Source organism: Xiphophorus couchianus, chromosome 3 (assembly GCF_001444195.1).
Source record: "Xiphophorus couchianus chromosome 3, X_couchianus-1.0, whole genome shotgun sequence".
Classification (NCBI taxonomy): domain Eukaryota; kingdom Metazoa; phylum Chordata; class Actinopteri; order Cyprinodontiformes; family Poeciliidae; genus Xiphophorus; species Xiphophorus couchianus.
The window spans coordinates 19,685,781-19,805,502 of NC_040230.1; the positions used below are offsets into that span (position 1 = coordinate 19,685,781).

A 119,722-nucleotide genomic window follows, 5' to 3' on the forward strand; every position below is an offset into this window, starting at 1 on the left:
AGGTGCGGTATATTTTTGGTGACATTACAAATTCAGATTACTTGAACTAGCAGAAGTTACCAGTTAGTTTTAGTGGAGTCGAGACTAAACTGAAGTCCTTTGGTCTTGAAATGACACCAATCCCAAAAAAGTACAAACTAATTTGAATTTTATAACTTAGGTGCCCTGAGAAATCTGATGGTGACCAGAGCTTCCCAATCTTCAGGTTGATTGAGCAGGTACTGGCTGTTCAGAAGCCTCTGAATCCGATTTTTTATTTCTTTTTTTCCTTAGTGCACTATTCTATCCACTTCCAGGTCATGCTGACAACAACACGCTTTGATGTTGCCACTCTTACTGAGGGAAGAAGACTCAAAATTAGATGTTTTTAGTATCATGTTGAGACATGGCTGCCTGAGAAAGAGAGCAAGACTTTCAGCAAATGACAAGAAGTCTGAATTGATTACACAAAGTTGCATCTGGATCCTTTTTAACTTTCCATCTCTTGAAACATGTTGGAATTAGAAAATGTGGGTAGATTTCTGTAACTCCCAAAGTTAATGTAAAGATATACATTTTCCATGTTATGTTTTTGTCATGCTAGCCATGCCAGCAGCACAACTAGCACTAATTAATTTTATAAGCTGCTAAGGACAATTTAAACTTAAAATGTAAACTTTATAATCATTTTGTTGTTGGTTTTACTGAGCCCTGTTACAGAGTGACACACATACGTGTGACTTTACCTCTGCGCCCACTATAAACAATTATTGACCATGTATTTTCAGTTTCTGGTGAGAAATTGAAATTAGTTAAACTTTACAAAATAGAAATATGTTGTAATAGAATCCCAGGAGATATTTGCCCAACATAAATGGGGGAGGGGAGAGTATTCATGCTGTCTGTCACCTGCCAGAAATAAAAAGTAGTGTAACGGCTGTGAGCAAGGCTGTTGAACAAGTCAAACCTTTAGGTACAAAACACAATGTTGACCTGCAACAACACTTCCACCCTGACCCCAACATAATACGCACAAAGCAAATGAAGCATTAAGAAAAGAAATGGAGACTAGCAGTCCTCGTGTAAAGCAACTAGCCGCCATGAGAGGAAAGGAGACGTGTGAGGACAAAAGAGAGGGACACTCAGCGGTTCCAGAAACAGACCTCTGAAAATTGATGGAGTCTGAGAAAGAAATTGATAGTTAGAGGACAGGAAGCAGCCTGTAAGGCAATTATCACTATCTCTGCCATTTGATTTAGGACCGTCTGAGTGTGTATTACTGTGAATTAATCAAATCTAACGCAGACGTATCAAGAGCCCATTTCTGGGCTTAAAATTCAATGATTCTTTTCCATAACTACCTTGTTCTCATTAACACAAAATAGGAAATTACATCCATGCAGAAGAAAAAATATGTATTATACATACGTGGAGAGCATAAAGTCAAGTTGATCATCATAAACAGGGCTCCTCATGAATACAAATTAAAGGCAAAGTGATCTGTAAACCCACACAATCCTCCAAAATGTGATAAGAACCCATGTAAATATGAATAAAAATCTTCTCAACCTCTCCTTACCATACAGAGCATGCATGTATGCATTTTTAAACTATATGTGCCACCCACAAACTGCAGTGTGGGCTAGATGATGCTCTAGATATTGCTCCAGGATCAGGGTTAGGATTGATTTACTGTCAATGTTCTTCTTTATGCAAATGACTCAACTATTTATTTCCACCAAAGGTTGATTTTTTTTAAGGAGGGGAACAGTTTGTGATAAGTTGCGGTTTAATCAAAGATATAGATGACTTGTAATGAATTCTGTGAGTGCTCACAACAAATGTATCTAAACTGACCCCCATGTGCTTCACAAAGAGCCGGGGCACATCAGTAAGTAGCAGGTTTATATTTAGAAATACACGAGGATCTCTTGTGCCCCCTATTGGAATTATACCTGCTTAAATGTTACGTTTCCTTTTTCTTTTTTTTTGTGACAAAAACATTTCCAAAAGGCTGGAGCTCATCTATAGAGAGAAACCCCAAATGATGAGTTGCTCTTTTTACCGCAGCCATTTAGAGCTGATTGAGTTGAATAAAAGGAATTGTACATGTTATTTTTTCATTAAGTAATCAGCTCAGATTACATCACTACTCTCATTATGTTACAGCCCAATGATCAGAGTAATAGATCACATTTTTAGTCTAACTAAAACTCCATTGTCATGAATGAGTTATTTAAAAATCTGCTCAAAGGTATTTATGAATAGTTTTTGAATTAACCCTTTATTAATTATTTTATTCCTAAAATACCCTGCCTAATAGTGTTACGTTTTATACGGCTATAAAACGGGGCTCTTATCAAATGACAAGGTTGCCCTCTAGTGGTGCAGAAGCAATCCTGAGTTGTATAATAGGTATTTAACACTTAACTGGATGCAGCTTAAGGCATGAAAATAAAATTAACAGCCTGTAATGCATTTGATGGAGTACATAAATACTGATGGAGTGATGAGTTAAACAACATGCTTTCAAGCTGTGATATATGAACCATAACGTGATGCATCTCGCTGGCATTGAAAACTCTTGATTTTGCTGATGTAGCAGGTTGATGCTAATGAGTCTGCATTCAACCATAGACACTGAGAGAATGAAGAATATCTGTCCAAAAACACTTTTTGTTCAAATCTTGTGATTGCAATCGATAGCAAATACATGTTTATTTTAACAAAACGACGAACAGTTACAGTGTGTTGACATTCTTTATATTCTGTGTATGCCAACCACAAACTTTAAAACATATTCACCCCCTTGAATGTTTAGTCTTTTTCTTGCTTACAGAAATCAATCATGATTAATAAAATTTTGGGGGGGGGGGGGATAAAAAGAAATTCAATGTCAAAGTAAAAAGTGATTTTTACAAAATCATGATAAATAGACATATAAATTCAAATAGATGATTGCATAAATATTCACCCCCTTTTAAAGTGACTGGCCTAATTAAACAGAGGTTCAGCCAATTGGAGCTTGTATAGTCTCACAATGAGTGGAATGGAGATCACCTGAGTGCAGTGACTGTGTCTCAACCGTAGTATAAAGACAGCTGTGTCTGGTCGATCCATTCACTGGTTGATCAGTATTCCTGGTTATCATGACAGCATGAAGACAAAGAGACTAGTGACAGGCCACCATTAACACAAAACAGCACCACCTGCCGGCCTCCACCTCTGATGGTATACTCACCTCCTTCCTGGAAACTCCACCAGTTCATCCAACATCATCCAGTCCTGGCTTCATCATCGCCATCATCATCATCATGATTTTCCTACCAGCAGATTCTCCCTCCTGGGCCTGGATCTCCACAGCTCATCTTGTACAGGATTTTTTTGGCTTCTTTCCTGTCTGTGTAGGTGGATGGCCATGTTCATGAACATGTTTGAACTGCTTTCAACTGATTCACGACGAACACTTTAATATTGACTCACAATTTCAGTGATTTGCTAAAAAAAAAACAGCAAAATTTTTGCGTGTTACAGTACAACAGTGCAAGAACTTATGTATGTTTTGAGTTCATGTTGTAAGGGTATATGTAAGACTTGCTGCATTTTCCACCATGTCCTATTTTTGAATCAGGGTTGTGCACCAAACATGCATGCAAAACAGTTTGTTAAACTTCAGCACTGTACAGCCAGTAATTATTGTGTAGAAACAATCTTTATATATGGGTTCGAGATTTATGTACATTTATTTTTGAGTTGTGAGGCTTTCACATCAACATGATCCATCCACAAAATCAACAACGTTTTTTAATTTAACTGATTGAGAATTTGTGGAGAGAGCTAAAGATTAGGGTGATTGCAAGGAGGCTTTCCAGCCTGAAAGAATTGAAGTTAATCACCAAATATAAACTTTACCAGCAGAAACATGCAAAATGCTAGAGAGCAATTATTATGTTTTGATTGCCATAATGCAACTTTTTTTCACTGCTTATTGTGAAGGATATAAATATTTTTCAACATGCCATATTTAATTAAATGTGAAACAAAAATATCTTAAACGTAACATTTCTTTGACGTTTGTTTTGTCTCGTCTATATGAAATGCAACATATGAAAATCAATACAAAAATCATATTTAGTTCATGAGTAAGTATTCTGCAGTTAGCAAATATTGATTTAACCAGAAACATGAATTAATTAAATACATTGTATGCCGTTTATAAGTTGATTCCTTTTGAGTTAGTATGTACATAAATGCTTGAGGGTTTGTGCCTAACATACTTTTCTAATTAAAATGCAAGCATGCACTCTTCTATTGAGTGTGAATAACAATCAGTAAAGTAACATGTAAGTTCTTGAATCGCTAATTTGAGAAAGGTTTGAGGGAGCAAAGCATACTGCCAAATGATTCCTCAGAAGAAACTATCCGAAAGCAAAGTGCTTGTTAAATTAAATCTACAATTTCTCTTTCCTTACAGTCCTTTACTTATGTGATACTGTAGTTGTGAATAGAAAATGGCCCTTTAAGTCAGACAACATGACTTAAAGGGCCATATATGTATATACAGTATGTCGCATATACACAAAAAAGATTAATGAAGTTGTCAAATTTGAGAAAGAAATTGTTAAAACGGGTTGAGATAAACGTGAGCAAGAAATAATTGATTCAAAGAGACATATACTCTAAAGGTACACTGTAACAAATTGCTGTATAAAAACGGCCAAAACTGAACAGTATCATACTGTTTCTATTGAAAACGGTACTGCACCGTGAAAAACAATGCATTCTGGGCAATTATTACTGTTTTTAATAAAATACTGTAATATACTGTGAGTAGCATTGCATTTTGGGAATGATGTTAGATTCAACTGCAAAGAGGCTCTCTTTAAACAGAACGCTACTGTATTTTTCAAGAAGACATGTCGTTGTGACATGTGGAAGCAACCTCTAGAATTTTCTTTACAAGGACTATCCATTTGAATCCTGCATTTTATGAGCCAATCCGGTAAGTTGGAGCATAATTTATTTGTTAGATGATGTTGTCATACAGTTGTCATTTTTAAGCAGACTGTAGCTGTTTGAAAGTTAGCTTAGTTAATCTGTCATGCTGTAATAAGAAAGCTAGCATAACATTATTTGATATATCTTGACCCTGACTCCTTAAGCATCATATGCTAATCTGAAATTACTGCATTTTCAGGCACTTTCTTGATATCAACCCTGAAAGAGGGACCAAGGCCAGCTGTGGCAAGATCGTCTCCAAGAGGACAGGAAAAACTGTTCAAAAGAAGTCGGTCACTGTCAACCCCCGTATTTCAACTCTGCTAAAAAAAACCTCATGGACTTTGAGTGGAATTTCATATAGGTTAGTGAGAACTTTCTAATCAGGCTATAGATATTGTTGCCCCTCTGCGCAAAAACAAACAAACAAACAAACAAAAAACTATACAGGCATGAAGGCAACTTATCCCTGAACAGGAGTGTTCTTGAGAGATTTTATTTGGTTTAAAGGTCAGCAAAATCTTAGACATCTCTTTTAATTTATAGCATAAATTTTGTCAAGGCTCCCACTTTCTGTGCTTCAGATGTAATTTGTAATTTTGACTGTACAGGCACAATGTTTAACTTATCTTTAGGTTAAAGGCACACATACGTTGTCGTTTCAAAACCTTCTTCTTTATTATGTGGCCCACTAAAGACTGTGTATGAGTCAATGTTTGAGTTGGTTCTTTTTTTTTCCCAAATAAATGTTGGTTGACGTGATTGAACTTACATTTTCTAAGTGTTTTTTTTTATGTTTCTATTTTGTATTGGAAATTTACAGTAGTAAGCTGTATGTGAATTCAACAGTAATGATACCACAGAAAAACTGTAATATACTGGCAACACAGCTGCCAGTAGTCTACTGTAAATCTGATAAAAACAGCAATGTGCTGTAATCAAAAGATTTCTTTTGTGACAGTAATATACTGTAAAGTTGATTACAGTAAGGGTACTGTATAATTAACAGTAAAATGCTGGCAACCCTGCTGCCAGCATTTTACTGTAAAAATACAGGGCAATTTGTTACAGTGTAATGCACAAAACATAATGCACAAAATTACCCACCAGAGAATATCTTAAAAGTAACATTTCTTTGATGTTTGTTTTTGAGAAAGTCTCGTCTAATTTTAAACAATAAATAAAAAAATATTTGAACTTTAAATCTACCAGTGGTATATATATTTAACTTAAATGTACATACATAAGTTGTTTAAATTTCTTTAAAAAGAACAGCTCCAAATTGATGCGTTGTCAAAACAAAACAAGGAAAAAAAACCACATTACTCTTTGAGTTACAGTAACACTTTATTTTTTTTTAAATAGCACATCATATTAGTACAGTTACAGATATTGTTAGAGACAGAAACCATTCTGATCCCTCTGACCCTGCTTTTTTGAAAAGAATAAAGAGAAACTTTAAGTGTCATCTGAGGCTATGTTTACATACACATGAACAGAGAATACTGGCCATATTCATAACAGTTTGTCACCATACAACTAGAATAATCTATGAGATTATCCATGCTGCTATGAGCTCTACAGCTGTTCCCTCTCCTTTTTAATTCACAGAGGACATAAAGTTAAATGCCTAGACGCTGCTTTGGTCCTTATGCTACTATACAAGTAGGGCTGGTGAGATGTTTACAGACATCATTTACCAACAGGAAATCATTTGCCTATAAAGACATCTTTCAGTAAAGCATTAGACTGCGTGAAGACAGCCTGAATCCCGCTGTTCACTAGTTCACCTTTTCACTGCAACTGAACTGAAATCCAGTCTTTCTCCTCAAGTTTTTTTTTTTTTTTGCATCACATCATTTCAGAGAAGCCACGCAAAACCAGAAGAAATACAGTTTTCATGCATGTAAACATAGCCAGCACTGTCAGTTACAGTTATGTACAATGTTGATTCAGGCAGTGCATAACGAGACCAACTTAGAAAATGCCATAATTAACGTTCCAAGTTTCACAGTTGTGGACTGTGATGCTTAAACTTCACCAATAACAGCATCGTAGGCCGAGACAAAAATTCAGATTAGTCATTTCTCAGTAGTACCGTCATCACTTAAGTAATAACAGATTGATTGGCACATTAAACACGGTTGTGAACAGAGAGCGAGGTAATGAATATTGATCATCTCTGACATTTGAGATTTTATGACAAAAATCCAAGTGACATTTGTTGTAAAGCCATGTGAGAAAGTCTCATGACAAAAGTCAACCAAGGACTCTGAAGACAATAAATGTCTTCTTCAAAGTAACAAAACGGCATTATGAAACAATGTATTAGTACCAATAAAGTCTGACAAAAATATGAATGCGATATACTCCATTAGAAAACAAAACCTGCTCTGAATTGTGTGAGAGATGTAGTAAAAATGAGACAATGCTCTCTAGAGAGAAGTACAACTTATTTACAAGGTAAGAAAAAAAGTGCAAGGCTAAGCTTTCATTGACATTCACACACTTAACATCCACAGTATGTACCAAAGGACATGCGTAGAGGCACATAAAAAAAAAAGACAGAAACAAAAGAGAAAGCAAAAAAAAACCAATCTAAAACCTCAACATTCCAACTTAGACTTGGCATTTGTGGCTCAACTCTCATCACCGTCACTAATTAAAAACATGCACGCAAAGCACTGACATCATGGGATGTGAGGCGAAAGCTGACACTTCAGCCCTTAGATCAAAAAACAACATAAATTATATTTGTTACACAACGAAAAAGACTCCAGTGATCCATCACTGAACCAATACAGAGTACCAGTCTCATTTTCAAAGAAGGTCACCAAATAAATATTGTTGGCTTATTTAAATTCAAGAAGTGGCTTTCAAATAGCTTATTAAAATGTCCTAAATTATGCTAAAGATTTTTGCCAAGCATTGCCTGAAAAAACTATACAGATAGTTTTCATTTTTTTTAACAGAGGTTCTATGAAGTTATTTTAGATAATAGTTTCTGTAACCTTCATTCTCTGTCCCCTTACTTGATTTATACCTTCAGCTGCTGAATAAGAACATTTATAAAGAAATCCAGAAACATGTGGATTAATCATAAATCATTAATGCCGTATTTGGGAACTTCAGCGTGTTTTTCTGATATTTTGCAGCCCTACTATGAAGTCACCCTAGATCTGCTTCTGACTAGTTGATGACCAGTATGAAAAGCAAATCACTGCTCAGCTCAGACTAAGATAGAACGTCAGCATATATGTATATCAAGAATATTATATTTGACTTAAAGAGGATTGATCCATTTTTGAGATTCGGTTTCAAAAATCAGCCTTGCTTGAATTCTCTACATCATCCACTAAATCTCTTAATCCACATTTGTCCAGGGATATTTTTTTTCTCCACATTTTTACTCTGGTAGTAGTATTTTTAGTTTAGACTAAACAGAGGTTTAGATTTCTAAACCTGTTTCATTGCATGGCCTTCCATCAGACCAGCTGTTACCCTACCACTGCAATGAAGGTTCATTATTTCTTTCTACAAACTCATGGTCAGTCAGGTAAGGAAATTATTACTTATAATAACTTTATATAACCTCACTTCAAAAAGTCAAGACTATCCATTAATGACAAATATACCTGCTTTTATAATAAAAGGCTGAGTAAAATCTGCAGGAAAAAGGATATTGGCTTGAAACTATTAGATTCCAGCCTATGAATTTTGATTGAACTGTTTGCATAACTTAAAAATGCTACAGTCTGATTAAGGCAGGTAGCTTATACAGAACACAGTTCAAAGGGCATTTTAAAACACTCTTCAATGTATCTACTCACCTGTATAAAATAACAGTTTTCGCATGTTAATGTAAAACAGCTGAGTAGAATTTGCATGGCTACCAACACAGTCCCAGCTTCCTCACTGCATGTCACATCCTCAGTCACGTTACTTTACTGTAGTTTGGCAGAAGAAATAAGCAAAAGTCACTGTCACAAACCAATATTTCTCATAGACAAAAACATGTTAATTATTTTAAAACCGTCACTACAGAGTAAAATAAATTAACCCTCCTTGCTTTTGGACGAACTCCATCCTCATTCCTTCTTCTCGTAGAGGGAGGCACGCACACGGTTACGCACGTAAAACGCGGTGAGAGCACAGCAGCAGGTGGTGAAGATGAAGAGCGCCACGGCGTCGTGGGCGAGGTCTCCGTGGAGACGCTCATAGAGCGGGCGGCGCTCTGTGAAGTCAGTTCGCAGTGCTTCAATCTGCGTCAGGGTGCACACCACCACCAGCACGTGGAAGATCTGGTGGCCCTGCCCAAAGAAGTCACACTTCCCAGGGAGCAGACTCTCTGGGTGTGGGCAGCAAAAAAAGTAGGCGCTGATTAAGAAGAAGATCACATGGTAGACGTGGTACCACACTATTGGGTCGGAGCAGCCTCCCCAGTAACAGCTGTAGATGCGGTGGACCACGGGGCTGATGTCTAAGCAGTAAGCCAACGCCGACGGCACCACTTGGAGCAGCTTGTGGGCAAACTTGGGCAGGTCGTGCCTTGCGTATTTGCCATAGCAGCACCCGAAGCAAGTGAGCCAAGCCAAAAAAGCAGCAGTGTGCAGAAAGAAGCCCTGCACTGAACTGTGCCACTCCTTCTCTATAGCATAGTAGTAGTGCGCCAGAGCACTCCCGTATTGGTAGACGGACACCCCGACATAGTCGAGGAAGTAGAAGGTGTAGTATGAGAGCTCTGATTTGGCAGAGAGGAGGTGGGCAAGAGCACTAAAGGAGAGGAAGGTGAAGGCTGCCAGGAGGACAATGAAGAGGGGCTGGGCATGAGGATCACGCAGAAAATCCACCGTTTCTGAGATCTCCTGGCACTTCACAAGGATGATGAGGGCTGCCAGCAGGTGGGTCCACACATTGAGGGTCTCATTGTGCCTCTGGAAGAGGGTGAGAAAGTAGTAGCGCCAGCTTTGGTCCGTCTGCCTGTAGCCTGTGAGGATGTGGCGCTCGCGGAACACCCTTGGGACATCAGAAATCTTCACAGTGCAAGGCAGCGTCGGAAAGGCCGACTCGAGCAGCTGAGGGATCTGCCGGAGCTGCTGGGCATTGATAAAAAGCCGGCCAATCTGCTCCATCACTACCGTGGCCATTGCAACCAGGAGACTAGAGGGGAAGGAGAAAAGAAGCAATGAACATTTGAATCTGTCAAAGAGGACGTTTCTATCTGTGTGTATTTGTGCCTTTATGCAGAGCACAGCGATATTAAGTAAAATTTATTTGGTAATCCTCAAGTTGCAACATGAAAATGACATAATACTCCTTGTCTAAGTGAAATCTTTCTCGAAAAGCTCTGTGTGGTATGCTCTTCCTGTCCAGGCTATTATTATGGGCCATTAGTGAGTGCTTTTACTTGATGCCCTGCATCAAAGTCATTTTGAAGTAGGAGAAGAGCCAGCCTTTGAGTTATTGGTCAGTTGTGTTGACAGAGTCGGGTACTAAAGACAACACATCAGGCTAGCTGGCAACATTAAGTTGCACAAGCATTGAAGAAGTTTTCTGTCCTTTTAACCGTTTGTGTGGTAGCATTTTGGTACCTGACCAAAAAAAAAAAGAGTAGCAGACAAAAAGGAAGTTTTTCACTGTGAAAAAACTACAACTGGCTAACTGCTAGCTGCTACAAAAGTTAGCATCTGCTTCAGATCTTTAAATTGATCTTTAAAGCCCTTTACAGCCAATACAATACAATACAAATTTACAATAAAATCCCCCCCAAAATGAAAAAAAAATCAACTGGGCACACACATCAACCAGACATAAACCTATACACATATTTTGTTTTTAAACTACACTGAAATTTATTTCACACTTCAGGTTGCAACAAAACACACTACAAGCCATCTTACCAGTGAAACACTTTTGTGTAATGTTTTGTTTTTTAATCCATACCGCTTCCTGCGACCCCCTGCAATGGCACTGCGCCCCCCGTTAGCTGTGTTAGCTGTCATCAACTGGAAAGGATGAACTCGGCTAACAAACTTGATTTCACTCAGCAGGTTCTACTGCTAGGACAAAATCTCTAGACTGAGACAATGGAGAGGAATTAAAAAGATTTTCAGAGACATAGCTCCAGCTGTTTAACTAAAACTGCAAAAAATCCCAAAGCACAAGACATCTTTAATGTTCAATATATCGTTCTGAAACAGATTTAGAACCTAAAATATTATTTTTGCTGCTGTCCTTTTACGACAGAGTTGTAACCTGTCAAGGTGAACTGGGTTGATCCCATATTGCCCTTATTTACATACAAGTGTTGCATTACTGTTGAAGGCTGGTCTTCAGTTTGGTCATGTGCAGTTTCCAATCCATAAATTTTCCCTTACATCCATAACTACTGGGTGTGTTTGCATAAGATTTGTTTTTATAGAAGCCACCAGTGTAGAAACGACAGCAGGTTGACTGCGTGGCTGTTCTCAGTTTACCACAGACCAACTGCAAACTGACCAGAGTAAAGATAAGAAAGTTGCTTTTAGTTGAACCATAAGAAGTCTGCAGTTACACATGTTTGCTCTGTGTCACTGTACTGGCTTTTGATTAATCTCTTTTTGATCAAAAAAACAAAACTTTTCATTTTATTTGAATATTTTGAAGCTATGAACAACAAGTGTTTCTTGTTGTACACTACTGGTGGCATTAATTTCCAAAACGTGCACAATGTAAAGGAGCAGTCTGTAATTAACTTTTCATTTTTACTTATTTGGAAGCAGAAAAGCAATCAAACTCTATATGTTTAGAAATTAACAATGCTTAGTCAGCTCATTCTTACTTCCCATGTTTGTGAAATTCTATAGACCCACCTGACTTCTTACTCTGTTTTTTCTAATTGCTTCATAAACTGTAAGTAAAGACTGTTTAATAATGAACTGTTGCAGTAAAGGAAATTGACATGGTCCTCAAAATGGGACAGTGTTATTGAGCTTTCTCCCACTGTGGCCACACAAATTATATCCTTTGACGTTTTACTTTAACTACAGGTAGATGTGAGTAAATTAAAAAATGTGCTCATATGAGGCGTGTTTGCTACATTAAATGTTCCTTTTGAAAATAAACATTAAGCATGTAGCATTAAGCCCAATAAACTTCTGCATTGTTACTGGCCTGATCATAATATTCTAATCTTCTATGATATCAAATGTAGTATTTAAAAAGCACCATTTGGAAACAAATTACTAATTATTTCAAACTTATACATACTTATGTAAGATGATTGTTGTCAGACAGGTTTGACACAAAACCCACATGTCCTGTGATCTGCCATGCTACAAAGGTAAGCAGGGCTCTTATAAGGAATGAACATTTTTGTTTACGTCTGTTTCTTTCTAGTAGAGGGCTGCAGTCAAGCCAAACCTTTAAATTTTCATTCTTGTGTCAGTGTTTGGAATTCACCGATATTAAGTCACATCCAACGTTAGAGCGGCATCCACATTTACAGGCCTTATTGGATGTGTAATATGTAATTACTTAATATTGGTTTTTAAGGATTTGTTTCCCTGCATCACAATATGACATTTCCCTTTGAACCGCTTCAAAATAGAAAAAATGAAAGAAGATGCAATTTAAGTAAGGCTCTTGTGTGTGCATCTCCGTAAGTCAAGAAATAGGGATTTGCCTAAATTTGCATATATGGTCAGAGCAACAATTAAAACGTTTTAAAATCAACCCCCTTTTAGAAACTAGACTAGACGAGCAACCATATTTATCTTTCCACCACACACAAGATGGTAAGGGAGGTAAAACAAATCTTCAAATCTCAATGCTAAGAAAGCTGCAGCAACCAGTGACAGCTTCAACGTCCATTTCCTGTTTAGATAATCATCAGCTGCTGTATAAACCCCTGTCCAATGTAATTATGAGCATTTTATAAGCTTTTGACTACTTCTCATAGTTTGTTGTTGTTTTCTATGCACAAAAATGCACATCTTGTACCTTTATTTTAAAATAACCCTACTCAGTAGAAAATTTATTTTGATCTTAGAGTGCTATTTTTACAAACTGTACAGTATTATTATTTTTTTAGTATGATGAAACTTTGACCTATTTTCTTGTATTTTATGTTAGTTTGAATATGCATACTTCAATTTACCTTTAACTTGCTGCTGGTTCACCTGAGTGTCCCTAATGTGAAACAACAAAGGATATTTGCTCATTTGTTTTATTCATTAAAAGTCCACAATACATAAACACACACATACACACATTTATATATCTATATATATATAGATATAGAAATATGCTGCCTTGACGCAAAAAAGAAAGCATATACATAGACTCTAAGTGTTCCTATTTGATGTTTAGCATTTTTTCACCACTAAATATCTTTATTCTATACTATCTGTATATTAGAAAAACATGTAATCGTTGCCTTGAGCTCCGGTACTTTCCTGCCCTGCGCTGTGGGGAGGGCAGGGAGCTGAGGCAGATCAGCCACTGTGGGATGAACATGTGCTGAGGATGAGGAGGAGAGGCGTGAGAGATGAATGGAGCATTACGTAACATAGCTCCATCCCAGGTCCACGCCCTTCGGCATCCAGTGAGCCCTGACATCCTTTCAAATATTTATAGATGAAGACGAAAAACAAAGTGGACTAAGGAAAATAAGACGGGTTTGTGTGGTTGTGTGCGAATTAAAACCGGGCCTAAATGGGCCTGTTGCTGCTGGGAACCGTGTTAGGCTCATATGCACCTGATCCGCGGGGCAATTTTCTAATTTATAGAGAGATTGAAAATAAACCCGCAACTGTATCTACAATGAACCGTCCGCTTGCTGTTATCTCCGATCGCATGAAACCTTCACTGAGCTTAATAAAGCCAAGGTATCCGCTGAAAGGCGGAAAAAAAAACAAAAAAAAACCTGCCCGGGTTCTGGCTTCGAGGCGCTTCTCTTACGGCGTGCCATCTATATTACAGCAGCGAGATGCCTTTCATTTTCACAGAGCAGCTAAGCGCGTACAGGAAGCACCTACCTGTGCGGGGCAGAGTCAGTACGAGGTGTCAGATATACCCGTCGATGGAACAATTAGAGCCGCGCAGAGCATGGATATCATTATTTGATGGGCCGGACTGGCAGGAGACAACCGTCACTACAGCAGCAGCAGCAGCAGCGGGCTGCAGCTCGGCTGCTGAGGAGGAAACCAACGCGCTCTGACGGATTGCTTTTCTGACCAATCAGCATGTACGCTTGCTGCTCTTTCTGGCATTAGAAATCATCGTGTCCACCAATCGCGCCTTGCGTTTGGCTGTGTAGGACAAGGCACTGATAACACAAATTCTTCCACTGACACACAGCATTTCTGTCACATAATGGGTGCTGGGAGGACCGAGCTGTCAGTTCATATATCTTAGTCAGCTGATCTGTTTACTGTTTATCGTTTAATCTTTCATATTTTAAGACATTTGCAGATGTTATATGCAGCTTAACAATCATCTATAAATATAAAATTAGAATCTTGTTTCCTACCGCTCTACATGTGTAGATTATGGTTTTCTTATACTTGCATCACCGTTAAGGTTTTTACATAACCCCGAACTTTACACATGCCATTGTTCCTGTTTCCACGTGCGGACGTCTCACCTGCAGCCATTGCGATTGGTCTCTTTTTCACTGTTGCTTGGAAACCAACACCCACAACAACAAAGGTTAAATGGACACCGCTTTCACTAATTCAAGTCAACTCATTCAGCTGTGAGAAAGTGAGAAGCAACCGCTCTCTCTCTCTCTCTCCCTCTCTCTCTATGTACATTTCCTTTATTTAACCAGGTAAACCCCGTTGAGATCTAGATGTCATTTTCAAGAGGGACCTGAGCAAAAATTTGCAATACATAGCAACCTGGTTACAAGATAAAAACAATTAATACATATGCACAAGTATAAAACAATGAAAACAATTTTAAAACAATGACACTGTTTCATAGAATCTTGTTGCCTATCTTTAAGAGCTGCTCGAAATACGTCCAGTGAAATCATTTCCGACATCTTAAGTTCAGACTGCAACTGATTCCACGCTGTGGGGGCAAAACACACTGAATGTCTGCTTCCCTTTTTCAGTTCGAAAGCGTGGGGCATGCAGAAGAATAATGTTATTGGAGCGAAGAGATATAATATATATCAAGAGATTTAAATTATCTCTCTTGATAATATATGCTTAAAGTCACTGTGATTATCTATCTATCTATCTATCTATCTATCTATCTATCTATCTATCTAGTGGTGTCCATTTAACCATATAAATATATATATATATATATATATATATATATATATATATATATATATATATATATATATATAGTTGTTGTTATTATTATTTATTTATTATAGCATTAATGTATAAGATACATTGAGGTTGAGGTTGTAACACGACATCCAGGCATATGTGCATTGGTTACAGTCACTTCAGATCCCAGTGAATATCATTAAGTAAGCAAAACAAGCAATGTCTCTCCTTGGTTGCTGTGGTGAAATCACTTTTATGGTCTGTGATCTTCCTTGTTTTGCATTGAGCAACAACGCTTCCTTTGTTGCTGTCCCTCTCACTGACAAATCCCTATTGTTTCTGGGTTTGAATAATCCTCCACAGTGTATATTTCTTACACACTTGGATCAGGGTGAACAGTGGACACATGCTCTTTCTGGTGCCTGTCCACCAGATGATCGACCTTTTGGGGAATATGGGCTGCAAGCAAGTTTTGTCACATCACGAGGCGTTGCTGTGGTTTGATGATGCTAACGGTCTCTTTGAACACATTGCAGTGTGAAGGTTGGTGAAGTAACACAGCAATACTGACCCACTTCTGCAAACACACCGTGTCCACACATATACTGTCAAATTCTTAAACAACTGTGTGAAATTAAATATGGTCTGAAGCAGCAGGATTTTGCATTTTTCGTTTTTAAGTATGTGTTGATAACATCGTAAGAGGCGCAGAAATCGAGCTGATCAGTTGGCAGTAGTAAACATCATAGTGGACAAGCGACAGTGACACAGATTTTGAAGTTCTATTTTCGGTTCATCGCTGCAGAGCTGTCGCCATGTGTTCTAAGAAAACAAGTTGAAGAGAGAAATTGATTTGAGATATTGGAACATTTCTAAACATTTTTTGTCAGGAGTAGAAATAAATGTGTAGGATGTTGTAGTACTGAACACAATACACAGAACGCTGAAGAAAAAAGTAAAATTGCTGAATATGTAAATAAACTGAAACAGATTTTATCAAATTGAGCAAAATTATGCAACAGATGGAATCTCATGGAACCAATCCAAAATGGGGTACATGCGTGTCTCTGACTGAAGGCCTGTGCTAAAACCTAACAGACGTAAACGAGCCTATAAAACTCAGGCTAGACTCCTCCTTACCTTCCCAACACTGCAGATCGTGTCACTCAGGTTTTACCTCAATGTTCTCACCAGTAATACTTGGTGTAAACAGCTTTGTCTCAGAGAACTTTTGCAGGAGAGACACAATCAAGCAACCACACAGTTCAGTAAACACAATGCAATAACATGTTAAATTAATAATCTGCCAGAAGTACTTGAACAGTCAGCCTGGAGTTTAGTTTAGTTTGACTGAAGATTGCTTCAGCCATCAGGTGCTGAAAATCCAACCACTTTATTTTTTCAGTTTGATTTGTCCAACCTAAATAAATTCTCAGTACGTCCGGTCAGTTTTTTAATAAAGTGGTGGAAATCTCTGCGAAAGTTAAAATTCATGATCATGATAGAATGCAACTCACCAGTCATTGCAAAACACTGAACTGTTTACATAAACTCTGTTTGGAATATTGGTGTATACAAGGTAAAATCTTGTTCGTCAACATTTATATGATATAGCTTTTTTCATTGATGCGAATGTGCTTTTACACACACATTAAGTCTGACTATAAAGTCAAAATTAAGCATGAAAGAATAAAAAAATTATTTAGTTCTGATTAATATAAAAATACAACAAAATAATTCATTTAAAAAAAAAGTTCTCCTCTCCCTATTTTGGAGACAAATTCATTTAATAAGGTATGACGGCCACAGGGTGTCAGTATTGTCAAAGTCTTTATTAACAGTTAAGTAACAGTTTTCAGCTTTCATGAAGATGTTACACCATAGTCTGCTGTTCCAAGAAAGGTAGAAAATACAAAAATAAAATTTTATAAAAAAAATATTGTGAGGTCAAAGACAACAACAATCCTGCACAAACCAAAATACTGGAATTGAATCTGGTTGGTTGAACCCCTGTATCATATAGTCAGTTCAGATATACAACATTATCAACAGCCTGGAAGAGCCTGTTAAGTTTTTTGTTTGTTTTTGACATTGGTAAATATAACAACTAAATTATTACAGACCGTTGTTTTTATATATAAAAAAATACAGTATAGTCAGCTGCCAAACAGAACTCCAGAAAAAAAAAAAGTCAGACAACATATAAAACTAACCAGAGAAGTCTAGAGCATAATTACAACCAGCATCGTTAAGATCTTAGGAGGTTGTCAGACAGATAACTTATCTCTCTACTAAGAGCAGAAACAGGTTAGTTCTCAGTTTCTTTTATGGCCTCCTTGTTCTTCCTCACCTCCTGAAGCTTCTTGTCCTGTTAAACATTTCAAAAACAATAACAATCACATTAGTTTGTAAGTTTTATACGGAATTATAGATGAGAAGAAAGCATCAGGATCTGACCTTCTCCTTGAATTTCTCGTTGAGAGCTGCCATCCGGGCGGAGCGGTTCTCTTTGTTAGCCTCCATCTTCTGATTGAGTTTCTCCTCCGCCTGCTTGCTGAAGTTGCAGCTTTCCTCGATGGCCTTCTGGATGACCTCCTTCTCGTGCTCTCGTTTCTCAGCCAAATGCTTCAGAACTTCGGCTTCTTGACTCTAACAGGAAGACAAGAGAAGTCCTTCCTCATAAGTTAACACAGTAATAATAGCTAAGTTTATTTGATGTACTGTTAGCCATTTGTGTTTTACAATACCCTGCGCCTTCCCTCTGCAGCTTCCAATTTCTTCTTAATTTCATCAAGAGATGTTTCCCTTTTCCTGTTGGGGGACAGCGGGAACTCCACTTTGGCGTCAGGAGTCGAGGAGCTCAGAATGACCTCAAATGCCTGACCCGACGCGCGCTTGTTCAGCTCCTTCACTTGAATGTCTGTAAAAACAGGAATCTCATTAAATACTCAATTGTAGTCAAATTATAACCCATCTTTTTCAATTGCAAACTTCAATTTCAAATTTTGCTTTACTTTCTAAAATGATGTATTATCAAAACGTTGTTTTTTTTCAGTCAAACTGTATGAACTAATTTGCTTTGTTTTCCAAATTCAGATCCGACATGAAAACCGAAGGAGACAGAAATGTTTTAGAAAATGCTGGTCTTAAAAAAATGCAAGTGCAAGTCGATTACACTTACCGTCACAATTTGCCATTTTCCAGAAAGATTGTCTTTTAATCTCCTGCAGAAGACAAAAAAAACCCTGAAAGTTAAAATCTTACAATTCATTTGGAGCTAAGCATTTGGGACAATACACACTTCATTTGAAATAAAGCTACATCTTAATCAGAAAGCTCTTATCTTACTGCAAGGCATGCAAGCCTTTCTAACTTTGGACTCATATCTGCAATTGTTCTGAGCGCAGTGTAGCACTTGTAATGCCGAGGTTACTTTTACTAGTACTCAGAAGAATTATTGGTGTTATTTATTTATTACATAAGTTATTTGTCATTTAGTTATGAAATCCAAACTTACATTTGGGAATATTACAATCCACTGGTTTAGTTTTAAATGTTATACTAAGAGACCAGGCTAACTGCTGATAGCGATACCCTTGATATTCCAACTATAATAGTTTTTTTTTAAAATTTTATTTCAAAGGTAGAAAACTCAAACTTTTAAGTAAAAACTAAACATAATAGTAACCACGTTTCAACCAGTGTCAATGGACAAGCTTTTTTATTTTATTTGCATAATTTCTTTCTTTTTTTTTTCTTTTTTTTTACATCAACTGTAAAAGCCCTGTGGTGCTACTTCTCAGGAAGTCTGTAAAGATAACTTAGAATACTTAGGCGACCACAAGCAAACCATCAGACAACTAAAGTACTAATGTTAATCGTTTGTATCGGGAAACTTTGCAGGTGAATGATGATTAAATATCCAACTACTTAATAAAATAAATATTTAGTTAATAACATCGATTTGGACAAATATTTTGAAGATGCAAGTTTAAAAAGTTGCATACAAATATATACACACATATTTGGACAGACTACTAAAAAAATTTTGTACATAGTGTGTCACACGTTACAGCTGCTGCATAACATTAAACCCCAGTCAAAACATGTTCTGTACCTCTCCAATACCACAGCCTTTAGCTAAATGTTTGCACATAGTTGCCCCGCAGTAAAAGGCAGGTTAAAAGCTGAGTCCCCACAGCAGGAGGCTGCACACTCATTTGTGCAAAAATGGCGGGGAGGGGCAACATAACTGCTGTACTAGTCTTTGTTGTGTTTATTAAAAGAAAAAAAAAAGCTGGAGGGAGCATTTGCAATACCTAAAATATATAGATTTGAGACTGAAAGTAGGATTCCTTTCATAAAGCAGCAAAAAAATCAATTATTTGAACACAATAGTGTAAAAACATAGATTGAGCTTACATAACAGAGAAACAAAAACAACGTTTTTCTCAATTCACTCATTGCCTACTTTATATGGTTAGACACTAACAATCAATTACATTAAAAAAAAAAAAAAGTGTTTTAAGCAATTTTCAAAGTACTTTTTGTCATATCCTGAAAGGCTGCTGGTGAACAACGGCCGTAAAAGTTATTACTTGGTACCAAAAAAAGTGACTTTACCTCCTCTGTTCAAAGCCCTGAACACTGAATAAACAGTCAACAACGACCTTTGTCGCTGCCAAAGCTTTCTATGCGCTCATAGACTCAGAGAAGACAACTCAATGAGAGCAATTGTTCTCACCGTGAAGTGCAGCTCGGCTTGAAGAGCGGACCTTTTGCTACCTTTGTGCCTCTATTCAAACCGCCAACATCTGCACCTTCGCGCACAAACCTTCTGTGTTGTCAACGTCAGAATAGATGGGGGCGTCTCATTGGTCCAAATTAACCAATCGCCGTGGCTGTTGCAAAGGCGAGCGCGCCAGCAGGAAGGCGAAGAAGGCCAGGCTTACAGGCAGGCATCCTGAAGAGAGAGGAAAAAATGGCTCGAATGTTTTTCTAAAAGTTAAGCACAACCCTTCAACTTATAGTAGTAAATACAGAGTCAGTTAGAGTTCCACTAACAGGAGAGTACTGATTAGTACTGTTTAAAAAGCGATAACAATATTTTCCTCAAACAGAGCCATGGTTTATTTATATAACATTAACAAAGCTTATGTATTTGATGCACCTTCATTTTTGTTTAAAAAATAATTATAATTTGCTGATAGAAATGTATATGGACTGCACAGTTGCACAATCAATAGCGCTGTGGTTTTGCATCAAGAATGTCCTGAGTTCAAATTGCAGCCCAGGAATCTTTCTGCATGAATTTCACACATTGATGTGGATGTTGTTTTCAGGTACTCTAGCTTTGTCCCGCAGTCCAAACTTTGATCAATTGCTCTGGCTAAATTCTGAGTGAGTGCAAACATGGTTGTTTGTCTTGTGTGTTTCTGTTTCACTACGATGGACTTGAAACCTGTCTAGTTTGTACATTGCCTGTTACCAATAACTGCTGGAAGAGTGCACCAACCCCCTCATAACAATGCACACATACAGTAAGTGGGTATAGATAATGGTTGTATGGAATAATGTGTCACTTTGTGTGGCGTAATTCTGTCTGGATGTTTTACCACCCATCTTAACAGGGTTATAAATATGCTGGAACATGTGATCCAGACTGTTTCAACCAAGAATAGACTAATTTATTGGAAAATCTACATCTGACATCCTTCCTTCTCAGCAAAGTTTTATGAATTTCTGTCTTGATAGGAGGAAAAAAAGATCAAAATCTAATAAAAAGTCACAATTCCTAATCCCAACATAAAAAACCTTAAGAGGCTAAAAGAAGAAACTTTTTTGCACTATACATGTGGTTTGTTACAGGAAAGAGAAAAAAATTAGGAATATCCCTGAAATAGGTGATCAAAGTGCAGGAGTGCATCAGAGGCAAGCTGTAATCTTGAATGCCACATTCCACAAACTACAAGCAATGTCAGCTGCAGCCAGCCAAGTGTATCTGCCACTGTCAAAGGGAAGAGGTGATTACAGAGGACTTGCAGTCAAGAGTGCAAATGCACAGGCACTGACACTGGGTGGTTGTGCACAACAACCGTTGCCATTGTTTGTACACTGTATTTTGCTATGACAGTTTGGATTCACTAAGGCCAGACCACCTCAGGCTGCAGACCTTTCTGCTGAATTTGCATATTCTATGTGTTCATGTTTTTCTCTGTTTTGGCCTTTTGAGGGACTGACAAGGTGTACCCTTCTTCTTCCCTATTAACAGCTGCAATAGGCTCCAGAGCCCCGACAACTCTAAACTGGACAAAGAGGATACCCTCCGAATCTTCCCCCCCCAAAAAAACATCGATATAGAAAATAACCAAAGCCTGTCAGCTCAATTGTTAGAATTCTCAGGGGAGTTGTACCAGTACCTGACAGACTTGTCTTTGTTAGCATCATTGAGCAACAGACTCTGAGCTCCTGGGACGTTTAGAGGAAAGGACAGATGGCAGGTTTCAGACTTGCTGTGTTCACTGTCTGTCTGTGGACATAAGGACACTGAAAGTGCTCTTCTTAGTTTTACTTCAGCAGAAAAAGACATGCACATCGGCTATAAATATAGTACAGAGCCCAATATGCTTACTGCAATATTTGCTGGTCTGTTTTGTATACGGTCACAAATGTCAATTTAAAAAATTTCAAATGTAAACACATTTAAAGAGCCTCCTGAAAATGTGTTTATTACTAACTCTTTGGTACAAGAAACTGATTGAAAATTGATTTATTCACTGCATGTTTATGTCTGTGCAAGGTTGAGATGGAACTGCACATGAAAACTGCCCCATAAACCATTCAGACTACCAACACAATAGAGACACAATCAAAACTGTCAGATTACTTATTACCCTGTGATAATAACTCAGAAATAGTCCAAATAGTTTGGATGTATTTTTTTATTTCTTTCCTTTTTACGTAAAGTTTCTGTTTATATCATAGGTTTGTGGTGCATTTCTATCCTAAAGAAAAAGATATAAAACTTCAAATATTTCACAACAAGATGTTAAGATACATGGAAAAACCTCACTAAATTTTTCAATTTGGAAACACTATGCCCATCTTTTAGCAACACTTGTTAAAGATGCTTTGGATGTATAAAGATTTACAGAGCCCTCTTGTACACTGAAAAAAAAAATCTTGCAGACCAATCGGACCAATTATACATATTTTTAATACAGAAATGTGGGCTACGTGAAAATCATGTTTAACGTAGTTAAACATATTTTATTTTATTTTATTGAGCAGATGAAATAAAAAGTTGCAAGAAATGTATTTATAAACTTAAAAAAAACAAACATTTTGCGGTCCTGCAGTACTTTAATCTGGACGATTTTGGCCCTTATGGCGAAAATCTTGGACACTATAGCGAAGGACGTTTGACTTTTAACGTGTCAGCACTTTTATTTTGAAAAACAACAAGTGACTTCCGGTTAGTTTGTGGTTTTGTCCAGGCAGTTCGGAGGAAGAAGGCACAACCCGAAACATTTCGACTCTTTAACGTGGGAAAATGGGGGCCTGTATGGCTTTGTGCTCCTTGGCCAGCTGTGTGAGTATCTGTTTATGACACTAAGCGTTATCTCACATTTTAAACCACAGCTTTTTGCTGTCGGTGGTTAAAGTGGATTTGCGCTAACATGACCTGTCTAGCTAAAGCTAACTTTAATCTTCCACATATAATAGTTAATTAATAAGTTAAATCGTATGTTAGCCATACTTTGCTGCTCTGAAACATTCAGACAGATTTTATTTGAGAGGCTGTCCGTCAGTATGACTGAATAAGCGTCCGAACTGAGCGAAAACACTTCAACATGTTTACCTTTACGTACGCGTCACCTGACGTTTGACGTTACGGTGTAACGCGGTCAGTTTTAACCAGCTGTTTGTATGCTAATTTGTTTCTCTTAAATAAACAGCAACTAGTGGCCTTAGACCAGCCAGTTTTTAATAGGTTGGATAAGTGGATGGTTGAAATTGTGAAGGTTTTATTTTAACAGGATTAAGTATGTGACAAAAAGCCAAGAAGCTAGTGCTATCAAGTTTTGTTAGCCTAAATCTACAGAAATATTCGCTGTGTTTTATTACGTCGTCGTGAGTTTGCACTTGTGATGCACTGGTAAATGACGATCTTGTTTAATTATTTACTAGGTCAGTATTTCCAATAGAACACAAAAGGTTTATGATATCTACTTGACCTTGACCTGCATTGAGGCAGTTGATGTTGAGGGATTTTATTCATTTTTTTTTTATTATTTAAACCCGCTTGGCGTTTTACCTTGTCTCCATTTATCTCCAGGCCTCATGTCTGTGTGGCTCAGCACCATGCCTTGTGTGTGGCTGCTGTCCTTCCTCCAATAACTCCACAGTGACACGGCTGGTTTTCTCTTTCTTTCTGCTTCTGGGAACTATGGTCTCTGTCATCATGATCCTACCTGGAATGGAAACACAACTCCGCAAAGTGAGCTCCCACAGCCAGCATGTTGTAATAAGAAGAAAAGGAATATAGCAATGGGGTTTACACAACTTCGTAAAATGCATCATGTGTCAAATCGTACAAATATACAGCTCATGCTGTTTAGATGATAGACAATGGATTTTGTTTCGGGATATCAGTAAAGGAGTCTTTGTGCATATGTGTTCCACAGTTTATCTGTTCCTTAGTGTTAGTCTGTCATATAAGATTCTGGTAGAAAATCATTAAAGTTTATGACTGTCAAGTTAAAAAAAAAAAAAAAGTCAAAGGGTATGAATACTTTTGCACTTTCAGGTGTTGTATTTGTGTTGACGTTCCTAAATTTAAAGGTTTGTGTACTGAGAGAGGCAGTTTGTGTATCTGTGAGAGATTTTACTTCATGTGTTTAATTTTCCTTCTGTAGATCCCAGGATTTTGCCAGGGAGGAACGACCATACTTGGTATCGAAAACCAGGTCAAGTGTGACGTTATTGTGGGGTACAAGTCTGTGTATCGCATGTGCTTTGCCATGGCCTGCTTCTTCTTTCTGTTCTCGGCCATAATGATTCGCGTCCGGAACAGCAGAGACCCAAGAGCGGTGATTCAAAATGGGTGAGCTCCCTGTTGGCTTTTTAGTGGACACATCCGGTCAGAGCTGCAGTACTTTTTGTCGTCTTCATCGTGCAGTTGTAAATGAATTTTTCTTCTCCAGATTCTGGTTCTTCAAATTTCTGATACTAGTTGGGATCACAGTGGGAGCGTTTTTTATCCCGGATGGAGCATTTAATTCTGGTGAGGACTAATTTCTATATTTCCTGTTGATCATATTTCTATACATGTAGGTTAGGGTTTAAAACCTGAATAGTAAACTTACGAGTCATTTTCCTTGGTCTTTCACAGTGTGGTTTTACTTTGGATTAGTAGGATCCTTCATCTTCATTTTGATTCAGCTCATTCTCCTGATTGACTTCGCTCACTCGTGGAATAAGATCTGGGTTGGAAATGCTGAGGAAACCCAGAACAAATGCTGGTTTGCAGGTGAAGTTTTGGAAAACAAAAAAGCAACAACAAAAAAACAAACAAACAAAAAACGATTACTGTTGTTATGGCTGACTCTACACCTTGTATTAAAGTTGTGAAACATAAATTTTTTTTAAACGAAAACTGGGGCTAAAATCCAAATTTCCAGTATGCAGTGTAAAAGTTATAGAAATCAGCACTGTCTGGGGTGGAGGATGTATGTGAACATGCTGTAGCGTTCAACCACATTAATCGATAATACAAAGGGTGATGGCAAACCTGTGGAGGTGAGGAGATTCAAGAAAAGCTGACAGCTTTCTCAGGAGTCCCTTATTAGTAATTATTGGTACATATAAAAGGTAAATTCTCATCCTGACCACAAGGTTCCTGCAGGAGTCATACCAAATGTCTAAAATATCTAAGCACAAAAGATGAACATTCTAATGTGCATACAGAAGTTGTAGTAGGAAGGTTCAATGTCTCTGTTGTTGTTTCTGTCATGTAGACTGCAAACAATAATGATAGAAACAAATATTGACTAATACTAACCCAACAGGAAGAGTTGAATAGACTGAAAGCTTCTCGCATTATATTTGACATCTATCTCTGGTAAAGCAGCTTATTCTCATTCATCCAAATAAATTTTTGTTTATTTGCTTTTTTAAAATGTGGTAATTTTGTTGTTCTTCTAAATATGGATTATTTTTAATATGACATTTTGAGTTGTATTTTCTGCTATGCAGTGGTATTTCTGTCCAGTTTCCACAGTGGTTTTTAAAATTACCCACACGGTCTTTAAATGTAAAAAATTGATGTCATGATCAATATTTCTCAACTCTTCCCAAATAAAATTTTACATTGATCTTGTACATTTTAGCTGTGTAGGACGTTTGTCTCACATGTGGAAAAGATTTAGAAATGATTTATCAGTCTAATTTTATATATTTATTTACTTCACTAAAGTAGTGTGTAGACTTTTGTGAGCTACAGTGTCTATACACTCCAAAATTACACTTGTTTGTGTCTCACCCTGTTTTTCTTCTTTTCAGGTCTGTTGTCCTTCACCGTCCTCCAATATGTGCTGGCTTTCTCTGCTGTGGTGCTTTTCTACATTTACTACACGCAGCCAGACGACTGCACTGAGCACAAAGTCTTTATCAGCCTCAACCTCATCTTCTGCCTCATCATTTCTGTTGTGTCCATCTTACCAAAAATACAGGTAAAGTTTCTCATTGTGTCTTGGATTGTAGGAGAAATCTGTTAATCGCCCATCTTGTGTTTTTAGATGCTTTGTTTTCAGGAAACTTGTGTTTCCAGTTTGGCCAGTAGATTTTATTTTCAGAGTAAACAACTCTTTTCATAAAAACCTTCATATCAAAGCAGTGAATTGCTAATGCTTACCACTTTGCATACTTTGGCCTGTAAATGTTTGTGTTTTTGTCCTGTTTATTACAGGAAGCTCAGCCACACTCTGGTCTCCTCCAGGCGTCCCTCATTTCTCTTTACACCATGTATGTCACTTGGTCAGCCATGACCAACAATCCAAGTGAGTGGTAACCAAAGTCTCAATTCCCTCCTCTTTTTTTTAATAAGTCATGTTAACGCTCAATGTTTCCTACATGTGCTTGTTAACGTGCTGCAGCTTTTCAATTACGATGGTGAGTTCTAATGTAGCATAATGCCTGACCACTAAACAGTTGTAGCTAATTTTAGCAACCAACCTTTGTGTTTTTTGTGCATGATCTGTAGTTTGTTAGTGGAAAAACAAGAATGGAGAGTCTTGTGATGAACTTAGTTTTCTGCATTCTTTTCAAACCTGTTGCAGGATTTCCCACTGAAAATATTGTTATTAAAGTAATAATAATAATAAAAATCAACCTTTAATTTTAGTATTAAAAAAAGTCTGTGAAGTAAAGTGGCAAATTAATAGAAGAGTAGAATAGTATCAACATGTCATTTATTGTCCATCAGTGAGGAAAGTCAGGAGTAGCAAAGTGACAGGCAAGTTGAAGAATGTAAATTTACTCATAAATAAAAATATAAAGCAAAGTGAGAAAAGAGATTGACCAGAGAATGTAAAGGACATTTTACTGCATAATTAAAAATCATACTGTAAGTGTTAAAAATACCATGCTCAGATTTGGAAAAATGATTTGGAAAAATGTGCAGCAGATTAGAATAATTTAGAAAAATGTGGATGTATTTGTGCAACAGACAGTCCATATCATGCACCACAGCTTTATTTTAAGTTCTTTGAAGGTTTTTGGGAGCTTTTATGAAGTGTGGTGGATTTCTAACAGTCCGTATGTTTATATTCTCTAGATCTGAGATGTAACCCGAGCTTGTTGAGTCTCGTCTTGCACGCCAACACCACCCAACCATCTGCCAGCCCAGACTCAGGACACGTGCAGTGGTGGGATGCTCAGGGCATCGTTGGTTTGATCATCTTCCTCTTCTGTACTCTCTACGCCAGGTAGACATAAAAGGACCCCATTTTAATTTGTCATGATCAAACTTCATTGGGAGTCTCAATGCCATAAATGCACACAAAACACTATCATAAAATCATAAAATATGAAAATCATATGTAAAAACAAATAAGCTTACATACATTTTTACCAGTATGCCCTCAATCTGGCTAAACTAATTACAATGCTCATTACAGCGCTGCCCCAACATTAACTTAAATTTTCTTTAAAGTAATATACACATTTTTGTAAAGTTTCTTTCTTTAAATGTGAAAACTTCTGTACAACAGACATCTTGCTAGCAGTCCTCCTTCATCAGGGAAGGATTTTCAATGGATCAGTGTGCAGTTTGCAACTTCAAGCCACGTTGTTTCGTCTGATGGCCACAAGAGGGCAATATAGATTAGTGTCCAATCTGCTTTAAAGCAAGGCTGCTTTAATTTAGCAGAAGTGAAACAGAGATACTTGTTGGGTCATAAACCTTACAACAGGTCTGTTATGTCATCATTGTTCAAATGATAGGTGATGAAAGGACTAAAGTACTTCACGTTGCATTGTTGGACATTTTAAACACAGTTTCGACCAACACAAAGTAGTGCATTAATGTGAAGTGGAAGGACATTTACACGAGGTTTTCAAATATTTTTCTTGGCATGCAGTTATACTGAGCCCAGTTTGCAGTGACACCACAAAAACAAACTCCAGTCTGTGTATTGTCTCTCTTTGTGTAATTTAAGCTCAGTATAAATTCATCTGATCTGTGAAGAACTCAGAGGTTTTGTACAGAAGATTGATGGATAATCAGTATCATGAAGACCAAGGAATACAGCAGTCAGGTCAGGGATTAACGGGCTGATAAAGTGGGTCCATCACAAAACGATCCCATGAAAATACACTGGAATTGGGCAAATATTAATATGTTCAAGGTGTATAGCTACTTTATACACGTTACACCATATTACTCAGCTTTAGATGGCAACCAGCCTCAAACGGATCATTTAATGAGCAGATGGTTTAGACATGCCTTCCATGTCTCTAAAAGAAACACGTTTTACTTTACTGGTTTCATCCTCTTTTGCGCTCTTCAGTATCCGCTCATCCAGCAACGCTCAGGTGAACAAGCTGATGCAGACAGAGGAGGGCACAGGGTACGGCGGCGAGGGAGTCGTGGGGGAGGACGGCGTGCGCAGGGCTGTCGACAATGAGGAGGAGAATGTCACTTACAGCTACTCCTTTTTCCACTTCCACCTCTGCCTGGCCTCGCTCTACATCATGATGACGCTGACCAACTGGTACCAGTAAGTGTTGTTAGGAGATGAAAGCAGGTGGTCGAATGTGATGCAGTCAAATAAAACAAAGATGTGAAAATGTAGCAATTAGCTATCATTTTTTGTATATTCTTCTGGGTGGATGTTTATGGATAGGGTTAAAATTTTAAACCACAATGAGACCAAGGATAACACCTAAATATTTTGAACTCATTTGGTTTAGCCTTAAGTTTTTCTCCATTCTGTGTAGAACCACCAGATGGCGCCTTACAGCCACAGAAATGTCAGATTGAATATTTGTATTCATTTATAAAGACTTTCACCCTCCCCTGGACATTTTCTTCAAAAATTTCAGATATACATCTGTAGCTGTAACATTCTGAGTTGTTTAGTTTATTAACTTGTGCGTCTCCTTGTGTGTGCCCTGTCAGACCAGACACCACCACACAAGCCATGCAGAGCACGATGCCAGCTGTGTGGGTGAAGATGTGCTCTAGCTGGCTGGGCCTCGGGCTCTACCTCTGGACCCTCATCGCCCCTCTTATCTTCCCTGAAAGGGATTTCAGCTAAGCACTCGATGTCCTTGACTTGTTTGTCCTTCCTGTTTTCTCCTTGCACACTAGACAGTTTGAAGGATGCTATAAAAGGATCTAAAAAGAGTGAAATGAAGACTTTGAAATATCATTTTTGTTGGGAGTTGTTTTCACATTGTGTGTCACCTGTTTGCGTTATGTTGTCTAACCGCTTTTGCTAGTAATAATCATTACAGCAGTATGAAAGTTTACACTGATTTACAGCTTGTTCAATAATGACTTCAGCTTTTTCTTCATGTGATGGGCAACCCTCTGTTCTTTTGCATTTATATTTTAATGTAGAATTTTAGACTCTGCACTCTTGTAAACACTCAGCAACAAGGCACTTTCAGTACCTCAGAAATTTCACTCATAGATTCTCTATTAATAGCCTTTCTGATCAGACACCTGATTGGCCAGGTGTCTGGAAACCCCCCGATTACCTGTACTGCCTCACTGCAGAGGGTGAAATAAGGGGAGCCCTGCTCAGGAGCCCCACAGTGAAGCGAGTGTGAGCGTTAGATAAGACTAATAAGGCACGCCCTGCAGATCATAACAGGGCTTCCCTGATGCTGCTCAGCTGTATGCATAGCCACGTCACTACATCTTAAGCTGCCGACCGACCGCTGGTCTAATCTTAGCTCTTCCTCGTCTGCTCTAATTTGAGACGGTTTATTCCCGGTGCTAAGCTTTTCCTCCCCGTCTGACAGCGTTCAGGCTCGGACAGCCACGGGCAACAATCTTTACCTTTTTATTGCAGTCTGTTGCAGCTGGGAAACTTTTATTGATCCTCAGCTAATCAAGAACATGTAGTGGGCAGAAAAAAAGGTCCCAGCAGCTGCAGCACTAACTCAGCACAACTTAGTTTTTTTAGTTTTTATAAATGCCACATATTTGTCAAGAGACATGAGCAGAAACAGAAGTTTTAAATGTTGTACAAACAGAAGTAATGCGTTTCAGAAGTGATCGAATTGCTGTTAAATTGTATTGACGTTCATCGTGATTGGACGGTTGTAATGCTGGTACAATAATTATGCATTATGTAGTTACCTCATTTATGTGGAAATGGGAATATTATCAGTATATTTTGCACATGTCAAAAGCAGTTTTTTTCTTCAGTCCTAAACATTTTATTCTTTTGTTTTTAATATTTTTCAAAAAATGTCTTCATAAATATATGGAATGTGTATTGTGAAATGAGTGATCGTTTTTTTTCCCTGTGCAGTTTTACATTTCATCCCCTTTAAGAATGTTATTTTGGGTAATTTTCTGTTTCCAGTTCAGTTTTATAAAACTATCAAGTGCCTCTTTGTAGTCCTGGTACTTCAGAAGGAAGATGTGCTTATATGACTTACCTGAACATTGTGGTGAGCCATTGCATGTCCTCAGGCACTGGTCTGTCATGTGATTTTAAACTTGTATGTAATGCATTGAAAATCACATCTAATAAAGGCACAGGTTTCTTTCAGTGAGGATAAAGTGTGTTTCTTGTTCCTTGTCTGATGAATCTCATAAAGACCCAATAACTTTGAGTAATATAGGCATGTTACATCATGTTCTGTTCTCCCAGAGGAGCATCATGGACAGTACTAAGGTCATCTGAATACACACAAAGCATTTTGCTCATTTTTAGATCTTTTTAAGTAGCTGTAACATAGTTCTCCCAATAGAAAAATTATGACTGGATTTTATTCAATTTCCCTGATTTGATTGTTTCTCATAGACAAAGAATGACTAGATGTAAATGATTTCAAGTGCTTACAAGTTCTTAACTGAGTTTTATTCCGTTTTTGTTGCCAAGTGACCTGTCCTCCTTCCGCTGCTTCTGAATCAAAGCCTCGGGTTGTAGAGCGTACGAGGCGATTCCTTCATGCTTACATGGGAGACAGAACATGTTGGTTTTGGCTGCTCCTGACTCTAAAGTTAAACCATGCCACATCCACTGGACTTGCACCCTCACGCTGCTCCACCTCTCTCTCAGCCTATCAATTACAATCCTGATTTTATCTGTTGTGTCACAGCTTAGTTGCGACCAAAATCTGATTTTATCTTTAGTCCCAAGGGGCGATAAATGCTTTGCAGAAGATTACACAAAAATGTGTTTGTGCAGTTGATTAAAAATAATTACAGTTCAACGACAGAAAGGGTCACTTCTTTCAAAATATTGGTTGTATTTTGGTGCAAACACTTGTGCTGGGTGGCCAAGTTTGTGACATACTTAAGTTGTGGTTGTGGTCACACAAAGTCTTTCCGAAGGGCCATAAATGGCCTGCATGCCTCACTTTGGGCACACATGACCATTGTAGCACTTTGCCTGAAACTGCCCCTCAAAATTGGACCTAAACACTCAGTGTATTTTTTATGTTTTTGTCTTTGTTTGCTTTCATAAGAAGTGCTAAAAATATCCAGCAGCTATCTGTTGTGTCGCTGCAGAACAAACGTTTGTGGGGATCTCTGGTCACAAGTGGTTTAATGTGCATCAAACTATACTGAAAAAGTCCCGTGAATCTTAATGTAACATGAAGATGTTCATAATGCAGAGTAAATTAATAGATTGTTTTTAAAAAAACAAACTTTGTAGCGCCATCTGAAGCAGACCTGCATTCCTTAAAAATGTATCCAGATGATAATATGTTATTGTAGAAAACATGATTCTGACAGAGCAATGATTCAGGATCTCTTTCTCTTGACACAGAAATGTCAAGATTTTATTTCTTCTAAAAGTACAGAATGACTGAAGTCCCACTTTGTCCACGTTTAGAAAGCTTATAAAAAACCCCAGCATGCTTATTTATAAATTTGAACTGAACAAAAATCAAATGAAAAGGTTAGAAACCTGAATTTATATGATAGTCCGGTAATCTTTTTATTTCCTGTTGAAATCTACACCACTTTGTCTGATAAGAAAAACAGCAGCACATTTGTCTGCTACGGTCACTCTTACAGTTCACAGTCCATACATTTCTGTTTGTTTTTGCTTACATTTCTAATGTAAGCTAAAAAAAAAAAAAAACTACAAGAAAAAATAGAACTGCAAGAAAAATATCCGACATAACTTAAATGTGCATTGCAAGCCAGAGACAAAAAATGGGCAAACTTACATGCTTGTGTCATGATGAAACATGGTGGTGAAACATGTCGTCGTGCTTGTGAACTCTGATGCCCTTCTCATGGCGATGCATTCATCCACCAGACTCATGTGAAAAGGGGCCTGCTGAGTCTTGTGCGGCCACCGTCTCTGCTCCCAGGCATCTGTAGCAAACTAGCTACTATTAAGATTTAATGCAGCTCCTCAGCAGGAGCAGACATGCAGCATCTCTTTGAAATCTCGGTTCATTTTTATCTTCATTGTTTTTAGCTCCTAGTTAGAGCTTCAGAAGGATCCGACTGAGTTTCATAAAACTGAAGAACTCTGCCCTGAACTCGGCATCTGAAAAATGCGACTGCCCGCGAACGCAGCCAGCAGCATCTGAGAACAAAATTAGCCGAGCATCATAAATCTCTCTTTAATGTCCCCCCGTTAACGTCAGGTGTACAAACTCAAACTGTTTTTTCTCGCAGGGACAGATTTAAGGGTGCTCTCGGTCTTTGGCTGTTGGCTCCAGCGTCATAAATCCTGCCTTCGTTTCCTCTCCCGTCCTCGGATGCAATTTGTCGCTGTAATAAGAGATCAGAGGCTGTAATGTGTCGATTATGAGCCACTTAGTGCGACTGTGCAGCCGTGCTTGGTTAGGCGTCCTGGGATTTTTAATTGCAGATTGACTAAGACAATTGTTATCACTTGCAGGGTTCGGTCTGACCTTAATCCCCGCTTTCATTTTCTCACATTAGCTGGTAAATGTCAGCGTTATCTGCATGTTGCATTTGTCAGGAATAAACCCCTCCTCTACAGTAAAACAGATAGATTACTGTAATATCTTTGTTTCTGACTTTATGCTGAGATAAATGAACTGAACCACTGCTGTGATGCTGCTCTAGGTGCATGTCGTTTGGGGAAGGGAGCGTGTTTCCCTGACCACCTCGCCACACCGACTTGAGATGCCTGTCTGAGGTGTAATTAGGTTTAAAGAGTTGAATCCAGGCCCCATTAAATTATATTCTGCATGCAGGGGAGTTAATTGGGTTTGGGCCCTGCTGGCATATTGCATGTGCACTGGAAACATTCACCCAACATTAAGCCCCAATTAGGCTTTCCATGATGGGAAACTTGTTGCTGGATGATGGGATGCACAGATGCTGATGGTTGACAAGACCGATGGTGCAGTTTTTTCTGCAGTAATTGCGATGTGGCAACAAGCTTATATGTACAGTTAAACGAAGCCTCGCAAAAGTCTTCCTGCCTCTTGTACTGTTTCACTTTGCAATCACAAACGTTAGTGGTCTTATTGGATGTTTATGTGATAAGCAAATGCAGAGTTGGGAATAACAATGAAGCGGAAGAATGTTCGTACAGATCAAAGTGAACGTCCTCAGTCTGAAGTCTTTCGCAACAGGTTTTCTTCCAGGATTGCTCTATATTTAGCTCCACCTTTCTTCCCATCAACTCCGACTCGCTTCCCTGTCTCTGCTGAGGAAAAGTGTAAAGCCGCCACAACCATGTTTAACACATGGCATGATGTTCCAGAAAAGCTGTTTTATTCTTATCTGACCAGACTCTTTCTTCCTTACACAGTCTGGGGCAAAGTAAGAAGCAGAGCTCACAATGATATATATATTTTATCAAAACCCAAAGGTTTCTTTTATTCGATTTCTACTGTACTATAAATGCCAGCTTTGTGGAGAGCACAACTCACAGTTGTCTTGTTGACAGATTTTCCCAACTGAGCTGTGGATCTTTGCAGCTCCTCCAGAGTTACTCTGAGCCTGTGGCTGCTTCCCTGAATACTGGTAAGAAAATACTCAATTTATACTGACATAAAAAGGTCCACCAACTAAGAGACCACTAACAGCAATTGGTTTTGTTGGATTTCATTTAGGCACATCAGAATAAAGAGGGCTGAATAAGCTGCAGATATATTCTTTGTAATTCTTTTACAAAGCCCTGCCTTGTTATAATCTACTGAAAACCTTATTAGGTTTTTTTGTTTTTTGTTTTTTTTTGCAGTTGTTTTCCAGATTGTTTTGCTGTGGAGTCTCTCTGAGAATGAAAGTTTGTGTGTGTCAGTAGAGCTCCGCAGTGCGCATGCTCTCTGCTCAGCTCAGAGCAGCAGCTAATGCAGTTATATAACAGTCAGCGCAGCCGGCGTCTGCTGTGAGCCAAATGCCAGGCCAGTCTGGTTACATAAGCCTGTCAGAGTCATATTGTAGCAGCGCAGAGCGCTCACACCACGGCGTGGCTCTGCGCTCTTTTCGCCGTCTCCTCCTCTCACTCTCGCTTCCTCCCGCTGTATTACTTTGCTCCTCTGTCCTCCCCTCTTTTTCCACACCCCACCCTCTCCTTCTTTCCTTTCCTTTCCTCTGCTTCCTCTTCCTAATCTGCTGCAGCGCTGCTCTCCGCACTGAGAACAAAAGAGTTAAAGAGTGCTGGATGCAGATGCGGAGACAGCTCGGAAAATGGGAGGCAAAAAAGTTGCACTAAGCACATAAATCCTCACGCATGTGATTCATTCTACATCAGGTTCTCATAAGATAAACATCACTCTGGATTTTAGGTTACTGCTCTTCTCATAGGGGATCTGTGAGGTGTACTGGCTGCCCCTGTCCTTTGCTGCCTGCTGGGCCTTAGGGATCCGTTTGATCTGCTCAACACCAGTCAAGGCTGTATCTCTCGGTGACCTTTGCTACACCTGACCCTCAACACCACTCTTCTTGTCCCTCAGGTATTAGAAGGACAAAGGATTGGGTCAAAATGAGACACAACGAGGCAAGAGATGTGTGGAAAATGTTTCTACACATGTGACTCTGCCAGTAACATTTTTATGTTGCCTCCAGAAAATATTAAAACTGTGCAGCTGGAGGGTCAGCTGTGGGGCTCACACCAGCCCCAAAAGAATCTAATTATTTTTATTAGGCTATTTATAAAAAATGGCGCAGGGAGTAAAAGCCCCACTATTGAGGACAGAAATGAACATAAAAATAAATAAATGAATTACTCATTGACCATTGTTGGTTTTATGCCCACATTTCATCACTTTCCCTTAATTCTTTTCATACCGATAATGTAAAAACATGGCATTTGAGATTTTACTCTCTTCTTGCTAAGTATTTTTTATGAATAATTGAGACAAATATTCATAAAAATGCTCATAATTCCAAATATTTTCTAGTTTAAGACACAATAATGCCATACATTTTGGTTGGGACCCCTAATTGGGCCAGTTGACTTGTAAAATATGAGAGATTATGAGAGATTATGACCTAATTAAACCAAAACAAGTCCAATTAACATCCTTATTGTAAATATAATTATGTTTCTATACATAAAACTATGAGCAAAGTACAGAAAATAATTTTGTCTGTTGTCAAAGTGGGAAATAAACCTCCCTCTGTGGACAGCTCTGATTCCTGCCCCATGAAGTAAGAAATATAGGTTTGTTTTTACTACATAATTGGTATTACTCCTAATATTAATAATCAGCACTAATAATGGTGCAAATAAGAAATTTTCAAAAAAATCTACAGTCTTCTGTTGGAAACATGTGAGTACAGGATTCCATAAAGTTGCTCAATATTATCTTAGTTTAGTTTTTAGTCATACAAATCAATTCAATTATGTAAGATTTTAGCATTTTCATGACAATTAAGTTTCATAATTTCTAAAAATGCATAATAAAAGAAAACTAAGTTGGCAATACAATGATTTAAGTTGGAAAGTAACAAGAGTGAAATGTGGAAGTATTCACTTTGGAAAGAGTGGAGTGACCAAGAGCAACTCTTGTCTCAAATGTCGCATTTATGAAACACAATATCCACAAAAGTATTTAAAACTCCCGCATCACAGGTAAATGTTGAATACTGATCACCTGTAGCCATAAATGCACATTTTCCTCCTATTTCCGCCGTCATCATCATCATCATCATGTCAAGTCAGGACACTTCATTTTGTGAAATATAACTAGTAGGCATAGAGCAAGATCATAATACTATATACAACAAGACGTGACTGCATTTAAAGCAGACATTTAATGTTAATTTTATGGCACTAATATTGCAACGATGATTTATTCTACATTTATCGTTCAGCTACCAACAGGATATGGGGGAATTGTTTGAGAGTGAGAGGAAACTCGGTCCTCCAGAAGAATTGATTACTTATCATTTGATCCACTGCTGTTTTAGCTCCAATTTCTTATGTCGTATTCACAAACAAAGCGCGTGTAAACTCTAAAACCATAGATGCAAATTAAAACGCCTTAAGTCCACCTCAAAGCCAGCTAGTGTGAAAACTCCTGAGCCCACTACGCCGAGTTCTCCCTGCTAATTACAATAGTCCGAACCAGGAACTGCTGCTGCCAGCCAATGGCCTCCGCCGCCAGCTCATGGTTATTCATGAGGCGCGCCAGTCCACTGGTGGAGGCTGACAGGAGGGCGGCGCACCGCGGGAGCTGCCGTGCGGGGAGCGCGGAGTGTGTGATGCGTAGGGCGAGATGTTGTTTTGTTGTGGCGATCAGCTGAACGTGGCATCGCCGTCCGGTCTGACACAGCGGCAGCAGCGGGCACCCCGCACCCCAGCACAACCAACAGCAACGCGACTCTGCGTCCACAGCAGCGCCCCACGGCCGCCGCGTCCGGCGCATCTCAACCCAGGAAATGCGGACTTCTGGCCCTTTCGCTTCGGGATAGGTGGCTGCAGCGCGCACACCGTAGCGAGCTGGTAAATATTAACCGAAATGTTTGTGCCTGTGCGGGAGTTGGTTTCGGTTTCAGAAAGAGAGACAGAGAGAGAGAGAGAGAGAGAGAGGGGTGAGAAGTTGAGTGCAGATCCCACCCTTTACTTTCCTCGGCCTGATTGTGTGTTAAAGTTGAGCTGCGTGGACTGATTGTAGCGGTTTGTTTTGTTGATTGGTTGTTTAACATATGTTGCACGCAGACGAGATTAGCAGCAGGCAGGTCAGCTGGATTTCAGGCAGCTTGGGTAGCGGCTCAAGGTGCTGAGCGTACAGACCACAGCATCATGGACCTTCACTCAACCTGCTCGGTCTTCTTGCGATCCCAGCTGAGGAAAGCGGCGGATCTTGTGTCTGCGCGTGTGAAGAAGCAGATCCAGATGGTCCAGCCCGTGAGGTTGTCCAAAAAGGGCTGTACCGTCACTTTGTGGATTTGTAAAGGATGACATCATGCTTCTACTCCGTCGGTCTGCCCTTGTGGTGTAGATGGGCTAGGGCTTTTGTTTTGGTTTCTCTTTACATTGTGAGATAACGGTGGTACTTTTGTTGGACTTGTTGAACATGCAAATGAACCTCCAGGGAGGATTTTCAAGACTTTCCCCCTAAATGAAGCCTTATGTGAACAGATTTAAAACACGTTTTAAAAGCAGTAATAAAATACATATTACTTTTTTTTTTTTTAGGATAATTTGTTTATTGAGCTTACAGGTGCATCTAAATAAATTACAATATCATTAAAAGTTCCTTAATTTCAGCACTTGTGTCCAAAAAGTGATTTGGATTTGTTATATATGGTTTTATTTACTTACTTGCTTACTTACCGCTAGTGAAAACCCCAAATTTCAATTTTTTTTAGAAAATGTTATAGTTACACACAACTATTAAATAACAGGATTTTATATCTTGAGATGTCTGCCTACTAAAAAGGATGTACAATATGTGCATTCAGGTTTTGGTGGGTTTTCCTTTTGCGTCGAAGGAGTTAACAGCCTGTGGCTCTGCTGAATTGCTGAGGAAGCTTTGATAGGAGCTTCCTCAGCATCATTAGGTTTGTTGTCTCTCATTTTGCTCATGACAAAACTCCATTGGTTCTATTGGGTTTAGGTGAAGAGAGTATATCATTACTGTAATAACTTCACATTGAAGTTGAACGTAGCGCCAAGTGGATTCTGTGCCTCTCCACTCTTAATCCAAAGTCTTAATTTGCACTTAACTTGCAATTGATCCAAAGTCTTAATTTGTTACTTTCATAACAAAGGTAATAAAAATCCTTTTTCTCCAGGTCAGACTATTCTGACATTGTCCCTGGTTCAAGGCTTAGCACCTGGAATGCAGTTGCAGCGTGAATCCTGCATGTGTGTGACGGCTCTTTACTCATGACTTCAGCCACAGTCCAAACCTTGTGAATCTCTCCCAACCTTTTGAAAAGGCTCTTCCCAACCCTCACATGGATGTGATCAAGCAACCTGCCATGACTGTGACCACACTTTTTCGTCCACACTGTTTTGCTTCCACTCAACTTTCCATGTTCTTTGATACAGACCCTTTGAACATCCAACCTTTTTAGCAATGACCTTTTGTGACGTTTACTCCCTGTGCACAGAGTTACTGACAACTGTAAAGACAGCACTCATTTTTCTGGTTGTGTAAGTCTTATCATGACAATAGCATAACATTTATCTAGTAAAAATCTTGTTATTAGTGATATGTAATATTTTTGATTTTTGCTTTTCATTAGCCACAAGCCACAGTGGTTAGAAATAATCTGTGTGTGTGTAATCAAGTCGCATTTATGTATATCAATTTTACACTTTTGACTCGCACAGACGTCCTGATGAGGTTCCACTTTTTTGGACACTCATCTCTACCTTTATTAGGATTTTTAACCAGAAAGTAAAGTTATGTGTTACCCAAGTGATGTATAAATTAAATAATATTTTAGCATTGGGTTGAAAAACAACTAATTATATATGGTTAATAGCACTGGTTTATACAGATAGAGTGGCACTACTAACGTGATACAAACTTTTAAGTTTGTATCAGCTTTTTTTAAAGAAAACGCTGGAGCAGAAAAACATTTAGGCTATTTCAAAAATATGTACCTGTCCAACAACAAAATGTTTTACTCAGAAAAAAACATTTTACATGTTTTGTTTTGTACGATTACCACAAGGATAATCTATTTGTGAACCATAATTCAAGTGGTTCCCTGTTGATTTAGGGATCCTAAGCAGAAGCTTAGTTCACTTATAACTTGGGCCGGCACTGGATAATAACATAATTGACCCTCTGATGTTGTGAGATAATTTGATGGTGAAGTTAGTTCATAATTTTCAGATGTGACCTATAGGTATTTGTTTTATTTGAAGAGCTTGAATGTACAGCTACACATCATAATGATGGTACACTTATCAGAATGCACACACAATATGTTCTCCCTTAGAGATGGGGTGTTGATGTTTATTTACCTGGAAAGAATTACTGAGACATTTCCAAAGAGTTTAGATACTCTTCTAGTCACACTGAATATGAGATTAGGATTAAAAGAAGGGAAACTAAGACTTCCCAGGTATGGTGGAGGAGTAATGTTTACTTTTAGAGAAAGATGTGTCATACTTTATGAGGTCACAAGTGAACACAGGCTAACTTCAAGGATAACTAAGAGTGTCTTTGACTTTGGCTTCGTCAGTGTTTAGTTTTTCACACACAGGATGTGATGAACAGTGAGTTGCCAGGTTGGAGGATCAGGGAGAAAGCCAAAGATCATGTGATCTAGCAAGAAAGCTGGGACCAATCAGATGAACAGTGGTGGTAGAACTATGATTTGGATATGTTTTGTTTAGGTTATCAGTTCATCTTTTGGTCACTGATGGAAAAAAATGTATTCTGAATATTGCAACTCGGTTCTAAAGCACAACCTTTAGTCTTAAAATGTCAATTATTTTTTATCTCTAATTCTGTTGTTCATCAACTTAACTATTCAAAACGTTTATCTAAGTTTATATAAAAGCAGTGCAAGTTAAATCCAGTTATTCCTTGGAACAATGTCACGAGCTTGTATCTTTTAAAAGCGAAACTAACCAAACTAAACCGGTGATGCTGTTGTGTCATTTCCTCTCTTCGTGTCCCATAATGTCATACTTTAACCAACAGAACAAGACATACTGAGTGTAATGGTGAAGGGCTATGGATGGAGAGAAACCAACATGTTATTATTTCTTATTGAATCAGCACTAAGTGGCAACCTTGCAGTGCTCTTCTTCGGCCTGGGCCACCACTACTTGTGCTGCTGGCTGAAGAAAGACACTTGTTTAACAGGGCGTCCCAGGGGGAGGGCGGGGTGGGGCCACTTCTCCATTTCCATGCAAATAGGAAAGATTGTGTAATAGGCTGAATGGATCCTGCTCATATACTTTGACCCAGCAGCTGCTGCTATTTTTTTTATGGCTGACGGAGATGGAAGGTAAAAGTTTTCTGCCAGGCTTACTTTGAAGTTTGTTTTATTACTTTGTAACGTGGCTGAAATAAAAGCGGGATGCTCTTTAAGAACAACAGCCAACCTTAAAAGCTGAGACTAAACGTGATCATTCATATGAGCCTGTCTGTCAACAGCTTGGCAGCGACAGTTTCATTACAAACTGCACTGGTATTTACTGCTGCAGAAACTTGCACAATGCATTTTCTCAGTTGTAGTTTAATGAAAACAGAAGTTTGTCATGACTGATTAGTGCATGATTCAGCCAGACATGCCCGTATGTTGTTATTGGACTTTTTCCTACTCTTCCTAGTAGCTACAGATCAAAACAGGTCTTGTAAAGTGTTTTGCAACAGTAGTTACTGTTCAGTCCATCATCTGAAACGGTGTGCTACAGCATAGTCTAAACCTACCATGGCTGCATTAATTAGAGAAACATCCAAGAAGTGAACTCTGGAGGAACTACAGAGATCCAGAGCCCAGGTGTCCTTGGCAGGACAGCTGATAGTCATATAGTCAAATCAAACAAATCTGGCCTTTCGTGTGAATGGAACGGAAGAAATAAAAGCAATGTAGAAAACACATGGAAGAAGATGCTCTGGTCACATGAGGCATTTTTTTTGTTGTTTTATATAATGTTTTAATGTCATTCCCTCATCAAAAAACCTACCTGGAGTGTTGCTTTGATTATTCCCTGAATGTTTACGAAATCCTTGAATTTTCTATGAAAGTCTTTTGGGGTGCCTGAACGCTTGCTTCCATAAAGCGCCGTCTATTTCTACACAGCTTCTCCTCAGTCTTCTACTGAGCTTCGTCTCACAGAGCACTCCTCAGCCGCGCCTTCCCCACTCAGCTCCACCAGACTAGTGGCAGCAGCAATTAGCAAACACCCGATGGGACTGCAAGTCAGCAGAACTTATTGTACTTAAATTGCTTCTCAGTGCAACGCTCCTAAGAACAGTAGCAAATGACATCCTGGAGGAGCATTGTTGTGATGACGTGCTGAAGGCGGAAAGTCGGAAAGAGGAGCAGCTTCTTAAAGAGACAAGGGCCAATTCCAAGCTGTAAAATTACAAAGTCACATTTTTTTAAGTCATTGTTGATAGATACGGAATCTTTACAGCAACTGAAGGTAACAGAGTTACTTGACTGTGCTATAAAATGCCACCATGTGCTTGGAAAATACATGAAAACTCTCCTTTAGACTTTTTTGCCTACATGCAAATATTGTGTGGTGAAAAACTAATACTGCACACATTGTGCCATTATGAAACATAGCGGTGGCAGCATCATTCTGTACAGTTGTTTTTCATCAGAAGGGAGACAGAAGCTAGTCAGAGTCGATGGGAAGATACTTTGGAACTAAATCATCATGTGTGGGAAGATTTGAAAATGTATTCTTACAGAGCCTCTCTGTTCAGTCTAAATGATTTTATTTTATTTTACAACAAAGAATGAGCACATTTAGTCCCTAGATATGGAGAAATGTCAGAAATACACCCCAAAAACACATTTAGGCGTATTTGTAGAACAGAAGTGTTTCTTGAAAATGTAAAACAAAAAAAAATCACCAAGGAGTATGAGTACTTTCTTCAAAACCTTTAATAGTAAATGGGGGTTGGACGTGAAGCCTGATGACTCAAATGTAAAAAATTGCAACTGGGAGGGAAGTTTGGGAAGGATGGGGGTGTATTTGGAGCAGATTGTCAGACATGACTCCCATTATGACTGTAAAAAAGCTACTAATGATCACACTGGAGCAAAGAGTCAGCAACTCATCTGTTGTTCTTATTTGTCTGAATTCCTCATGCGGAAGTGTATTCTCTTTTATAACATGCAATATTAATATTCTGCTGCTCTTTATTTGCGTGACACATTCCTCAAAGTGCTAATTGGCATGTGTGAGCCTGTTGAAGTTTCCATTGTGTATCAGAGCCCCAGTAAGAATGATGGCAGTATAAAAAAAAGAAAACGGTAACACACACCTAAGTCATAAAATCCTTTTTGCTGGCAGGCCGAAACCTTTCGATGTCCATACTGTCGCTGATTAATCCTTTTCGGTGAAGCGCTGTTGAAGAATAGACCCACTGTTGTGCTGGGCGACCAGACTGAACCAGGAACAAGACATTGGATACACATTTACACGAGCACCCCGTCCAGAACGGAGGCCAGGAGTGCCATTCTGGCAGCCGCACAAGTGTCCCACTAGCCTAATAATCTTATTCCTAGGCATGCAGGGTGCTCCGAGCTGGTGCTTTATTAAGACCGGTGGAGGTTTGTGTGTAGAATATTTGTATCAAATTGTGTCACGGTGTGTGTAGTTGTCGGAGGTGGAAGGGGGTTCAGTTTTCTGTTCGCCTCTTGCTCAGCCCAGGGTGTTGGCTGCCTCTTGAACTGCAGATTAAGTTTCAGTGTGTGTGCCATGGGCCGGTATCTGGATGTGTGTTACAGCTCGGATGCCTGGCCTGCTACCATGCGTATTTGCCCGGGGTTATGTAACGACGAATGCACACAATGATGTACATAGCAGCGCATGTCCTGCAGGATAGAGGAGCTCATAAAAACTGGCTGCTGTTCATTCACACACTCCTTTCGTAAGAGTTAATCATTACCTAGTCCTGCACAGTCGGTACCCAGCTGGAATGTTAGCAAGTTTGCCGTTTGTGATGGCACTCTTTCTTCAAAACAGGCCACATGTTTATTACATCAGAGCAATGCCAACTTTGCACCAGCCCATAAGTTATGCAATTGTTGCCTGATTTATATTTTGCATTGTTCTCTTGTGTATATCTTGTAATCCCTCTGTTTTCTTCTTATGGCAACACTGAGGGCACCTTTTTTGTGCACAGTGGCTGGCGTTGTGAAACTGTTTTTGTTGTTGTGTGATTGTAAGCCTCTGAGCTGAACACCGCAGGTATGTTTGAAAAGGGATAGGTCACGATATCACTTGTGAGATTTGCGAAACTTGGGGGTGGGAGGAACTCATGAGAACATGAAAAGTCGAAGTTTTTAAGAAGTTTCAGGGTAATTTTTGAAATGGCCAATTATAGTGCCTTTTGAATGGGATTAACACAATTTTATACATTTTTTTATTGGGGTTTTATTTTGTAGTAAAATGGCGCATAACCTTGAAGTGGAAGGAAACTGATATGTGTTTTTTTTTAATAAATAAAAAAAATAAGGAGTGGCATGCAACATGATGACTTTAAAGAACAAACCAGATAGGTCAGAGGTTAAGTTGTGGAGAGGTTTAAAGCAACATTAAGTCCCTAGCATTCTCACACAGCACTGTTCAATCCATCGTCCCAAAATGGAAATTAATACTGCGAACCTATGAAGACATGGATGCTGACAGGCCAAGGAATGGAGTGAAATAAGAGGCAGCCAAGAGACCAATGGTAACTCTGAAGAAGCAACAGGGATCCACAACATGTGGCACATGTGGCTGCTCCAGTGAGTTTATTGCCTATAATCCAAAAAAAAGAAGAAAAAAAAGTACCTTTTGGATTATGGGCAAAATTTTAAATGTGGGGATAAACTAAGACTCTGGGGTTCACATATAGCCTCAAGCAGGTCAACAACCCTAAGGCAGAATGAACCAAATTGAGAATTTGTGGCAAGGCTTGAAAATTGCCATTCATACATGCTATCAGCTCAACACGGTCTATTTGCTTAGGCTGAACTTCAAATCTTTTACAAAGATTTAGTAGTGGAGAGATACCCTAAAGACTTTCAGCTGTAATTTTAGCTAAAGGTGGTTCCACAAATAACTTGGTTTGATGCGATTATTAGATAATTGCTGCATGAAGTTGTTTTAACTGGATTTAATTTCTGTTGATAAAACTCTTATGAACTACACGTCAAAAGTTGTTTCACTGTAACATGAAAAAAACATGGACAGGCTCAAAAGGGTGTTAAAACTTCAGTAAAGCTCTGTAACCTTGCAGGGCTGCACATTGTCATGGCAGATGCAGTCTTTGTTCTGCTGATGGTATTACTTTTCAGAACAGGATATCACTTCCTCTTCTAAATCTCAAGTATTCCTGCTCTGGGTCCCATGGCACTTCTCGGACCATGCCTTTTGAGAGAGAGGGCCTCTGTGCAGATTACAGTCTCCAAATGCTTCTTCGCAACCTTAATCTGTGCTCATTAAGCAAACACCTGCAAAGAGGGCAGCTGTTTACCTTTGGTCTAACTTCCCTGAAATCCCCTGGCTGCATCATCCATTAGGATCTTCATCTGTTTAGTTTTATAGCATTAACACGGCGGTGGCGGTGCCTGCAGAACTGCTTAGCGAGTCCATGAGGAAGGAGAGAAACAGGCAGCACAACACTAGCAGTTCTGATTGTATTGTTTAAATTTAAAGATGTTTATTTTTGTTCATCTTCTGCAAAATCCAGCTCTACTCCTCTCTCTCTCTGTCTGAAGCAGTCGTATGTTCCAGCGTGTTACGGTACCCCTGCAGAAACTGCAAGTGAGGATTGGAGGGGATTTCTGCTCTGTGGGAGGCTAAAAGAGCTTTCGGAGTAGAAATCCTCCCAACCTTGCCGCGGATCTGCCGAGCAAATCAAGGCGGCAGGCGATGCTCCGGTGCAATCCCCCATGCCGAGCTTCTGTCGTTGAGGCAGGGAGGCTGAACTAACCCCACAGATCCAAAACCAGCACCACCAGCAGCTCACCGCCCCCTCCTTCGGGTGTGCGTTTTTAAAAGCCCTGAGAAATCCGTGGAGCAGCCTTCAATAAAATCCAGATTTGTTTTGTCTGACTCTTTTTACTGGCAGTCTGCTGCATGCCATGTTCAGCCTTGAGGAGCAGTCTCTTACCTGTGAGGCCTTCAGGCTCTGAAGTGTGGAGGCTTATATCGAGCTCAGAGGCCAGCTTCTTGTTATTTTTTCGGGGGCGAGACTGTAGTCTGATCTGTTGACTCACTGGATATTATGGCGTTCAAGTTTTATCCTTAATGCTTGGACTTACATGTACGCTGCCCAGCAAAGGTGATCATTTTCCTTCCCTTTTTAAAGGCATTTTGTCTCATTACAGCTACTGACTTTTGCATATTTCATTGCAACTTGATGTGACAACATGCAATAGCTAATAACTGTAAAGTGAGGGTAAATTATAATCATTTGTGAAAATAGAATCTCTGAAAAGTGTGACATGCATTTGTATTCAGTCCCCTTTAATCCGATACCCATAAATAGAACCTTGTGCAATCAGCAAATAAAGGGAAAGCCTTAAAAAAAATGAAATTTATTGGAGCTGTACAAGAGGTATAAATAATTTTGCTAGGTATATTCATATGTTTTTGGCTCTTGTAGAAAGTGTGGTCCAACATTGTCATGGAAGGCCTTGTGAAGAACATCTCTTTTTATCCAACCATCCATTTTCTTGGGGTCAGGAGGGTCGCTGGTGCCTATCTTCAGCTGTCAACGGGCGAGAGGCGGGGTTCAGCCTGGACAGGTCGCCTGTCCATCGCAGGGCAACACAGAGAGAGACAGGACAAACAACCATGCACTCACACACTCACACCTAAGGAGAATTTAGAGAGATCAATTAACCTGACAGTCATGTTTTTGGACTGTGGGAGGAAGCTGGAGTACCCAGAGAGAATCCACACATGCACAGGGAGAACATGCTAACTTCATGCAGAAAGATCCCGGGCCGGGAATCCAACCTGGGACCTTCTTGCTGCAAGGCAACAGTGCTACCAACTGCGCCACCGTGCAGCCCATCGCCTCTCTTTATATGCTGTTAACTAGGCAGCAGTGTGGTCGACTGCCATCAGCGTGGAAGCTCTTAGTTTTCTTATTTCCTCCCTGAAAAAGCAGACAAACTCCACAGATTTTCATCTGTTTTTGCTACAAAAGAAATGTGTAATCATTGTTGTGGTTTCGTGTTGCTCCCGATGCTCTGCTGACATCCTGTTTGAGGTTGGAAAGCTGTGCTTAGTAAGCCTTTGGGTTTTGCACTTGTCTCCTATTTGATATATGTTCACTGCAAAGGAAGGTGCATTTATACATGATGTGTTTGAGCACAATCTGTACACTGTGTGTGTTTATACAGCATGTTCTGTAGCTGTTTATGTGTCCAGCGTTTTTGCTGATCCCTTCATATTCCGGGCCCTGAGTTTGGGTGTCTGTTTCATCTAATTGAAGGTCAATATTTGCATGAGCATTCCTACAGACACGATTCCTGCAGAGGCTCGGGTTGGATAGGACACAGGCTGCCCCTGTGCTTTAAGAATCAGACTGGCTGTCATGTTCTGATGTAACTTCCTGATGAAAATGTTTGTGGTCAGACTGTTTTTTTTAAACAGTCTGAACTCATCTAGTGCACACGAGACCATTAAGATAACATTACTGTGGAATGATGAAGTTCTAAATTATACGCTTAGCAATATGATGGTTTTAAACTTTAGTGTCCAAATAGGGTATTTGACAGAAGAAAATTAAATCGGAGGAGAAACAAGACGCAGATTGCTGGAGTCAGGCAGTTAGGCCTCATGTATTGATTGCAGGAAGTGTAATAACTCATAGCTAATCTGAGCCATCAATTATTTTTCAAGAGTGTTGATGTCAGGAGAGTAAATACACATCCAGTTCACAAGACAAGATGATACGGTGCAGTACAAGTTTCATAAGAAGGAGAATATTTTTTAGAAATCCACAGATCTCTATTTTTTTATTTCATTTTAAAATGATCGAGTCAGTCACAAACTGTTCAGTGCAGTCCAGGGTTGACTGGTCCATATATTGAGGTTCCTTATATTTGTCTGATTTAAGTTAATCCAAATGTTGAAAAAAGTTTTTGAAATACTTCCGTTTTGTGTTTTTACAACAGGTTTTACAAATTTCAAACTAGGTTTTGATAATCACTGTTGAGAGTAAAATTATTCAGTTCAGTTATTTTTTGAAATTTTGAGCTACACATGACCAAATGCATTCCAGATTTCTTAAAACACTGTGATGGAAACGTTTAGTTTAGTAAAACTTAGGAACTAAGAAGCTGCTTACTGGCTGAAAATCTGAAATTTAAAGCTTTATTTCCATACCCAATTTTCAGTAATTTATTCAGTAATGCATAATTATCTAGACTTGGAAAATTATAAAATCAAATTTTAGACAATTCAAGACGGAAACTGGATATTCTGATCGGTCAATTTAGTTAGTCCAACTGTAAGAAGATTTCTTTGCATTGTAATTTATGTATATCTTGCCAATTTTAAACAATCAATCCTTTGCTCACACTGAATTTAGTGAACTACAAATAAGTCAGTTTTAAACCAAACCTCAATAGTGCCAAAATCTAACCAAGTCTCAATGGTGGTAAAAACCAACAAGACATGAATGAAAGGAAAACCATTACTAAAGAGAAGTTACTGGGATAATTTCACCGCAGCCACTCTGAACTCAAAGTGCAGACTCTTTTTTTTTTTTGGTTGTTGGAGTGTCTTCTGTCTGAGTCAAACTTTTGCAACGGATTGATTATTGGTACTAAAGAACGCCTTCATTTTTCTTAGAAATGTTAAAGATTTGACACATACAGTGCCTTTCTTGTACCTGAACAGCCTGGTAGCCACCCTGCAAACACTCAACTTTAATGGAGATTTTTTATTGTTTTTTTTACAGATCTTAGAGATTTACAGCTAAAAATATGTTTTTATTTTGACCATCAATTCTTATTGAAGTTCTTATTGTTTAAGAACTTCAATTTTTAAACGATTTTTATTGTTTAAAAATTGTCCGACAAGAACTAAGAACTTTGCAAGCAATTTTATACATATATAAAAATTTGACATAAAAAAATTAGAAATCCTTCACTTCAGTGATTAGTGATCTGTAGAAAATGCATATCATCTGTTAGAGACACTTTAAAATGATTTTTTAATTTTATTTTAAGTGCCACAGTCTCACACATACATACACTGTCTGCAACATGCATTTTCTGCAAACTTTTGCACCCCTATAGAAGATCCCCTCTCCTCCCCCTCCTGCCTCTTGCAAGAGCAAAACCCCCGAAGCTACTGACACAGACTCACGGAGCGTAATTGAGAAAATAAACAGATGATGGGGATGATGGGGGGAGAGTTTGCCTCTCATCGTAGGGCTAAATGTTTATCCTCTGCTGCTAGATGTTGAAGGCAAGGTTTTCATCAGCCTTTGATTTCCAAAGATGGATAAGGTGCTGAGGATAAACTAAGAGAAGGTAAATAGTTAAGGTTTGCGTGGACCTCCCCCCCCCCAAAACATAGAATCTCAAATCTTCGGTTTTAGTTTCCTGTAAATTTTTTTTCTTGTAGCTTTTATGTTTCCTCTAACTTTGTTTTTAAACTCCCCATGGCCATGGATGAAGCCCAAAACCTATCCACTGGACTTTTAGATTTTACTTTACTGATGAGAAACAGGCTCCTAAAACTCAATCTGCCTGCAAGAAAATGCAGCACTTTGTTTTGACTGAACAGTAGCACAATTAAAAATCCTCTAATCAGCTTTGCTGGCAAAACGTTGAAACAGAACAATAATCATTTTCCAGGTGGGACGACTTCAGGACACCGGAAAGTGACAAACTGTGAATGAATCTTCATCCCTCGATAACAACTTTTACTCCAGTAAACGTTGTGGTTAGCAGAACCTGGTAATACATTGTTATTTAAAAAAAATAAAAATATCTCAGAATCAAATGTTGCGATTGTGCAGTCGACGTGTATATGAATAAAAAATTCTCCACATTTAGTAGTGGTTTCAACAAGGAACCTCTGAAAACCAGAAATTTCAGAATGGCTTGACGAATGAATCCGTGATTGGATGAAGAGATGGATGGACATATGAATGGAAAATGAATGAATGGATTAATGGCTCGTGAATAGAAGATGTATTATAGATACATGGCTGCATGGATGTAACAACAGACCAGTAATTGCTTCCTAAACCTTCTCTTGCTGTTTTCCTCTCCTCTATTGGAGTAATGTTTACTCATCTTTAACAGAACCTGCACCTATTTAAACAGAGCAGGTTTTACTGCTCTGTAACATGTCTCAGTATTAGTTGGAGACACGAGGCAGTAAAATTAAATGGACTGGCTGAAATGAATTATGCCATTAGTTAGCCATAGCTGCTCTAACAATAGCTATGGAGAGATATTGCATGTGAAGCTTCCGGTAAGAAGCTCTTCCTCAGTCTGAGGAGTTAGATTGCTTTAATTATGTAATCCTGTCATTGTCAGCCACCTCGATCAGCAGTCAGTGTGTTTGCGTCCAGGTAGTCTGCCGCCTCCTCCCTGTTCCCTGTGTTGCACTGTCAGCACGCCACAAGGGAGAAAGGCCAGCTTAGTCACTGCATTCAGTTTTTCATCAACACTCTGCAACTTTAATATGCTTAATGGCGCTGCCGTTGTCCTCCGAGGACCCTGCCTTCGCCCTGGTGTCAGCTGATTGACAGCTTGCTGGGCCCGGGGGATGGTATAGTGGAAGGACATGCAGTGTTCTTCTCTGGCTCCGGCCAAGACGTGATTTTTCACTCTGACAACCGCAGCCACAAGGACACTACAGGCTGGTGCACACCTGGCAGTGAAGTAGGCTTTTCTTTCTGTTCTTTGTTATCTGAAAGACTCCTCATTTCTTATTTTCCATCTTCAGAGTGCCTCAGTGTGGGTATAGCTCTCATTGGGATTCTTTCTGAGCATCGTTGCATCGGGGCAGCGGCGGCACTGGATTCCCACTCATTGCCCCTGAGTAGGGTGTCCATTACAGTGGGAGTGCCCAAATTACACAGCGGCGGGAGATGAGAGAGAGGAGCCCTGGTGAGAACTGTGTTGTGAGAGGACAGGAGAGTTGACGGGTGTAAAGTGGAGAAATCAATTCGCCCAAGCAAGAGAGCATGAAACACACAAAGGCATTGTTGCCTTGATGTGAAGAAGCATGTTTTCAATATCAGCTTTATGACCAGCTTTGCAGTATGGTTGTAAATCTTAAGTTAAGTTGTTGTGGTTAATGCTTCTGCAGTTTTTGTTGGTGTTGTTTTTCCTTTTTCTGTCGGTGCAAAAGCATAATGTGTCTTTGTCAGCCTGTGGGATGGATGGTCTTGTGAGAGCGAGCTGTCCCTGTTGTAACAGTATTTCTTTCATTGGCCGTAGCCTGTGTTTTCCCTCACCCGGTCCGTCATGTTATCAGCATCTCCAGAACACAAGTCAGACGTCGGTTGCTCAAGAGATGAAACCGCGGAAGCAGCGGCTCGCTTTGTTGGTATCATCAGGGTTTCACCTCATCAATCTCTGTAATGCAGTTTATTGCCTTTCTGTCTAACTTCTCTGTTATCAGATTACTCTCAGTACAGTTTTTCACTCTGAATAGAGTGCTATATTTAGTTTTGTCTCTCATTTGCCACACCTTTTATACTTTGGTTTAGCACAGGGGTCTACTGCCCTGCAACTTTTAGAACCATCCGTGCTCCTACACACTAAAATCACTACTGTAGACTACATCCTCAGCACACCCTCAAGTTTGGCAAAGCTATGTAACTTTGCCAAACTTGAGGGTGAATTAATTTGATTCAGGTGTGTTTTAGCACTTTAAAAATAAAACACCAAAAATGTTTTACTGAAAACTTTTAAAACGGAAAACACACTGATTCTCATGTCTAACTATATCAGTAAACATCATTTTCACAGTTTTCCGTTCAGGCACTCATTGACAACCTGCCAAACCACAATGAGCAACACAAAATCTGGCGGTTTTCAAGTCTTGGTCTAAGAGACCAAGACTTGACAATAAGTCAGTGTGTTCAGTGAATTTCTGTGTTCACAGAGTTTTGCTGCAATTACAGCAGGCGTGTACCTGCAAGCACACACACACACACACACACACACGCTGCACACAGCTTGTTGTTTAACTCCCCCTTTGCTGCATTTGTTCTAATACTGGCAATTTGTGACGATGTGCACAGCTGAAGGATTTGCAGTTCGTATTCAGCATCAGTAATGAGCAGGACTGAGACGCCAGATTAGATTTTTGACATATTCCAAATAGACTTTCTCCTCTTGCTTTAACTTCTCACTGGAGGGCACACCTTTCCATTTGTTTAATTTTTTGCGGGTTCAGCCTTATGACTTCCTTGTCAGCTTTTCACGGTTCTCTAAATGAGTTTCTATAGCTTAGAAAAATTATTTCGAGAGTCAGGCTGTGTTAAATTAGATTTGGACAAAGTAGCTGACCTACTGAAGGTGTTGCATTTTCTGATCTCATTACTTGTAATTTTTGCATAGCCAGATCTCCTAAGGAGGAACATTAGTGGTCTGACATAAGCTATTATCCTTTCTGGGACAAGAGAAGATACACTTCTAAGAAATGGATTTACACATGCATGCATACTGCATTGTTGCTGTAAAATGTTCGAATGTGTCAAGATTTTGTCAGCTCTAACCACAAAGAGCCTTTGTTGCTCTTTGTTATGTATTTTGGTAGTATGTTTCAGAAAGCCAGATACGGGGAAAATAGAAATGCAAAATGATATATATTCCTGTGTGACATTATTTCATATTAATTATTGTATATCAATTTTGTTTCTGATCATTTTGTTTGGCATTTGACACCAAAATTAACTTTTTATAAGATTAGAAATGAACATGTTTTATAATGTGTGAAGGGATCTGTTTTCTCTAGAAACGGGATAACTAAAATTGGCACATCAACACAGAACAGCTGAGTCAAAAACTTGTTTAACCACATTCATCATCAAGGCTACTCTGTCTTGTGAAAATCTTTCCTGGAAATTATTCATTTATCACTCAGTCTAATTTGAATGCACTCTTAACGCAAATTTGGACAAAAATACACATCCAGAGTTCTTATTGCGATATAACATTTTAACCTGTTTGAATACCCTGATTATTAATTATAGAAAAAGGGTGAAAAAATTTAAACAGTGACACTGCAGCTGAAAGTTTGGTTATATTCTAAAGTTTTTTATATCTTATCTTGTCTTAAATGTAATTTCTTTTATACTTTTAAGTGTTGTTGTGGCTGGGATAGTTAATTGATTATCATTAGAAGCATTAATTATGCACCTAGTTTCTTTCACATTGCTATATTATCCAGTGACCTGCACTTCCTTAAGGGGGATTATTTCTAGAGGTAATAGAGGTATAATGAATTATATGGACATGGAAACCAGTAAAGCATGGATTACATTAAATCAGCTACTATAACTAGGCAAGAAGTAGCAGGAAATCAATTCACTCGGCCACCTATCCTACATTACTGTGTTGATTCCTCTCCATATCTTTTTATTACTCTCAATATATTATTTTCTTTCTCTTTGTCTTCTGCCTTTGTGGTTGCAGTACACTTTTCAGACAGCATCTATTTTCAGCAAACCCTTCTTTTTTTTCTGTTATATTCAAATGATCAGGCCTGCAGGCAGGATGATGCAGCTCTCGGGATGAGTGGGATGGGAGCAGAGGAAGGAGCAGAGGGAGTGCCTGTGGTTCGGGGAGGTTTTATTTCTCCTAAATCAGATCTTTTCAAGACGATTACAACTGGACAAAGGCATGCCACAATTCCTAATAGGTCAAATGACTTTTTGTGCTTGATAACCAAGAGCACAGTTTATCATTTTACATTATGGTTTTGGTGGCCAGCATATAATCCCCTGGAGACTGTGTTTAAAACACTGTGATTTTTATCACCCTCTCTAACTGTGTGCGTTTGCAGTGACAATAATTCTTGTTAACATCTTTAAATAAGTCAGCATAGTTAAGTGTGGTCCTGTCTCTTGGTCGAGTAAAACTTCGCCTCCCGGAGACAAATGGAGCAGTTGTTGACACATTTTTGTAAGTCTGCTAACTCGAAGTGGGCCAGTTGGTTGCAGTAGCTTGGGCCATATTTTAGTTACAGTGCCGGCACATTGGGATTTTCCATGCTTTTACTAGAGGCATGAAAAGTTAGGCAGTCACAAATAATCTCCACTCTACTGTCTTGTGTGATGCAATTCAAGCAGACTTGAGTCATGGTGCAGAAACAGGGGGGTTTATGTCTGGCTATCACTAAAATTGTGTTATTATAAGCAGACAGCAAAATTTGGCTCTTATCGTAACATCATAAACCTTGTGTTTATAGTACAGTAAAACTGTCTCTGCAAGTGAAAACTGTTGATGTAAAAATAAGGTGACCACAGCTAGAACAGTGTGATTATTTAGGTCCTATAAGTATCTATTAGCTACCCACCTTCTATTATATTGGGTCATCACAGAGTCCTGCAAATTCAGTTTTAAAATCTACATATGCTCCAGTAAAATAGCATGTAGTAATCACCAAATAGCACCAGACTATTTGGTGATTCACCCACCAAATAGCCTAGAAAATTCCCTTTATTGGCTTCAAGTTAGAAGCCTTGCAGATTATGCTGGTTCGAATCCCAGCATATGGTTTTGCACGGAGTTTTGCAGTACCTGTTTTTCTTGACAGCGACAAATATTTCTTCCCAACCAGAGTTTCTGCAGCACAGTCCTACTATGCTTTCCCAACAAGCTTTCAAAAGCTGTAATGTTCTGTCGATATCACACCTTAACCAAAGTTTCAACCAACCATCTAAATATTATGTCTTCAGTAAGTTTACGTCATCGTTTGGCTGGAATATTTCTGTGTTGAGCAGTTTGCTAAAGCCCTTGGCTAACATTAGCATTAGCCTCTGTTTTGATATCACTTGTTGATAATTTAGCTTATTACATATTTTAGTATGACTTTGCAGTAGTGCCCAAAGTCGGTCCTCGAGGGCCGGCATCCTGCATGTATTAGTTCTCTCCCTGGTTTAACGCACCTGGATCAAATGGCTGCTTAGTTGATTGCTTAACCTACCATGCTTAGTCTACATCACCCAGAATGCCTTGCGGTTCTGGATTGGTGTTCAGTGAAATGATCAAAATTCTTTGAAACAGATTTTCTATTAATATTGATCACCTGTTGGTCACAATAGACATTATTGTTGTTTTACTGCCCCACCCTGTGAACCTAGCAATTCTGTACATTTGTACAGAATTGTGTTATTATGGTGCAGTTTGTTTTTATTTTGACAACTGTGTATAAATGAACTGCCCAATGCTGTTTTAGAGCTGCTTTCCTAAAGTGCCAAGGCACACATGTTTCAAATGGCACAAGTGAGAGCCATTACATAGATCATGAGATTTTATTAGTGAAACTTTTCTGTCTTGTCTCAGAGTTTCTCTTGTACATATGCAGACAGTTTGTTTTTCCTCGTGTGTTGCTACTTTTTCTCACACTCCTCCTTTCTCTTTGTATTCACACTCACCTCCACTTCCAGTCAAGTGAATGCATAAACAAAACAGCAAGTGCTGTGTGTATTTATGAATCGGCTTCGGAAAGAGAGCTGACGAGGCATTGATGCTCCAGGAGAGTCTCTGCTGACAGGCCGCTAATGCGGCAGGGCACCAAGCACAACAGGGAGCGGGGGCTTGACGTGGAGGAGGCAGAGTAAACTTTAAATGTACGCTATTTAAATTGAGTTGTTTGTTACTGCAGGTAGCAATTACTTGGACCAGTCCAGTTTTGAGTAAACTCTGCAATCAGAAGGAGGCCGTGTTGATATGTTCTGTGGGCTCGGTCGTCGCATTTGAACGCTCTCAGGCCAGGCTTTCACCTGTTGGATCTGTGTTTGTCCAGGCAGCAGTTCAAGCAGCGACAGCTTGAATTAACATCGCGGCAGGTTACCGAGATGAGGTGATAAGTCATGGCGCCGGGTTCCTGTATGAAGCCAGAAGGGTGAACCTGTTGTGGCTTTTACGCAGAACAGCTGCAAGAAAAGAGGAACTATCGCTGGTTTTCTCATCACGTGGGAGGAATCCACAAGGGTGACTTCACAGAAAAACGATAACTTCAGCAAAAATGAAAATAACTGTGCAAAAGTGATAGCTGTTAAAAAACAAAGACGGGAGTCCACTGACCAGCATGAGAAGGCAGGGTTTCAATTACGGAGAATCCTTTGTTATTTGTTACCTGTTTGCAACAGCCTGCATGAAAACTTAATTCATATACCGTGTTCCAAATTATTATGCAAGTGATATTTTCCCAGATTTTCTTAAATGGTCAATGCAAATGATGGTTAGTACAATTTTCAAGTCATGAACTATTACAGTATAAATCAAATTTTACTGAACAAAGCTCCCCATGAGAACAGTATTTTGTTCAAAAATAAAAAAAACTCAAAATGCACTGTTCCAAATTATTATGCACAGCAGATTTTCTAAACATTTTATGGATTATAAAGAACTGCAAACGGTCATTCTTTGAATGTGCAGCATTAAATGGTCACATGTACTAAAATCAAAGCTATTTCAATCAAAAACATGTTAACAGACAGAGTTACATGTTAACATAGGACCTTCTTTGATATCACCTGCACAATTCTTGCATCCATTGAACTTGTGAGTTTGTGGAAAGTTTCTGCTTGAATTTCTTTGCAGGATGTCAGAAAACCTTCCCAGAGCTGCTGTTTTGATATGAACTGCATTCCATCCTCAGATCTTCTGCTTGAGGAAACTCCAAAGGTTCTCAATAGGTCAGAGGTCAGAGGAGGATGGTGACCACACCATGAGTTTCTCCCCTTTTATGCCCATAGCAGCCAATGATACAGTGGTATTCCTTGCAGCATTCATTGTCATGCATGAAGATGATTTTGCTACTGAAGGTACGGCTCTTCTTTTTGAATCATAAAAGAAAGTGATCAGTCAGAAAATCCTTCTACTTTGCTGAGGTCATTTTCACACCTTCATGGACTCTGAAGGGGCCGACCAATGATTCTCTCCCCATGATTTCAGCCCAAAGCATGACTCCACCACCTCCTTGCTGACGTCATAGCCATGTTGGGACGTGGTGGATATCCACCACCAATCCACTACTGCATCCATCTGGACCATCCAGCAGTCATCAGTGAACAAGTCTGTTTGAAAATCAATCTTCATGTACAGCTGGGTCCACTGCGACTGTTTCTGCTTGTGAGCTCTGGTTAGCGGTGGCTGAATAGTAGGTTCATGCACCACAAGCCTCTGGAGGATCCTCCACCTTGAGGCTCCAGAGGCACCAGCAGCTTCAAATAACTGTTTGCTGCTTTTAAGGGCATTTTAACAGCTGCTCTCTTAATCCGATGAATTTGTCTAACAGAAACCTTCCTCATTCTGCCTTTATCTGTAAAAATCCATCTTTGTTCTGAATAAGCCACAAATCTCTTCACAGTACGATGATAATGCTTCAGTTTTCATTAAATCTTAATGTTTTCATATCTTGTCATACGGCACTACACTATCTGATGATTTTCGTCAGCAGAGATCCTTTCTCTTTCCCATATTGCTTGAAACCTGTGGCCTGCTTAATAATCTGGAACATCCTTCTTAAGTAGATTTCCTTTAATTGAGCTCACCAGACAAACTAATCAACCCAGCTCTCTGAAATTAATTATAATGATTCAAAGAGCCCTGACACACAATACCATCTATAAATTTAATAGCACAACAAAAAATTTAATCTTTATGACACTTAAATCCAATTTGCATAATAATTTGGAACACAGTGTAGTGAAAGATTGAATGATATTGAATATTTTCAAAATATAGCTCATGCCAACAGAGCTTTTGTATCTTTCCATATTTATTCAGTGAAGTGAATGCACTTCTTTCATCACAGTGTTGCAGCAAACACATTCTTTTGTTCGCACCGTGACAGAGGAAAAGCTAAATACAAAGCAGCCGACTGTGAACGACGTGTACAGTAAGCTGCGTGGGAGAGCGTGCTCTGTGGTCTCGACGTCCACGCATCAGTGAAATCTGTGAGCACAAGGAGGACAGCTTCTGAAAATGTGAAAATGTCAGTTCCTCTTTCTATAATTATCCACACCCTCTACCCCCCGTGTGCTTTGTCACTCTTTTATTTCATTTGCATACCTCTCGTGCCGAGTATCGAACGAAAAGGGGATCAAGTGTCTCTGACAGGAATCTCTGTTTTAACTTTTCCTTCTTTCTTTAATTTGGCCTCTTAAAGTTCAAAGTTGACACTCCAAAATTCTCCATTTATACGTAGTTAAATCCATCTGTGCAATTCTTAAATGTAGACTTAAGCAAAGATATGGCAAAAATGCCTCCAATATTGTTTAAGTATAAAGGTTATTGGAGTTTTATGAAATTTACAGGGTGAAAGTCCAAAAATATGTCATGTGCACGGTGTCACATCTTTCACTAATTCATAGCTGCATTGAAATAATGAAAATCGACAGCTTCAGAATTACACAACTGTTTGTGAAATGCCTCAATGCTTCTGCTGCTGATTATGGTTCTGTATTTAAAAGTGAAAACAATAGAGATTAAAGTCTGTAAAATATGCCTTAATGATTTTTGTTAGCAGACAAAAAGGACAGACGATAGAGTAAATGTACATTTCCTTGAGGAGTGAGCGGACTTGGGGGTCTAACATCCTGTTCCCAAATGATTATCAGCTGCTTTTCTCCAAGTTTAGAGTTTTCTTATTTTTAGGGCTGTTGTTTTTTTTCTTCCTTTTTTGGTAAATACAAACAGGTATAATACTGCCGAGCCTCGTACGCACTGGGTAGGGTCGCTCTTTAAATGGATCTCATTTCTATCATAACACCACAGTCTTATGAAGAGAATGGGTCAGTTTATTGGAAAACCACACGTCTGAAATAATCCAGCCTTCGGACAGAGAGAGTTCTTTCTGAATGCTGACATATTTTCCCACTTCACTGCCACTGTCTGCAATTTACAGGGAGAAAGTCCAAAAATATGTCATGTGCACGGTTGTCTGTAAATGCGTAAACCACTCATTTGGTCCAAATTATAGTCTGCGGCTGCTCCAAAACAGCACAAAGTTTCTTATAAAGCATGATGTTTGCATTTTAGGTGTTCCTTCTATCTACATTATAACATGTGTGGAGAAGTAATGAAATTTCCTCATGTGACTGTGCCACATAGGGGAGTCCTTGTTTCCATTTACTGTAAACAGCTTTGCATATACTGTAAGTCTGAACTGCTCTATGCTTATAGAATAATGTACTCAGTATTTTCACACCTTCACAATCACTGCACTTCCTATTTTGAACATCACTTCCCCTGTTAAAGATGCTCCATTCCAGGAGATATCCAAGTCCGATATCAGAATTTAAATATCTACTGAAGCTTTCCTGTCTGGAACGTTTTCTTTGAGACATTTATTTTTGTTTGCTGCTTTTAGTGAAAAGCAAGAAACAAACTACATGTGTGTAGCAGGTACACACATGTAGTACCTGCTAAACAGCACCTGTTTGTGCTCATAATATTAATATTTTAAAATAATAGTAGCATTTAATGTCCTTGTGGAATTAATATTTTTGAATTAAACATGGCATTTACGAGAATGACCCTTTTAGATTACAAAAAAATGTGTAACAGAGATGCTAAATCTGTTGGTGAGATTAAGGGACTTCTACTTTTTAATAACTAAAGTATCTACTATCAACTTTGTAGCTTAATGGGAATGTAAATGTTGGCTAACCTCTTTGCTGTCACCCTCAAAACGTTTACATGTTAGGAGTTAAAAAGGGTCTAAAAAGTCGGTACATGCAGATTTCTCCTCTGTAACATTTTTTTCTGCCATGAATTGATGATCATGAATGAGTAAAGATGTATGACACTGAAAACCAAACAGCTCAATAAAATATTTGTTTTTGATTTTAAGAAGGTGAGGCTATAAAATGTTTGTGCAAGACACACAAACTTTTAAAGTATAATTGAAAAGTGTAACACAGACCAGCACTGCATCAAAGATTATGATCAATGATCAAAACTAAATCTTTGCTACCACATTTCCTTACAGCAGACTATGTATAGAAGACAGAAAATTAAATTAAATTGCTGGTTGTCAAAGTGGTATGAAGCATACAACTGGTGGGTACGAATTGGCTCGCGGTTATTACTAAACATCTTGCGGTAGACGGGAATATTTTCTACCCAAAAATGTTGGGTTGACTAAAACTGCAAAAGTGTGATGACACGGTGATGGGTGGGAATCAGCACCACCCATTCTCAAAACATTTGTTGATATACATTTTATGTGCAACGCTGACAGACTGAAATTTTCCAGGTAAAATCAGCTTTAATACAAACCTGATATCAGATCGAAGAGCCACGTTGGTATCGGAGCCGTTATCGTTATTGAACCGTATCGGTACCATTTCCGGTTGTTGTAGAGCTTTTGGGCAACTCACAACTATATCAGATGTCCAGGCTTGGCCTCAGTATTCTTAACGTCTGTGCTGAGCAACTTCCCTGTCAATCAGCGCCACAGTGGCAGTTCTGTTCCCCCTCTCCCGACATCTTCCCGTCAGAAACCCTCGGTCTGAGGAACAGTGGACAAAGGGATGACGGATGGGTGAAGGTCCCTGACAGGGAAGTACGGCATGGAAGGTGTGTGCTGTAAAGGGTGACAATGAGCACATTCAGGCAGACACAATACAGCGCCTGGGCCTGCAAAGCCGGCAGCATCAGGCCGGCACAACCCCATCTACAGCCGTCAGCTGCACTGAGCCGGGGGTAATCACCAGGTTCTGAACAACACTCCTATTGACTTTGGCAAAATAAAGCAGAGGGAAACACAAAGCACAGATAAGAATAGAAGACGCATGTAGTTAATACAAGAATCACTCGGGGAAGGGATGAAGGAAGCACGAAAATGGGACGTTTGAAAGCAAACGAGCAGGCGGACGGGCATGAAGAAAGACACAATTAGAGAAGGAGAGGATCGTCGCCTGCTCCTGACTCATCCCCATCTCCTGGCCGTGAGTCCCACACGGCCACCACGTGTTGCCGGCCTGCATGGATTCATGCTCCCCTCTGCCTGCCTTCTGATCAGCGGCCCAGCCATCCGCTCATCTCGAGTGCCGGCTCGACGCTGTGCTGAGCGTGTTTATTTTAGACCGTGTGACTCACACTTCCTGCGCTCTCTGCCAGTGAGGCAAATCTCTATGGAACCGCAGGACCTCCGCTCATTCTCAATTCTCCCTCTCTTTCTCTTTCTGTTTCCCTCGCTCTCCCCGCTCGCTCTGCGTGGCGACGCAGAGCTGGTAGGCCCGGCCCGGGGGCTCCTGTGTAATCGTCTGAACCGATCCCGCTCTGGAATTCATTTACAGATGCGGCGCGTTGGATGAGACCGGGAGCCTTCTTTGCACGCATGATGAATGCTTTGTCACTCTTGAAGGAGGCTCCAGAGTTTTTCTTTCGTTTCACTGACACAGAGTAGGACGAGTTTGCTGAAAGGGAGGTGACGATGACTCGCAAGAAAGCGCCTTCCTCGTCGTGTGTTGCAGGGGAAAACCCCGTGCGAGAACCTGTCCGTAATCTTGTCTGTTGGCAGCAGCGTGCCACAGCTGTGAAATGTGTTTGTAGACGACCCTGCCCCGTGTGAGTGCTAATGGTGAATGATAATAGTACTGCAGTAATTTAGAAATGAGGGGATTTTTTTTTTCTCAGACCCTCGGCAACGCTCTCACACGAAGCTTCTTCTTCTTGCTGAGACATCTTCCTCCTCCCTGAATATTTATATAGTAGAAACATTCATTCAGTGTCTTCCTCTCTCCGTCTTTCTCCATCACTCTTTTTTTTCTCCTCTCTCTCCTCTCTCAGCAACACACCCACTCAAGCAGTCATATCCGCTCGCACTCTCTGGCTCTCCCTGCTTGTCTCACAGTGCCTGTGAAGCGTCTCTGAGGGGGAAGACCGGTCTGCTCTGTCAGGTAATCTAAACTCTCTGTCTCACTCTGCACCCCTCTCATTCTATTTCTTTTTTAAAATTTTTTTATATATTTGTATAATTCATCTTGAAACGGCAACTGCTCATATTTTCCCAAAGAAAAAAAATGGGGAGTAGAAATTTGTAGGTTTATACAAAAGTTGATTGGGATAATTCAGAGTTTCAGCAGTGATCTCAGTGCAGCTTTTCATAAAGGAGTCACCAGGTTACTGTTTCTGCTGGGTATGGGTGCAAATTCATAGCCTGCTATAATTTTAGGGGAAGTTCCAGAACTATGCATGTGTTATGCGATTGATTTGTGTGTTTCTCTATTGTTTTTAATCCTGAGAGCAAAGTTTTGCTTTAATATTGATTAAGAATATAACATTGATGGGGGGCAGTTTGGAGTTGGGAAGTGGAAGGTGAAGAGATGTCAACCAAAAGACGTGTGCTGATGTCTGTATGTGGATCCAGGGTCACTGGGGTTGAGCAAATGGACTAACCAAGTCTGACTTTTGACGCCTTTAGTTAGTGGAAAATAATTTGGCCAGGAAAGTTTTTGGCCAGCCTTAAAAAAAGATGTCCATAGACATGTAGTGTTTGAAAGATGGCACTTTAATTTTTATTTTCTTTGCAACTTTCCTCAATTATGTTTTAAGGCAACCGCATCCGCAAATAAGAGGACGGAGAACCTACCACTTTTAATTTTGTGTGTATGTCAACAAAGTGGCGATGGAGAGCCTCTCATGTTTTTACCCACGCTCCGCTCCTTCCCGAATGAAACCTGTTTACCTGCAACTGCACAGAGTTGTGTTATTAGTCAGAGCGAGCGCGGCGACGATTGAGAGGTGCCAGTCTTATCGGAGCTCTGCGAAATCCCTCTCTATGTCCTCTGGCCTCAGAGGCACAGCAAACACAGCGCGATCCCAGACTAGAGCCGAGCGGCTGTGAGCGAGGGCTCTGGTATGTGGGGTTTGTCAGACACAGTGATAACCCTGGGTGGGTGTGAGTCTTGGTGTTTGGGGTTTTCTGGCCTGGTTTTGTTTCTGTGGAACCGTTTGGGTTTCAGTGTCTGGGTTTGACCGAGAGCTCTGTGCAGAGTGGGTGTGATTTAACTTTCCGACTGCCTTTCAGCCTGGGAATGCTGCAAAGCAACCTGTACAGTATTGAGCACTGTACTGCTTACTTGGCACTGTGGTTCTGTCGTTGCTCAGAAGGAGAGGCCAAAGTCAGGGGTCATGCCAGCGTGCTGTCGCACGCCGAGGCAAAGCGGTTCCCCACCTTACTTCCTGCTGCCAGTGTGCGTCTGTAGTCAGAGAGGATGCTGGGAGATAAATTTAGACCTCCAGCTCCCTCTCCATCTGCCCGTTGCTTCAGAGTAGGAATGGTTTCCATGGGAACTTGCAGCAGGCTACCACCAGTAGGAGAGGAAGAGAAGCAGAGTATGTTTGTGCAGCTTGTTTATTTTGCTGATTTATTAAAAAAAATAATAAACAACACAAAAACGTTTTAGTTTCAAATTTATTGATCAAGCCTTTAAATTAAATATGCAACAATAGGCCCACCAGAAACACAGCTCTGACTTCCTCTTGATTGGATATTTTAATCGATCAAATAATTAAAAAATATATTTTTTATGTCCCATAATCAATAAATCCATTAAAACCAAGAACACTAACCATTTCCCTGACTACAAACACTTCACTCAACTGCATGTATGTTTGATGCAATTTTTGCATGTAATAAAAATCAGGCATATATGCTTTGATGCATAAATTGGATTGCTCTTGTGAGTCTTCCATTTAATTTTGGATTCAAAACTACTTAATCTATCAACCAACCTGTAACAAACTTTTCCCTTCCTGTGTTTTAGTATTTAGAAAGGAAAAAAAGCTGAGTAAGGAAGGAAGACAACAAAGGAAACCAGAAAGCAGTAATTATCAGAAAAATCTTGATCGGTTGATTTCTACTTTTATTGTGATGTGACTGCTCTATGAACGCATTATTTAAACAATTTAATGGTGTGTATGTAAAATTAAATAGGAAGAAATATTGGTAAACAATACAGCTGTACAGTTAAATGAGAGATGCGCCAATCTGGCTTCTCCTGACCTTTTTCAGCTTTCTTTGAGGTCTGACCTGCTAATCTGAACCAACTCCAAATTAAGTCTGTGTCAGACAGTTTCCAAAAACATTTCACAAATTTAATTGTAAAACTGCTGTACTCTAGAGCCTGAGCGGAGCTAAATGCTTTGTGGGATTTTACAGTTTGAGATGGGCGAGGGGACTCGCTAGATCCAGTAAACATGATGGCGGGAGACAGCATTTGACGTGCACGATGACACACGCGTAGAAGGGAGATGAAGTATGAGCTCCTCTGTGTTTCAGGGGCTCCCTTGGGTGACTGCATCACAGCCCGTTTCTGCAGACAGAGCTTTGCACATGCATGCTCACCCTGCGCACATTCCTCCTTTCGCTCCATCTTCCCGTCTCTGCCGACGAGTCATTAGTCACATTTCGGGCGGAGACACCGGAAACTAGCTTGCACAACAAATAGCTTAACAAGCTTCGATGCTGTAACTCTGAATTAACATGAAATAGATTTAAATCTGTGGAGCAGCTGGATTATTCTCCCCCCTCACACCTTGGCCTAAAAATAGAAGCAGGAACGCCCTTTCCCCACCCGCACCAGTAACAGAAGACTTGTGTGTCACATTCTAATTTCATTTTTAGCCATAAGCGAATCATTGAAGATGGCGCGTTGTAGTGTTGTTGTGCGTAACAGGAACCATTGTTAGGATGTCTTCTCTGAGGAATGAGATCTGTCTGAAAGGAAACCCCCTGACTGAAATCAGGGTAAGTCACCTCAGGGCATCGGCTGATCAGGTTTACTGAGGTAGATTTGAGGGCTTTCTGTGCATTTCGTTCCGGTTGCACCTCTGCTCTACACTATGTGTGCGCATATGGGTGTGTGTGCTTTGTCTTAAAGTAGGCTGTCTCTGGCATTCCTTTCGCTCATCCTCCTGGCACAGCTCTGACTGTGCTTCCTCGCGCCGACCTCGCAGTCTAGACTGCGATGAATAATGAAAGCAGTGCTCTTCCCAAACCTTCATAAAAATCTTCTAATTGCCCTGTTTAAGGGCTGCATCAACAGCCGGTCCTGAGATCATTAAACCTAACCTCTGATAACAACTATGTGAACTGAGACATTTGTTACAGAGGATGTGAAGTACGAGTGTGTGTTGTTCTCTTTGTCTTCTCTCTTCTATTTATATCCGGACCATTTTTATTTAATTTTTTTCTCATTTTCACCCACTTGGTTTCTCTACCATCACTTTTCCTTTGCTTCGTGTGAGGTCTGAACAATACTGGCAAGCCTTCCAAAAAATATACCACAATATATCAAATTATCATCTGTCTGGACACATTTTGTTGTAGATTATCTGTGAGTGTGTGCTGCAGTGATTAGGTTAAACTATGTTGATGTACTGAAATCAGTCTAGTCCTAATCTCTCTGTTCTGTCAAACATTTGTCTGAAGGATGAATTTGTTCCAACCAATTGATTTGCAGTGGCTTGAAAGGAAGAGTGAGCATGGTGGAGGCTGAAAGCAGCCTGAGTTTGGTTGAATACAACTACAGGAAGAATATGTTTTGGGAAAATGCCACATGGACTTTAAAATCTACTTCAACTAGGTCTTAAAAAGTCAATCTGTGTTGTTTATTGGGAGTGTATTTCCTATAGTTTCTTCTTCTATCACTTATAGAAAACAGGCAGATTTTTGTGGTGATGTCTACTGTTCAGGAGAATAGCTGCAGAGAGTAGGGGCAGTATAAAAGGCACCACTGATTATTTTCATGCCAGAATTAGAAAACACACCCTTATGTTCTGTTAAACAGCCCACACCGGCCGCATCTGGTCGGTGACAGACGCTTTAGGCACAGCTCTCCACAATTCTTTTTAAACATTTTCTATTTACATGCATCAATGCTCCTGAATCAACTATTCAGGACTGATGTCCAATAATCTGCTTCCCTCTCTAGACACGCGGCACTGCCCAATTCCCAGTTTGCTCATTTTGCTAATGTTTATCTGCTGTTTTTGCTAATTTGTGGTGCATACTTAAGAATCCCCTTTAGATATTTTTTGGTTTTACGTCAACTTCTTCTTGATGCTGTTCTCATAGTCCAGCAGAATAACGTGTCCCTGCTGGTTCAAACATCCCAGGATAGAAACAGCTGCAGCAGCCATCAAACTGTGGAGGAGGGAAAAAAGAAAACAGAAGTGAAATTTAATGGTGTTTCGGTTTGTTGTGCTGCGTAATGGCCCAGTGTTGTTGCTGGAAATCCACTGTAATGAAAGACTTCTCTGCTTTAAAGAAACACAAGCTGGACAGATGATTGGCCCTCATCCGAAATGTGGGAAAACGTGGAGACCGAGGCAAGAATATGTCAAGTTTTTGCCAAAAGGAAAGGTGATTCTTATCCTTTTTTTTTCACCGTTTTTAATGAAGGCTGACTGCTGTGTTTTTGTCATTATGAAAAGCTGTCATTACCGCACTGACACTGCTGGCACCGTAAGCCGTAGTCATCTCTTGGGTCTGATTATTTAGCCACTGTCTCATCACTTCCCACCTCTGTTTCTTTTCCTCCATCACCTGCTTCTCTCTAATATTTTCCAGAAAATCTGTGCAGATTTTTGGCTGCGTTTGCTCTGTCTGCCTGTTCCCCCGCTGCAGAGATATGCAGCTATGAAGAGAACACACAGGGCGTCCTCCTTTTACCGAGCGCTCATCACCAGAGTGTGACAGGGTTAGGGGGTTGAAGACGGTGTCAGTGTCATAGATAGTGAATGATACTCTGGATGAGCCCGTGCCGAGAGTCTGTCAGCAGTCAAGCATGGCTGCTAACTGAAAATGTTATGATTGGCTCTGTCCGTTCCCCCCAGTGTGCTTTTACTGGCTGCAGTACAAGAATCCTGTGTCTTGAGTTGAGCCTGAGTACAACTTTTGTAGCAATTGGGGAGGGGGGAATATTACAGAACATAGATCTTGATAAAGAATAAGATTTCACTCCAGCCTCATCTCTGAGTCTCTGTGATCAGCTATTCTTAGCTCCTCATAAACACAGCTTTCTAGTAGTGTCTAAGTGGGAAATATTACAATAGATCTATCTTGATAAAAGGTTTTCCTGGGATCCTGACATAGCCTGGTGGCAGTAAGCGTGGGGAGGGAGCTGACACTGAAATGCTCCCTCCCCAAGTTTTTGAAAGTTTGAAGCCCGGAAAGCAATCTACACCATTTACCTCTCTCTGCTTTGCTGCCAGATCAGATAAGCACATGTAGAATTTGCAACATTTGTTTTGACTTCTTGCTCTCATACTGGGGCCTTGGCTGTATGACTGTAAGTGCCCATGCTGTGGATGTTGCCTGGTGGACCTCAGGCTTCTCTGACCCCTGCAGTGTGGACTGCTCTTTGGTCAGATGTGATACAATGAACTTAAAATACCTTCTGTAAGCAACAGTTCAAAATTAGATTGTTTTGTAATAACATTTTCTATAACTCATATGAAGATTTAGAAATATTTATATGCCATGTTGTCGTGTACATTTGTCCGGATCACTATAATGTTTTGAAATACTGCATTACATAAATATTGACTTGATTGGTTAAGGATTGCTTTTCCTCTATCAAACTAAATGGCACTTCCTGATACTGTTTTACAAATTAAATTTTGAATAAATGACACATATACATTGCTCGAGGAAAAAAAAAAACAGTGCTACACAGTCCAATTCAATAATTCTCCCATATACCTGACTCAAATGGTTGATTTCCCTCATCAGTATGTAATTCAGCTCTTTTGAGACCTGGCAACTAAACGTTCATTTGATTCAGGTGTTTTGAGAAGGGATACATCTAAAAGTTGAAGGAGAGTAGCTCTTGAGGACTGGACTTGGACATCCCTGTTCTAGATCATCAATAGTTCTGGGTTCTCTCTCTAATGGTTTCTTCTCTTCATCCCACTTCACAAGTCCTCCATAGGACTTAAATCATGGAATTGACAGATACGCCAGGCTTTTATCTCTGTGACATGGTTCCAATGTCATATAGCACAAAAACAGACTCATATAATAGATCATCCACCATATTTTACAGTGAGTTTGAGTCCCAGGCTTAATTCCCAGCCAGGGTCTTTCCATGGAGATTACATGTTCAAACTGTGAATTGACCTTGAGAAGGAATGATCAGCACTGTGGGGTCTAGTGTCTATCTCCATTGGTCAATAAGTTAGAGGTGTGATACAACACCTCTAACTTTGGCAACTGGCAAGCTAAGTTAGAACTACAGATAAGATTATTAAGAAGACTAAAGTATTGATGTCAGTACATCTAAAAAATACACAGCATTAATATATATCCTGTTTTGTGACCAATATTTTCTTTATTTTTTAATTTCTTTAGATCCACCCAGAAGCTGAGCAGCTGCCACTCTCCACAATCAACAAAGAAGATGTGTGCATCACCCTAGGAGGACTGCTAGAATGGCTGTGGCTGGAGATAAGTTTAGCTGCTTTGCACAGAGAGAGCTTTCATGTTTACCTGCATCAATGCAGCTCCAGAGCACCTTTTAATGATGCCTCAGTTGGAACTTTGGATTAACTCTCGGCCCACTCTGAAAAAAGTCCTAATTTTTGATTTACAGTTCAATCTCTCGATGTTCCATCGCCTCTGACCTTATTTTGCCATGCGATTAAACCAATGAGGCTCACAGAGCCCTTTGTTACGTGTCTGTGAGGTCTCCTCCCCACTCTATGGAGGCTGAGCCCAGCCGTCCGGCCAATGGGGAGCGCTCTGGAAGGCAAGAGCCGCAGCATGCAACAGCTGAGTCTTCATTAGGGTCTTGTCCACCTCAGCAACCCCAGCAGCCTCCCAATCCTCGTCCTGTACATAGAGCTTTGGGGCGCTTGCAAAATCGTCAACCCAAACGGACCGACCTGCTTCGGTTACAGCAGCAGCAAGCAGCAGCATGGCAGCATTCAGAAACCCCTGGTATCTCTGGAGCCAGTTTTTTCCCTGCAAGTTCCTCCTCATCCTCATCCCTCACCACTATGTCCTCCACCCAGGGTGAGCATAGTCATGGGGGGCCATCTCACTCCAGTCATGAGGCTCTAGAAGGTGTCAGCTCTCCCAAAAAGGGGGAGAAGAAACCTCAAAAGCCAGGGAAATATGTGTGTTCGTATTGTGGTCGTCCATGTGCCAAGCCAAGTGTTCTTGAGAAACACATTCGCTCCCACACAGGAGAAAGACCCTATCCTTGTGCTCCGTGTGGCTTTTCTTTCAAGACCAAGAGCAATTTGTACAAACACCGCAAGTCCCACGCCCATCGCATTAAAGTAGGTCTGGCCTCCAGCCGAGATGAGCCCAGTTTGAGTGGACCAGAGGGTAGCAGTATTGGAGAAGACCCTGAAGAGCACACAGAGGGAGAAAGCACTGAATCCGAAGATGAGACTGGCCAGCGCAGAAAATCTTCTTCTAAAGAGATGCTTCGACAGCAGAGGAAAGGGGCTAAAGAGCGGCTTGGAGGCTCTGAGGAGAGCCAAAGGCCTGAGGATTCTCAGGCTGTCAAGCAAAGACTGGCATTGAGACTTAGGAAACGGGGCCCCATGGCTTCACCAGATGACCCTCCCTCCTCTTCCCTCTCCACATCATCTTCATCATTAGGCCCGGGTAGTAAGGGCAGCACAGAGTCTGGCTACTTTTCTGGATCAGGCAGTACCGACCTGTCCCAAGTCAGCCCTCCAAGTTCCAGTGCCAAAACCTATGCAGAAATTATTCTAGGGAAGTATGGAAGACTTGGAGGACAGCAGCGCAGTCCCCACCAGCACCAGCTTCCTACTTCACATTCCTCATCATCAGGAAGTGAGGACAAAAGCATTCCCTTTGCTGTACCCAAAACTCAAGTTATTGAACACATTACCAAGCTCATTACTATTAATGAAGCAGTAGTAGACACCAGTGAGATTGACAGTGTAAAGCCTAGACGCTCCTCCATCTCCAGGAAAAGTAGTATGGAGTCACCCAAATTTGTTATCCCTAAAGATCCCTACACATTTGACCCAAAAATAGAAGCTGCAGGTCCCAGCGGTTTGAGGCACCCCCAAAACTCTGAGGCGGATCCATTGAGTACACAGGAACTTTCAGCAGTGCCTCTTCTTAGAAGCCACTCATTGCCATCAACTACAAGCCAAGTAGAGCCCCTCACTTCGGGCACCATGTCTCCAAGAAGTTACCGCCTTAGCCAGTCATTTGATGAGCAGCAAGCAGTGGTTGCAGAGATGAGAGGTGCACAACGTATGCTCAGACGCCAGCCTGCCATAGAGGTACCCCTGGGTGCTGAGTCGATGTTGGAGGAGAGCATCCCTGCATCCTCATCTTCCTCAGCCAGAGGAACCCATTCAGGCAAGCAACCACATCATCCGCAAAAGAGTCAAAGCATTTTCGAATGTAGATCTTGTGGTGTTGGCTTTCAGCACAGTGAGGACTATGAGGGTCACAAAAGAATATGTCCAGGACCAAAACAAGAGGGCATTGATGCATGTAGCCCATGCAGAGAGGATCGTCCCCCACTGATGCACTCCAAGTTCCGAGCACTGGCCATGGCTGTGAGGAAGAGGAGGAAAGAGGAGAGCCTAGAGGAGGACCCCCCCAGTCCTGGAACTGTACCCATATCAGGCAGCTCTGAAGGTCTCATTCCAGTGCCAAGCAGACCAGAGCACAGCCAAGGCCTCTCAGGTTTGTTTATGCATCCTTGTATTGGATTACTGGGTAATTCTGTTCTCCAGAGGCAAAGCGCTGAATCTTTTAGATGTGACCTGCTTCCAACAGACTTAGTTTTGATGAACTGATCACTAGGAGATTCCTGCAAAACTTGATAACAGAAGGAAAATTTATTTAAAAATGATGTCTTATGCAAGTCTGTTGGACAAATCTACAAGATGCAGAGTACTGGCTCTAAAGACCTAGAATTGCATTGGTTTGTATTTGACCCATTTTAATCTATTTCAGTTCAGCCTGAACCTAAATAGACTAAGTCAAATACAGGACCAACATTTTAATATTTACATGTACATCTTTATTTCAAACTTGAAAAAACATAAAGGAAAGATTCTGTTACATGAGACATTAGTGTAGAACACAGCTAATTTAAAAAAAAATATTATAACCCTGGAGCCATTGAAGTTGATACTACCTTCTATGTTTTTGTCTGGTCATTGCCTCTAGGTGTTACTTTACATAATGAGCCAAACCAACAGCAGGAACGGGGCAGGAAGGGTGTTTCTGTCATCCAACACACAAGTTCTTTTGAAAAACAAGAAAGTATATCGATGGAAAGCCAGGAGCCAGACCTCAGAGAAAATCCGCAGCCACAACAATCTGAGCCAAAACCCTCTCCCTCCACATCCCGCCTCATCCGTCAGCCAAACATCCAAGTGCCGGAGATATTTGTTACTTTGGAGCTTGATTCCGACATGCCATCTGTTTCACCCCCAGTGAAAGCATCTTCATCCAAGGTATGCAAGATTTTCCTCCTTAGTCTAGTCTAATTACACAAATTGGACTGCACTTTTTAAGACTTTTGTACATATTTGCTTACCCAGGATACTTTGTTAATTTGTAGTTCTTTTGTAGGAACTCGAGAAAACAGAGGAGTTCCAGTGGCCCCAGCGGAGCCAGACTCTGGCTCAACTACCTGCAGAAAAGCTGCCACCAAAGAAGAAAAGACTCCGCTTAGCAGAAGCAGCTCAGTCTTCTGGGGAGTCCAGCTTTGAGTCTTCATCTCTTCCACGCAGCCCTAGTCAAGAAAGCAATGTCTCAAGCCTCTCTGCTTCCTTTGAGGACACAATACGTTCAGAGCCAGTTGTCTGGGGTTCTGGCAGTCAAAGCTCCCAGATGCTGATGGTCCCATCTGCTTCTCACCAACACAACCAAACCCACAAGGAGATGAGGCGTTCAGCCTCAGAGCAGGCCCCTCCTAGGCCCCAACAAACTGAACAGATCTCAGAGACAAGAAGTAAATCCTTTGATTACGGATCTCTTTCCTCTCAGCAGTCTACATCCTCCTGGAAAGACAGGAGAAAGTTTCTTCTTGTAAAACAGGCCACTTTAGGTGAAACAGAGCAGGAGATGGTGGGTAACATTAGTCAAAGCCCAATGCCTGGTCCTTCTCACCCCAACATGCCTTATGTCTACCCTACTGAAGTCAGTCCCCACTTCTGTCTGGATGCCACAGGGAAGCCCAATCAGTTAATGCAGTCTCAAATGTCCTCATCCTCTCACGATGTGCTCCCTTTGCAACACAGAGGACAACACTTTTTTCAAAGAGGTGCACTTTCACAACTACTCCCCATAACTACATCCAAAACTGAGGTTCTGCCCCCCGAAGTCATTCACAGAGGCTTCTCACATTCACACTCTGGATCTCCTATACAGACCCACCCAGGACAGATCCTCTTGCCAGAACGGTTGAGAATACCACTACATCATCTCCCACCCCTTGTTCCTCTCCCTAGCTCCTCAAGGGTTAGAAGTAATCAGCCTCAGTACTTTCCTTTTCCGCCAAGTCTTGGCACACACATTCCTCCTCAGTCCTCTGCAGAGACCAGGCCATCCATCTCCTCCATGTCATCAGCTCTGACCCATCACTCTCTTGTAACCATGTCATACCACCAACAACAGCCAGTCATTGCCACATGCCTGGCACAGTTTACACCAGTGGTATCACTTGTAGTGCCAGTGCGCCTCCAAACTCATAGACCTACCTTTGCCAGTGCCATGTATACCACACTCTCCCAGATTCTGGCTTCCACTCGCTCACAGGAATCAACTTCTTGCACAGCTATGATCATCATGGCCCAAACAGAACGGGACAAGCTGCAAGGATCCTATCTGAAAGTTCCATCTCCATCCATCCAGAGTCTTCTCCCTCTGTCCCTCTCGAAAGAGCTGTCCTCAGTGTCTGAGGGTGACTATGGTTCTCTGGGACCTGGAGGAAGCAAACGCATGCTTTCACCTGCCGCTAGTCTAGAGCTCAGCACTGAGGCTAAGCGTCACCAGAAAAGAGTAAAAGAAGAGGAGGAGGAGCAACAGAAGAGTGTTGAAGAGGAAGAAGATGTAGAACCCAAGGTAAGCCAAGAAGAAGAAAGCAAAAACTTAGGGAGGACACTAGATGACGGAGAGAAACAGCAACCAAATAGAATAGAAGGCACAAGTGTCAAATTAGAAGAGGTGCAGGAACAACTCCTATGGAAAAATAACAGAGAAGAAAGGGAAAGAAAGGAGAAATCAACTGAGAAGACAAATCCAAAAAAGGAAGAGGTCCCAACTCCAGTAGTGGGGGTTGAGAAGCCAAGCCCCCCTTCATACCCTAGCCTACACACTTCCACCTCAGTAAACTGGTGCTACCTGAAGTATGTCAAACCCAACCCGTCTGCTGAGAGAGACCCCTGTACCTCAGTTTATTCTACATGGAGTGTCAGCGCACACAACCCCAATCTGCCAGGCATCAGCACTAAGGTGGCTCTGTCTCTGCTGTGCTCTAAACAGAAGCACAGCTCCGAGACATACACCATGGCCACTGCTTCGGCACCAGCCAGAGGTGAACTGGTCTCTGAAAGCAGCACAACTCCACAAATTTCAGAGGTAAACACAAACACACACAATATAATGCCTTGAAGACAGATTTATAACTCCTGACGTTTTTCACATTTAGTCATAGACAGACTCTTGAAGGCGTCTCATTTGGACGTCATATGACAGACCAGTGCAAAGTAGCGCATAGTGGAAGGAAAATCAAATATGATTTTCAAGGTTTTCTTTTTACAAATAAAATCTGAAAAATGACAAGCATTCCCTTTACTTTGGCATTCCTTTATAAAATCCATCTAATGCAAACAATTGGCGTTAGATGTAACCCGTTTAGAAATTAAAAAGAAAACTAGTAAATCCATGTGTAATATAATCTCTGCAGAACTATATCTGTTCTGATGCTGCAATTGCAGTAAACAGTGATTCTACTAAGAACTTACTTAGGGAGTTGAATAAAAATGCACTCAAAGCAGCAACAATGTACTATTGTATTCTTCATCATAAATATGCACTATTTTGTGTTGGTCTTGTTCATAAAATTTTAATAAAATATATTAACGTTTGTGGATGTAGGTCAGAGTTTGAATAATAGACTTCAAACTTTAGACTTGCCCCAAAGACTTGAGACTTTACTTGGTCTCCTGGTGTGAGAGTCAAGTCTTAGTAGCACTTTAATAAAGTCACATAATAAAGATTGAAATGAAGCCTGTCGCTCTTCATGCTAGGTGTAGTTTTATAATTATGACCATATTAATGTTTCTCCAATTGGAAGTGTATTAAATAACTGTAGATAATTTCAGAACAAAATAAACTTAACTTACCTCCAACATTCTTTCCCTGTTAACTGCAACAATACAAAGGACATCTCTGGCTGCAAAAACTTAAATAAGAGGATTTCTGCTGTTTAACATGCTTTCAATTGCTTACAGCGCCATGACCTTTTCATTGTTTTATAATTTATACAGTACATTTGAACATCTTTACTATTTTGAATTGAGCAAATTTAAAGCAACGACCAAAATGTTTTTTCCGCTATTATGAAAAATTATCCAGCTCAAAGCGAGGTGAAGGAAACACTCCAAACTATTTAGTGGAATACATAATACAAATGTGGACAATAGGAAGGAAAGGAATAGAAAGGGATAAACAGATGTTAACTTATTCATTATAAAGACACGTTGTTATGAATAGTAATAGATTAAGACATAATTGTTAAAAAATGCTTAAAATTAGTATTAAATGATCATGTAGACATTTAGGCCGAAGAACAATCGCTACATGTTTTGAATCCTAACTTACAATAATGCAGAGTTAGAGATGTGCTAGATGTTATGGATTAGATTAAATTAAATTAAATCAAAGACTGGAGACTTGGCTTGGACTTGACCCTTGGATACTTGAGACTTGACATAGAAACAATGACTCTTTGCTGTAAGGAAACAAAAGAGAAAAGGGTTATACTTTTTGCAATATACTCTATAATGTAAATATTGTGGCATTTATTTAAAGAGAGCTAGAACTAGAACTGTGTTATGCTCTTTAAAATTAACCATGTAGTATTTAAAGTTATTTGTCTTGAACGTAGGTACAAGACACCCCACGCTGCACCCTGCCTGAGATGAAGGATGAGGAGACACACGAGAAGGAGAACATCAAAGAGACGAGGGAAGAGGAGGGTCCTTCCACCTCCAAGCAAGGCGAAGCTAGTTTGGTCCGAATCTTTGAAGGAGGGTAGGTGCAACCGTCTTTAGAACATATTTTGAAACATGGTCATTCATCATTACAAAAGTTCTTCCTGATAAAGGCAAACAAAAAAAATTGGTCATATTGAGCTGAGTTGAGAATGAGAGTAGCAGAATAGAGAGGCACTGCGGCCCAGCGGACCTCGTTTGTACCTGTAGCCAAGCTTTTTGCGCTAACTGCTGGCGTGAATTTCTGCTTCTAAGATGTGTTGGTTTGGAGTGAGAGCTGTGTGTCAGTGCATCTGCTTTGAGTGTGTGTACGTGTGGGAGTGTAGAGTGCATGATATTTTTATCCATGACAGTCAATACAGATGATATTCATACAAAACTGAATGTAGGCTTAAACACTCAGTATTAACAGTTCACTCCAAAGTCATTCATATCCCTGGCAGATTTAGTTTTAAAGTGTTATGTTATCTTTTTTTTAATTTTTTAACCTACATCCTTCTTCTTACTGAAGATAATATTTACATTTTGGTCCAGCCCAGCCTGATTTGAATCTGATAGAGAATCTGTGGAGGGAACTAAAGATTAGGGCGATGGTAAGGAGACCTTCCAACCTCAAAGACTCACAGCTTTTAACCAAAGATAAACGATCAAAAATCCCTGTGACAACATGCAGAAAGCTACTCAGCAATTATAAATTAAAAGTTTGATTGCTATAATGCCAGTAAATATTTTTTGACTACTAAAAACTTTTTGATATGTAATTTCTATTAAGATAAATAAAACAAGTTTTTGGTTCTATAGATTCATGTCTCTCCCATCTGAAACAATCTATTTGGTTGATTGAAAAGTATTTAAATGTAAATATGCTGGTGGTATGATTTTGGACTTAACTGTGCATATGAGTTGAAGTTGGATTGAACTCAATTTTATGTACTATAACTGGTTATAAAATGCACTTGTGAATTGATTGTGACACAAGCCAGCCTACTTTACTCAGTGCTCATCCCAAAGTCAGTTTTAATGTTAACGTTTTCTTTTACAACTCCCAGCTGTGTGGAGGCTTCAAACAACTCGTCTAAACTTAGAGAAAAGTAAATTAGTGAAGATGTTGAAGAGAAAAAGTCTTGGAACCACTCAGGCTCGAGCTTGCCATGAACAGCATACTGCTGAAACACAACTCTCAATGCTTGCAGTGAAGAGAGCGCAGACCCAGAATGAAGCTCCAGCTCCAAAATCGATTCCTTCAATTTTGCAGCTGCCCACATGGACAAGCCAAATCAGAGGAAAAAAAAGTTTTAAGGTCATGTGGTACAAAGATTTTACTGTTTCCCCACAGTCGCGTGGAGTTTTCAAGGTGAAGCCGTAAGTCTAATAACGACATCAACAAGCATGGTAGTGATGACATCATGCTGAGGGTCTGCTTTGCTGCCGGTCGTACAGCTGTGTCACAAAAAATTATTGTAATAATGAAGACATACTCCTAAAGTCATCAACGGCTATTTGATTGAAACCTGATGCTCCATCCAGATGCATCAAAACTGGCTTTGTAGTAGATAGAGAAGACCAACGTTAACATTGAAGGGCCGATGCTGGAATCTTTTTTTTTTTTTTCTTTAAAGTGTCATTTCTGATAATAGGGTTGGTCAAATTTTCAGACATAACAACATAACAGGAGGGTTAAATGTTGTATCCTTTTTCCAATCTGGAAAAGCAACAACTTTGAAATGCCATTAAACACAATGATGAGTGGATGTAAACCTGTCAGCCTCTGTATCTTGTCATTGGTTGTTCTGCACCATCACTCCTTGGGTCCTTATTTTTTCACCTATGAATGTGTAATTATCTGCAGCGTGTGCAGAAGAACACAAGAAGTGGGCTGTATGGAAACCACATGGGCAAAAGTGTGATGGTTATGAGACAGTCTATGAAATTAAACCACCCTCGCCATCCTACGGTGCCAAGCAAACTGTGTTGTCTCTTCAGCTGCTTTAAGTCTTTGTGCTGACATCTCCAAAAATAAAAAACAATGCTTACAGTTTAGAATTTTCCAGCCTTTCATAGATTTTCATAAAACACTAAGTTATCCCAGGAACAGTGGTGCATGCGCTTCTAAGAATGAGCGTGCATACTGGTCCTTAATTTGGTACTCATAGTCCCTGTGTTGTAAAGCTGGAAGTTTTCCCCCTGATTTCATAGAGATACATTCGTACTAAAGCAGAGGAAGAAGTATATAATACAGGAAGATGTGTACTCATGTCTACTCAAGTGGTAGACAGATTTAAATCATTCCCATATTGTTTTATTTTCTGGTAATAATTTACATTGGTATGAAATGGGATATTAAAGAGACAATTCTGACTGGATTTTGAGATGTGTGGACAGACAGTAAGGCTTCTGTCTTGTGTTCATGTGCAGAACAGATTGAGAGTGAAGCAGGTGTCTGCTTAACAGGAGATAAGGCACTAATTCACACTCTTTATGATTTCCAGCCACACGTTACACACACTAGGGAAGTGCATCTTCTGCCATAAAGACCCCGCTGTTTTCCTCCCTCCTCCTGTTGTCCGCTCATGCTGCCTGTATCATACATTCCTTTCCCAGTCTGCTCCAAGTCGTCTCTATCATGCCTATAGATACATGATGTCCTTCTTCACTTTCATGCAGTACATGCTGAAAAAAAGCTCAGAAGCTAAAGCTATGAACAGAGCAGAATGTTTTGTTTCCGTACTCTGTTAAGACCAGTTATTTATTTCTCTCTAAAGTTGTTGACACTCTGAATTCCTCCCTGTGTGCAATGTGTGACAGCATAATTATTCATCTTTTAACCACGTGACAAGTCAGATTTAGTCCTTGCACCTTCAGAGATGTCTGTCAGAAAGAAAAGCGCAAGTAGTTTAGACCTTCAACTTGAAAATATGTTTTTAGCGTTAGCAGCCGTAGCTGCCAGGACAAAAGGCAAATGTAGGTTTGACCTGTTGTTTACTATTCATTAAAACATGTGGGGTTAGAAAAGGTATTGATACCCCTATTACTCTTCTGCATTTTGACATTTTTTTCTTAAATAATTATCTCAAAAGTGTTCTTGCTCCTTCTCAGCTGGGTCTGAACTTTGCTATTGGGTTTTGAACTGCTGGAAAGTGGATATTTAGTTGCACTGAATTTTGTTTTGGGAATCAGAGTAAAACATGCTGAATTCAAATACATGCAATAATTTAGTGTTTGCCAACCCTGCACATTTAGGATGCGTCTCTGATTTAACAGACATAATTCAGGTGATTGCAGTTTAGCAAAAATCTGTTAATCAGCCATCAATTTAAAGCAGCTGTGCTGAAGCAGAAAAATGTCTAAAACTTGCAGTACAGTGTGTCTTTCTGACCTGGGCAGAAAAACACTGCAAAACATTTTAGATTTTCTTTTTTTACCACACAATTCTGTGCTAATATGTGTTTGTCTATCACATAAAATCAAATTACAATTCATAGGGATCTGCGGTTGCAGCATTAAAAATTTTAAGTAGTTCAAGAAACATGGATGTTTGGACTAAACGCACAAGTCGATGATGCAACTAAGATTTCTTAAAATCTTACAGATTGAAAGTTTGTTTATTCCTTAAGTAATCTTTTGTTGTTACAAAACCAGACTGTCTGCTGAAACTATCAGAAGACGGGCTGAAGATTTAAATTTCAGTCGACGGAGTACAACGTTTGCCATGTTTTCTCCTGAGATGTGGGCAGATATTTTTAACCGTTTATTAAGACGTTTGTGCTATTTAAGCAGCATCCAGCTCCTGAATGAATCCAGCTCAATGCCGCTGCTGAAAGTGTTTTGCCGTTGTGCAGCAGCTTGTTATGGTCTGCTCCGGCTAGTTCTGTTGAACAACGGGGAGTTTTGTCGATGTGGTGGAGATCCCGTAATTAAACACAGTTGGTACCCACTGGGTGTTTACGGCCTAGAATGAATTGTGCATCTCTTCTTATGCAGCGAGACGGGAGAAGGAGTTTTTCATAGACTACAATCTGTTCAGATATAAAAGATCTGTGGTCTGCTGTGTCCTCAAATAGTCTTTTGGTAAACATCGAAATTGTGCATAAACATTTTTTTTTATCGACTACCTAAATGTGTTGCTTGATTTTTATATGCAGTGTCTATTTTAGGTTGTTGGCTGAAGCTAGGCTTCCCTTCCCTCTCTTTAGCTGCTGCTGTTGTTGGCACGACGAGCCGATTTGGAGCAGAATAACTGGTATTCTTTGCGATCCCGGAGTGTAGCGGAGGGTGAGACCAAGGGAGTCGGTGCTGCTGGGCATTTGGTGGGGCTTCCCCAACCCACCTCCATAAAGAAAGCCTTGTTTCTGTATTTCCAGTGTGTGGGTGTGTGTGTGCTGTGCGAATGTGAGCTACCACATCGGTCATTGTTGTTTTAGCTGCTGTGATCGAATTTTTTGTTTTCATCAGGGTCATTCAGAGTGATGAAGCATTAGAACTATCTCACTCGACTCCATGATTTAAAGTTTATGTTAGAATTTCTCTGGGTTTTTAATACTGATAACATCATAGTGAAATAATCACAATATAAAGAATTTTCTTTTAGAGAAATATACAGTTACTTGCAACAATTTTGTAGACATAAGACTAAAACTGGCCCGGAGTGACTTTTGAGCTTAGTTTCATGAAATGTCCACAAACATAAGCAATTTATCCTGTTTTATTGGCCATAATAACTTTACAGAGAAGCAAAAAATAAAGTAATGTTGTATTATCTGTTCATCATTCATCTTTAGGCCATAATTGGCCTAAGTTGAAAATCCCCCAAATTTTAAAAATGTTTTCATTCTTACTTTCAGTCTGATTTTCATTCTTAACCTGGCATGCTATAACTGAGGGTTTAAGTGTTTGATATTGTTCTGTGTTGAGCGTCCATTAACCTGACACATCTGGGTCCCTGACTCACGGGTCTGAACGTGTTTGGCTAAGACATGTCCTCTCTGCCTGACATAAGGTGGTCAATGAAACAGGGTTATTTAAGGATCCATGTTTGGTCATGTTCCATCATCTATATCCCAAAAGATGATCAAGATTTTTATAGCCACCTGAGTCTTTTAAGATTAAGCATTAGTTGAAATCTAATACTAAAATAAAGTTGGAAAATCAGTGCTATGAATGAGCTTGCCTTGCGTTACGAGGTATTCATTAACGTTGTGACTGTGTCAAACTTGACTCACTCACCAATGATCTTCACATCGACAGATATTTAGTCCCAACAGGAGCTTCTACAGGACAACCTTAATATGCCGTTTCAACATGGGGTTAACTCCGCTGTTAGAGCACAGCTGTCATTATGTTCTTATGATGGGTCACTTAAGACATGCACAGCTTTATCACACACATAAACAATGGAAAAAAGCTCCCAGCCTTCATTTCTCACTGTCTGACATCAAATCAAGCTAAATCTTTCCTGTGTGAGCTCAGCTTGGAGCATCAAAACTGTTTCTGTTTGCTAAATACTTGAACATTATTTTAATATTCTTTTCTAAGTGAAGAAAATCTTAAATAATGACTTTAAGGCTTTGTTCTGGTTTAATTCACTTTTCAGTTAATCTGAGACACACCTCTGGATGTATTTTAAGGCAACTCCTAAAATACCTTGTTCATCCGTACAAATTATAGAAAAAGAAAGTTTTCTAAAAAATGTCTGTCTCATTATTCTGGTAACAAATATAGATTATTTTTTTATTCAAAGGAAAAGTTTAGTCTGATTTATTGTCTGCGAATCGTTTTATGCAATATATGCAAAAGTCTAGTTTAAAGTCTATTTGACTTTAGCACTTCAGCCTGTAAAAATTTCATGTTGCAAGCTGACTTTCATAGTGCCTCCAGCTTTGAACATCACAAAATATAATGACTAGTGTCTCAGCTGCTCTCTTCACAGAGACACCTGTCTGATCTGAGCGCAGCAGGCAGAGCGTTTCACGTTATACCGAGAGTCAGAAAGCCAACCAATACGTTTTCTCTACCAGAAAATATTTGGCTTCCTGTGCGCTTCGAGCGCTGAAACCAAGCCAGAATTGTTCAAAGAATCATAATTCTGTTCAAGAATAAGAATTTTGTTGACATCGCTGTGTTGAGTTTTTTTGCCAGCATTTTGCACGAAGAAAGCAGGAACTTTGGAACCAATTCTCTTAATTTTTGTAACTCAAATGTTTTCTTGAAAGCAATTTTCTTTCTTTTTTTTAAAATCTGAGTCTTTTGTTTCTCCTCTGGTTACCCTAGCTACAGGTCCAATGAGGAGTACGTCTATGTGCGAGGCCGCGGTCGGGGAAAGTACATATGTGGAGAGTGTGGCATTCGCTGCAAGAAGCCCAGCATGCTGAAAAAGCATATCAGAACGCACACCGATGTCCGCCCTTACATCTGTAAACACTGCAACTTTGCCTTCAAAACCAAAGGTAAGCTAAGACACGAATAACCAACGTGAATTGTGTGGCTTGGGTTTTCTCCAGGAGAGCGTATTTTAGCCCAGTTGTTAAAAATATTTTCTCGCTCTCTTCCAGGAAACCTTACCAAACACATGAAGTCAAAGGCTCATGGGAAAAAATCCCAGGCAGTGGGAGTGTCTGAGACGTCTCTGGACGAGCCAGAGAGTGAGGAAACAGGTACTTTAGTGGGGACGGGAAGACATCTTTCATGTTTCCGCTTCCACTCCGCAGAACCGCCTGTGCACAGCTACGTGAACTCCTGCATGTGAAGAATAGAAGCTGCTCGGCCCTGACAGCTTATGCAACAGCATGTTCTATTCTCTGGCCCCTTGATGTTGCATAAGGGACGGGGAGAAGTGTGAGATAAATAAATGAAGAATAAGGAGCCAGTCCCATTCTTCCAGTGCAGTCATTGCAGGAGTCTGTCTGCTACACCTTGTCTTCAAGAATGTGTCGCCGGAGTGCAGCTGAGCCGACTTGTTTCCATCTGGCTTCGAGTCGAGCACCTCAGTCTCCTCCCTGGCTTTGTCTTCTGCGCCTCCCTCTCGCTGACGGTCCAGGCTGAGCGCGGCCAAGGACGTACCGACTCCTCCATTCACAAAGCTGCGGAAATAGTTTTTGAAAAGAGCCATTCAGTTGAATTCCAGCCTTTATATCCTTAGTCTATTTATAACAGAAGCTTGTTTGGTGGAAGGTGAACTGAGCCGTCATCGCCCGTTTGATTCATTTTTTATTTTCTTTGTCCGAGGTTGTTCTGTAAAGGCTTTTTGAGTCGATGTCACGATTTTCTGAATAGACATTTTAAAGTTTGTGTGAACGCGAGAGGAAACGATTAAAAGTTTCTTGTGTTTTTCTCTATCTGCTCAAACATCAGGCAGTGACGAGCGCGTTCTCGGCTCAGAGGAGCAGCTGGGGGAGCATCAGTTCTCCGATGTGGAGGAGTCTGACGATGAGGATGACAACGATGACGATGAAGAGGAGGAGGAGGACGAGGAGGAAGAAGAGTCTACGTCCCATGAAGACCCACCGTCCTCCTGTTCATCAGACACTCATCCATCGATGGGAGGGCGCTCCAGCTGCGCAAAGCGCTCGCAGCAGTGCACCCCTGATCCAGAGCCCGGTCCCGGTCCGGAGCCCGCCCCGAGGGGAGTCTGGCCCAGTAGACGGGCGGCCTCCCCGGGCAGGAGGAGGGCGCTGTTCTCGAGGCAAGGTTGGAAGGGCTCTCCAAGGGCCTTCTCCCCCAGCAGCGAGAGCTGCTCCCCGAGCCGCAGCCTCTCCCCCCGCCTGGAGCTGCCCTCGCCGATCCGCAGCCTTTCCCCGAGGACCGAGTTATCCTCGCCTGGCAGACACATCTCGCCCTCCCCTGAGAGGAGGCCGTCTCCCGTCAGAGCACATTCTCCTCTTCGTCCCATTTCACCCAGCTGCTACCGGCCGTCTCAAGTTCCAACCTCTCCATCACCACTGGGGGCGCTGCACAGAACCCCCGGATACCTGCCCTGGGAGAGCCCAGGCACGAAGGGAGGTCTTGTTAAACCAGTAAGTACTTTTTATTTTAATTTACTGTACATACAGTACTGAACAAAAAAATTACATATGTTGGTTTTGACTCTAAAGAGGCAGATTTTCCTTCAAAGTACAATTGAAAATATATTAAAAATAAGATTTTTTAAAACTGCCTTTTCACAAATTTTCCACCAAGTTCTTTCATCTGAGCAGGAGGACATGGCATATTGTGTGTTGTCTTCCAAAATAAATGATAGATTGAGTCTTTGTAGGTAGCAAAAGTGTATAAAGTTTCTCTTCAGTAGTTGGTATTTCATTTTATGTGATAGACCAATATAAAGCAGCGCATACTTGGCAAAGGTAAGGAAATAAGCAGCCAAGAGAGAAAGTGTAGCTGTGGAGGAGCTGCAGTGATTCACAACTCAACTGGGAGAATCTTTTAATAGATCAGCTAAATTTGACCTTTAGGTAAAAGTGAAACACCAGGACAGGATACAACTAACAACTATAGATAAAAAAAGCTTTAAGGAGTATTACTTGACAATTGCCTCAACAAACATGTGGGGAACATTGTGCTCTGGTCAGCTGAGACCAAAATTAGACTTTTTGGCCGCCTTGATAAAATAAAGTGGAAGAAAACTAAAGTACACACCCGCATCCACCACATCCTTTAAGTGAGGAGTGGAGGTTAGTCATACTAAACATAGAACAAGGTGTTCTGGTCAGAAAAGGCCCATTTACTTTACTGATGAGTAAGAGAGTGTGGTGTAAAACACTACACATCATCCTGAATATGCCATACACACAGTGAAGCATGGTGATGGCAGAATCATGCTGTGGGGGTGTCATTTTTTCAGCTGGTACAGTGAATCTGCTCAGATTGGACCAGAAGATGGATGGAGCTAAAAACAGGCCGATCCTGGAAAATAAACCTGTTAGAATCTGTCAAAGAGTTGAGATTTCCAGCAGGACAACAACCCCAAACTTTCAACCTGAGTTATAGTTTATTGGTTCATATAAAAACATGTTCAAGAATCAGAAGGGCCCAGTAAATATCCAGAGCTAGTTCAAACTGAAAATCTGTCTCAAGGTTAAAACTTTGTCACAGATATTGTGACTGAGCTTGCTGTAAAATGTGCTTCTAAAAAGAGTTACGCCACATTTTCAGTGATAGAACTTTGAAAATCCAAGTACTCTTTTCTCTCTACTGCTTTTGTGTGGGTACATCATGAAAATTTAAAGAAAATGTACTGACATTTCTGGTTGTAGCATTAGAAAATGTTGAAAAGTTTATGAATTGTAGTTGTTTTCTTAAGACCTTCGGACAGAAGACGGATTAATACCTTGAGTTTAGTAGCCATATTTCTATTGATTCATAGGTCTGAATTAAAAGGGCTAACAAACAAAACGCATCGTTGTAAAATAATCTGATATTTACACTTAGACTTTTATTCAGGGGAATAATTCTTTTTTTCTTTTTGACTCTTTGGAGCTCTTTATGTTCTCTGTCAGAGTTGGTTTTCAAAATTAAAGTGTTTGCTCCCCCTGCAGGAGAAAAGTGGCGCTGCAGGAGAAAGGCCAACATTGTCAGAAGCGAGTTTGTTCTCACCGGCTTTCCGTCTCTCCACCTGTGACGCTTATCCCGGCCTCCAAGCAACAGACAACATCTTCAGCCATCTGCCCATGCACTCCCAGCAAGCAAAGGTCTCTTGCCTGATGATACCCATCGGTGGGATCCAAATGGTACAGGCCAGACCGAGGTCCCACCCGACTACTCCCTCATCTCCAACGTCTCCCCCGCTGGAGGGGCCATCGCTGTCCCGATTTGAATCATACTGGGGCGGGACCCCCAGGACTCAAGGGCTAAGGACTCCTGGAGACACCGGGTGGGAGCCCCAGGCAGCAGGAGCCAGCCACCACGCTCTTAGCACAGAACTTACTTTTTCCAAACTCAAGTTGGAGACCACAGACTCAAAGCAATATGGCAGCTCGCACAGCTCCGTCCGCCCCCACAGGTCTGCCACTGAGACCAGGGAAGGTGCCGCTAGAGACAGTCAAACTGGAGCGTCTAGCCTCGGAATAGTAGCCCCAGTAGCTTATCGTGCCATAGGAATCGCACCAGAGCGGGACGATCCGGCGTCAAGTTGTGATTCGGTGGAGGGAGACGGTCAAGAAGACTCGGCCACGACAGAACAGAGCACTTAACAGTGTCGACACCTTGATGCATCTCGCATTTTGGTTTATTGGTTGCTACACTAGTCTTGTTTTTTTATTATTATTATTATTGCTTAGTTTTTTTATATACAGATTTCAATACTATTGTTAACTTAAATGTTTGGTCTTTGGCAATATTCAGGTTTGTTATAAAAATGCACTTTTTCTGTGTGAAAACATTGTTCCTGTAAATCTCTATAAATATATATAAAAATATATATATATATATATATATAACCTGTATCTAATTAGATACTGCTAATCTCAATATCTATTTGAATATGCGTAAAAAAAAAGAATTATGAATAATAAATTTGTAAATGACCAAAATATTTCATTATTATTAAAAAACAAGACATTTTCCTTTTAAGTTGTTCAGTATTACTCAAATTGTAGTTTCTTGTGCCTTTTCTGTCCATTTTTCTGTTATTTTAAATGTAAACGTACACAAAGAGAAGGCTGTGAATTCAGTTTTATAATTTTTTTATGTTGTTATGGAGGGTTAATATTTGGTGTTTTTGTCCTAAGGGCCATTGCTTTATCACCAAGGTAACTAGTCAAATCATGGGAAAACCTAAGGAGCGGCTGACACGTGTCAAAAGAAATGCACTGACGTTTTATTTTTATTACTGAATGCTTCAGATTATGTGTCTGTACAAGGGAGAATGCTCCTTATTTATTTTTATTTGATGACATCGATCCTTATTATTTTTATTTTTATTGTTGGGGGGTGGGGGGACAACGTTTTTGTTACATCTGTTTGACTTCTTAATCATGTTCTTATAACTTGAACTGGTGGTAAAGATGAGATATGAATGAATTTGGCTGGTACCAGAGGATCAAGTGCCCTGCAGATTTCACAGCAACATTTGTAGTTGCTAAAAGTAATAATAATAACAATAATAAAAGAAAAAAATGCACTGGGCTTCAATGAGATTGTGCCTTTTTTATTCATTTTGAAACACACGTGTTTAAATACAGAAAGAAGATTGGACAAAATATTTCAAACATCTCATTTTTGCTGCAAACTTCACTTTAAAAGTTGTAAACAAAAACACAATAAAGGATCAGACAATCTGTGGACAATGTAGTAATTTGTTTCACTAACTTGATTGTGGTTTATTAGACGATTAGACTTATTAATCCACGGGGATTTTAAGAACAGAATTTGGTAGTATGGAGTGCTGTGGAAAACGATTGACCACTTTGTATGTTTCTTTGCCAAACCCCAATGTTTCAGTTTATACAGTATAATCAGATTCTATTGTCAGACAAAAGATAACTCGACTAAATGTAAAAAAGCAGTTTTCAAACAATGATTCAATAAGATAAGAGAAAAAAAAAGGCTACCCACACCAGCCTGGTCATGTGTGGAAAACATGTTTATCTCCTGGTTTTACTGCACATTCCTTTGATCGGACAGATGAGTCGTCATTGTGCTTCTGGAGTTCCTTTGGTAGATCGACCTGTCCTGGGAAGATTCAACGTACTTCATGTTCTCTCCTTTTGTTCAAAAGGATTGTATTGTGGTTCACTCCCAAAGCTTCGGAAATGGCGTTGTAATTCTTTCCTAACTGATAGATGTAAGGGATGTTAAAATCTAATCTTCAGTTTCTTTGCCTTTTCATATCTTTAGGGGAAATTAAACCAAAACAATAGGATTAATTAGTTAATTAATTTTACAGAGGGTCTTTTTTTTTAACCAAGCAGGTTTTTTTGTTATGACTCATGTTATCCTTTGCAAGTTAAAATGAATTTATCTGAAATATTTAAGTATGACAAAAGAAAGCGGGATTTGGCACACTAAACTTCCTGCCAGCTACTTCACATAATATGTGAGGTCTCGTTCATTTCATGTGGTTAATTGGGTATATGACAGAGATCTGCAATCTTTGTGATAAAAAGAATCTTCTCTGCTCATTAACGAAATCTGGAACATAAAGTCCAGGAGATGCAAAAACTACCTTTCCCTAAAACCGCTTTTGCAGGAAACAGAACTCTGGGTGTCTTTATTGTTGAAAATGTGAAAGGCAGGTGGCAAAATAAAGGAAACAGCAACACTTATTTCAGTAACTTTTCTTTTTTACTTTATTGAGTTTCATGCTACAAATCCTCCTCTCACATTAAAAACACTTTTAGCCTGACAACTGCGCTAATAATTAATCATTTCTTTTTTTGACAAATTATGTACCCACATTTCTCTTTCTTCTATTTTGAGAGTTAAAAAGAAGTAACTACAGTAATGATAGATATATTGTAGTCAATAAATTAAAGCAAGATTTTTTTTATTTCAATTTGAAGTTTTTTGGGGGGAAAACTGCAAATAAAATGTTTTTTTTTCTTTTTGCAGGTTTACAGATTGATGTAAAATATGAGGATCAGTCTGTAAAATATATACACCTGACATCGCTCACCTCAGAGCTATCTCTACTACCTCCCTTATGCAAACAGGCATTATTACAGACTCACCTGAGCCACATTGTGCTCCAATTACCTTAATTTCAGTTCTGAGATAAACAGGTGACACATTTCCAAAACCCATCTTATCAAATCAGAGCCCACACCAGGTTAAATAACCTGTTATAAAATCCAGAGAGTTTCCGGGCCAAGTGGGTCAGCCGTTGGATTCCTCTGTAAATAAGTTCCAACAAAGTTCAGGTTTTTATTGTGGATACACATTCACAGGGTTTGTTTGAGAAACATCAGCACTCCCACGCCTAAAATATCATTTGTCATGCTTGGTCATCCAAATTCAAGTGCACATACATTCAAGTGTACATATTGTGTTTAGCGTTACGAAAATGAAACCCAGGAGTTTGAGCAAGTCACTTAACTATTAACTATTCACAGAAAATCATCATCAGCAGTGCTTTTGATTCACCTACGTCATGAGGAACGGTGTTTTGCAGCACAATAGGACAGAGATTATGAAAGGCTTGCACAGACACATTATTTAAGTTTATTGATAAGAGGTCAAAAGATGATATGGTGACAGATCAGGTCATTCAAATCAAACTACAGTGCAAAGATCACATGGCCGTGAAGGTGAGTTAATGAGAGGTTGATGATATTTAAGAATGAATGCCTTGTTACCACATTAGAATAAGATTCCCCTTATAAATGACCATTAAATTGTTACTAAATCATTATTAATAACAATTTAAAGGATCTAAAAGCCATTTACAGGAAATTATAGTGAATTATTTCAGTAGTAAGAGATAAGAAAAAAGGGTAAGTCAAATTGTAGGTCTGCAGCAGGATAATGAAACTCACTGATAGATGTTTTACAACTGTTTATTACTGGTTTATAAAGCAGATAACAACAACTCAATATTTTAACCCTTTACTGATCATTTTTAGTGTGGCTCAGATTAAGAGTGCCATGGTAATATTTTAAATTTTGTTGATCCAAATCCAGTATAAATGTACATTTATATCATCTAAGTCATAATTAGTTGTTCTTATTGCCATCCACCCATCCATCCACCCATCCATCCACCCATCCATCCATCCATCCATCCATCCATCCATCCATCCATCCAACACTTGAGTATTTGTTAGCAGCTACCAGTGCAGCTATAAATGGTTATTTTTAATCCTTTGTATAATTCATTTAAAAATACCAAACAAACATTTTAATATTTGATAAACAAGAATAAGGATTATGGGGGGGGGGGGGGGGGGGGGATTTTAGGATTAATTGTCATTTCATATGCAGTGCAAAATATATAACAAAACTAAATTGTTTCCACTTAGTTACAGAATTTTGATAAAGTAATATCTTCCATTTCACCTGACAGATCAAATAGCAGCATCTGACACAGTATGAATAACTCATTCTTTGGTCAGCCATGTCTCTCCGTCAGTGTGTGCTCAGATTCTTCCATGGTAACTAACAGCTTCACTGGCCACTTTGTATTTGCAGCTTTTTCCTCTGAAGTGTTTCTGTGTTTCGACATGTAAAATGCTGCTAGCATTCTCCTCTTCTATGACTGATACGTTTGGCCTTGTTTTTCTGTTTGGCGTCGTCTCTTTCCTGGACATTGACATTGGAAGAGCTACCGGTGCCATTAACTACATAATTTCTACAGATTGTACTTGTGGTTCTCCTCTGAACTGTTTCTCTCCTGAGCTACTAATACGACTACGTCTCTCATTAGCTTTGCTAAAAGGTTTAATTGAACATTTTCTCTCTTCCTCACAGAAAAGAAATTCACTCTGCTTCGGGTTACAAGTTCAACTCTTCACCCATTCTCCTCAGAAAAACCAGTGCGCTAATCTTTTGGGAAAAGAGTATGTACTGTATCTGCACGTCACATCTGTACATTTATTCCCTGTGTTTCCGTGTGTGAGGGCTGGCATTTGCCTATCAGTGTGAATGTGCCATGGCTGAACTGTCTCAGCAGGTCATGTGGGTGGGAAATGACCAGGATCCCTGATCCCTGCTTGGATTAGTCATCTTATATGTCACTGTCCACTGTGGATGGAAGGACTAGTTTAGGTAAATGTAGTTAAATCACCTGTTATATTGAGGTTCGGACTTTAGTAAATACCAGAAATTACCTTCGTCTTCATTTTTCTGTTTCAAATTGATGAGGAAATTGTTGCCCATGAAGTCATAATATTTCCATTTTAGACACATTCATCTTTTTATTGCAGTAAGCAAATTGATCAATGACGTCTTTAAGAATAAGTCGCATCATCTCAATTATTTCCTGGGAAAAGGTAAAAAAAAATGTTTATTTTACAATATATTGTCCGTTATCCTGCAATAGCTAGCCCCTCCCACTTCATCACAACCCTTCGGGGCTGACTACTGACCAGTTCTCTGTCTAACAGGTCCGGAAAATCTCTAAGACCTGGGTATTACCCTAAAAGAGGTCTATAAGAGATAATCTATTTAAACTGGTGTCGAAAGCGATTCGTCTAGCTCTAACTACCTCCAATCCAGAAGTTACGACCCTTTTCAGTTAAGAAACAGTCAGCTGAGTAGCCCTCACAGCTGCGTAATTCCAATAACCACTCCTGTTAACGGTAGCTCGCTTTCTAAAATATAACTTGCTCTTGGAACCGGCTAGATTAAATTTAGTGACTTGGATGTAAGCCCCTGGGTCATTATTTTACTCTCGCCAAAGGAAATTATGAAGCCTCCATTTCACTAGAACCATGTACCTTAGATTTTACCTTTATTAAAAGAACTGAAAAATGATTAAATGACTCAATTAATTCCAATGTCCACCAACCTCATTAGAATTTTAGAGTAAGAATTTATTAAGCAAGCTTAAGCGGGGATATGTGACATACAAATCAATAATCAATTGTATATAAGTCAAGAGTAGTATAATAAGATCAACATGTACAATCATACCCTCCTGTCTCTTTCCCTAACCTATGTCGCAGATTCTGAAATATCTTTTTAGGAAGCGAATTCAACTCATACCCAGTTGGTGGTGGATCTTTGGCAACAGGAACGTCCGAAAACCTTGGTCCGAGTCTTTATCCTTTGTGTGAGGAAATCCTCTTTAGAATGGGAGCAAAGTAGAGAGGGTTCAATTGCTTTTGAAAACCCAACTCTTTTATCCCTCCGGGACCTTTGTCCTTTCTCCAAGTCTGTTGCAATGTTTGGGTTGAGGTAAGACCGACGATCGAATCAGGAACCCGGGTTGGACGATTGGAACTTGTCTCCCTTTGGCGGCAAGAAGCTTCAGCTTTCCCCGTGGCTCCAGGGTGTGGTCTGCTGTTGTTTCCTCGATCTGCTTCTTCGTGTTAGCTCTACTTCAGTGCCGCAGACAAAGAACAAGAACTTCTCCTTTTCTGTCTGCTTATATACAGTTCTCTGCCATATATGTGTATGGGGAGTGTTAGTTTACGTGGTTTCGGCCCCTCCTGTCTGCTGGCTGGGATGGAAAGTACCGTCCTTTCCTCAGCGTGTTGTTCTTAGCCAACCATACCACCCCACCCATCCTGTGCGTCTGGCCATCTGTTCAGAACTGCTTGCGACAGCAGGAACTCACAAGTTTCCCTTCTCCTTTTTTCCCCTTCTCCTTTTAACATTAAAAACTATGTGCTTTTCTCTGATTAACGTTTAAACACAGTCAAATATTAAAAACTTATGTGCTGATTTCCATTAAGCATTAATCATAAGCATTAATCACCTCTTTCACTTATTATATATCATCAAACCTTAATCATTTCATTGTTATCATGTTATTACAGATCACGTTTCGTACACTTCAGAATCATTCAGTGAATCATTCAGTGATTACTTACATACAGTCATTTCACCTATTGTATTCATCCATGTTCAACTTAATCATTATCAAAACACTCAATCATTATAAATCAAACCACAAGATTGCTTTATTTCCTTCAGGCTTTCATGCACCTTTTTCTGTGTGTACCTGGATAGATCTCAAACCTCATACCAGTTTTCTTGACACCCCCTCCTTGAGATCGGACGGTGCATCGCAGAAAACACAGAGTCCTAAGTCAAAAGAGGTCAAGTCCATCACCGCAATCCGCAGTCAAGATGTCCTGTTCGTAGCAGGCAACCGGAGATGATGATGGAGTCCAGGTATCCACAACCTCATACTCCGTCAGATTGGACGGCGGAGAAATCCAGCACTCAGCGTCCAACTGTGGAGGAAGTGGAGATCCTGGTGATCCGGGAGGGCTAATGTCCTCCAGGGAAGACTGCAGAAGCGAAGACAGATCCAACTCAGAGTCTGGCAGTGTCGGTGGGTTGTTACAGTATCCCTCCAACTCAGTCAGTAGATCCTGAAAATCCCTATCGGTTGAAGGCGGATCTGGTGAAGGGGATGACACGAAGAGGGTCTGGCACGCTTGGTGAGATGAACTGAGAATCTCAGTTTGGGTACCTTTTCTGTTAGTCGCACTGCTGGTTTGGCATCCGACATCGATAAACATATCCGGCGACATGGGACACGCTGGTGGAAGGTACTCGCCTACTGCCACAACTCGTCCATCAAGAAGGTGTAGAGTTGGCAGGCATTGTCGAGTAAGCTGGTGTTCCCATAATTTCTGTATCACAGGCAGCAGAAGTCCCGTGTGCATTGGAGATGTCGTGAAGGCGTCGTCTTCTTGGCCAAAGGCAGAGGTCCAAACAATTTTGTGCACCCGTTCCAGGGATCGGGATGTGGAGGCCGCTATGTAAGGCAAATCTCCTTGCCCTGTGGCGCAGAGAATCGCCGTTACATCGGTGATACGGCTGCTCACGCAACGGTGACACCAGCGGGAGGACGATGCAACCCATATGAATCCATAGGACTCTGCGGCGATCCCACATCCCACACAGCAGGTTGGTGCCTGAGAAGAAACAGCAACCTAGGTAACTTCACGATTAGGGGTTTCGGATTAACAATAACACAACGAATATGCAAAAGCGAAAGCGGAGAGTGTAGCTGGTTTAAGCTCGTGTGCCTGCTTGGGCTGCCAGCCAGGGAGAATTAATCACAGGAACCGGAATATCATGATCTGGAGCTGGTTCGCCCCAATCATAGACATGAGCAGAATCATGGAATATTGCAGCGTAGGTCATCATCCATACAACGATGGCTAGGTCAGAGGTTTCCTGAAGCCAGTAGAGGACCACCAAGATCCCCCAAACTGTTGCCCAAAGAGCCAGAACTATCCACTTTTGTAGCCATATGCGCCTGCCCCGACCTTTGATGGACAAGGCTTGGCGCGCTAAGTAGACGAGGATAGATACTGCGAAGAGCCCTTCTAGAATAGCTGTGAGGATCTTAAGTGGGGCGGTTCGAGTAGCTTGACGACCCCCAAGGACCAACTCCAGTATGAGGGCTGTGGTATCGGTGACGAGCCATAGGCAGACCACAACGCCCCTGCGCCAGTTGATGCGGGTACGGCCCATCAGGTAACAAGCGAAGAGGGATGAAGCTAACCCCCATTTCTGGAGGATAGTGGGTCGTAGGATAAGCTTCACATATCCTTGTAGCGCAACGAAGATCCTCATAGGATGTCCCCTGGGCCAGGAACCAGTGTGGCAGTAGAGTACCCAGGCCAGGGTAACCCCTAAGTGCTCAAGGGTACTCACTTGAATTGGAGCAAAAAGTGAGTTGGGGTTCGATGTGTTGGTTGAAGAGTTAGATTCCATGATGTCCGATGGTGGTTCTTTTGGTTCCGGTGCTGTCGGCAGCTGCAGCGAGGATTGAATGGCTCGCAGGCACACGGCAGCTGTCTTTTATGCAGAAGCAGGCTCCTCCTTCGGGGGGAGGGGCTGGTACTCCCTCTTTTTGCAACGACAAAGTGCTTTCAGCCACACCTCCAGGACAACTTTGCCGACAATTAAAGCCACGGCCATACCCAGTAAGCCCAGGATGTATGGCCACAGCATACTCAGCGCACTCAGCAGCCATTGCTCAACAATGTGGAGGCCCCCTTCCACCACACTAGCAGCCTCTTCGACAACCTCGGTGATTGCGGTCACGATGGTTGCTCCCATAGTTTCATACCAGAAACAGTCGTGTTGGTCCGCTCCTTCGCCACATTTCTGCCAAATCTCCTTAGAGATTGTGCAGGTGAGGTTGGAATACAAAAGATTAGGTCCAATCCAGTCAAACCCGGGGTCTACTTTCCCATCACATATACTCTTTCGGAAAGCATGTCCTTCGGCGATGGCTATAAGGGGGTTTGGGATGAAGGGAACTGGCAGACCCAGAATACTCTTGCGCTTCTGGAGGTGGTAACCTAGGATTGCGTCGGTACAGGTCTTTCCGCTCACAATAGCCCTCCGCCATGTACCATTGATTTTGCGCCAAGTAACTTCTGAAGAGTGAGTGTCATACTCATCGGCATAATGTTGTGTGCAGTAGCTCTCCCAACCTCGAACCTCGTGGCAGGGTCTTCTAGCTAAACTTATGACACACTCAAGGACTTGTCGCGTGTTATTTTTACAAGTCATGCGCCAGGGTCTGGGGTTGACGTAGTTTTCAGGTCTCCAAAAAACCCCAGGCCAAATCATGCGGTCCTTAGAATAAACTGTGGCGAGGTACTGGTATTTGATCCAATAATTGGTAGACTCACGGAGACAGGGTATAACCCAGGCTTGAAGTTCTTTTTGCTGAAGTCCCCACCATTCCCAGTCCCAGTTCCGAGAATAATCCTCATACCAGGCCCGTAAAGCCCATTTAGCGGTCGGAAGGACGTCAGGATCAGGGCAGTGATACCTCCAGGTGGAATAGAAGGTCTTGCTAGTTTGTACGAGGTCACATCGTGGTGACGAGTGGGTTTTCACCCAGCAAGTGTTATTAAGGCTGTCAAAGATACTGCGCGCAACACATTTGTCAATCTTTGCAAAGTCGCCTTTGGGAGCGCTCAGAAGGTCATCAGGAGTTGGAAGGGGTTGTGTACGTAAATTGGCAATGTGAAAGTCCTCTAACCCAGCAAGAGAGCGAACCGCTCCCTCGGGGAAGTCTCCCTCAAAGAACGTTTGGTCTTTGGCTATGTATGTCCATGGGAATGTGTTATTTAGCCAGGTTTCAATTTCTGTCCGTATTGATCGTACAGAGTGCCAGAAATCCGACCGGTATTCCTCTACAGCTGTGACAATATAATTTTGGCCCCTGCATTTGACAAACTTATTCCAGAGGCAGGCATTTAACCACCTAAAGTGGTTCCTATAACAATGCTGCTGGTCAGATTGGTACATAAACCGTGTTGGACCTTGTCGAATCAGGAAGGCCGTAATGTTAGTCAAACTGTCGTTGGGGGGCGGCCTTGTTGCCCACTCGAGAAAGTCGTTTCGGGAGGTGCTGTTAACCCGCGATCGTTCTGTGATGTTGACATCCTCTCTGCAATTTAGGTGATAGTCACCCCAAAACTCCCCTCGTGGGAGCCAGGCCCGACAGCCTGAGGACCTGTGCGGGGCCGGGTATACTACTTCGGTATCCCAGTACCCCTGGCTCGGCAACAGTAGTAGTGATCGACAAGCCATGTTGCAATGCCATTCTGGAAATCCTCGATCCGGATGAATCCAGTTACACCTGACGGTCCGTCGTTCCTTGCGCTGTAGAACCCGTATCCAGCAGAGCGCTCCGGTGTCGAGGAAGTCATAGGCGTAGATCTCCCAGGTCCGATTCAAGAGGTCGTCTAGGGAGGAGTCGTTCAATTTGTAGGCTCGGCGTTCCACATACTTTTTGCCGTTGTCTTTGGCGAATAATCCGGTTCGATTCTGGGCAGAAGTTTCGTTGTCCCATGGCACAAAAATAGCCGTGGTGCTTGTATTCCAGCAGTTGAAGGTGGCATACTTGGAATGTCCATAAGTGACCTTTGTATGCGTAAGGTACCACGGTCCAACTCCGATGAAGTAGAAGGTCGTAGCGAGAACAGCAGCAGCAAATAGCAAAGCAAGAAGCGTCAGCAGCCCTTTCAGGCAAAGGGATTTTCCTGTTATCGTAGTCGTTTTCCGTAGCAGAGGTTCGTTAGAGGTGTCCGAGTCGTCGTCAGCGTCGGTAGAGCTGTCCGAATCCGATGTTGAGTCCAGCCAACCCTGGTCTGTAGGCTTGCGCCTCATGCCGATGGCATCCATCCTGGCCAGATTAGTGATTCTCTGGGATCCGGTGCATCAGGCGTTGTACAATTTTTTCTTAAAGCCTTGATGCAGCCTTGGTGAGCAGGGTTCTTCGCAACCCGTCTGGTGGCTCTTCTTTGTTGCAAGGCTGTAAATATAGGAGAGGGGTAGGGTAAGTCGGGCTCCAACCCCCTCCACACCCACTTCCAGTGGAACACCCTCCAATAGTGCGGCCGAGGAAACGGGCCTTGGGCGGTGCCGTTTTTCAACGCCTGGTCATACCAAGATTCGTGATTGTACCCTATTGGGGCGGGTACTGAGATATAGGTGTACAAAGGTTGCCCATGCAAAGTTAATCTGGTGCGGTACCCCCAGGTTGACGGGGTAAAAATCCTCTGGTGTGGTGGGTTGGGGTAGACCCTGTCTATTTCCAATTTCAAGGGAAGCCTAGTGTTATTAAATATATAACATTCTGGATCCATTTCCCTTTTTACTATGGTTTTTGCCATACTTGGTGATGTGGTCCAAATAATCATGTCATTAAGTGAAATCTCACAATACAGTCCTTGCAGTGGTTCAAGGTAATGGGGACCCCACCGTATCCGTAGTTCGATCCCCTGTACCCTGTGATACACTGTATTAAAAGTCCATGGTAGAGATCTTGGGCTCATAGGTGAAATTGATGCATAATGGACCGTGTTACTGGATCCTCGTCCTTGCCAAGCAGGCGGTGCGGTAGGGATGAATAAATGTGGCTTCGTTGGAGGGGGTGACGTGTACTCTTCACTTTCCCCCGCCTGTTTTGTACACTGGAAGTTAGTGGGTCGAAGATATATGAGATACTTGAGAAAATATGCCTCGGTGAGTGGATTGGAAGGAGTGAAATCTTCTCTTGGCATATCCAGGAGAATAGAGGTAGTAGGGAGTCTCAGGAACGGACCTTTATCTGATAGTCCCGACGAGACTCCAACTCCTACTTTGAACATTTTAGTTACAACAATCTTTGTACCTTTCCGTCTTGTGGGTTTTGACTGACGTTGGGACTTGGCGACTCGTTTTCCCCCTTCCGGTTTATCCGTTAGTCTTGGTTCTTCTTCCTCCATGGAAATGCTGAAGCGAGCTTCTGCCAGGCGTGGGTCTTGGGTTTCTTCTTAGGAGGCTCCGGTTCGGTGTAGGACACGGTGGCGTAATTCTGCTCGTCTGGCACCACTTTGATGGCTGCTCCGACGGAGTAGATTCCTTTAAAGGGGATGGTGATCATGCGCACTGACAGCTGAATCTGGCAGGAGGTGCTAGGATCGGAGGGCGTACCCGCTCTATGGGCCACGCCTCCCGGGTGTTGCAATACTCCATCCCGAAACTGGGACTCCGCTGTTATCCAGTACAGGCAAGACTTTTCTTTAGGTCTTACCGCATTGCTGCCCCACCCGTCCACCTCAGTGGTGTAGTAATACATATCTGAGCAGCGTACCCCATCTTCCCTTGGCACGTCCGGTAAATCCACCACAGGAATTGTGCAGTCATTGATGACCTCCAAAATCAGATGTGCCCATGTGGTCAGCTCCCAGGGCCCCATTAACGGCTTGGTCTCTGGTGTCATCTGGGAGTGCACTTAGCCCTTCAGCTGATGGTTGGTACGCGTGAGGCCGATGGACTCGGAAGATCACAGGGGAGTGGCTGGTGTTCAATGGTGGAAATGACAGGGATGTTCCGGCAGCTTCATACGGCCAGGCAGCATGAACAGAATCCCACAGGACATCATGGGGCCCTTCTTCCCTCCTCCACACCCATGGATCCGCTTCTTCTGGGGTGTTTGGGGGAGCTGAAGGTCCCGGTAATATTATCGGTATGGGGCTCCCGTGATTCGGTTGTACTTGTCCATATGTTCTGTAATATCGCAGCGAGCTGTAAAACCTCGTCACCTGCCATCCCTCAGCCTGACCTGTCAAAGTCAGTTCTCCTCTCCCCAGCTGGTCTTCGCAAGTAGAACAGTGATGGAGATCGTCCCCATCCCAGACGCAATAACAGCTTTTTGGTTCTTCATTCTGCCAGCTCCATTGGGTCTCCAACTGAAGTCGGGGCAGGTAACCTACCCGGCAGTTTCCACAGATGGTGTTGTTCAAAACCGTAACCGGAGAGACGCGGAGATGTTGTAGTATCTCTGCGGTGGCTCCTTGTTTCCTGGGTTTTTCGCGGCCCGGTCCCTCCCAGGTGATGGGGAGTGGGTTGTTTACTAAGCAAACCGGACAGCGACTTTTAGCTCTTGCCCATATCAGCATCTCTCGTTCCTCCGACAGGACTCCCTTTTTAGCCCAATCCAATTTCTTCAGGGCTCGTCCTGCCCAAATCCCTGAAGGTGTTCTTCTAATTATAACCACCCCTTTCACGGTGGCCAGTCCGATATAGGGTGGAATGGTACATGATTCACTGGCCATTTCACCGGCTTCTGTTTCACTTTAGTCAGGAACTGGCTTGAGCTGCTCAACTCCTTGAATCCCTTTTCTTTTCAGCAATACTGTGTTCCTATCCAGTACTTGCTTGACGATGTCAGTGGTCTCAAACTTGGGTTTTACTGCTGCATTTATAGGTTGCTCTCTTGCTTTGACCCACACGCGCTGTCCCTCTCGGAATGGCACTCTGGGCGTCGGCTTCTCTTTTTTGTCGCTGGAGCTCCGCCCCACTTCCTTCGTGGTGAACGGCCGTTGGTTGAGCTCCATTGCAGGGGCGGGCCTCTCGGCTCTGCTTCTGTCGTTCAGAGCCTGCCCTATTTCCACCGCCTGTGTGCTCCAACTGTTGGTGTTAGCATTTTTAGCTATCCAGCTTTTCACTAACCCTATGGCTCGTTCCACCACTCCGTTAGCTTGTGGGGTATAGGGTGGAGAGTAAACTCGCATTACTCCAAACTTCTGGCACCATTGGTCAACCTGTGAATTACGGAAATGAGTCCCATTATCCGTGCGCAGCTCTTTCGGGATTCCCAGGGCACTGCATACTTGTTCCAGCATGCCGACAACACTATTGCCGTTTGCTTTCCTGGCTGCTTTAGTAGTTACAAACCCCGACATAGAATCCACCAGCACTAAGAGGTACTTCTCACCTCTTCTTCCTGTTATCCCCATGGGGCCTGCAACATCCATGCAGACTGAACCCCAGGGGACCGTGCTTTTGATGGATAACCCCTCCATCCGCTGCCCTCGGCGACCTGCGTTGTATTGTCCACATACTTCACAGTCCCTTAGCACGCGTTGGACTTGTTTCACTGGGATCCAAAGATCCTGCTCCTCCAGTTCCTTACGGGTAGGTCGTACGCCTGCATGTCCAAGGGCCTCATGCACGCTCCGCACGACCTCGACCACGTACTCTTCTGGGACCTCCCGTCCTCTGGGAGTGCTGTCCCACTTCTCGGTACCGACAAAGACGATCTTTCTTTGCTGGACATAACAGTCCACTTCATCATTCCCACGCCAATGAGCTCCCTCATGCGTGTGTGCTTTTTGATGCTCAACATCTATTTCCAATTGTAGTTTTAGCTCAGCAATCTTTTTCCACAAGTCTCTGTGTGCCACTGGCTTGCCCTTCGCTGTCTCGAAACCATTTTCTTCCCAAATGGCCAAGTCTTCTCTAAGGGCTTGAGCGCAGTAGTAACTGTCGGTTACTAACCTGGCATTCTTGATTTTCCTTTTCACCAGTTCCAGCAATCCTTCCAGTACGGCCGTTACTTCTCCGGCTTGAGCACTACCGGGAGTTTTTCCTTTCTGACGGCATTTTTCTTTGCCGTCTTGCTTCAAAATAAATCCCCAGTATGCCGACTGGTCGGACCCCTTTCTGGATCCATCGGTGTAGATTGTCCATTCCGGTTGTTTTGGCTTCTCAGATGTCTCTGGCGGTTTCTTCTTACTGGTGGGTTGTGCTGGCCCAATCTCAAGCTCCGGGTCCAGCAGGATGTCTTCCCATCTTCCCCACCGTGTGTTAGTTGCTTTAGTACTTTCCACGGTACCTTTTCTTAGATACTTATGGACTTGGCTCTGTGTGATGACTTTAACTGGTTGTCCTTGTGCTAGATCCTTCAGCACACCCCAGTAACGAGCTAACACCGCTAGCTCTTTCTCCTCCTGCGGATATTTCCTCTCAACAGAAGTCAGGGTGTAACTCCACAGGGTAACCAAGCCTCCATTCTCATTACTCACTTTGATCATGGCATCGTCATTCTCACAGCTGATTTCTGCCACCAATCTTTCTGACAAACTTCTTGGCTCCAGTCTCACAGCTGCTTGAATGGCTTTTCTCAATTCTTCTAGGTTCTGTTGATTCGCTGCTGTCCAAACCCAGGGTCTTTTTCCGTCCTTTTCGTCCTCCTCACTCTTTCTCAGGCATTTGTACAAAGGCTTGGCATACTTCTGATAATTGGGTACGTGGTCCCGGACGTAGTTGCATAGTCCTAATATTTTCTGTAAGTCATTCTCTGACTGAGGTGGTTGAATGTTCATCAGCTTTTCTCTGTACCCATCTGAGAGTCCCAAGTCCGACGTGACTTGGAAACCCAGATAATTCACTTGGAACTGTCCAAATTGACATTTCTTGAGGTTTAGCTTCAAGCCTGCCTTGGTGAGGTTTTCTACCACTTTTTGTAGTCTTTGTAGGTGTTCTTCTTCTGTGTCATCAGCAATAAAGACATCATCAATGTACACAGTTGCACCTACGTCCCCCAGTACTTCCATCACTGCTGACTGGAACACGTTTGGGGAGTTCTTGTATCCCTGGGGTAACCTTTGCCACACATAGCTCTTGCCTTTGTGGGTGAATGCAGTTTTACCTTGCGATTGTCTGGCGAGGCGTAGAGAGAAAAATCCATTGGCTAGGTCGATGCATGACTTGAACTTCTTGACTCGAAGAGTTTTCAGCGCTCCTTGGGGATTGATTAGACTGGCTCGGTTTGCTATTGTTCTCCGATTCAGGGCCTTGAAGTTGATAACTGGTCTCCAACCCCCTCCAGCCGATTCAGGTTTCTTCACCGCCTGGATGGGGCTGTTGGTGATCGGGTTGAGCTCCTCTCTGATGATTTCCATGGCGCTCAGCTCCTTCACTATCTTGTCCATCTCCTCGACTGCTCCCGGATTCAGCGGGTACTGCCGAACAGGTGGATGAACCCCACCTTCGATGTGATGAACAAACTTTGGACCCAAATCCCCACAATCGTTCTTGAACCGTGCCACTTGCGCTGTAACGATGATCTCACGCAGCTTCTCTTTCCCAGCCGGGGAGAAGTCACTCTCTGCGAGCTTCTGTTCTGTCACCGTTGGTATGTCAATCGGTTTGTACCAGTCCTGCTGCCCGGATCCGGTTTGGGTCGGGCCGACTTTCACCAACCTTGCTTTCAAGCTCGTCAGCCTTCGCTCTAGTCGGCGATGTGTGCCTTTCTTTTTACTGAGTTCATCTAAGTCTTTTACTGTGAGTAGATTGTAAGGACCTTTCACCCACACTACTCCTTTCCACGTCCCGTATGGCATTTCTTCTATTTTCCCATTAGCAAACTGAACCTTCAGGTGTCCTGCTGTTTCTAGGTCTTTGCGGGTCATAGACACCTCCGCTCCGGTGTCCACCAGGTAGGGTACTCCCTCCACTTTGGCGTAGATTTCGTCCCCTTCCCAGTAGGCATTTTCTAAAATGACCCGCGACCTGGACGCCATTACTTTGGTGACCCTCCGGTCCCGGCTTTACGGGACTCACGGAGGGCCGTCCTTTGTTCTGGGCTTAATTTCCTATACTCCTCATCCGTCAGGAACTGACCTTTCCCTGGCTGATTTTGCGAAGCCGGCGGGTTGGTCGGTCTTCCTTGTGGTCCTGGTGGTTTCTGCTGGAACGGCCGGTTTTGGAAATTGGATGGTGGTGCTCCCTGTTGAAACGGCCGGCCCTGGAAGTTGGATGGCTGTGTGCCCTGCGGGAACGGCCTGTTCTGGAAGTTGGATGGCTGTCTGATGTTGACCCTTCCAGGTGGCTTGGCTGGTTGGCTAGCCTCCTTCTTCCTTTTGTCCTCGTAGTACTGCTGCTCCAGGTCGAATCCCTGCACTGCCACATCCATCTGGGCCACGGTTGTGCTTCTCACTGGTAGTTTCACAAACACAATCTCTCCTCTTCGTCCCTTTGTCACCTCACGCAGTACCTTCACGTACCTCGCGGGAGAAACGGTTTGCTTTAGTGTGTGCCAAAGCAGTTCCAACCGGCTTCCTTTGTCCAGCCGTCCTCTAGCCCTCTTCACCTGGGACTCTTCGTCGTCCATGTCCTCCAACACTAATCTCTCATAGTTGCTCTGTGCTGACTCTGTTCCAACCATCGGGTCCGCAGTCACGCTGGTCAGCCACAACTTTTTGGCCCCTTCGTGGTTGGTGGTAGATAGCACAGTTGGCCAGACATCTTTCAAATACTCCTCATTATTTTCGTCTGCGTTTTTACTCCGAATCACCAGCCTTAGATTTTTTAGTTCTGCGTACGCATCTTGTCCGGTAGTAGTGGCCGGTGGCTGGGCTGACACTCCTTGTGGTCCCCGCGGGATCTGTGGTCCTGGCTCTGAAGACGTCGCCTGCGGCTCTTCTTCATCAGCCGACACCTCGTCCAGCTTCTGTCGAGTCTCCCTGGAGTACTTGTAGGCCGCTTTCTTTAGTCGTCGCAGCATCACATCATACATAATTCCCATGTATGCGTTCCTGAAGTTGGTGGTCAGGGAATAGTGTGCTGTCAGGGTAGAGCAGGATGGTGTCATCAGGATGTTAGCCCACTCCCCGACTGTCGCTTCTACCTCGAGCAGCACCTTGTCTCCCAGCCTGCTGGCCCATCCTGCTGGAATCTGGTACTCTGTCTGACCGACCTCTGGTACATACGTACGCCGTCCGTCTTTAGCCTGTACGGGGCCCCAGGTCACGTCTCTCGCCAGTCTCTCAGAAGAATCCTCGATGTCAAAGGTTTCTATTTCTTTCTTCTTTCCTCGGTGCTGTCCTGTTCGGAGTGTCTTATGCCCTGTCGGTGGTTGCTTTGGGTCGGAGAAGATGCTGCCGTGTTCACTCTCTTCTTCTTCTTCTTCAGAATGTTCGATCTCCTGTTGCTCTTCTCCTTCCTCCGAGTCGCTGATGTCCTCATACTGTTGTTGTCTAAGAGGTTCCCTCCTGGGGGAGTTTAGCGGTTGAATCTTGGCTGGTTTCATCGGTCCTACTTCTCTCTGGACCGTCGGCTGCTCATTCTTGACTCTGTCCGTGTTGGGTTGCCTCAGTTCACTGCTGCTTCCCTCGAATGAGAATTCTTTGACGTATCTTGCGGCCTGGGACTCTGGCCCGACTGGTGCTTCCCTTAACTTTATCCTGAGTGGCTCCATAACCTTGGCCGTGCCGGTCCGGGTGGTGTTTGAAACTCCACTCTGGGGTATTTTTAAGGGATATTTCTTGATCTCCTTTGCTGGGTGGCTGATGCGGCATTGTTCCTCCATTTCAGTTGCCATTCGTACACCTTGCTCCGTACGGAGTCGATGCATACGGGGGTCAACCACCACCACCACCTCTTTGAACACAAAGAAATGACTGTTGGTCTTGGCTATGTTCACCACTCCGTTCTCTGTGACCGCCCTGGCGGTATCCCCTGGCAAATCTGCCGATCTTAGTCCCTGCACGCTCACCATCACCCTTCTCATGTTTTCGTTGCTGGCGGTCACCAGGCCCCTTTCGAGTCCATGCCACATCTTCTTCCGATACTCCTCCAGACTCTCTCCTTTCTTGTAAACATCAATTGGGACCAGTATTACGGCACCATAAGGGAGACGGTAGCCTTTCATCATCACTACGTCTCCTCTAGTCTCTTCACTACAGGAAGCCTCCAACACCTTTGAGTCTTTTTGATAGTATTTCCCAGCTTGGTTTTCAAGGCTGCGTCGAAACTTTCGATTGTGGATCTTGTATTTATCATTGGTGAACACAATCAGCCCGTCACCTTCAAGGTCCCATATTCCTCCAATAAACTGGTAAATCATGAGCCCGGATTGCAGCCTTAAGCTGATGGTCTCTGATGGTATTTTGGCCAACTCTCGGGTGCTCCTCCAAACATCCGACTTTTGGGTCTTCTTTTTAGGGCGGCCGGGGTCCCACAGCTCCTCATCCGATTCCTCCTCGTCCTCGTCGGAACTGCTGCCCGCTGGAGTCTCCGTAGGTGGCGGTGGCTGCCTTCTCTCCGTGCTGTGGACTCGGGGATGAAACCCGACCCCCAGATCCCGTTGAGGGGACCAGACCCTGGCCGCTTGCTCCAGCTGCTCCTTGGTGAAGCCGTCGATGAGCGCTCCCTCATGATTTTCCTCTCCTGACTGTTCAGAGGGGATTTCGTCGTTTCGCGATGATCCCGGTAGAGCTGGGATGTTGTCGTCGTTGTCCGTCAGGTCTATCAGGTCCTGCGGAGCTTGCTTCGGCTGGTTTGTCGGTGTTGTGGCTCTGCTGGGCAGTCGAGAGGGGGCCTCAGCCACCTCCGATTCCGCTTTGTCTGGGGCCTGCTCTTTTCCTCGGGTCTCTTTGAAGGCCGAAAGTCTCTGCAGAACCTCGGCATATTCTTTGTATTTGCGCACCCCACTGGCGAGAGGGTTCACCAGGATCCCTTCGATGCCCGCTTCCAATGTAGCTGTCTTCACCAGGCTGTCATATTTCTCGGAGGGGCTGTAGACCATCCGCAGCTCACCAATCGTCCATCCTTCAAGGAGTTCAGCGAACCATTCCAGCCATTCTCTGATCTCCGATTTCTTGGTTACCTTCACCGGGCATTTAACGACTCCCAGTCGGTGACCATGTTTAAGCTGTGTGCAAAAGTATATCCGAGTCTGCACCAGGTACTTCATTAAGTTCCGTGCCATGTCCTCTTTGATGGTGTAGTGAGATTCAAAGAAAACCCTCCTAATTATCTCAATCCAGGAATCCAATCCATCACCGAGTAATATCAACGATACAGGCAATTGTGATAATGTGGATTGGGAAAGATGGGATTGATGACTCTCTCCATCCCGGCTGATGTTGCTTGCCTCTTGTCCCTTTGCTGGCTTTTGCAGGGGATCCAGTTCCCCCCTTTCTTCGTCATCCATAGTTGTCTTTGTCTTCGAGTTGCCTATCCCCCAAAGCCTCTCTTTGCGCTCTTGAGTAGGGATGGGTCCAGGCTGTGTTGGCTACTGGCTTCACTGTCTGGATACTATCACTTATCCTCAGTAGAAGCTTTCCCTCACCTGCATGCTATACAGTTACTGCAAGGGTTGTGACTGACGGCCTTATCAGTCACCGTTAACTCTATTCCCTCAGAGTTAACCATCCAAGTGAGCTATTCAGAATCACACTTCTGTTTTTACTGACTTGGTTTATTAGGGCCCGCCTACTTGGCTCCGCCCCACGTTGGGCGCCATGTCCGTTATCCTGCAATAGCTAGCCCCTCCCACTTCATCACAACCCTTCGGGGCTGACTACTGACCAGTTCTCTGTCTAACAGGTCCGGAAAATCTCTAAGACCTGGGTATTACCCTAAAAGAGGTCTATAAGAGATAATCTATTTAAACTGGTGTCGAAAGCGATTCGTCTAGCTCTAACTACCTCCAATCCAGAAGTTACGACCCTTTTCAGTTAAGAAACAGTCAGCTGAGTAGCCCTCACAGCTGCGTAATTCCAATAACCACTCCTGTTAACGGTAGCTCGCTTTCTAAAATATAACTTGCTCTTGGAACCGGCTAGATTAAATTTAGTGACTTGGATGTAAGCCCCTGGGTCATTATTTTACTCTCGCCAAAGGAAATTATGAAGCCTCCATTTCACTAGAACCATGTACCTTAGATTTTACCTTTATTAAAAGAACTGAAAAATGATTAAATGACTCAATTAATTCCAATGTCCACCAACCTCATTAGAATTTTAGAGTAAGAATTTATTAAGCAAGCTTAAGCGGGGATATGTGACATACAAATCAATAATCAATTGTATATAAGTCAAGAGTAGTATAATAAGATCAACATGTACAATCATACCCTCCTGTCTCTTTCCCTAACCTATGTCGCAGATTCTGAAATATCTTTTTAGGAAGCGAATTCAACTCATACCCAGTTGGTGGTGGATCTTTGGCAACAGGAACGTCCGAAAACCTTGGTCCGAGTCTTTATCCTTTGTGTGAGGAAATCCTCTTTAGAATGGGAGCAAAGTAGAGAGGGTTCAATTGCTTTTGAAAACCCAACTCTTTTATCCCTCCGGGACCTTTGTCCTTTCTCCAAGTCTGTTGCAATGTTTGGGTTGAGGTAAGACCGACGATCGAATCAGGAACCCGGGTTGGACGATTGGAACTTGTCTCCCTTTGGCGGCAAGAAGCTTCAGCTTTCCCCGTGGCTCCAGGGTGTGGTCTGCTGTTGTTTCCTCGATCTGCTTCTTCGTGTTAGCTCTACTTCAGTGCCGCAGACAAAGAACAAGAACTTCTCCTTTTCTGTCTGCTTATATACAGTTCTCTGCCATATATGTGTATGGGGAGTGTTAGTTTACGTGGTTTCGGCCCCTCCTGTCTGCTGGCTGGGATGGAAAGTACCGTCCTTTCCTCAGCGTGTTGTTCTTAGCCAACCATACCACCCCACCCATCCTGTGCGTCTGGCCATCTGTTCAGAACTGCTTGCGACAGCAGGAACTCACAAGTTTCCCTTCTCCTTTTTTCCCCTTCTCCTTTTAACATTAAAAACTATGTGCTTTTCTCTGATTAACGTTTAAACACAGTCAAATATTAAAAACTTATGTGCTGATTTCCATTAAGCATTAATCATAAGCATTAATCACCTCTTTCACTTATTATATATCATCAAACCTTAATCATTTCATTGTTATCATGTTATTACAGATCACGTTTCGTACACTTCAGAATCATTCAGTGAATCATTCAGTGATTACTTACATACAGTCATTTCACCTATTGTATTCATCCATGTTCAACTTAATCATTATCAAAACACTCAATCATTATAAATCAAACCACAAGATTGCTTTATTTCCTTCAGGCTTTCATGCACCTTTTTCTGTGTGTACCTGGATAGATCTCAAACCTCATACCAGTTTTCTTGACAATATGCAATAACGCAATCATAAAAACACTGACATTAATCATAAAAAAAGAAAATGCTTTGTTGTTGTCAATTTCTTCAAATAAAAAAAATCTTATTTTAATGAAGAGGAAAAGGTAGAAATAAAAATTTAGTCAGGATTACTGACATGCCTAAAGTTGCATCATTAGATCTCATCCGGGTTTAAGATTCCTGAAGGGATCTTTATGCAACGCTGCTTACAGATTTCTTCTTGTTTTACTTTTGTTGTTACGTTTCAAATCATCCAAAAGTTTTTTTCTTGAATCAGTGGAAGATCTTTGTAAGTAACCTTTTAATGATTTGATTTATTAATGGAAACTGAACCCATCTTTGTTGAGTTACTACATTTGTTGTAAAACTGAATTCAAATTCCCTTACCACATCCACTTCTTCCTGCTAGCAGACCTGTACAACCTGACAACATAAAGCAGGCTGGGAGACTTTAATAAATATTCAAAAAGGGAATTGAAACTCAAACAAATCACAATCAGAGCTATTATTCACAAATAAACAAGGAACAATCAGGACATTTCCAACCAATCAAAAATACTCTGGGTTAATGAACAATTAATAAAGGAAATTATATATATATATATATATATATATACATATATATACAAATGCACTACAAACAGTGGACATGTCTGGAGTGTGCATTCTGTCACATCTGGTTAAAAACTTTCACAAACTTCAGAAAACTTTTTGCTAAACCCAAACATGGTTGTAGTGTTTTGTTGATATGGAGCCAAGTTACTGTTCCAAGGCTTAAATGATTTCCCTTCATTGATTGAAGCATGAATTGTACGCTTTATTAAAAAAACTCACCAGTAAATAAAAAAATCAAAGCAAAGGTTTTGGTGTGGCCTCCCCAACTCTCACTGTTTCCAAACTAAAACAATTTTTTCTAGAGTGAGGGAAATTTTCTGCACAGTTATGTAAGACTCATTGCCTGTCATCACTAATACTTGATTAACTATCTTTACACACAGGCTGCAGTTGATTTGGAAAGGGTTTTTGTTGTTGTTGTTTAATCAGTGAAATCCTAATTTGGAAACACACATTCATATTTCTTGAGATTATCTTTGATTAAAAAAAAAAAGTCTGATAACTTGAAACAGACAAGAAGACAAAAACAGAAGAAGCTGTAAGAGTGACAAAACCTTTATGAAGCATTTTATTTAGATGTTAAATCATCACAAAATCAGTTTTTATCAAAGGTAATGATTTAGAAAATAGTTAAACATTTGTTAGGTTTATTATTGCAGTAGCTTGTGTAATATTCCCCGGTAAGCAATGTCAAGTTGATGTTGTTTACAAAAATAACATTTATTTCAATTATGTCTAAAAAAGCGCTTAAATAAAATATAATAACTGCAGCAGCAATATATAATGAACAAACTTTAATAAGATAAATATGTGTAAATTGCACCTGAAACAACCACATATATTTTAATTGTTTTTAAGCTTTTCAATTTAACTAATATATATATACTGTATATATAATTGTACTGGATGGTTATCTAAATGTTTGCGCAATATGAACCTCATTAGAAATGATTTCTTCAGAATCTTGTCTTCAGAAAAAAAACAACCTAATTTGATGTTTTTCTGTTACAGAACATCCTGCTTCTTTCCTCTAATCTCTTCCTCCGTGTGCTTACATCGGCCACGGTGCCTCCACATGGTTTTCAGATCATATCATCACTGTACAGTAATCTCATGCTAATTTCCCCATTATTCCCCTGCCAAGATAATTCCTCAATCCACCTACAGTCGTAAACGTCACTGGACAGCTGATATTTATCTGCGCCACTCAGAGGCTTCAAAGCCGCAGACATTCCTGGAATGTGTTGCAGGATCAAATGCCCAGGGGTCGAATGTGGCCGCCATAGGAGCAGGGGGCGGGGAGCTTGTGTCGTCACATCACAGAGGAGGAGAGGTATAAAGTTCAGACAGCAGCAGAAAAACAAGCAGATCAGCAGCAGCAACAGTAGTTTGTCTCTGCAGAGGCTCATCCGCAGCGCATCAGCCATGCCTACTCACAGCAGCCTTCTCCTTCTGGTCACTCTTTGGGCCTCGGTTCAAGATGGTACGTTTTCTTCTTCTTCTTACATTTTACATTCAAAAATGGTTTCATTTAGAAAATATTTTAACGCAGTTTTGATATAAATTTTACATGAAATTATATCCATCTTAGTCCTGCTAACAGTGTAGATGTGTTGATGTTCATTTGCAGCGGCTCTTTTGATTTTCCATAAACCATTTTTCCCAAGCCACATTTTTTTTAGAGCAAGCTTAATTGAAAAATAAATAAATAAATCAAAACATGTATTTTTGGTATACTAACAAAACTGCTAAAAAGCAACAATCAAACTTTAAAGCACTCACAAGACATTGCGATATCATGATGCAGCTTTTTTTTTTTTCATTTTTGCAAACTCATCTTCTCTCCACCACACCTTCAACAGTAAAATTGTTATAGATCAGAACATGAGAAATGTCGTCTCAAAATATGACTTTTAAATAACTTTTAAACCCAAAATAACACCTTAGCATGTTTTTGATTTTAAATGTTGACATGTTCAGATTCAACTCATTTATACTTTTTATGAAGTTCGTAGTTTTAATCTAATTTTTGTTGACATTTTTTTCAGTTCCCAATGCATTTTTAAAATTGAACAATAGCAGAAAATTTAATATTCTTTTTCATAAAGTGGTTCACTGCAATATTTAGGGTAAGAAAGAAAAAAGCTTTAATTTAAGTTATTTTGTGAAAAATAATTTTTTTTAAAAAGATTCCAATTGTCTCATCCATTAAACTCTGATGGTAAAATAACTCAAATTAAAATGTAGTAAAACTACCTTATAGTGAAATGTGAATTATCTTTTAGTTGTGTTTGCTCAGCCCTTCTGGTTTCGTCTGAAATCTTCAGGTTTGGGTTTGCCGGTTGTGAAACAGGCAGAACCAGACGCCGTCGACAGCGTGCGGACTCACCGGGTGAGGACCAAGCGCTGCTCCTGCAGCGAGCTGCTGGACACTGAGTGCCACTACTTCTGTCACCTGGACATCATCTGGGTCAACACACCGAGGTGGGCTACAGAGGACACATTCAATAGATACAGCAGGTTTTTTTTTTTATCTAGACTTCCAAAGACTCACAACAATTAAATACCAAAACAGTCTAGTGCTTCCAACTCTGAGCCTGGAAACCTCTGACTGACCCTCTTATCATTATTGCCGTACCATTAAACAAGGCAGCTGCAAAGTAACAGCGAACAAAGTCTGCAGAATGTTTATGTGACTGAGGTTGTCTTTCAATCCGCAGTAAGACCACGGTTTATGGCCTAGGCGGAGGCTTGCTGCGACGCAAAAGGTCCACCGGGCGCTGCACCTGTGCCCGGCTCAACGACAAGACCTGCACCGATTTCTGCCATTTCCGGTGAGTCGGGTCTCCAAGCATTCATCAGCCAGAAGGAAACAGACTGCATACGTAGTCAGCAGAAAGGAGGACAGGGAGTGGTAGGGTGCAAACACAAGCTTGTTCTATATTTAGCCAAAAGTGCCTCACACGTTCTACATGTCTACAGGTGTGAGCATCAGAACAGTCCCGCTTAGGCCTGAAGGACTGGGTGCAGATGCAAAGTCTGCAAAAGATTGATTTTGATTTGCCCTGGGGAAGCATGTGTGTGGGAGGCTCTGAAACCTTTAGTCACATTCCCCAGAAATGACTGTAGTGTACTGTACGCACCTTGAAACCAAGGAGACAGCGAGCAGAGTCATGCTGGCCTTGCAAAGGTTTTTCCATCATTTAAACATTTACCGATTTTTTTTTTCATGTTGCAGCCACAAACTTCAATGTGCTTTATTGGGATCTTACATGATAGACAGGCACAAGGTAGAAAATGATGCAACATGTTTATGAAAAAGTTAAAGGGTGGCAGGCAACCACGAGTTGCTGAAAATGAAGATATCATTTTCTTGCTGCGAAGCGAATACCCTGGCTGAGTTTCAAGCCTTTTCCAGGTTTTCTTCCAAGCTTCCTTTTTATTTACCTCTATCAATCATCAAATCGGCTCTGACCGGCTTCCCTGTCTTGGCTGAAGACAAGAATCTCTATATAATGATGCTGCCTCGCTTTCATCATAGTGATAGCGATCAGAGCGAGGTGCAGTACAAGTTTCCGTTCCACAAGCATAATATTGTTACTGTAAACCAAAAAGTTTAATCTGGTCTCTGGATTTATGGAATCTGGAGCGAGTTGTTGTCCAGGCAACAGATTCTTCCACCTGAGCCGTGGATTTCTGCAGCTCCTTCAGAGTCAATAGGGACTTCTTGACTGCTTCTTGTATCTGCTTAAGTGATGCCAGCTTGGCCACACAACATGCAAAAAGTTCAATGTGTGTGATAGACTTTGCTAGGCACTGTTTCCATTGTAGATGAATTGTGATATGTTGATATTTTAAACCGCAAAAATGATGCCGTTTTGACTGGATGACCTGTGGAGACGGGAGAATTGCAGTTTGTGTTTGGCTGACATTTCTGTTTCCTTGTTTGCAGTAATGAGATCCAATCTGTGAAGAAGCCTCAGCTTGACATGCTCCACATCTTGAGGTGAGATTGAGAAACTATCGATAAAAAAACAAAGAAGTGACATCTTTTGCTTTTTTCCTGGACTGATCACTGTTTGACTCTCTGACCTCTCCTCTCTTTCAGAACGGCAGCCAATAACTCAAAGTGGGAAGTAGACACAGGGCGCGCAGGTGGACAGCAGTCGTCCCAAGTTACGAGGGAGAACGTGTGATGAACGGGGAAGCTGCAGAAGCAGCAAGAAAGAGAGAAAGAAGGAGCAGAAGGCGAGCACCTGAACAAATTCCACTCCTCCAGCAGAGAGGTCGCTAAGGGGTGTGTTCGATCCGGGAAGGCCACGTGTTATTCTGTTTGTTCCTGCAAATCGAAAGCTGAAAGTACATGCCCGAGGTCTACAGGTACGCGTTGGAAACAGAAGTGGAGGATCAGGAGAGGTGGAGATGCAACCGGGTTATTTTTAACTCTGGATGAGGAGTCTATAGGAGCTGAAGTGACTGAGTCACAGGCCCTAAGAAAGAGAATGCAAGTGCAAATACAAGCATGGAAATATGGGACATGCATGTTTTTTTGTTTGCTTTTACTGCAATATAACCAACTTATTTTATATAATTTCAAGATTATATACATGAAATTTGTTAAATCGGATGAATAAACTGATTGATTGAATATAATGTCAGTTATGAATTAGCCTTTATCATATGACTGATTGCTTAAGGGAATTGATTCTTGTTTGTTTTGGTAAATTCAACTTATATCTGTAAAGCATCATTAAAATATCAATAAAAAACAAGGTTAGACACAAAAAAAACTACAATTTTGCTTTCTATGCCAAAGTAAATAAAGTAACTCGTGAGAGGAGAAATTCAAAGGAACACAAAATCCTATTAGAGGAACATGTGTGATTCAATTGTGTGTCAAGCAAACACTTTTCTGCGTTCAAAAGGAGACCTAGCATGGGTGAATGGCTCAGGAATTTACCGCTTCACATCAGTAATCAGTTTACCTGCTATTCAGAGGCAGCAAGGGCCGTGTTATCACAGGGATCTGTGGGAAGAATGCTGCGATTTATAAGTCAGGGAAGCACAAAAATACCCTGTCACCCTGCGTTTTTCTTTGATTGCTTGCCACTGCACACAGTGCGAGTTCACCTGAATATGCAAGCGAGGCCGACGGAGGTCGGCTCAAAACAAAACCAGCCGTCATGAACTGAGACGTTTTCTTTCTTTTTTTTTTTCTGACTGATCAGGCCGCAAAGACAAACAACGGCAGCTGACTGTTAAAGTGCATCTATTTTTAAGAAGTAGGTTGCCTTTGCTTGACTGCATTTCAGGTCATTCTTTACATACTTGGGCTCTTCTTTGTAGAGACCCCCTGCAGCCATGCTTCCCTGACAGGCCTGAACAAAGCCACAGGCTGGCTGCTTTCAAATCAGAAAACAATTAGTGTGTTTGCACGCAGACTGTGCTTTGCAGTGCTTGAAGCGGCCATGACAATGCTCTGCATCACTGGTTCGTCATCCTGAGACGGCGGCGCTGAGGGAAGTCTTCCTCTGGTAACTGGTAGGTTCACGCTGTTTGTTGTGGATTCTTTTCTTTTTTTTTTTCTCAGCTGCCAAGAGCCAGTCATATTGATAACACAATCAGAAGAAGCGATTGTGTTGTAAAGTATGTTATGAGGTTGAAGAAGATATGTATATCTTAAAAAATAAATTATTATCCAAAGTGACGAAACACGAGCACCGTGTTTCGCCTCAGGAGCCAAACTCTATCCATGGTGCTGGCACAGCAGAGACACAGAAGAGCCATTTAAAGTTACAGGAACAGGTGAGAGCTGTCTAATGCTTCAGCTGCTTCTGCTCACACTGCCTGGGGTCTTTCATAACACCAATGCTTTAAATAAGAAAAGACAATCACATCAGTCAGTGCAGGATTTTTCGATGTTTCTGAAATGTTGTTCACATGAAGCTATAACTGGACTATTTGGGTTACAAGGATATTGACACGGTTGCTTCTTTTTAGCTAGGAATTGTAATAGAGTGTATTTGAAAACACTTTTCGTCCTCATTCAGATGAAGTCTGTTTGGGTGTTGTTTTGTCACTCTCATGTTTCAGAGCATGAAACAAATTTCATCAGCCTACATAAAAGTGAAAATACAGTTTCCATTTGATTATTTATTTATGAAAAATTCTCAATGTTTATCCTTGCATAAAAACATAGGACAACCTGTCCCTATGTAAATACATCAATGCTCCAGTATGTAATGCCAGACATGGCTAAGAGTTATATCATGCAGCTGTCAATGTTTGATTTGCAAAGTAAGATAAAAAAAAATAACTTTAAAAGTGAGGGACTGCTAGAGCAGGCATGCTGAAGGGTAAAACGATTTCCCCACTACATTAATAATTTTCTCTCCACATTTGCAAATCACCAAAAAAGAAAAGACTTCATGTTCTTGTTGAACTTGTCTGCCATGTCATCCAAGCACCTAAAGCTAACAAAACCATTGCTTGTACATGCACACACAAACCATGTTCATATTGAATGTGCATTTTCAGATTTATTTACATTGAGAGGAGTAATGCAGTTTCGAGAGTCGAGTGAATACTGTAGTTTGCAAAGGCCTCATCACAAGAGAAACAGACCAAAGTGACTGGTAAACATTTCCTGATTGCTTTTAGTGCGCTGTGTTCACATGTTCTCAAAAGGCTTTTATTGAAGTGACATCTAGCAGGCATTGATCATAAAGGGTAACAGTGTGTTCCCTTTCTTAACATAGCCTCCTGTTTGCATCAAAAGATTTGCCTTGTATATGAACTCCTTTAAAACGTTTTTAGGAATATTTTGAATTATTTGAAAGCACAAATTTATCTGCCTACAAAAAAACAAAACATTTACATCTGTCATGAATTGGTGGTGAGAGGTGGTGAGGCAGACGCTGTAGACCCAGGTAAGATGAATAAATGATTTTAATAACACAAACACAGTCCAAGCAACGGGCAGCACGGCTGAGCGGAAGCCAGGGCTCGACGCCGGTAGCAACCGTAAAACGACTGGACAACACGAAGGACTGAACGCACATTAGATGAGGACCCGACAGAGACGCAGAGACACAGGTGACACTAAATACACACGGGGTAATTAGGGAACAAGAAACACCTGGGAGTAATCGAGGGGAGAACAGGACAACACGGAGACACAGGGACACCGAAAACTCGAAATTAACACACAGAAAACACAGAACATGACAACATCACCTTGTCAGAGTATTTGTTGAAGTGTGTTTTAATATTAGAGTTAGGGTTAGAGGTAGGGTTAGGGTGAAGAATCTTTAAATTGAAGTTAAAGACTCTTCAACTTTAACTATCATTAAAGTTGAAGAGTCTTGTTAAAGTATTGATGCCCATTAATTTTTGCTATTTCTAAAACATTTGTCATAGGTCAAGGATAAAGTTGTAGGAACGTTGCACCCCCACAAAGGAAGAAAGTGTTTTTGAAAGAAAGTCATAATATGACCTTTTTTAAAGTTTGCTATATGCTGTACGGAAGACACACGTGGCACAAAATGCTCTGGCATCGAAATTATTACCGTACATCACCCTGAACACCATCCTCATAACACAACATGGTAGTGGCACCATCATGCAGTGGGACTGAGTTTCTTTGGCAGGGACCAGAAAGCTGGTCAGAGTTGATAGGAAGTAAATACAAGGCAATCCTGGAAGGAAACTTGTTGGACGTTGGAAAAGACCTGAGGTTTAGATTTCTACTTCCAGGTGGTAAAACATGGCTCAAATCTTGTATTAGTCTAAGGAAATAAATCTGATCTGTTTGGATTCTTTCAATAATCAATCTGAAAGGGACAATTCCTTTTGTTAGTCAGGAAGCTCAGATTGCACACTTTGCAAAATATGCTGGTCTTAGAAAACATAGCAGAAATAATCAAGCATAGTCGCAGGAGCATCACTGGTGGAATAAAAAGGTTACTGTCATCATTAAGGTCTTGTGCAAAGGGTTTTAGAGTGTGAAAGCATGTGTTAAAGTCCTTATCACTGCACCAATTAACAATTAAAATACTGTGACAGCCATATTTGTATATTGCTTCAAATAAGTGACTTGATTTGTAGTTTTCTTGCTGAAACAACTTAATAGTTAATGTTGAATGGATGAGATTGTACAACGCCTAAGTTAATAACAGATAGTTAATAGTTAATAACCAAATGGTCCTAAACTGCTGCACATTATGTTTCAGTATTAACATCAGATTGTTACTCTGAGATCTTGTCCCTGTGGCAGAACAAGGGAAATTTTTGTTCATCGATTTATGTTTCTCTTATCTGTTTTACTTTGAGATACCAGAGTTCAGAGAGTCAGCTGATAAAGGTTTCTAGATAAACATTGCATAGGATCCTAATTCAGATATTGCAGATTACATGAATTTCTACATATTCTATCAATTGTTTTACAGCAACGTCATGTTTAAGATTAGAATAAGTTGTTATATAATACGTATAAATACAGTCATGTAGACTATCGTTGTAAAAATGTTTTCTTTAAGACATTTGCAACTAAATTAACATAAACTAAACATCCAAAAATAAAACTGAAGTCACTCAGGCCAAACAACCTTTTGAGTTTTTCACACTTACAAGAAGGCACTGCACCATAAATGTTTCTGATTATCTGCAACACAGCAGAGATGTTAGCATGTTGTGAATTTCATTTCAGCTTTTGTTTCAAATCCATTACAAAAATTACTTTCTTCAGATCACAAATACTCCTTCTGGGCCTGTTAAATTTCATCGTAGTAAAATCTTAACCTGCATATATAGAGGTCCAGACTTTTTCTGAAGACCTCGATGTTGTGTGGTAGAAAGCAGCCTGTCTAAATACCTGTCAGTACATATAAAAGTTCATCCACAGTGAATGATATTGTTTTGCTAATTTAGAAATTCAGAACACTAAAATAGTCCATTCTAGTCCGTTCTCATAAAATTACTCATAATTTTAAGCATTGATTGTGCTAAACTCTGAATTACAACTCTTATCCACAAATAATTGACCCTAAATTGCTGCCAATTAACTATTTTAAAATATAGAGAAGTCAAATTTTGTCTTTAAATTTGCGACAAATATTATTGAAGGGAAGAATAAAATATTCTCCTTGAGACCGAATTTTGATAGATTATGAAACTGATTATGAAACACAATTCCTGTACACTAACACAGGAATTAATATACATGTATTATCCTTTTAACATGCTCACTTTATTTAGTTCACAGTGTATCAGTACACTTGAAAGATGTATGCTATTTTATAGTTTTTGCTTTAAAAGCAATAAGCTGCAGGAACAGCCGAAGAAGAAGATTATTCCCAAAAGCAATGAAAGAAACTCAAGAGGTTTGGGAAGGATTTTGGTAGATAAGAGCAGACAGGAGAATTTGACCAGAAACTGAGAGAAAAACAGGAGTTTACATTTACATTGCTTTGGTGACAGTGACTGCCTGGATAGGCTGGATAGTAGATGGTAAATGGCTTGTTGACATCCATACTCTACAGACGTAGGTAGAGCGGTCCGGCAACCCACCGACTGTGGGACGGACTCCTACCACCATCCCCACTGCCAAACACATTAGTAGTGTGGAAGTGGGAAATCTGAGCAAAACTCAGAGCGGGAATTGCTGCACAGAAATGGACAAAAGCACTCAGGACTGGGAAACCAAACAAACTAGGCAACGCTGTGATAAAACACGACTTTTTCTGCTCATTAAAACAGAAAAAGTCACAATTAAGGAAGGACATGAAGATGAAATTGTACATTAACACAAGTAGGCAGTTATTACTACTGCATTGTCAGTAACCTCATCTACCCATTTCCAGCTTGGTATCGTTTCGATATTTACTGCCAGTTCTGCACTGAAATTGCTTTTTATCATTGGAATAAGATAAGCGTTGAAAATATCAGGTTTATCCACCAGGTTCATGGATTTCTATTCTACGAGAATTTGCACCCAGATTGTGACAGTTCGGGTAATGATCAGTCTGGAAACCCACAATGCTCGTGATAAACAGAAACTGGGGTGAGATTTAATCTAATGGATTTTGATAACAAACCTATTAAGCAGTTGCTCCACCCACGGCAACAACAGCTGCCATCATCTTTTGCGTCACTGTGCAGGAACTCTGGCCCACTCTTTGCAACATCGTTTTAATTCAGCAACGTTCGAGGGTTTTAAATAGGAACGACCTGTTTGAGGTCATGCCTCAGCACCTCGGTCACCTTTGACCTGGCCTCATGAAAAAAGACATTAGCACCCTATTACATTAGATTCAATTTATGGCGTACAATACTGTACAATAGTACAAACAAACATAGATGCTTTACGAAATATAAACAATATCTGCATCTGAAAGTCACTTCTTAAAGAAACAGTAATAAAACAATCCGCCTTATTGATGTTAAAGTGGTATTTTCAACTTCAACTTAGTTCAAATAATTATTCCTGGATTTAAAACAAACAAACTGCATATTTGAGACACCAATGGTAATGGATTGGTATCTGATTTAAGATTGGGTTCTTTGAGTTGTTTCATCCTCTGGTTTAGTTTAATGACTCATAAGGTCAGATTTAAATGACGTAACAAAAAAAGCTACATTTTCTTGAAAACAATCAGGAAATGGACCAAAAATAAGTGAAAATACAGAAAATGTGCAACCAAAACACAAATAAAAATTGATGAAGACCTTTTCAAAAGATTACAGAAAACAAAATTTAAAGTAATCTACATCTACAGGCGACTTATGAACTAACCTGCAACTTATCCTAACCCTCAGACACTGCATGGAAATAAACTACTAAACCAAAAGGCATTAAATTCTTCTACTGTTTAATATTTAATGTCAAGCATTCACAACGGTCACAAAGGAGAAATGGATTTTATTAGTTTAAGTTTTTCCCTGTGGGTTCAAATGCTTCCTTGTGCTGGAGGTTTTCTTGGCTTCAAATAGTCATGAATACATCCTTTGTGCAGATCCACACAGATGCAATTTTTCAACCTGTCTCTGCTTTTATAGACATAAACTGCTTTAAAGATAATCAACAGAAAAAGTGACTCGGATAAATCCATCGAGTTGGAAAAAGAACTATGCCAATACGGTGGTTGACCAGTAGAGGGCGTTTGGCTACCATAGTCTCAGATTGAACAAATATTATGAGCAAAATGCTGTTGGACTGATTTACAGCTGTGGTTAGCTAACAAAAGGTTGAAGGAATAGCTTAGATTAACTCTTGGTTAAGACATGACAGCTTACATTAATATTTACAACCCCTGTCTGTATTGCTCTAGACAAATTCATATTTTTGCATTGTAAGTTAACATTTATTGAGGCAGCAAGTGTGCCACAATCTCAAACTTTTTAATCTCAACTAGTTCTGACGTACAACGCAGATGCAGAGTAGTCATCCCTTAAAGATTTCCTGGAAGACTAACAGTAGTCAGCATCTTCCCTGTTGCATTGCCAAAAACAAGCGAAGGCTGTAAAAAGAGTTTTGCAAGCTGTCTTGTATAATTCAGGTTATCTGAAAGTCCACTAAACAGCAATCAAGATAACGGAGAGGCGAGATAAGCTCATGCTAAGTGCAGTGAAGAGTAAGAATGTTCTGCAGGTGGTTAGAGAACAGCCTCAGCCTGACTGCAAGAGAAATGTCAGGAGAAGAAAGAGTGTGAGGATGATGCAAACAAATGGAAACAAGAAAAGCTCACCATGACTTCATCAATAACAGCTAACAAATCAAGGGAAGATCTTTATTATGCAATGTTTGAGAACCTAAAACGCAGGAATGTTGTATACATACAATAAAAACAATCTAAAAAGGCTGATTGTAGATGAATCTTTTATTGCAGAAACATAACCTTACACTGAGAAGTGAATAAAAAGCCAGTTGAGCTAAACAGATTTACTGGGGAGGAAAAGACCATGTTAAAACAGAATAGTTTTTAACAAATTCACTGGGTTGGACACAATCCCCTTAAAATAAATAGGATTTTGTTGAAAACTGTTGAATAAATGGGTTCATATTAAAGATATGATTATTTTGTTTGATTGTTTGTTTTTGTCTTTTGGTTTCACAATTTTTAGACATTATTGTCCTGTGAAATATGATGACTTTATTTAAGTATTTTCACATATCAGGTTTGTCAAAAAAAAAAAACAACAAGACTGACACTTTTTTTTAGTAATGGATTAAACTGCAAAAAATGCTTAAACGCCAAAATTGAGTCAAAGCTTTTGGATTGGCCTTGAGATTCCTCAGGAGATAGACATCATATAAAATGCACAACATATTATTTGTGATTGTGGGTTTTCTTCTTTTTGTAGATTAAGTTTTTCTTTGACTCATGTTTGAAATATCTATCTATCTATCTATCTATCTATCTATCTATCTATCTATCACAAGGTTCATCTTATAAAAAACAATGAACTTGTCAATAACTTGTTATATGATTGCATATCGATAAATAACTATCCATGACTATCATAAAAAGTACATCAATTTAAGAAATTAAATTCAAACAGGTTAATCTGAACTGTTCTCCCTGTTGCTTGAGCGTCTTTTTCAACCACACTTTTTCCTTCCACTCAATTTTACAGTAAAATGCTTGGATACGCCTTTTGTTGCTTATCCTTCTTACAGATTGTCAATGGCGATGTGCAGGACCGTAATTAAGTATCCTGTCTGCCCTACGAGCGTGCAGGTCATAACATTGATCACTTTGTGCGTGTGCGTGGCGGGTTTATATA

At 40.9% G+C, this 119,722-nt stretch overlaps 5 protein-coding genes across 7 annotated transcripts; 3 read left to right on the forward strand and 2 right to left on the reverse strand.

The window, feature by feature from the left end:
- Positions 1–6,311: 6,311 nt before the first annotated feature.
- Positions 6,312–14,186, reverse strand: paqr7b (progestin and adipoQ receptor family member VII, b). The gene is made up of 2 exons (XM_028013066.1): positions 13,995–14,186; positions 6,312–10,137 (listed from the first exon to the last, which is right to left on the reverse strand). Exon 2 carries the CDS (start codon positions 10,122–10,124, stop codon positions 9,066–9,068), a length of 1,059 nt encoding a protein of 352 aa, XP_027868867.1. The 5' UTR covers positions 10,125–10,137; positions 13,995–14,186; the 3' UTR covers positions 6,312–9,065.
- A 2,870-nt stretch (positions 14,187–17,056) lies between these two features.
- stmn1b (stathmin 1b) lies at positions 17,057–20,109 on the reverse strand. The gene is made up of 5 exons (XM_028013691.1): positions 19,990–20,109; positions 18,427–18,469; positions 17,993–18,165; positions 17,703–17,894; positions 17,057–17,613 (listed from the first exon to the last, which is right to left on the reverse strand). The coding sequence occupies exons 2-5, from the start codon at positions 18,440–18,442 to the stop codon at positions 17,554–17,556; spliced, it is 441 nt and encodes a 146-aa protein (XP_027869492.1). The 5' UTR covers positions 18,443–18,469; positions 19,990–20,109; the 3' UTR covers positions 17,057–17,553.
- A 2,572-nt stretch (positions 20,110–22,681) lies between these two features.
- On the forward strand, positions 22,682–30,535 carry serinc2l (serine incorporator 2, like). Its single transcript, XM_028013036.1, has 10 exons — positions 22,682–22,836; positions 23,584–23,745; positions 24,164–24,351; positions 24,452–24,531; positions 24,640–24,777; positions 25,809–25,978; positions 26,215–26,305; positions 27,082–27,232; positions 28,316–28,525; positions 28,927–30,535. Exons 1-10 carry the CDS (start codon positions 22,798–22,800, stop codon positions 29,063–29,065), a joined length of 1,368 nt encoding a protein of 455 aa, XP_027868837.1. The 5' UTR covers positions 22,682–22,797; the 3' UTR covers positions 29,066–30,535.
- Positions 30,536–36,634: 6,099 nt separating this feature from the next.
- Positions 36,635–85,761, forward strand: hivep3b (HIVEP zinc finger 3b). 3 transcript variants are annotated; one of them, XM_028012266.1, is made up of 11 exons: positions 36,635–36,880; positions 61,039–61,148; positions 65,523–65,617; positions 67,607–69,937; positions 70,427–70,716; positions 70,835–72,844; positions 74,376–74,521; positions 80,749–80,924; positions 81,030–81,131; positions 81,829–82,490; positions 84,009–85,761. In XM_028012266.1, exons 4-11 carry the CDS (start codon positions 67,957–67,959, stop codon positions 84,660–84,662), a joined length of 6,021 nt encoding a protein of 2,006 aa, XP_027868067.1. In that variant the 5' UTR covers positions 36,635–36,880; positions 61,039–61,148; positions 65,523–65,617; positions 67,607–67,956; the 3' UTR covers positions 84,663–85,761. The 3 variants fall into 3 exon arrangements, with proteins under 3 accessions (XP_027868067.1, XP_027868066.1, XP_027868065.1); XM_028012265.1 differs by lacking the exon at positions 65,523–65,617; XM_028012264.1 differs by lacking the exons at positions 61,039–61,148; positions 65,523–65,617.
- A 21,953-nt stretch (positions 85,762–107,714) lies between these two features.
- On the forward strand, positions 107,715–111,734 carry LOC114139725 (endothelin-2). The gene is made up of 5 exons (XM_028009817.1): positions 107,715–108,422; positions 109,267–109,423; positions 109,660–109,773; positions 110,892–110,945; positions 111,048–111,734. Exons 1-5 carry the CDS (start codon positions 108,179–108,181, stop codon positions 111,133–111,135), a joined length of 657 nt encoding a protein of 218 aa, XP_027865618.1. The 5' UTR covers positions 107,715–108,178; the 3' UTR covers positions 111,136–111,734.
- The last annotated feature ends 7,988 nt before the right edge of the window (positions 111,735–119,722 follow it).

Bases quoted from the DNA above. Each gene is read 5' to 3' on its own strand.
- serinc2l (XM_028013036.1), top strand. From the start codon at position 22,798: ATGGGGGCCTGTATGGCTTTGTGCTCCTTGGCCAGCTGT. The intron at 25,979-26,214 runs GTAAAGTTTCTC...TGTTTATTACAG, and splicing joins CCATCTTACCAAAAATACAG to GAAGCTCAGCCACACTCTGG. The intron at 28,526-28,926 runs GTAAGTGTTGTT...GTGCCCTGTCAG, and splicing joins ACGCTGACCAACTGGTACCA to ACCAGACACCACCACACAAG.
- hivep3b (XM_028012266.1), top strand. From the start codon at position 67,957: ATGGAGGCTGAGCCCAGCCGTCCGGCCAATGGGGAGCGCTCTGGAAGG. The intron at 72,845-74,375 runs GTAAACACAAAC...TCTTGAACGTAG, and splicing joins CAACTCCACAAATTTCAGAG to GTACAAGACACCCCACGCTG. The intron at 80,925-81,029 runs GTAAGCTAAGAC...GCTCTCTTCCAG, and splicing joins CTTTGCCTTCAAAACCAAAG to GAAACCTTACCAAACACATG.
- LOC114139725 (XM_028009817.1), top strand. From the start codon at position 108,179: ATGTGTTGCAGGATCAAATGCCCAGGGGTCGAATGTGGCCGCCATAGG. The intron at 108,423-109,266 runs GTACGTTTTCTT...TGAAATCTTCAG, and splicing joins TTGGGCCTCGGTTCAAGATG to GTTTGGGTTTGCCGGTTGTG. The intron at 109,774-110,891 runs GTGAGTCGGGTC...CCTTGTTTGCAG, and splicing joins ACCGATTTCTGCCATTTCCG to TAATGAGATCCAATCTGTGA.
- paqr7b (XM_028013066.1), bottom strand. From the start codon at position 10,124: ATGGCCACGGTAGTGATGGAGCAGATTGGCCGGCTTTTTATCAATGCC.
- stmn1b (XM_028013691.1), bottom strand. The intron at 17,895-17,992 runs GTATTGTAAAAC...TCTTCCTGTTAG, and splicing joins CTGCAGAGGGAAGGCGCAGG to AGTCAAGAAGCCGAAGTTCT. The intron at 17,614-17,702 runs GTCAGATCCTGA...AATGTTTAACAG, and splicing joins ACGAGAAATTCAAGGAGAAG to GACAAGAAGCTTCAGGAGGT.